The sequence below is a fragment of the Varanus komodoensis genome, unplaced genomic scaffold, assembly GCF_004798865.1.
Source record: "Varanus komodoensis strain SLA01 unplaced genomic scaffold, ASM479886v1 scaffold12, whole genome shotgun sequence".
NCBI lineage: Eukaryota > Metazoa > Chordata > Lepidosauria > Squamata > Varanidae > Varanus > Varanus komodoensis.
The window spans coordinates 15,488,179-15,632,357 of NW_025335349.1; the positions used below are offsets into that span (position 1 = coordinate 15,488,179).

The 144,179-nt window shown below is 41.0% G+C and overlaps 4 protein-coding genes across 16 annotated transcripts in view; 2 read left to right on the plus strand and 2 right to left on the minus strand.

Annotated features, from left to right (window-relative positions):
* Positions 1 to 19,550, plus strand: part of RIMS2 (regulating synaptic membrane exocytosis 2) — a 367,376-nt gene extending 347,826 nt beyond the window's left edge. For all 12 annotated transcript variants that reach the window (XM_044421755.1, XM_044421757.1, XM_044421758.1 and 9 more), the window contains 5 exons: positions 8,301 to 8,442; positions 10,773 to 10,885; positions 14,527 to 14,628; positions 15,287 to 15,426; positions 16,568 to 19,550. In XM_044421755.1, coding sequence (XP_044277690.1) covers positions 8,301 to 8,442; positions 10,773 to 10,885; positions 14,527 to 14,628; positions 15,287 to 15,426; positions 16,568 to 16,786 — 716 coding nt within the window. In that variant the 3' untranslated portion in view covers positions 16,787 to 19,550. The remainder of the gene's footprint in view (positions 1 to 8,300; positions 8,443 to 10,772; positions 10,886 to 14,526; positions 14,629 to 15,286; positions 15,427 to 16,567) is intronic.
* A 30,601-nt stretch (positions 19,551 to 50,151) lies between these two features.
* Positions 50,152 to 59,944, plus strand: LOC123019257 (dendrocyte expressed seven transmembrane protein). The gene is made up of 5 exons (XM_044422009.1): positions 50,152 to 50,186; positions 52,120 to 53,533; positions 57,232 to 57,558; positions 58,797 to 58,887; positions 59,508 to 59,944. Exons 2-4 carry the CDS (start codon positions 52,508 to 52,510, stop codon positions 58,878 to 58,880), a joined length of 1,437 nt encoding a protein of 478 aa, XP_044277944.1. The 5' UTR covers positions 50,152 to 50,186; positions 52,120 to 52,507; the 3' UTR covers positions 58,881 to 58,887; positions 59,508 to 59,944.
* A 920-nt stretch (positions 59,945 to 60,864) lies between these two features.
* On the minus strand, positions 60,865 to 113,079 carry DPYS (dihydropyrimidinase). The gene is made up of 10 exons (XM_044422008.1): positions 112,783 to 113,079; positions 99,350 to 99,508; positions 96,620 to 96,799; positions 95,983 to 96,172; positions 90,546 to 90,702; positions 87,155 to 87,296; positions 85,299 to 85,441; positions 66,414 to 66,621; positions 63,217 to 63,310; positions 60,865 to 61,385 (listed from the first exon to the last, which is right to left on the minus strand). The coding sequence occupies exons 1-9, from the start codon at positions 113,029 to 113,031 to the stop codon at positions 63,251 to 63,253; spliced, it is 1,488 nt and encodes a 495-aa protein (XP_044277943.1). The 5' UTR covers positions 113,032 to 113,079; the 3' UTR covers positions 60,865 to 61,385; positions 63,217 to 63,250.
* Positions 113,080 to 120,513: 7,434 nt separating this feature from the next.
* Positions 120,514 to 144,179, minus strand: part of LRP12 (LDL receptor related protein 12) — a 31,084-nt gene continuing 7,418 nt past the window's right edge. Inside the window, exons 2-7 of one of the 2 annotated variants that reach the window (XM_044421770.1) lie at positions 136,279 to 136,335; positions 130,662 to 130,797; positions 129,864 to 130,066; positions 126,915 to 128,013; positions 125,459 to 125,591; positions 120,514 to 123,052 (exon numbers count right to left, since the gene is read on the minus strand). In XM_044421770.1, coding sequence (XP_044277705.1) covers positions 122,198 to 123,052; positions 125,459 to 125,591; positions 126,915 to 128,013; positions 129,864 to 130,066; positions 130,662 to 130,797; positions 136,279 to 136,335 — 2,483 coding nt within the window. In that variant the 3' untranslated portion in view covers positions 120,514 to 122,197. The remainder of the gene's footprint in view (positions 123,053 to 125,458; positions 125,592 to 126,914; positions 128,014 to 129,863; positions 130,067 to 130,661; positions 130,798 to 136,278; positions 136,336 to 144,179) is intronic. The other variant, XM_044421771.1, reaches the window with a different exon arrangement.

Here is a 144,179-nt window from a genome sequence, read left to right on the forward strand (position 1 = left end):
ATTCTAGTAGGTTAAATGGCTTTAAACTCTCACCAACAACCCAGAGTTATATACAAAACAAGGCATCCCTGGGTTGTTTATTGAACTGGAAATGGACAAGCACATGGGAATCAGCACTCACTTTCACTGCATTACTAACAATGCATGGATGATTGGGAATGTGCAAGCCAGCTCATTGTTTATTCGTACCATAAGCATGCATAGTACTTTACAAAATATCAAAGCAAAACTTCTTTTCCAAGCGTCTTCATCAGAAGAAGGTGAGAGACATGGAAGCAAGAGAAAAGAGGAAAACATTTTATTTTATTTTATTTTAATATATTTTATTTATTTAAAACATTTATACCCCATCTATATCAAATGTCTCAATGTGCAATTGTTTAATTGCTTACTTAGACTTTGTTATAAGTTTAACACTGTCTTAAACAGGATCAGCACTTGCATATGCAATTACATGCACTGGTGTTAACTAGTAACTGGGAAGTCATGCTTCAGTTATGTTAGAATTTACTGCTTTGGGTTTTCTTTAATTTTGAACTTAGCAATGAACCTTTAAGCTTTGCAATGAACACATAATTGTGTCAAATATTTATAATGCAAGAATTTGGACTGAAAAATGAAAATACAAGTAGTCCTAAAGAGATAAAATTCAAATACAACTAAATCATCTTAACCTTCCTAATTTATCTTTGGAACCCAGGGAAGTTCTAAATGCATATTTTACTGTGCAAGAAGTACAAGCTAATATACAGCTCTTGAAAAATGGACAGTCACTGGGATTGGATGGATTACCAGCAGAATTTCATAAAATAGTTTCAGATATCTTAGCAGCATATTTAACAGAATTATTTAATGAATATATTAAAATAGGTATGATGTTGATATCTTGGAATGATGTTAGGATAGTGTTAGCTAGCAAAAAGTGAAGGATCCTTCCATGGTAGCATTATTATTGAATCAGAATTATGCAATTTTTTTCAATGTTGTGGTTAAACGTTTGACTCAATTTGTATTAACTGAAGCACTCCTAAGAAAGCCGAACCTGGACCCAAAGTCTTATCACCAACTATAGACCAGTGGCAAACCTACTCTTTTCAGGCAAGGTGTTAGAGCATGTGGTGGGCAAGCAACTCCAGGCCCTCCTAGAGGAAATGGATTATCTGGATTCATTTCATTTGGGTTTCAGGCATGGTTTCCAGACAGGGACAGCCTTGGTTGCCCTGTGGGATGACCTTTTTCAGGAAAGAGATGGAGGAGCATGACCCTGTTGATTCTCTTGGACCTTTCAGCAGCTTTTGACATTATCAACCATGGTGTCATTGTGGTTTGGGGCTTGGTGGCAGTGCTTTGTGGTTCTGCTTCTACCTGACTGACTGGATCCAGAAGGCGGTGCTGGGGACAGTTGCTCTGCACCATGCTCTTCAGCATGCACATGAAACTGCTGGGAGAAGTCATCCAGAGGTTTGAGCTGAGGTCTCAGCAATATGCTGATGATACCCAGCTCTACCTCTGTTTTACATCTGATCCAAGTGAGGTAGTGTCCATCCTGAACTGGTGCCTGAACTTGATGTTGGACTGAATGAGGGCTGATAAACTGAGGCTCAGTCTGTTAGAAGTAATGTTGGAAGGTGGTTGGTCAGACCAATACCCTGTCCTGGATGGGGTTGTGCTCCCGCTAAAGGACAGAATCATCACCTTGGGGATGTTCCTGGACCCAAAATTCTCACTAGAGCCCCAGGTGAATTTGGTGGCCAGGAGCACCTTCCTTCAGCTGCAGTTAGCTTATCAGCCTAGCCACAGTCATGCATGTCCTGGTAACATCCCAGTTGGATTATTCCGATGTGTTCTGCATGGAACTGCCTTTGAAGATGGCCCATACAATCCATTAGTTCAAAATAGGGCTGTCTGACTGTTAACAAGAAAATCAGTCTGCAGGCCCACATTACACCAGTTTTATACCATGTACATTAGCTACCAGTGGAAGTCTGGGCCCAGTTTAAAGTGCTTGTACTTACATACAAAGCCTAAATGGCTTGGGCTCTGGGTACCTGAAAGACTGTCTTTTCCTGTATGTTCCTACCTGTCCATTAAGATCAAGTGAGGAGGTCCTTCCTAAGGAGCCATCCCCGAGGAAGGTGAGGGGGATGGCAGCAAGAAGAAGGACCTTCTTGATTCTGGAATAGGCTCCCCAGAGGGCTGCACCTGGCACCATTGTTGTTATTTCAGCACCAGGCAAAGACATATCTCTTTTCCGGCTATCTTAAGAGTTGATTTGATCTGATTTGTTCATGGTTTATTTATTTTTCTATGTAATGGTCTTAATTTGTTGAGTTATGCTTTTGTATTATCAATGTTTTGTTAATGTTTTTAGTATTACTGATTTTAGTATGTTGTTTTAATTGTTGCAAGCCACACAGGGAGCCCAGTCATGGGCTATGTTAACAGCATATAAATTGAAATAATAACTAACAGTGTATTAATAAAAATCAAACTGTCTTTATCTCTGGTGGTTCCCCATCAGGTTACACAAGAATACTGATAGATTTGAGAAACCATGCAAAAACCTTTTAATGGATGTGGTTTGAATTGTCCAAAGACTGTTGAACAATCTTCAAGATTAAAAATATTAGCCTAGCGGTTAGATGACATGGGTGGTTTACCTGCTCACTTTTGGAGAAAGGTTGCTCTAAAATCTCTTTGTAGATTTTACCATTGGCATATCAGAGGCACTACAAGTCAATTCAGGACTTCCTTAAACCCAATTCCACTATATCAGCAGTTCTGCAAATCTGGGATGTGTTTTTTGTAACATTTCTCTGCTTCAGTCTTTTCTATATAGCACCAAATTCCAACTGGGTAATATAGCAGAATGATCTAGACATAAAATTATGCTATTGGCAGATAGCAATGTGATTAAATGTGGCAATTTAATATCCTTGTCTGAACTAGTGTGTAAAACGGGAATGAGAAGATCTTTACGATTTCAGTATGATAAATTACAGAGCTTCTTGTCCAATATATGAGAGATGGAAAAGTGGATAAAGAACTAACTATATTTGAAAAGACAATCAATCAGTAAGGGTATAAAACTAAGAAATTGTTAGTTAATATTTATCACATATTAATTGTCTCAGATGATAAATTATTTTAAGTTAAATGGGGAAAGATGTTAAAGGCAGAAATTTCTTTAGAACAGTGGAACTACATCTTCAATGGTACCAAAACCTCTCCAAATGTTAATGTAAAGGATTTTATTAGATAAAATTGCCATCATAAATTGGTGTTTGTTAGGGGTTTATAAGTCTTATTTATAATATAATATGATTTTATGTAATGTGTGGTGATGTTATGTCATACTAAATATAATAAAATATTTTTACAAGACTTTGGGCTGAAAAATGTAGCAACCTTACATATTTTGACTTCGCATTATCAAAATGTAGAATTGACAACTTGTAAAGTTTCAGGATTTATTTTTATTTATTTATTAAAACATTTTTATGCCGCCCCATTCGCCGAAGCCTCGGGGCGGTTTACAACATAGATAAAACAATAAGTTAAAATATCCATATAAAATAATCTTAATTAAAACACACATTATAAAATAAGCCGCCCTGGCCAGATAAAATTCAATTGTATTTAGCATTTAAAATGTTGCTTAAATAAAAAGGTCTTAGCCTGGATAGAGTTTGGAAAACTAATCCTTGTTGTTGTTGTTGTTAGTCATGAAGTCATGTCCAACCCATCGTGACCCCATGGACAACATTCCTCCAGGCCTTCCTGCCCTCCACCATCCCCCAGAGTCCACTTAAGCTCACACCAACTGCTTCAGTGACTCCATCTAGCCACCTCATCCTCTGCCGTCCTCTTTCTCTTTTGCCATCTATTGTTCCCAACATTAGGCTCTTCTCCAGGGAGTCCTTCCTTCTCATTAGGTGACCAAAGTATTTGAGTTTCATCTTCAGTATCTGGCCTTCTAAAGAGCAGTCAGGGTTGATCTCCTCTAGGACTGACCAGTTTGATCGCCTTGCAGTCCAATCCTTTGGCGCTCAGCCTTCCTTATGGTCCAGCTTTCACAGCCATACATTGCAACTGGGAAAAACATAGCCTTGACTATACGCACTTTTGTTGGCAGGGTGATGTCTCTGCTTTTTAGTATGCTATCTAGATTTGCCATAGGTTTCTTCCCCAGGAGCAAGCATCTTTTAATTTCTTGGCTGCAGTCCCCTTCTGCAGTGACCTGGGAGCCCAGGAAAATAAAATCTGTCACTACCTCCACTTCTTCCCCATCTATTTGCCAGGAAGTGAGAGGACTGGATGCCATGATCTTAGTTTTCTTAATGTTGAGTTTCAAGCCAATGTTTGCACTCTCCTCCTTCAACTGCATCAAGAGGCTCTTTAGTTCCTCTTTCTGCTATAAGAGTGGTATCATCTGCATATCTGAGGTTGTTGATATTTCTCCCAGCAATCTTAATTCGAACTGATGATTCATCTAGCCCCGCTTTTTTCATGATGTGCTCTGTATATAAGTTAAATAGGCAAGGTGACAGTATACAGCCTTGCTGAACTCCTTTTTCAATTTTGAACCAGTCAGTGGTTCTGTGTCCAGTTCTCACTGTTGCTTCTGGCTTGAGGTCAGTGACCACCCCATCATGGTTATGAGGGACGTTAAACACTTTCTTGTATAGTTCCTCTGTGTAATCTTGCCACCTCTTCTTAATCTTTTCTGCCTCTGTTAGGTCTCTGCCATTTTGGTCCTTTATCATGCCCATCTTTACATGAAATGTTCCCTTCATATCTTCAGTTTTCTTGAAGAGATCTCTGGTCCTCCCTGTTCTATTGTTTTCTTCTATTTCTTTGCACTGTTCATTTAAGAAAGCATTCTTATCTCTTCTAGCTATTCTCTGGAATTCTGCATGCAATTGGGTGTATCTTTCTCTTTCTCCCTTGCCTTTTGCTTCCCTTCTTTCCTCAGCTATTTGTAAAGCTTCCTCAGACAGCCATTTTGCTTTCTTGCATTTCTTTTTCTTTGGGATGGTTTTAGTTGCTACCTCTTCTACAATGTTGCGAACCTCCGTCCATAGTTCTTCAGGTACTCTGTCTATCAGATCTAATTCCTTAAATCTATTTGTCACCTCTACTGTATATTCATCAGGGATATTTTTTAGGTCATACCTGAGTGGCCTAGTGTTTTTCCCTACTTGCTACAATTTAAGCCTAAATTTTGCAATGAGAAGCTCATGATCTGAGCCACAGTCAGATCCTGGTCTAGTTTTTACTGACTGTATAGAGCTTCTCCATCTTTGGCGGCAGAACACATAGTCAATCTGATTTCTGTGTTGACCATCTGGTGATGTCCATGTGTAGAGTCGTCTCTTGGGTTGGTGGAAAAGAGTGTTTGCTATGACCATCGTATTCTCTTGACAAAATTCTACCAGCCTGTGCCCTGCATCATTTTGTATTCCAAGGTCAAACTTGCCTATTATTCCAGTTATCTTTTGGCTTCCTACTTTAGCATTCCAATTCCCCATGATGATAAGGACATCATTTTTTTGGTGTTAATTCTAGAAGGTGTTGTAGGCCTTCATAGAACTTCAGCCTCTTCAGCACCAGTGGTTGGGGCATAGACTTGGACTATTGTGATGTTGAATGGTTTTCCTTGGATTCGAATTGAGATTGTTCTGTCATTTTGGAGATTGTATCCCAGTACTGCTTTTCCTACTCTTTTATTGTCTATGAAGGCTACTCCATTTCTTCTGAGGGATTCTTGCCCGCAGTAGTATACCTGATGGTCATCTGAATTAAATTCACCCATTCCTGTCCATTTTAGTTCACTGATTCCTAAGATGTCAATGTTCAGTCTTGTCATCTCTTGTTTGACCACATCCAGCTTGCCTTGATTCATGGATCTTACATTCCAGGTTCCTATGGAGTATAGATCTTTGCAGGATCAGACTTTCCTTTCACCACCAGATACATTGGCAACTGAGTGTCCTTTTGGCTTTGACCCAGTCGCTTCGTTCTTTCTGGCGCGACTAGTACTAGCCCTCTGCTCTTCCCCAGTAGCATATTGGACACCTTCTGATCTGAGGGCTCATCTTCCGGCATCATATCTTTTTGCCTTTTGGTACTGTCCATGGGGTTTTCATGACAAAGATACTGGAATGGGTTGCCATTTCCTTCTCCAGTGGATCACGTTTTGTCAGAGCTCTCTGCTATGACCTGTCTGTCTTGGGTGGCCCTGCATGGCTTAGCTCATAGCCTCATTGAACTATGCAAGCCCCTTCGCCATGACAAGGCAGTGATCCATGAAGGAGAAACTAATCCTATAGTGTCCAAATAGCTGCTTGCACAAGGAGAAGGTATTTCCACCCACATATCTCACTTTTCTACTAATTCCTTTGTTCATTGCCCTCATGCCACATCCCATAGCTTTTCCCAACTAGCAGCAGTTTAGATACAATGAAGGACCTGAACAGTAAAGGAGGAAGTAGAAAAGCCCTGTCCTAGGTTAGGTGATCTGGTATGTTTTGAACTGTAATTCCTATCAGCCTGAGCTAGCATGGCTAATAGTCAGAAAGTGCAGCACTTTGATTGATTTCTAAGCTGCCCTACTAACCATTTGGCTCCCAGGATAGGTTAAAACCATAAGCAGTTGTGGGCCAAAATACCTGGAGGGCACCAAAATTCTACTTACGAGTCTTCTGAGCAAAACTACTGTATCTTTCAATTATTTTAGCATTTATTTTTTCTTTTGTTCCTTCTATAATTGTGATATAATTGCCAGTACTTGGTTTGAGAATATAATGTCAAACTGTTTCATAGAATATATTTAAATATATTCCCACCACTCTAAAAACTGGTACAAAATGACCCTAATAACAGAGGTTTTTTAACATTTAGAAACTGTCATGCTGATGTATATGAGGAGTGTGTGTGTGTGTGAGAGAGAGAGAGAGAGAGCGCTTGATTGATTGATTGATTGATTGAGTGGTCTTCTTTATCATCAGCAGATAATATGAAAGTATTAAAAATTGAGATCTGCACTAGGAAATATAAATTAGTATTTCCATCCTTGCAAATGTCAGTATACCTTTAATGACCATGATAAATTTCACTTTAATGTGATTGCTTCTGGCTTCAAACATTCCTTGAAATAGTAGAAATAGGCAATAAGCAATTATGCCTGAGCAAATCCACTTCAATTCCAGTTTGTAACACAATCAAAATAAGGAAAAATCAAAGGTGGATATTTCTACAAGACACTGTATGTCCTTTTTCCTGTAATTTTGAAGCTTCAAATGACTAGATAAAGAATGATTCCTTTAATTACTAAAACATATATGAAAGTAAAATCTGACCTGTCATGCCAAAAACAATTTATAACCACAAGTTAAACCATAAGATAGTAATCACACTATGTAATTAGCATAAGATAAATAAAAACCAAATATGATGGTTATGATAATATCTGCCATGATAGGTTTCAGTTTAACAATGATGTTTCTTTATATTTGCAAAGTAACTTTAATGCACACAGTATGAATATGGTTGACTGTATGAATTTAACATATTTAGACAGATCAGAGATTTAGAAATATAATGCCACAATGCTGTTTAAGAACAATCAGTTATAGAATTAGTATATTTTAAGTGCAATAAAACCCAAATAATTCTGTTTCAGTTATTGCAGTTTCACTTAATTGCGGTTGACCACAGTCCTAAAAAAATTAAACAGAAAATTCCAGAAATACAGTAAACGCTCATAATTTAAACTGTGTGTCATTTTGAGTAACATGATGAAATCTTGTGCAGACCTGCACAGGACATTAATCAGCCCTTTGTCCAGCATATCCACGCTGTACATGCCACCCAGCCATTAGTCACTCAGTAGCTGTCTCGGTTGAGGGGGAGTACAGTACAGTGAATATTTGAAGGGGGGGGGGGAGAGTACATTCACATAAAAGTGATTGGAGGGCCTAGAAAAATCCTAAATAAAATAAAATAAAATAAAATAAAATAAAATAAAATAACTTTCAGTATTAAAATTGTTCTGGTTTATTATTAGTTACTGTTGTTAATGTCTTATTGTGCCTCATTTATTAATTAAACCTTGGAACCTTACCTATGCAGATACAAGGGGTCCTATAGTATGTATGATGTACTTATTTGCACAAATGTACATCATTGGTTTTTAAAAACCAGACATGGTATAGACTGATTTGATTATATTCTTCTTTAGGTATTTCTGTTTGTTTCAGTAACTGGATGCAACTAAGCATTTTGCTATATTTCTTTAGAGGCAGGTGGCAAAAAATTAAAGAGCACAGTCCAGAGAAGCACAGAAACAGGGTTGGCAGTGGAGATGAGAAACTGGATGACGCGTCAAGCCAGCCGGGAATCCACAGATGGCAGTATGAACAGTTACAGCTCCGAGGGGAAGTAAGTCTCAGGTGTTCGTTGCAAAGTTCTGATCCTAACATTCAATAAAAAAGAAATAAAGGCTTGTTGATTACTTTTTCTTTCATCAGATATTTGTCATTCTGGAGTTTGATGTGGTGGACCTTCTGTTCCTGTAGGGAACATATATTTGCTGTAATCCCAGTTGGAAATACACAGTGAATATATATGTGTGCTGTTTATACAGAGGACAAAGGAGTTTCATAAGAAGTAACAGCTAAAGTAATTCCATGGGAGTTTCTTGTTACATAGCAAGGTTTGGGCTATATTACTTTCAAGCAGTAAGACTCTAATAATTAAAATCCAAACTATATGTTCTATAGAAATTTGCAAAGCACATTTTTTCTTAAACATTATATAACTACTCATAGAATAATAAATTGGTGGTAAATGGGTTGGTGACTTTTACAGTACAAACACCTGTGTGCTTACAAATGTGGGACCTATTCTTAGGTAGGCATGCACAGAATTACAGCCATAACCTCTTTTTGGCATCTAGACAGCTGAAGCAGGCCAAATAATTATTCAGATTCTGAGATTCCCCACAGTAACCTGCACAGAAAGAACAGTGCTAGCTGCTTCTCAGAGGTCATGCGAACAATCCTGGAGAAGGGATCAAGGGGGATTCTGGGGGTCAGGGTGGGGTGGAGACTGTGGCTGTCAGGATTCAAGGCACCCCAGTGTTCCTTCCTCTTTCTCTGAAGCACCACAGCTACATGGCCAGAACTGGCCAACTGGCTAGTGGGGGTGGGGAGTGAGGAGGGGAAGCTCCACTTGGAAAGCATGGCCACAGTCCTCTGAGTTCAGGGGCTTATCAACATTCCAGTTGTAGTGCATTGTAATAATAAGCATATTGATTTTTAAAGTAGATCTCATTGGTTTTGGTGGAGCTTATTTCCATTTGTGATTCCATAACTTTCATGAATTACAGTAGGATATGGGGTATCGGTGGTTTCTTAAAATTCTCACAAGAAATTTGCAGTGCATGCAAACACTCCTGTTATGGGCATCATACTAACCTTTCACCTCCCATAATCAAGAATTAATACAGTGGAACAGATTTCTATCAAATATTTGCTTGCTTTTCTAGGGCAGGATCCAGAGAACTCAGAAGGCAGTTCTACTTGGACAAGGTGGTGGCGGGAGTCGGTGTAAGATGTGGGATTAACTCTAAGGAACAGCTATTTGGAGATAATGGAACTGCAGAGGGAAGGAAAAGTCAGAATATCTGTGTGTGTTTCTCTGGATCCTGCCTTCAGTCTTCAGCCAAGTATTTCATAATTACCCAGAGCTTTGACATTCTTTTTCAAGAGTACATCCACAGCAAAAGGATATTGGTCTGCAAATATGTAGTTTTTCTTTATTAGAATATGTTTTTAAATGCTTTATGCTAAATCCTTTTAAGTTTGATACATTGTAATGCAGTTTGCCTAGTCAGACAATATAATGAGTATTTTAGGATGCAAAAATAAATGAGGGTATCTGCAGAGTGCTGACATTACAGTTTTTATATTAGTTCAGAATACATTGGAGAAGGAAAAGTGGTTGTTTTTTTTTTTTTTTTTTTGCAGTCTTGTGTACTTAGGCTGCCTGACCTAGTCCCCTGGAAAGATACAGATTTGTGTAAGAAAACTGAAAGGAACTTTTGGTGGTTCAAATTAAGACTGGCAGCTTTACTCAAAGTGCTACATTGTGGGAAGAAGTAACAGTTTCCAGTATTTTTGAAAAACATATAATATATAAAACAACGGCTCACAATCAAAGATTGGCAGATGATTAGCAGAATTTTGAGGAAGGAACGCACATTGTATCTTAACCAAATTCCATTTCAGATATGTAAAGTCATACAGGAAGCTGATTTGGGAAGATAACATCGTCAAAGCTTTGACCACAGCTCAAAATGCATGAGGCTTTTTTTCTAGAGAGTCCAATAAACATGCCTAGGTCCATGTCAGAACACAGTAGAAAGCCAAGAACATCTGCTGGGGTGATGGTTTTCCAGAGAAATGCATTGTGCCAGTCAATGTTGTTTGTAATGCACTAGCAATAGTTTTCTGCATAATAGTGTCATTTACATTAGCAGCAACATACCAGATGCTGCCCAGAGTCTTCTGCCTCCACACACCAACATTATTCTCTTTGAATATCTGTCAAGAAATGGCACTTGAAGGAGAGACAGAAGAATAATTTCTTTCTGCCCATATTAGATAATTATATGTTGATGAAAACAATATTGTGGCTATGTTCATAATACAGTCCATGTAGTTTTCCTTTTAAAACATGTGATTAAAGGAAAACTTGTTTTCCGCCAGTTTGATCTTTCCTGGTGTGCGGTTGGCTGCAGACAGCCAGTTCAGTGATTTTCTGGATGGACTTGGTCCTGCACAGCTTGTTGGGCGCCAAACCCTGGCTACTCCAGCAATGGGTAAGTAACTTGGCCATTTGAATTCGTAGCAGTTTTACTTTCTTCAGACTTGTTGGATTAAGCCAGGCTTAGGTAAAGTTTTAATAGAGAAATTAGGTTCTATCAGCCACAGAAAAACTCAGTACAGCCATGCCTACTGACAAGTTCTGGAAATATACCCTTGGATGGAAGATTTTGTTTTTCTGACCCTATTCTGATTTCCAGCTTTCCTCATCCTGTTTTGGTTTTCAACTTTTCATATGCCTCTATTGTGATTTATTTCAATTTAAGCATGAAAACTTTAACTTCCTTTCCTTTTCATCTTCTTATGGTTCAAAGAAGCACTTCTCTCTTGTTGTGAAAAGCACATTGTAAACTGTCTAGAGGTTTTCCATGGAAATATAGATAGTATAGAATTTTTTTACATACATACATAATAGTGACTGCTAGTATTCATAATGGATAATGAACCCACCTTATACATAACACAGGGATTGCCATTAATGTCACTGCAGGATACATTAAATTTGAAAGGCTCCGTAAAGATTTTGTGAGGTCCAGTAGCTTTAGGTATGTGACTGTTCAAGAATATTGATGTATAATTAAGTAAAAGGAAGAACAATTACGATTAGTCTGACAATTAGGTTTGACTTTATTTTATTTATTTATTTAGGATATTTGTATGCCGTCTTTTGCAAGAGCCTTACACAAATACAATACAATAAAATACACATATCTAACATAACATAAATTAACAACCCACTCTGACTGCAATTAAAATATGATGGTAAAATTCAATATTAAAACTTATTAAAATATTGATTAAATAAAAAGGTCTTAACTTGGAGCAGAAAAATATATAATGACAGCGCCAGGTGGACCTCTCTGGGGAGCGCATTCCATAGACGGGGCGCCACTGCAGAGAAAGCCCTCCTCCGGGTACTTTGCCTCCTAATACCTTTCACAGAGGGTTCCCAGGGAAGGGCTTCTGCTGTTGATCTCAGAGGGCGGGAGGGCAAATAGGGAAGAAGGCGTTCCTTTAGGTATCTTGGTCCTAATCCGTTTAGGGCTTTATAGGTAATAACCAGTACCTTGAATTGAGCCCGGACTTCGATGGGAAGTCAGTGGAGCTGATAGAGGACTGGGGTTATATGAGAATAACTCCCAGTCCCTGACAGCATCCTGGCAGCTCTGTTTTGCACCATCTGAGGTATCCAGACTGTCTTCAAGGGCAGCCCCACATAAAGCGTGTTACAGAAATCCAACCAGGAAGTAACCAATGCGTGTGTTACTGTTGCTAGGCAATCTTCCTCCAGGTAGGGACGTAGCTGATGGATTAGCCGAAGCTGAAGGAAAGCACTCCTTGCCACTGCTGTCACTTGAGCTTCCAAGGACAGATCCGGGTCGAGGAGCACTCCCAAGCTGCGGACCCTGTCCTTTAGAGGGAGTGCAGCCCCGTCCAGGGCAAGGCCCAAGTCGCCTACCCAGGAGCTCAAATCACCCACCAACAGAACCTCCGTCTTATCTGGATTGAGTTTCAGTTTATTGGCCCTCATCTAGCCCATTACCTTGGCCAGGCACTGGTTCAGTACAGCCACTGTCTCACCTGGATTAATTGAAAAAGAGAGGTAGAGCTGGGTGTCATCAGCATACTGATGACTCTGCAGCCCAAACCTCCTGATGATCTCTCCCAGCGGTTTCACATAGATACTAAATAGCAAGGGGGGCAAAATGGAACCTTGAGGTACTCCATGGCAAAGTTGCCATGGCGCAGAGCCAAAGTCTTCCAGCACCACCTTCTGGAATTGGCCGTCAAGGTAGGAGCGGAACCACTGCCAAGCAATGCCTCCTACTCCCAGTCCTGCCAGCCTATCCAGGAGGATGGTCAATGGTATCGAAAGCTGCTGAGAGGTCCAGGAGAACCAACAGGGATGCACTCCCCCTGTCTCTCTCCCTGCACAGGTCATCATACATGGCAACCAAGGCTGTTTCAGTACCGTACATGGGTCTGAAGCCGGGCTGAAATGGGTCCAGATAATCAGTTTCATCCAAGAGTGCTTGGAGTTGTCCTGCCACCACCCGTTCTAACACTGTTCTAATGGGATGTTGGCCACTGGTGTATAATTGGTGGCCATCTCTGGATCCAGAGACACCTTCTTTAGGACAGGCCTGATTACCTCCTCCTTTAAAGGAGCGGGCACCTGGCTGTTGATAACCTCCAGGATCCAGACACCAATTTGATCAGCAGCCACAAAGGGCAAGGGTCAAGTAAGCAGGTGGTAGGACGTACTTGTCCAAGCACCTTGTCCACATCATCGGGATGCAGTAACTGAAATTCATCCATTAATATCTGACCAGATGGAGTCATTGACATCTCCCCTAAAGTATCTGAATCACTTGTGGAGTCCAGCTCATGATGAGTCTGAGTAATTTTCTCCTTAAAGTGCTGGGCAAAGTCACCACAGCAGGTCATCGGTGGTACAGGATCTTTCTTAGGGCCGGGGTATATCAGCCCATGTACCACTCGAAAAAGCTCCGTTGGACGGCACTGTGAGGAGGCAATGGAAGTGGAGAAGAATTTCTTCTTCTTTGCCACCCTCACTGCCACAGCATAGGCTTGATAATGAGCACGTAGGCATGTTCGGTCAGATTCATCGTGTGATTTCCTCCACCTATGCTCTAGACATCTCCCAACCTGCTTCATCACCCATAATTCAGACGTATGCCATGGGGATTGACGGGCTCTGCTTGGCAGGAGAGGACACTTAGGGGAGATCATGTCAATTGCTCTGGCCATTTCCCCATTCCACAGTTCAACCAGAGCATCAACAGGAGCGCCAGCTTTATCAACCGGAAAATCCCCCAGAGCCTTCAGGAATCCATCCAGATCCATCCAGCTCCAAGGGCAGACCATCACAACTGGGTCCGCACCCTTACAGAGGGAAAGGCCAGCTCTGAGCTCAAACCTCATGAGGAAGTGATCTGACCATGACAAGGGAGTCAGACACACATTCCTCAACCTCAAATCACCCTCTTCCAGCCCCGTCAAGAAAACCAGGTCCAGCGTGTGACCACGTTCATGGGTTGGGCCTATGACATGTTGAGATAGCCCCATGGTCGTCATGGACTGTCAGAACAGTCTCGGCATGGAGATTGAAGTCCCCCAGGATCAACATCCTGGGGGTCTTCAACACCAGGTCCGAGACGATCTCCGTCAGCTCAGGCAGGGAGTCTGATGGGCAGAAGGGTGCATGGTACACCAGCAGAATCCCCAGTCTGTCTCGATCACCCAGCGCCTTCCTTGAGACACAGGAAGCCCCGTGAGGGAAATAGAAGCTCAGTAAATCTTTAGACAAATATATCCAATGCTATGAATTCTTTATAATATGGATTTAAAATTTGCTGGTCAGTTCCATACCTGAGGATATTGTACATGTGCTGAAGATAGAGACAAGATGAGATTCCAGGTGTATACCATACATAATTCTTTCATTAGCAAACTATATGTCTACATGAGTTTGACAGTGAGGTAAAAACTAACTCTTTAAAGTGTGTTGATGTAATATTGGGGAAAAAGAAAAAGTCATATTCTATTATAAACATTATTTTTATACAAATACTGGTATTTTTATTGCAGTAATTGCGTTTCTTTTCTTTCTCAGGTGATATTCAGGTTGGAATGATGGACAAAAAGGGACAGTTAGAGGTGGAAATAATACGAGCTCGAGGCCTTGTTGTAAAACCAGGTTCAAAGACACTGCCAGGTAAAAAGGAAACATATGTAATTGATAATACTGTGACAGAATATGAAGTGTGCCTCATTAAACCATTTTTGTTTGAGCCATAATAACCAATGGTTTGCCTTACAGGTTACATTTAGGGTTAGGGTTCTCTTTTTATGAACTCTCCTGCACAATTTTGACTGTCAAATTTTTGGATTAATTTGCCAACGTCTCCTATTGTGAGGTATATGATATTGATAAAATCACTGAAGTAGTTTAACCACATAGTTAATGCTATAAACCAACACACTTGATTGGTGGACTTAACTATGGAAGGTTTTGCCATTCTTGGGATCCAGAACCTTGCCCTGTACTGGAAATCATATCAAAATAGGATAAAATTAAGACTGAGATGTGTTCATATGTTTTACCATGAAGCAATAGTGTCAACATTTGTTGAAAACAAAATGCAATTCAGAAAGTACTTAAAGGTATTACGGGAAGGGGAAGCAAGAAAGAAAAGAGAATGTTGGCCTTCCAGAAGGCAAACATGTCTCCATTGGAATATGTGCTCATAGATGCAATGTATCAAGATATAGTTAACTAAAATGTTTATCAGCTAAATATTAAGATTTTACATGTGGTGTAGTAATGTGGAAAAGTAGCCTCTTAACCAATTTTTATGATTTCATCTTCAAAGCACCATATGTAAAGGTGTACCTATTAGAAAATGGAGTCTGCATAGCCAAAAAGAAAACAAAGGTGGCAAGAAAAACGCTGGAACCTCTTTATCAGCAGCTGTTATCATTTGAAGAGAGTCCCCAAGGAAAAGTTTTACAGGTAATTGCACTCACAGCCATGTATATCAAAAACGCTTTCCATTTAGTATCATTGCCTACAACTAACTTCCCCTTTATGCTGTTTTATGGCATGGTAGTGGCTTATCCTCTCAGTTATCCTAATTAAATGGGTGTCCAGCTGCACCCTCATAGGGCCCTCTCAAAATGATTTTAGGGTCTGGGCATGTATACGTAGAAGGAGATATTCCTTCTCTATATAACAGATGCCTCCAGTGATGAAGCTGGATCCATGGACTGCCCCAAACTGCAAAGTTGATCCTTTAGGACAGGGATGGGCAACTTGCGGCCCTCCAGATATTTTGACCTAGGTAAGGGGAAGAAGGGCAGTACCCTCACTCCCTGCATGGTAGGCAGATAATTTCTTTTTTAAATCAGAGTAGATTTTCTAAGTACTGTATGCTCCTGAACTGTTCTCTAGAAAGGGTAAAAAATGAAGACTACAAACCTGTATATGCTTATATTAAATTTCTCTTTATTATAGTCCGTCCCAAGCACACAAAAATTAAAAGAACAATAAAGCATTTTATATAGAAACAATTAGCCATCATCCTGAAACAAATCTCTTGGAAGCTGCAGCAGATAATGCAAATCCAAATCTGCAGATTAAAAGTCAGGGACAGCATAACAGAAGAAAACCCAAGGCATGCTTAGTTTAATAGGACTTACTTCCAAGTAATCATTCATATAATCAGGTTAAACATTTTAAACGTTAAAATGAAGATGTTGGATGTAATTTAAATCTCAACCTGTATGTTTGAGGTAAGATGCAAAGTAATCCATCTGAGACTTTTCCCACTACAGATTGGACTTGATTCTACAAAAGTCAATGAACTATTCAGTAGCCTCTGATCCAGTTTGGTCACATGAAACTAAGCAAGTCTCAAAATGCTCATAAAAGCAGTTCGACAAGGATGCATGTGTATGTGAGATAGTGATTTGGAACCCAACCCATAGTCCATTGGTTATGTTGAGTGAAAACTTCACTTGTCAGTTTATTTGGAGAGGATGATGCTCTGATACTGCCCTTGGTTTTAAATAATTCTGGATTATCTTGTTAATTAAGCCTGAATAACTGGCTCCATTTCTTATTCCTTAAAATCTGTTTCTTTTTAATCCAACAGATTATTGTATGGGGAGACTATGGACGCATGGATCACAAATCCTTTATGGGAGTAGCACAGATACTTTTAGATGAACTGGACCTGTCCAATATGGTGATTGGCTGGTTCAAACTTTTCCCCCCATCCTCCCTAGTAGATCCAACTTTGGCCCCCCTTACAAGAAGGGCTTCCCAGTCATCTCTTGAAAGTTCAACGGGACCTTCTTATGCTCGCTCATAGCAGCTGTGAAACTGTTGTCATGGCAACCAGCGTTACAAAAAAAAAAATTAACAGGTCGCAAACCCTGGTAACACTGCATGCTTAATGTTGTGTCTTCAGAGCCTGTTTCTAGGGCTATAAAGCGATCCTGTGTTCTCAGAGGAAGTTGCACACATTGTGCTCTAAAGGAAGTCCTCAGGTGAAGGAGTGAAGCTGGAAAGAACTGAAAGCTTTGGAGTTCAGTGACACTCGACTTTTAGTCCAATCTGAAGCCATGGATTAAACTAAAGAATCAAGCTGTCTCATGCAACAAGAGTCCCTTTCAATGGCACATCTATTTTCTTTTTCCCTTTTCTTTATCTGCCCCTTCCTGCCCGCCCCCAGCCTCCCCAAACCTGGTTATGCCACAGAAATATGGAGCTACCCAAAGAAGCCATGCCACAAGTCATCTGGGAGGAAGGAAGAAAAGAGGGTCATTAAAGGAAAGCCAACTATCACTGCACTTATTAGCAGCAGAGGAGACATGCCTAATCAGAAAGGTTGAAGACTTACAGTGTCAGGCTTCGTAACTCCAGCTACTGCTAGAGTCAAACCCATTGTGTGGACTCTGAAAAATAAAATGCTGTGGCTATACTGTACTGTATGAAATTAAAGACACTTTTTGCATGGACACAGATTATGCTGAACACTTAAAATTATTTTCTTGGGGCTGCAACTTGCAAAAAAAGAATAAATCAGCCATTTTCAACAGTTTATATTATTTTTAAAAATAAATTTCACTAGTGCATGGTTTTAAAAGGGAAAGAATGCAACAGGGTGATAAGACACACCAAGTTTATCATTCTTTAAATCAATCATGGTCTGTGTTTTTGCAGACAGAAATGAAAAAAATAATTTCTAGCAAATATTAAAATTATGTTTATGTGACAAGAAATAAATGTAATATATTAAATTTATTTAAATGTAAAAGGTACAAGCCTTGTAAAGTTCAACAATATGTGCAAATTGTACACTTCTTTTCCCTTCTTGTCTACTCCTCCCTCCTTTTGCTCTTTCATTCCCTTCCTACCTCCCAGGATGATCATTATACACAGAAATGGCTAATTTTTGAGTTAATACTCTCATGTTCCATATTTGGTTCAGAGTTGCAGATGATAACTGCATTTCTGAAAACTCTGAGGAAAAAAATATTGTTTCAGAACTTTTTTCAAGCATGTTGAAAAGAATTTTGCAACATGGCTTGGGGAGTACATTACAGTAATTCAGCATGTATTTGATAAAAGAAATCGAACTTTTTGCAGTTTATTGTACAGTGCATGGAAACTTATTTTTTCTCACCTTCAAATTAAATTCTATAGCAAAATACTGGAATCATGTGGCCATTTGTAAAATGTCTTCAATAAATTTGTTTTCAGCACCAGCACCATTCATTCAAAGATTGAGCTATCATTTCTCAATGGTCTTGAAGAAATAACAAGACAACAGTCTTACTAAATATCAGCATCTTATCATTTGCATTGAGCGAAACAAATTGCTACCCATTCAGGGTCATAATAAATAGCCATTAAGCTGTTTTGTTTGGTTTTCATGAACTATGTTTGTGATAGCAAATCAGTAAATATGAGCCTGACATTAAAAAGTCACAATTTGGGCTGCAGTCCTGCACCTATTTAATCTTTAAATTAGTGGTACTTAAATGCCCTAAGAGATGGCAGGATTGCACCTTTTGATTTTTAAACGCCTTAAATAAAGTACATGCAATTTACTAACTTTTGACACCATCACCAAGAGCCTAAATGTAATGCCACAGGTATTTGAAGAAACAACCAAACACCTGTCTCCTGTATCAGGTAGTTTAGTAACGTGGAAAAGTGAGGTATTGTAAGTCCAGATCTGATGAAAGGGAATGTAACTTGCTAATGTTCAAGTGCATCATCCTTTTTTTCCTGTGTCTTTAGATGCCTTTAACACATACCTATTGCTTAATGTGGAAGCATTGCAATAACAGTTTAATATACACCATGTTTAAAGTTAGGCCATGCACACAAATATTCTGATTTTGTGTGAAAGGTTTGCAATATTATCCCCCAATTTAAATGAATCATGGAATGGTGAAAAGAACAATAGGTATGCCTTTTGTTTGATATGGTGCAGTTAGACACCACTCAGAACTATGAGCACAGCCCATTATGTTTGCCTGTGTACCATGCATGAGTAGACCTGAAATGAATATGGATTCTGAAGCGAAATGGCCTGGTGAATTACACCCATCCAATGATCTAGAACTTCACACTCGTGGCGCTACTCCCTGTGTTGTAATAAATGGGAAGCTGCTGCTGATGGGAATTCTATTTGTGTACCAGAGCCTTTATACTAATAAGGACTTACTGAGACTGGAAGGACGGATTTTCATACAAAGTTACACATCAATTAAATAAAAGAAGACTGGTAAACTGTGTGGAATGAAATAATTTGATCCTTGTGTATGAGCAATTGATGAATATTGAAAAAATGCATTATCCCCAGGAGTAAAATAATTTCATATGATTGTTCCGGATACTGTGATGTGCAGTCAATGCATTCTGTTATGCATTCTCCTATATACGATTATTTTTAATTCAGACAAGAAGGACATGACCACATGGAAGATCTGTATATACCTGGTCATTATGCAGTATTTATTTTCAAATTTGATTGTATTTTTTTTTAATACTCACATGTCTGCGACTCTACTTATAATTTAGTCATGTAAATAACACTCTTCCAGTGACCACAGCCATCTTGTACATAGTCGGTTTTAAAAGTAAAGGAAACTGAAGTTGGGGGAGAAAAGGGCAGACTAGGCCTGTTAATGTACACCAACTAATGTAAATCAAATTCATTCTGGTGATGGTATTTAACACTTTAAATAAAACATTTTCTTTACAGAATTTCTAAGTGATTCTTCTTTTCAAAAATGCTATTGGTGGAGGAAAGGGATCTTTTCTCACTGTTAGAACACATAGTTTGCATGCAAAAGGTTCCATATTCAATTGCCAACATATCCACATAAGGCTGGAATAATTCCTGTCTGATACCCTGGAGGGCTGCTGCCAGGCAGTGTTGACAGTACTGGGCTAAAAGGACCCATGGTCTGACTCAGAATAGGGCAGCCTCCTATGGTCCTTGGGGAACAAATGAAGAGCAAAATATTTAAGGAAAATCTACCAAAAAGTCCTCTGTGCAAGACCCATTGAACTGAACAGGACATTCTCATTTCTATGGAACTTACGGGGTAGAAAATCCATGGGAATGTGTGCATTTAGATTTTTAAATTTTGCCCCAAATTATCCTGCACTCCTGCAAGAGCAGATCCAGCCTGACTGTTGTATTTGACCAGCCCAATGTAGTGCACAGTGTCACATTTTTACCCGGGGGGGGGGGGGTTCTGTCTGGATGTGCATGGGCAGTGAAGAGCCACGGCTCAGTTCAGACAATTCTCTAAACCAAAGTGTGAAGGATTAGAACCTTTGAGTAACTAGAGACCAACCAATTCATGCACTTTTAGAATATATGGCAGGTACTTCTAAAGGACTTAACTCCAAACAGCTTTCTGGTAGCTCCTGTTTCAGCCTGTAGTTCCTCAAACTTTGGAAATCTGGGAGCCAAGAAGCTTCTATGGGTGTTTACAAGAACAAACAGGGCATTGATGCTTACTCTTTTTACCCTGGGAAGGCAGAACTTTAAATCCTTCATTCCTAATCCCTGCCACTTTAAATAGGATTCATACTGATTAGGACATGTTGTTTTCTAAGGATCACCAGCCACATTTCTCAGAATGGTTGCTTTTGCAGCACCTTGAGGAAAGGACATGGGCATCATGTGAAGCCCAGTGGGAGTCACATGATGTAGGGGAGCAAGTAGAAGCATATCTGTACAAGACAGAAGATAGATCTCTTTTCCTTGGCATTTTGCAGAATTAATGGGCACAGAGTTGTGCACAGGATGGTCAGTAATGCTTATTATGGGACATAGTGTAATGATACCATAGACATGACAACAGACTCACCTACCAGCTCAGAGAGCAAGAATTAACACAGAATTTATTGCTACTCTATAAAATATTCAGAGCAAACCTAATATATTCCCGCTTCCAAATATCTTAGCAGGTAATAGTGGCCCATCTTACAGTAATAATTGCAATCTTTAAGACACAGTTCTGTGTAACAATCTAAACCTTATTTGTTTTCACTTACCCATTAATGATTAATAGAAATGATAACTCTTTTACTTAGTGTTCTGTGTTGCAGTGAGGAAGTAGAGCAAATTTGGCCAATGGGAACAAGAGGAATTGCATAATTCTGCATGTCTTCAAATTTTGCTGATTAACTTTTTGCATTCTGTTCTGGTGTAAGTAGATTTTATTGCCATTTATATAACGGTAAGCAAGCAAATGCTGCTGCTGCCACCAACAGATGAGTTACACATGAGCTAACAAACTCCCCCAGTAACAAACAGATTTTAACATAGGCTCACAAACCTTGTTCCTCCAACTTACTTGTGCTGCATCATTTGTCAATTATTATGCCCAGTTGTCACCTAGTTAAAGCTAGTAGCCTCATGCGACCTATTTTTGCAGTTATGTCACAAGGTCCTCATGAACAATTTAAAAAGGGTTGATTACATCTCTGGGATTACAATAGCATCAAATGTATATACTGCTTGGCAGCTGCAATGCTAATCCCAATCAACCTACATGCAGTAGCAAAATTACCTTGCATGGTAAAACGATGGCACAGATTGTTTGAAAAGACATATGCATGAATGAGGTCTCTATCTTTTATTAGGGAGGCTATGATCAGAGTAATCAACTGGCTTTTAAGGAACTTCTCTGTTAGGCCTACTTTTGTTCACCTAGAAGCCAATGACATAAGTGTTTGTGTATATACACATGCAGACACATAGACATATTTTAAAGGAGTGCGAATAATTTGGGTGCTCAGGCAAAGCTCAGGTTTTCAGAAGAGAGCTAATTTGCACTTCTGGGTATAACCAGAACCATATGCCTCCAATACCTTTTGTTCATCCCACTTCTCAACCAAGTCCTTAGCTATTGCAAAGTAGACGAAATGGTTGCAACTCCAACTGAATTCCAACAACTCCGTTCAAATTGCAGTGACAACTTTTGTTTACCAGCAAATTATTTATGGGCCTCATATACAGAGCTCATGACTACTAATACACAGCTTGAATCCAAGAAGAAAGAAAGCAGCTATTAAAGAAAAATATAAAGCCAGCATGTGCTCTGAAATAAAAAGGCTAAGCTGGGAATAAAAATAAATTCCTGGTTGAAGCAGCATGCAGTCAATACAGCTAAAAGGAGGCATTATCTCATTTACCTGGGAGTAAATGCATTGGGATGGAACTTCCTTTTCATTCTTCTTAGGGTCATAAAGATCCATGACCTGATCAGAAGAGCTTTATGTTATGAGCCTGTGGAAAGGACCTATCTTTCTTTTCCTGTATGTAAAGTACATTTTTTAATGTAACATATATGATTGCTAGTAATAATATTAAGAGATGTGCACATAGATGAGCAGTGGCATAACCAGTGGCATTGTAAGTCCCTACATATATTGTGTGTAAAATAAGCAATAAAATAAGGATTTTGATTGTCCTATTGTACCGTCAGCCCACTCATTCATGCTTCCATTAAACATCAGCAGGGAATGGGACAGCAGCTGGATGTTGGGTTCCCTCCCCAAAACATGTGCCTGTGGGCATTGTTTGAAGCACCTTTATCTCCAGTTATTTACTTAGAACAACCGCAAGAACAACATGGCAGACTTACTGCTACTGCTCATGCTCCTCCATTCCTATATTCAAGTTAACCAGTTCATTCCCCGTTCCCTTGGCACCACTGTCTGCTTGATTCTCTGCACTCCTTGCCACTAATAGGTCTTCCCCGCTCTGTCCCTGAGCATCACTGTGCTGACAGTGCCCACAAAGCAATGAGGTTTACTGAGATCTACATTTGGGTAGATTTTCACTCAGGGGCAACTGGAACTTATTCTGTGAAAGGACGTGCTTTAGCTAATCCTTCCTGCTTTTGGAGATAACATGTAAGACCACCCAGAAGGGACTTCATAGCTCAAGTGTGACATGCTGAAAGAGGTTCCTTCCTTAGTGCAGGAGCTGGCAGTTAGGTTGAAGGGAAGCCAGTAGCTTGCTGCTCGTATTTCCAGCCTGGAGGCAAAGCAGGGTGACAGGCAGCTACAGTGAAATGGCCACAAATGCAGGCCCAACTTTCCCATAGGATCTTATAAGCTGGAAGAGGGACACCACTCATCCTGCTCAGCTGGACTGAAATGGGCTGCACATCCAAATGTTTATCTGAAGAGTTCATAGTCATCAGATGCACATCCGCATCCACGCAGCAGTCCATCTCTGTTTCATCACTGCTAAGAGCATCAGTGAAGCAGCAAAGACAGGGGCAGGGCGGGCATCTCCTCTGCTGCAGTCTTGTACATGATTGCTGGGGGTGGGGGGCAGGGGAGAAGACGCACGTGTGCAAGAGAGAGAGAATCGGGGTGGGGAGGAGTATGTGTGTGTTTCCTGGGCCCAGGCACCACTGCTTGTATGGCCTCTGACGTGTTCCACAAGGGCCAGTGAAGATCAGATGTGCAATTCTGCAATGCTCATGGACTTTTGATCAGCTTTATGGCTAATATACCTACTGTGACCCCCATTTGGCAGAGAGACCTGCCATCTTCCATACTATGGAAAGAAAATCCCGTTTGGTTTGCTACTGTGCACTGTACCTGGTTTCGGCAGGCAAGGGGGTATTGAAAGTGATCTGTAATCTTAGGATTGCTAGACTGTGAACATAGCATGCTAGCTCATTGTCCACTGCACTAGCTTGCCGACCATTTCCAGACACAATTCACAAGGCTGGCTTTAATTTTTACAGACCTTACATAACAGAAGTCCAGACTGAAAACCCAAGAGAGCAGTGAAGCAGAACCAACAGGATGAATCTTGCATGTTGGCAACAAGGCCAAGATGTCACAGCCATCTCGAGCTTCTAAGCAAGGCTTTTTTGCTTTGTCCACAGAAGTGCTGCAGAAGCTGAAGCTGTAAAGAAGAGCTAATCAATAGTTACCTGAAAGTCAACAGGCTAAAATGCATCATATCCTAGCAGAGATGCTACTGTTGCTCCTTCCTTTTTAAGCCGATTGGTGCACACAAAGGACCAATGCCAATGGGAGCAGATATTAGCTCAGGTGCTAATTTCCTTTTACCTTTGCTTTCATTTCCTTTTACCTTTCATTTCCTTTTACCTTCAGCACCAATAATAACTTTGCATGGACACTGAAGCAATATCAGGTTGTATCTATGTATTTACTGATGCATTTATACCCTGCCTTTCTACCTACCAGCCTGGTTAGCACAATAAAACTCCATGAAATGTGCTGGCTATTATTTTTGGAATAAGAATACTCTTACTTAAGAGTAATACTTAATATTGCCACCTACTTGAAAATATGAAACTAAGCAAGGCTGCCACCTGGAGTTTGAAAGAAGGCCCACACCTGTTCAGAGACGTAAGTCAGAAAAGAAGCCCAAACTTTTTGCAGAACTACCCCTTTTAAAATGCTGTTATTACTGCATGGACATAGTGTACTCTAGTATATAGACAGTTGCATGCACTTAGCGTGCGTGTGTGTGTGCGCGAAGAGGGGATGGGAGCCACAGGCTTCCCCTAAGCATTACGCATATAAACATTTATATTCACACAGCGGGTGTGTCTGTGCGTAAATGGACTGAAGAGACCAGGTTGCGACTGAACACTCAGTCCCAGCAAAAAGATTTATGGAGCAGGAAACAATCCATCTGTCTGAAATAGCTTTTGAGGTGGGGAGAGCTTATTTTGTTAAGTCATGAATATTTTATTATTACAGGTCCTTAAAGGTTGTGTCCTTTGCACATCCGATGAAATGCCTCAGTGATGGATAAAGTGGAATTAAAGACAGAAAGCTTTCCGATCTTGGGGAACGTTTCCAGCAATCAGAGCACTGTTGAACTCATTTTGTCTCCCAGTGTTCCTCACCTTGGCAAGAAAGGGAGGGCAGGGCAGGGTGGGGAAGTCCAAATGAGAAACTGTTTAATCAGGTGAGGGAGAGAAAATGGACTTCTACACAGACTAGAATGTGGCTTTCTATGCGTCCCAAATGAAGACGGACATTAAATATATTCTAACAGCCCCGTTAACCTTATTTTGTGTCCCTATCTATGCCCTTTCAAAGGGGTCACTTAACCTTGTTAGCATGCTTCCAGGTGGAGCATGTCAGAAAGACACCAGCAAAAGCTCAGCCATAATATGGCTGCTAAAAGCCTGACACTGTACTAATAGCTTTAGACTTAAGGTGGGATCCCTGAACTGATCAGGAATCCATGTTGCAAGTCTTGTTCCTCACATACACCTTAGAGATGCTAACACTTGCCTGTCTTGGATGTTCTTCCTTTTGTTTTGCGTATCTTAATCTCATTCAACCCTATTATTTTACCCTCATGTGCCTCTAGCAAATTGCTTATGTGATTCTCCCCCTTTACTCCAAACATTGATGTAATTGATAGGTTATAAAAGGGTCTTGTACAGACTTCATCTTGGTTGTCCCTTCCAGAGCTACCTACATGCTGCAGGTATTTCCTGTATGTCTGAATAAACTGTAAATTCTATTTCGATTGTACACCCCCAGCATATCTACTGTCTCTGGTCTTTCTTGTCAAGGGCTTCTAGCACTACAAATTGGAGGGTATTGGGCAGTTCTTCCCTACTTCCTTTCTTATCAGATTTTCGGCCATAAGAAAAGAGATGACAGTAGTGGGTAAACATGGGGGGGTTGCAATTGGAAGCTGAGGGTATCCAGAGCCCTTGTAAAATTTCACGAATGAGGAAGGGTGATTGCACAATAAAAGCTTTGACTGGAAGCGCCCTTGTTCTTCATGGCCCAGCTCCTTCTTCAAAGCACATGGAATTAGCATTCTGAGCAGGCTTTGTTTGCATCTTGTCTTCAGTGCAAATGCACGTAAATGTGTGTGCATGAATACAAAGGCACCATGAAGTGCACTGCCTGCCATCTCACACACTGCAATCAGCTGGCGATGTATAATTTTCTTTTTGTTGATGAGCAAAAGTGTATGACAATTCCATTTCCCTAAGATGCATGAAAGGATCAGTCACTTTCTTGGCTTTCAGAATGGATGGATGCCAGAAAGCGACAGACTACCCATGTCATAGTTGAGGGAGTGGGGGTGGAAAGCCCCTGGACTCATTTTCCGAGGAACCCCCTTTTCCCCTGCCACACAGCGCACCCTATCCAGCCAGGGTGCTAACTTTCTGTGCACCATTTTCAAGAGGCTGGAGGGGTTGCCATGGAGTGCAAGGAGAGAGAGAAGTCATCTTCTGCCACCAGAGCTGAAGCACTGTAAATCTGAGGGGAGAACCTGCACCAGGGGGAAGCAAAGTGGTTCCCTCCACACATTTTGGACCCTCACCTCCACAAACTCCAACCAGATTAGTCAATAATCAAGGATTATACAGCAGAGAGGGTAACCTGCTGCCCTTCATCTGGACTCTAACTCCCATCAACCCCAACAAGTATGACCAGGGATCAAGTGTGATGGGATTTGTTGACCAAAAGTATCTGCAAGGCATCCGATTCCCACCTCGTCCTTTACAAAGTAGCATAAGCCAGAAGGGCAGGAATCTTTCAGCCTCAGATTGTAACCCTGCACACACTTACCTAGGAGTAAGACTCTTGCTTCTAAATAGGCATACACAGGAGTGTGCTGGATGCTTCATAGCGGGGAAAAGGGCATCACTGAGGAGTGTAGTGGAAAAAAGAAAGGGAGAAGTGGAGGCAAGGATGAAGTACCTGTGGCACAATCCTCTCCAATGGATTTTTTTGGCTCAGACGTAAGGCTCACTGCTCAATAGGACTTGCACAGGACTTGGATCTCGGTCCTCATTCACTTTGGGCTGAGGACTAAAAGATTAAAGCAAAGGTTTCATGGGAAAGGTACTGCCTTATTTTGCATACTCCTGAGAACATTTGAAAATAGCCACAGAACGGTTCGAGCGATTACCTAGCCTTTCCTAGTGTTCGGTGGGTCTCTGTGATCTGTTGCTTCCCCTGCTAGGTAATAGCTCGCTTGATTTGCCATTGCATTTTCCCCTCATTTTGTGCAGCCATGCACTTCACCGTTTTGATCTCTTCTGCAAACACCTGGAGCTGCGCTTCTGAGGAGGCTCGCCGTGCTCTGTGCCAGGAGCAGCTCTTGTGCAACAGCCAATTCCAGGCAACTGGGGAGTGAGAAGGGGGAGATCCAGTGGCAATTTCTGTGCAGCTTGTAGTACAATCAGAGTCCATTAACTAACGTGTGTAAGGGGGGTGAGGGGTCTTCTTCCTGCTAGTCACCAACCAAGGTACAGAGCATAATCCCCCTGCAATCTGATTTATGGCTTTTCCTACAAGCCTGAAGACAGAGATGGGCAAGGATCCAAACGCCTCCTACATGGCCTTTCTGCCATCAGTGTAGTGCATTAAATAGCAGGATCATTGCTGCTGCTGGAAATAATAACAGCCACCACCACAACAATAGTTCTCTCAGTGTAGTGGTTGGGGAGCTTTGCAGAAGAAAATTCTCCCATTGGTACTCCAGCCTTTTTGCCTCCCTTCCCCATCGCTAAACCAAGATGGCCCGAGACAACCTCCTTGATCCAGTATGTGATTTGAAGCCTGGCGGTGGGGGAAATACTCATACTGCCCTGTGCCATCGTGTGCATTGGATGCACTGTAAAGCCAGAGGCTCCTGTACAGGGAAGGCGCAGGACGCCGGACTGCGCTCCAGGGCTATTTAGTTCTGCAAAATGCCTGCCCCAGGGAAAACTGCGGCAATGGTTTTGTTGCTACGGAACAAACAGGGCTGCCTGAATGTTTGGTCTCCCCTTGCAGGCACTCCAAAATACCTTGTGCTCTGTACTGTACGAGCCCAAGCAAGATGACCTGCGAAGCAGACCATGCTGAATCCAGATGGCAAACCAGTGAGAAGCACAGTCAGCAAGGGAAGGGCAGGTGGACCTCACTGGGCAAAAACACAGGGGCAAATGTCCTTTTTTATCCCTTGCGTACCTTATGCAGTTTGTGGTGCCATGTAAACCATAAATGACAGCACGCTCATCAGGCAATTCTCTTAGAGAGGAATGCATGGGGCAGTGTGAGGGCAGAGGAATGTTCCTACGGAGACTCCAAGGGCGCATTTCTCTGCCCGCAGGGCTTTCTTCCCGCGATGGAGGACCCTACGGAGAACTCTGCATGGATCACACTAAATGTGCACGGTCATAGATTCAGTGTTGGGCCACACGGGCATTCAGCTGGAAGAGCGTTTACTGGGCAGGGGGCAGGTCCTCGCACCAAGCTCTCTCTCACTCCCCTTGCCTGCATTCGCAGTGGATAAACTGCCTGAAAGGGGCTTCTCACATGTCATTCTGGCAGGCCAGGCACTCCTTCTAATGTACTCAGCGGTTTAGAAGGGAGGGGGAAGCCATTAGGGAAGAGAGGAGGTATCTTGTTTGTATTGTATCTGCAGCTTTCTTGCCAATTAGCCGGGCTGTGTTCTGTCTGCAATGAAGGCGTTTCAGCTTTTCCGCTTGTCCTTGGGGAGACGAGCATTTTACACTAAGGGAGCAATTGATACTACTGCCAATGTCGGTGCACCACAAAGCAAAAACAAAACCAGCGATGCTTGATTGCCTCTAGTGTTGTTATCTAACAACAGTGTTCCCAAATCCCAGAGCCCGCTAGCCTCTTTTAGCACACCCACCCTCTGCCTGTCTCTGTGGTGCTTTGCAGCAGTCACATTTCCAGGCACATGAGTGGGAGCTGCTGCATGCGGTGGCAGAGGAGCTTCGGGGCTGCTTATTTATTTCTTCTGTTCTTTGCAAGGCGAAAGCAGCAGATGCCGTTGGAATGCTCAGCTGCACAGGCTTTGTGCGCAAAATGCAGTGGCCGTCGCCTCGGCGGCCTCTTCCAGCTGCCTTAAAAACCCTTCAGTAACCCATTTGGGCGCTCACTTAGCTCTGTGCCTCTCGTCCATGCTCCTAAGGAGCCATTTTTGCCCACAAATCTTTTTCTGCCTGACATTTCTCATGTAAGATTTATAGTCATGTTTATACTGAACCGAACACAGTTCCAACACTCTCCTGTTGGCCGACCATCCCCTCTCGCCGAACCCCCAGGGCCAAGGGATCCTCTGCGGGGCACATGCAGGTCATCCACCTGCGTCTCGGATCTAGGGCCAGGGCACACTGAACTCACATGCCCCATCTCCTTGGCCTAGCAAGACAAAGGTATGAGTGGGGATTAGAACCTGGGTCCCTCCAGGTCGCATCCAATACTCTAACCACTAGACCACACTGACTCTTAATATGTTATAGCAAGGGGTTTTTTTCCCTTGCCATATTGTTGAACAAAGTATGGAAGAGATTTCTTACTCTCAGTTTGCCCAGGCTTCTCATTACTGTGTCAGGTCTGGCAAATGTTTGTACCATGTAAAAAAAAAAACATGAAAAACTAGACAGGGGCAGATCACTGAAAATACAATCCTAGGCCTGTTAAGACAGAAAAAAAGTCCCACAGCCCTCAGTGTTCTAGGAAGTACAGGACTTTTTCTGTCTAAACATGCCCAGGATTGTGACCTTGTTTCTCTCCAGAACCACTGTTTCGGAGATCACCGTACTGATGATTTGAGTAGGACCTGTCAACTGTGTCACATGTCCCCATTTTGCCTGAAATGTAAACTAGTACAGGGCTGGTCCTGCAGGGTTATAAGCACCTGTATGCTTTGTTGCTGCAGGTATAGACAACTTCTGTAAGGTATTTGAACTTCCGTAAAGTGCCCAGAAAGCTTCGTCTGTTGAGCAGTATAGACCAGTAACAATTAACTAATTAATAATATACAGCAGGCAGGGCCCTCCGGAATATGTACATGTCCACCTCCCTAATCAAGCCCCACTAGTCACCAACTGATTATCTACTGGAAGCACTAAAGAGGGAAGACACTAAAGAGGGAAGTATCTAGGAAACTCTAAGAAACCCAGAGGCCATGTTAGGGACAGCCAGCTGGGATCAGCCCAGAATCTTTCCTTTGCAGCCTCACATCCCTGGGATGCCACCTACCCTATCAACCTGGGCACTTGTTGAAGGAAAGGTACAGTGGCCCACCTGTATTAGCTGTTCTTTTGCCCACATGGGCTTCCCTTCCTGCTGTCCCCACACTTCCTGAGATTTTATTTCTCCAAAATCAAATGCCCTCTTCCCCCCTGTGTAGTTATCTCTCTTTGCAAGCTGGAATATCCTTAGAAGACATTAAGGTGTCTTAGAAGACATTTAAGTTCACATGCATGTAAATTAGCATTTGTAAATACGTGCTTTTTTGTCTGGTGGAGGTAACTGCAGATCTTTTCCATATCTAGGACTGCTCCTGGGGGAACCCATCTTAAGAACAATACACTGAATGCATCTGCACTCATTCAAGTTGGGGACTTAAACCTCAAAAATGCACATCACTCCTTTTTCCACCCTGCTTCATTTTTGCACGCAACACTCACTGTGAAGAAAATCAAGGTGCTTTAGTGCCATCTGGACAATTTCGTCTTTCCTTAGTATGAGGGCAGCCTGTTCATAAAAGCTGAGTCTTTAAAAAGGTATTATTTTATTAAAGAGAGCACCTCTGGGGGCTTCCCCCCCCCATCAGCAAGGAAGCATTTATCCTGCCGCTGCCCTGTGCCATCTGAGATGTGACCCAGGTTTTTGCTTTGCCAGCATGTCAGGACCAGAACCTGGCTAGCCCTGCAGGTGTTTGCAGAATCAGGAACACCTTTGCAGGTGCTTGCAGGAAACAGCAGAGGCCATCATGCAGTGCAGCCGGGCCCCAGAAACCTGCATAAAAGGCCTCACAGCAGTGCTGCTCTCTGTCATGGCAACATCAGCTGACCCTGTGTCTGCCTGGGCTCTGCTGGCTGGATCACCATGCTCTGCTCTGGCCAAGTTCTGTCTTTCCCTGTGGCCTCCCTCCTCAGCATTGGCAACCTCTTTGTGGCTTTTGACCCTCAGACTGGACAGTGTTCTCTTTCTCTCATTCTCTATTGGACTGCCTGCCATCTTGTTTCTGATCTTGGACTGTTGACCAAGCTGCCAGCCTATGGACCTACAAAGCTCTGCCTTGCACCAGTGCCCTGGTCCTAGCATTCTGCCCACCCATGTCAGCTGCCCACATTCTTTCTCCATCACAATGTTTTTCCTCAACCTTTGTAGATAGCAAGCTGTGTCTACAGTTTGGGTGCTTTAGCCTACTGGAATATCTGGTAAGGAATGATGCATCTGACCCTGGTGCTCCATGCAAATCTCCTGAGAAGAATTCCCCTCTGCCCTCTTTGTCTGGGAAAAGGTAAATAACCATGCACTTCATTGCCCTTCACAATTTGTCTTCTCTGTAGTTTCTCTGCCTCTGTCTCCTCAGGCAGCCTCTCTCTCCAATCTGATTAGGCTCCTTGCATGTTTGTTTGGCCTTTCCTCTAATATGGCATCAAATTGCCCTCCTCTGCCTTCTTTTATCACTGGCACAGGGTCTGTCTGCCCATGTCTTTGCCCATTTTCTACACTCTTAATTGCCAGCTTTATCTGAATGCTGCACACATTTTATTTTAATAATAAATCATATATTTGACTCTCTCTCCTCCTTCTCCCACCTGAGTGGCTTAATTCCTGCCACAACACACAGTGACTTCTAGTTAAGGATCTTGCTCTGTGTCATCCGGGTACATGCCATTCCTGCGTAGATGAGGTCATGTGGTAACTAATTGTGCTGGAACATTTATTGCACGGACATAATGACTGCTCTGCCTGGCCTACATGCCCAGCCACCTTCTCATTTTAATTCTTTATTGGTTTTGGCTGTCTTCCATGCACCCATGGTCATGCCCTTCCAAAACTTATAAACTAGAGAATTTAACAGCCTCTTCATATTTAGCAGCAAAACAATTGTAAAACTGTTCTCATAGTATGAATCAGCATTCGGCATTGTGCAGATTGGCAAACATACAGGATTCTGCTTCCCAAGCAATAACTTGACCTTAATTAACTCTAGCATTTGCTTTGAAAACAGGCTATGGAAAACTTCACTTTGGCCCATAGAAACTCCAAGATATGGCTGCCTGAACATATTTCCTGAAAGATAAAGCTTGCCTACACAGTCAACACTTCACACTTGCAGTGTGTGTGTGTGTGTGTGTGTGTGTGTGTGTGTGCATGAAATATTTCATAATGACATTCACCTGGCTCGTTCTGCTCAGAGTCATATGCCCAGCTTGCAACTCTGAAGACTGGTTGACAGTATTAGATTCAAAGTAGACAGTATCCAATTCAATGCATCCCAGGTACTACGTCAAGGTAAATCTTCAAACACAGACTCTCATTATGACAATCCATAGAGCTGCATCTTCGAGGAAAGTCCAAAAATGTGGGGAACTGTGTGGATCTAATTCAGCAATCAGTTTCATTTCCACTGGTAGTAGGTCTTTTGTAAACCCATTTGGTTTTAATTGCCAATTCAAAATCAACCTGCCCTGAAATTCTCTGCATTACTCTGAGGAATGGACCCAGTTTGCATGATTACAGTGTGGCTTGTTAGCTCCCTTGGTCATTCTGATTGGATTCTCATAATGACTCTAATTGGCATGGGTTGCAGCACTATTCAAACCCAGTGGCATAGCTTGTTTGCGAATGCAGGTCGCAGAATTGTTGGTTCGGTTATTTTAAAAATTGTTGACACCCCCATCCCAATAAGCCATGCTGCCCAAGTTTGGACGGCACAACAAGCTGTGCCAACCAGGCGAATTAGAGAAATAGAGCCAGAATGCAGCTAGCATATGCAACCAGGAAAACCCCCCCTCTGCTTTCCTCCATGCTGCGATCATGAGGAGCACCCTGTTGTGGGAGGGAGAATATCCCCCCCCCCCCCCCCGCTAGCTACTGTGAAGAGTGCAACTACGTTCAGAGGGAGCAGAGAATATGAGCTGGGTGATGGATGATGCCAGCATCTCTGCTGACAAAAGGTGCCAGCACGGGGTCCCTGTGACTACTGGCTCCATTACACCACGGCTGAGATAAGAGAAGAGAAAAAAATTAAAAAAAAAGAAAGAAGAAGAAGTCTTGTGGGACTTAAGTCTAACCAGTTTATTTTGGCACGAGCTTTTGTGGACACTGTCCACTTCAGCAGCAGAGACACTCTAACATTTTCAGATTCTTTGTTTTTTGTTGCAAAATTGAACATGGCTTCTCCTCTGCTAATAAAAAGAGCAAGTTTTGAGCTCCAAAGCACCATTTAGCAAGACTAGGGTGCTGATGTAGGGCAGTGGCTTGTCTTTTGTTTTGTTTTTTAACAGAAGTGCTTAAGACAGGTGTGCTTTTCTCCACCGATGCATGATTTGCATATAACTGAATATCCCAAAATATTACAAGACATTCCCTGTGATGCCTCCTTCTGAAGGACACCAAATCCAAGCAATGGCTACCTCTAAAACTTCCCACTGCATGGAGAAGTCAGAAATACATGGCAAATATATTACAGACCTTTGTATAATTGGACAATTGCTATATTGTCCACACTCCTTTTGGAAGGGTAATTTATTCCAAAGAACAGCACAGTTGATGTAAAATGTAAATGCTTCTTATATTTCTTTCTTACAGGCTGGGCTTCCCTGGTCCTTCATGTCCTTTAGATGACTGGTGTGTGCAATATCGTTCCAACTTGAAGGACTTATCTGGATACCTGAGGGCTTGAGGGGATTGTACATCCCAGGGGTTTCACCAAGCATTTATTTACTTCTAGCTGTTTTGAACCTGTAATGTATTTCTGTTTTTATATATTTTATTGTATTTTATTATGTTTAATGTGAACTGCTCAGAACTTCAGCTGTGGAGCAGTATAGGAATGAAATCAGTAACAATAACTTCTAACAGTTAACACTGCACTCTGCTTTTATCACTAATCACCAGGTTTTAAATATTTTTAAAGCTTTCGTATTTTTTTGCACCAATTTGTAGATCATTACAAACACTTACTGAACAGAGGAGCAATCCCAAAATATTCTAAATAATTTCTATTTATTTTATTTAAAATATTTTGGCCTGTAATGGATAAGACCAGCAGCTGCTCCTATTAGAAGCTCGAAAAGGGCTACTAGAAATTGCTGTAGGTAACACCATCCAGTTCATACATCGTGGTTATTCATTATGGTGAGTTCGTGCCCAGGAATGGTCAAGGACAGGTGGCACATTGAGCTGAAGGTGTTAGACCTGCTCATAAGATGGTCCGGTGTCCTGTCTGTGCAGAGCAGCCAGGATCCACACCCTGTGATGCTGGTGTATCCCTAGCTGGACAATCGGTTTGGTACAGTTCAGTTGTTTGTATACAAGACATGGAATCTGTACTTCGAAAATACTGGTCTCTGCTAAAGGAAGTACTGAGAGGAAAGGATACTGGTTTTCCTTTAAAAAGAACAACCCACACAGAGGTAGTAGTGGTTACAGTAATCAACAAGCTGAGACTTACTCAAGCATCTGCTCTAGCTCATGGAACATTGGCTCCAATGTTGGCTTAAACAGGAGAGGTTTGTACTCATCAGCTAGCAGAGTTTGTGTATTCTGCTAATTGAGAGAACTCCACAGCACGCTGGAAAAGTCCTTCTAGGACTGACATTGCAGCACGACTACTGGAAAACGCAAGGTGCCCAACAACCTTGGATGTTCCAGACAGTGCTTTTCTGGAGCCAATATTTCATTAGGTGTACTAATGGCAGGTAATGGAAGGGATCTGGGTCTAAGAGGAACATTAGCCATGCATTTCATTACCAATGAACTGAAGCCTGACATTACTTTGATTTAAAAAAAGATTCAATTTCCATATGGTGTTGATTATGACTAAAGACCTTGCTTGCACATTGTCTTCCTTATTTATATTATATAAAATACGATGTCATTCATTTCTCTCTCCAGTTCTTCAAAGTTCTCAGTCCTTTCTTGAAGACCTGCCCTTAATCCCTTAGACCAGACCGAAATGGGTGGACTTCAGTCTTGCAGAATCTGGTTTTTTACTAGGGCTGAAGACGTCCATCAACCAACACCAGGAGCTGTGGGGGATATACGGAGATGAAAACTGGTGGTTCGTGGGGTGCCGTTTCCTTCTACACCCCATGAGCTGTGCACTGGCATGCCTAATATATGCTAGTGGAAATAAATCTATATTGGGAAGGGTGGGATGTGGGAAAATGGGTAAGAAATAATCCTTTGTCTGCCATTTGCAAAGTTCCATCAGTTCGATGAGCCAGAGCAGATTGTAGGTTTGCAGATATTTTGGGGCGCTCCCCCACCCCACTGAAATCAACTGGGGGGAATTAACTGCAAGCTGATAAAACTAAAGGATTTGATCTGGTGCCTCTGAGGAGAAGAGTAGGGCTTTGGATCCAATAGATCCTAAACTGCCCCTGCTCTTTAGATATTTGTGTGTATTTCATTTTAGTACATTTTCCATCAGGATCTAGCCAGCTCACACCTTATGGATTGAGCACAGACTCAGACTCAATCTATGGCTGAAGCCTGTATATCTTCAAAGATGCAATGTGGTTCACATACCAACAAAAATGCACTCAGCAGCATGCATGCATTTGAAAAATATGCATGAAAAAATATATACTTTTGAAAAATACACACAATTATGCTTTGATTGGTGTGAGGCAAATGTATGCATTTCAAAAATATGCACACCTGATGCATGCATTTTGAAAAATGTTCATGGATTTTCATGCAAAAAAGAAAGGCAAATCTCACAATCCAATACAGACTTGAGTTGGAATGAACTTTGCAGTGGAGTTCAGGCAACTTTGGTGAACCTGAATTTTGCTGATTCTCAAATACCTACTGCCATGTTTTTGTCCCTGGAATGTTTGGGCCTTATGGGCAGGAATGTCACTAGTTGTAAAGTTATGTCCATGATACTTTTTACAGACATACTAGGAGCTACCATGAGTACCTAAGTGAAAAAAGCAAGCAAAAGTATGGAATTATGTTCAGATATATAGAATCCATAGATATGGAAAATCAACCACTAATAAAGATATTAAGTAATGCTTTCAACTGAATTCAAATTGTTTATTGATAAATTAAAAACATCTGAAGAAAATGTGACCAGTGGAAGTTGAATAGAATATTAGTGAGTAATTTTAGAATGGGAACAAAAATATGAGGAATTAAGACTTTTGAGGAAGCTCTCATTTTTAAGTAGCGGCTTTTTTTAAATGAACAAGGAGCCATGCAGTAAAAGCTTTGGATAGCTGTTTCTATTTGAAAGCCTTTGTGTTAACTTGAAATCCAGGAGACAAAAATCTCCAGTACTCATGATAAAGCACCATGTTTGGAAGAGTAGATGGAAATTAGGTAAAAGAAACTGAAAATTTAATCAGAAGATTAGAGGAACTGTAGAAAAATGGTAAAGGTGACCATTTGATAGCATACTCAGAAGGTATTTTTGCTTTGTTAGTAGGAGATGGTTCATATTCTATTCATATACAGAATGCTTATCATATTAATTCAGCATATGCTAAGAGCAAAAATGTAGACAGATATGTTTTTAAAATAATATTTTGAAAGAGCTAGGGTTGAAAACTAGCCAAGAGAACCCCAAGCTTAATGCGGAGGAAATCAGGTATCATTCTTGACTGATATTTTTCTCTTTTCTGACAAGAACTGTGTTTTTTTATAGGAACGTTAAATAAAAGGAAAATGCAGAATAGCTGGTAGGACCCTTTTAAATGCATGTTTCATAGGGTTGGTCAATTACAGAGTGCGGAAAAAGAAAAAATGCATCATTTAAAAAAGACAGCAAAAGAGGCAGTGAATTGTTTAAAGTTTGCACATGCAGTTTTGTCTGTAAAGATGCAAATTTAAAAATAATTATTGTAAATTAATAGAAATAAAGTACATGTTACCATAGTTGTGAAATTCATGACTTGTGTGAAGTGCTCAGTCTGCTATCCAAGTGTTGCCTATGAGCAACTTCAAGACCCAGCACTTTTTTCAAATAGTTCCTTGTCTTTACATCAGATTTGAACAGGGCAGCTTCAGAACTTTTGTTTTGAAGGCAACTTTTCCTGGAACATTTGCAAATAGTAGACTGACACCTCTAAAAGAGGACACATAGCCTCTCTAATTACATTTACAGTAAACTTGCTCACACGAGCACTTCTGGAACGGGGCTGGAACGGGGCAAGCCAACAGAGCTTGCAAACGGGGCAGGGAAATAACTGCAGCCACATGTTTTGCTACTGCAGTGCTAGTCTGAGCTGTTGCTAATGTTGTACTACGTTTTTCCTTTTGTGCTAGTGGTCATTTGTGCTAGTGGTGTTGGTGAACGGCTGAAGTCGGATACTATCTATGTAAGATAATCAATATCAGATCTTCAAAAGTTTTATAGAAGTCAGCTGGAAAGCCATCTAAACATGGTCTTTGTTCATTTTAGGAATTCTTATAGTACCCTTCTTGCTGATGGAAGGATACCACTGGATACTGCCCAATTTTTATTTTTATTTTACTGAGCGTACACTGTCAAATGCTTTAAAGGATGCCAATGATCTTTAATATAAAGGAAGGCAAGGACCCTAAACTATCCACAGTAACAAAACATGAACTGGGGCTATTTTTTCTTTCCTATGCACATATGCAATTTATTTGAAACCTGGCCTAGAACTGAAATTTGGCCATGAAAACTTGCTAGTGTGCAGGCTTTGAAGTGTGCCAAAGCTTAATGGCTATCACAAAAGATCATCTCTCCCCTGTGAATATTAACACCACCACAATCCCTTAAAATTTGAAGCATAAATACACTCTGCTTTTATGGTACTTCCCATTGGCACGATAGTTCAAAATCATTAGTTATAATTCTTTGGAAATAGGAAGTGCCTTTAGTCTTGTGTGCTGGGCATACTCATCATGGTATTTCCAGTTACTGTCAGACAAATGCTTTATTTCCATAGTGTACAAAGACTGAAATTATTTATAGAAACAGTTTATAGCATGACAAAGAATTAGCTCAGGTGGAGAAGCAGACTTCTGGTTTTGATAGCCAGAAGTGCGGCTTCCAGATCTAGGGAGGTGTGGATATTGCTCTACACCACTCCGGTGCACCCACATCTGGAGTACTGCCTTCAGTTCTGGGCTTCACATTAGAAGAGACATAGCTAGGCTAGAACTGGTTCAGCGCAGGGTCTCAAGAATGGTAGCCAGATTGGGAGGAATGACGTATCAGGAGAGATTAAGGGAACTGCTCCAATAATAAAAGTGCAAAAGTGCACTCTTCTGACTCATTCTTTACTCCGTTGATCCCAATTGTCCCTTCCAGAAGTTTTTTGGCCCCTTCACTGTTGCTAACACTACCAGGGTCCTTTCTGGAAAAGTCTCCAATAGTAAATTCCCATGCATTCCACCATCAAGGGGAGATACGGTGTACCCAACCTTTCTTGTGCATCCTAATTTTGGTAGACCACTCTGATCGATTTCCAGGCCCTTAGAGGTACACAGGGTGCCTGGCTTTCTGAACCCAAACACAAACTCTAACCCAAACCCTAACTTGGGATTTTCCTTCAAGTTTTTTGGTGCCAATTATCTGCCTGGGGACTCAGAGAAGTTCAAAATCCCATTCCTTTGCTTCATTCTCTCATCTGCTGAGCAGAGTTGTTACCATCCCCTCCTCCTTCTTGGAAATAAACTCTTGGGTCCTTAACTTTGCCCTGCCCATTCCTGGATAAATCACAAATAGGAATTTCTGATGCATTTCATTGGCAGGGCCAGACACCGAGTTCCTTATCCTTTGACTCCTAAGCTCAGCATCCTGCTCTGATCGAGTTCCAGGACCCTGGAGGAACACAGGAAATCCCTTTTTCCAAACCCTCACCCTAATTTGGGATTTTCTCTCCATTTTTTTTTGGGGGGGGGGAGGCAGTCATCTGCCTGGAGACTCAGAGAAGCTCAAAACCCCATTCTTCTTCCTTATTCTTTCCTCTGCTAATCAGAGTTGTGGCCACTTATGAAAATTTTGGTCCTGGGAATACAGTTTTGGGGTCCCTAACCCTGATCTGCCCCTTCCTGGAAAAGTCACAAATAGGAATTTTCAGAAGTATAACTTCCAGATCATGTGAAGCAGTAGTTCCTCTATGCTCCTCACTAGTCCGACTTCATCTGGAATACTGTGTCCAGTTATGGGCACCAAGATTTAAGAAAGATGCAGGAAAATTAGAAAGGGTCCAGAGGAGGGCAACAAAAATGATCCAGGGTTTGGAAACACTGCTCTATGAGGAAAGACTGAGAGAACTGGGCATGTTCTTGAGAAGAGGAGATTGAGGGGGAACACGATATCCTTCTATAAGTACCTCAAAGGCTGTCACAAACACGAAGGTCAAGATCTCTTCTTGCTGATGCCCGAGTGTAGGATGCAGAGTAATCAAGTCAAGTTGTGACAACCCATGCTCTTTTTGTCATAGAACGCACTGGAACGAAGTTCTGGCACCTTTTTTCAATGGATTTCCCAAGTTTTAAAAGTAACTTGAAAATTTGATGTTTGGTCCACGTGGATTTGAATTGCCCTGTCAAGTGTAGCAGGTCGGCGGCAAAATCATTAAAACGGTGCATGCAGGCTGCTTGTATGTTGAGTCCGATGCATGCGTACTTCATCTGCGCTGGTTGTGATGGCGCTGCTCGGCTTGTGGTGCTGCTTGGCTTGTGATTGGTCGTGTGGTCGCGAACTGAGTGCTTACTGCGGGCAGCGACCTTTATGTTTCGTTACACAGCTGACGTTTGTGGATGTGTGTACAGTGATTGACTACATGTGAAAGGTAAATAATTTCTTTATTTAAAAAAAAAAAGTTGATGAATTGAAAATCTTTTTTTAATTTTTAGTGTAAAAGTGTTACCCCAAATTTAAAAATGAAAAAAAATTGCTAATTACTTCTCAACCACCGGTCCTGCTAATAAAAAGGCCAGAATATTAACAGACACGACGACAGAACACATAGATACTAACAGCAGGGAAAGGAGTCGAGAAGATTTGTCGGACGAGAATTGGACAAAACTTTGGAATTTACTATGAACATTTGCCTTAAATACAATAAATTAAATTTATGGTAAGAACTGAATATATGATTTTTTAAAATAAAAGATTAACACGATGTGAGTCCTGGCACCTTTTTTCTTACAAAAAAAGCACTGGCGACAACCCAGATTTGGGCTGGACATCAGGAAAAGCTTCCGCACTGTTAGAGCAATACAACAGTGGAACCCACTGTGTAGAGATGTTGTGGGTTCTCCCACACTAGAGACATTCAGGAAGAAACTGGACAGCCACCTGAGTGGGGTGGTGTAACGGGGTGTCCTGCAACAGCAACAGCCGGGGGTTGGACCCGATGGCCTTCATGGCCCTTGCAACTCTACTATTCTTTGATTAGTAGTTCTGGGCACCTCATTTCATCCGCTAAGCAGAGTTGTCTCCACCCATGAATTTTTCAGCCGCTTCTCTTCTCTGAATATACAGTGTTCAGGTCCCTAACCTTACCCTGCATGTTTCTGGAAGAGTCGCAAATAGGAATTTCCCATGCGTTCATCCAGCAAGGCCATTTACGGTGTATTCTATCTTTTCTGTGCATCCGAAGTTCAGTAGCTGCTCTGATCAATTTCCAGGACCTTGGAGCTGCACAAGGTGCCCCATTTCGTGTACCTTCTCCCTTAGCTGAGCTTTTCCCTGTAGTTTTTCCAGTCCATTCTTTTGCATGCAGACTAGAAAACATGACAGGTTGTACCACTCTGTCTTTTCCTTTGTCTGCCTGACACATTTCTTTCCATCCTTGAACTTCCTTTGCTTGCCCCAACCATCTCGCACAGTGTTGATCCTCCACTCAGAAACACACAGCCTGCCCTTCCCATTTACTTTTACCCTTCATTGCATCCTCATTGGACACATTTTGCATTGAAATTGTGATAGATTGCTCACGTTTTTTTGGTAACGGCAAGCAATGGAATATGGCCCTTGTACTTGTCATTTATGTATTTATTTGATGTATAAAACTGCATCCAGTACTCCCAAATGTGACTCTCTTGGTGATGCCTGGACTCTCTGGGCTGTAATATTTATGAAAAAGGGAGGAGATCTAAATTTAAATGAACAAGAGTCCTATAAGGCACATGGGGGGCTTACTGGGACTTGTAGAAATGTTTTCTCTTTAAACAAACATAGGTTGGTCATCTTAAAATATTTCCATTAACATAATTGCATGGGTTTTATTCCAGTGAAGTTGCTGATAGAATGACACATCTGTTTCTAAGGTAAAAGAAGAACTCTCTTCTGTGGCTTTAAATATATATTTGGGTCATATCCCAAGTTTGTTACAGTGACATTTAGTTTTGGATGTAAAAGGACACAGCTCTCTTTTGTCCATTTATGTTGACTTGCAACTTTATTGTGTTTTATTCCCAGTGATGGCTCAAGAAATGAGATACACTATCACTGTATTAGTTTAGCCAGTAGAGGCAAAGAAATAATTTGAATTAACCCAGATAATACAGCAGAACTGGCTTCTGGAGAACTGATTTCTTGGCAGCCTCCATCTGTTTCACTGATGCACTCTGGGGACTGTTGTAATTGCAAAGAAACACTTTGTCTAATGTGTCAATTTTGCGTTGTGTGCAAGCCACCAATGCAAAATGTGTACATGAATATGAGTCACTCAGCACTCCAAATTTTAATGTCTTTTACATTGATCCAACTTTCAACAGCATCAATGGGAAAGCTATTTTAAGGAACCTTGAGAACTTAATGAACTGATAAATATTGGCTCCATGTGTTAAGGCAGAGTCTTCTTTGGGCAGACTGGATGGCCCAAGGCATCTTGCCATTCCCAAGTGACTGCACCACACAGAATCCCTTGCACTGCATTCCTTGGCACCTTGGAATTCTCCTTTCTGACATCCTGGCTGTGCCAAAGTCCCTCTTCCTTCAGCCCAGGTGCAATGGAGCCCCAGCGTGTGGAAAACAACAAGAGGATGCATGGAATATACAAAGCTGCCTTGTGCCAAGTCAAGCCGTTTCTCTGTCTTCCTCGGTATTGTTGATAACCGACAGTGACTGTGCAAGGTCTCAAGTAGCAGTTTTCCCAGCCCTACCTGGAAAGTCTGGAGGTTGAACTTACAACCTCTGCTTAAATAGCAGACGCTCTGCCACTGAGCTATGGATCCATCTGCATTTATCACCCCAGAAATGCAATGCATTTCTTTCTTCTTAATAGCCCATCATAGTCTAGGCCAGAGGTCTCCATGGTGCCTGTGCACCAGTGTTACCACAGGTGTACCTTTCCATACCTGCCAGATTCCTGTTCATCCTGTTTGTAATTGCAATTCTTAAGATTTTGTGTAACAGTAATAAAAAGTATCTGGACACAAATGGCAAGCTGCAAAGCGAAGTGCTGCTCTCTTACACCATCTTAATTACGTATGTTCAAAAGAGGGGTGTTGTGTTTGTGAGTGTGCTGATGACAGTCCCACGAAATTCCACTGGACAAAAAATTGGTGTAGATTCCAGAACAAACGTGCAAAAAAAGTGTGGCTTGCAAGCCACAGGCACTGCCCAAGACCCCTGGCATGCCCAGCTGCCCGAAAAGAAGAAAGAGAGAGAGAGGAAAGAGTGAAGACCCAGTATGATGCAGTGATTTGGAGAGCAGGACTGATTAGAACTCAAGAGATCTGGGTTCTAGCCTGGCCATGAAATGCAATTAGTGACTTTGGGCCAGTCACTGACTTTCAGCCTTACCTACTGAGGATAAAATTGAGGAGAATCTTTAAGCTTTCTTGGGTTCATTGCAAGAGGAAGCAAGCAGGAAAATGTGATGTAACAAAATAATGCTCTATAGCTGCTGCCATCAAACTTCATTCCCAGAGTTCTGGAAAGTTTTTGCCTTCTTCCTAGGATGTCCCAGAGATGTTCTAGGAATGAGGCTTCCATGGCAGGAATGGGGTCCTTTTCTAGACGTTTTCCTCCCTTTTTTGGTGGCAGTGGAGAAGTGAGTAGCTGCGGGGGAGTAGGCAATACAAGAGGGAATATTAAAGAAATGAGTAGAGAAGTGTACGAAGTGTATGTGAGTTGACAGTTTCTCTGTGCAAGGGAGGCATAGAGGAATCCTAACCTGTGATGGACTAGTGCCAAGGAGTTGCAAAACCAGCTGCCTGCTGTCTTAAAGTAACACTTTTTGTATTAAAATTATTCAAAGTAAATACCGTGTGGGTAATATGTGTATGTGAGCAACTGGTATGTGCCTGGGCATGTGAAGGTGGACATGCATGTGCATATGCACTCTGCCACTTCAGCGAACATGCAATGTGGCCCTCAGGGAGAAAAATCCCCCCCCTCCAGAGGATCATGTCATCATGAATCAGGAAGCAAGATGAACAAATTAGCACTTTTTATTCCATGGTTTTTTATCTATCTGTTGTCTCTTTTATTTTGGCCATATAAATCAGTATCCACATGATCAGAGCCCATCATAAATCCAGACATCCTTTTCCTGACTGGATTCCCGTAGCCATATAATTATAGCCACATGATGCTTTCCATGGCTTTCTAAAAACAGTAGAGAGGGGGCCCTTTGGTGGGCTCTCCCAAAATGTCAGGTACAAACATCTATTATTGCAAGATGCTCTTAAATAATTTTGCTTTTTTGCAAACTCCAATATTTTCCCCAATTGTTTTAGTTTAAAAATTAAATATTAAGCAATGTTGACAGCACTATAACTAATGGGCCAGCCCTGACATTAAGTAAAATGAGTTACCTGCCTCTGGCAGCTGATTTTTGGGTGTCATGAAAGAGCTGCTAGTTTTCAGTTATTTATTATTGTTGGATTGTCACTGCTGGTGGTGGGGATGGGAAGAGGCACACTTTCCTCTCTAAGGTGCCAAAACAGCTTGGCCTGCCTTGGGTATTGTGCCCCTTGAATTGAGGAGGGGGCCCATCTGTTCCCCATCCCATGCTCCCTCTACCCTTTGCATGGCAAAAGAGAGCTTGGTCTTTCCAAACACAGAGAACAAATATTTCCAAAGCAGATCTTTTGGCTCTTTTTACTGTGTGAAGTCAGGATGTTGAAAGGAGATCGACAATGAGCTGACTTTGCTCTGGCAGGCTTATGTGGATAAGAACAATAAATATAATTGGTTTAAGTAGAATATGCTACAGTGGATTCTTTGGCGATGCTACTGCTGTTTGTTCTTGTTCTGCTGGGGGGCCAGCCAGTGATAGCCAAAATGACTTCTGGGGAAAGGAATCTCACTGCATGTTATAGCAGCAGCTAAAATACAGCCTCATGTCAATTTTACACGAATTGAAAATCTTACATAAATCAAAGCAAGACTTTTTAGAGGGCATACAACACAGCTGTGCTGTGCCTCCTGCATTAACAAAGAAATACAGGATATTCGGTTTCATTATGGAGACAAAATACAATTATGCTATGCAGAGAATTCAAAGAACTGAATGGAAAGAAAAGAGGTTAAAAATGCAGTGGGTACTGCAGGTTTTCCTTGATGTCCAACCTTTAAGGCTGTGCAAACACAACTGCACTGCACCAGCCGGCAGATGCAGAAGAGGGGAGAAATATTATTTATGGGACTAGTTAATCAAGGCAGTGAGCTGGCGGCTCCAATCACTTTGTAGTGGTCACTCCTGAACAAGTTTCATATGCCAGCTCTGCCCTCCAGTAGCCACTGAGGTTACTGTTCATAAGCTCATTATCAAGGGCTGACAAGGTCATGTATATTTTGCAAGCCCTGACAAGTATTATTAAGAAACCTTAGCGACTTCATCTGTTTGTGATTGCTGCCCTTCTACCATGGGCAAAAGAACAGCCATGGGTGACAGCTGACACAGGAGGTCGTTTTCATCCTTTCCAGATTAGTGTTCCACCATTCTTTAACATAAGTAAATTGTTATGGTAAGCAGCATTAGGCAGGCTTCTTCCCTGATATTGCTGGTTATGTAGTCTGGACTAAAAGCTTGGCTGAGAATGCCGAACATCTATTAGCATGGGAAAGTGTGTTTGGTTGCATTTGGTTGCATAATGGGAGGCACCTTGCATAGGAGGAAGGGGCCAACCATGGGCAGAATTGCTCCAAGCACAGGCGGCCCTCTGCCTGATGGTTCTCCTCCCCACACCACAGCCCACCTCATTGAGCCAATGTTCCTGATTCTCTGTGTAGCTTCTCAGGCTGCGAGACCTTCCCAATTCAACATGGTAAGGTTTGAGAGGGGTGGGGTACAGCACACCAAGAGATATAGAGGCATGCCAATGTGCACGGGCCCAGCTGCCTACACCGTTTAAGTCCTTGCGTGCCTGAGCAGGAATTACGTACACAAGACTTTCACAACCCAAAAAACAGCCAATATTTGAAGGTTTCTGGGTAGTTCACCAGCAATTCATATTCCAGCCCAACAAAGTCCAAGCTCAATAAAGAGGTACCCATACTGGTGTGAGAGGGCCCTTTACAGAGGTTCTGTGATGGGTCCTCTTTCACATTGGTGGGACCCTGAAGTGTTATCTGGTTGTCAACACTAACAGTGGTTGTCACTGGGTGACAGTCACCATTTAAATGTCCCACAATACCCCTCCTGTAGAAGACCCAAGTATCTAGTCTGGAGCCTGAGACAGATACGGACCTTGTCAGAGTGCTGAGTCCCCAAGAGCAGTCTGACCGTGCTGGCTGTTGATGATAAACCTGATCAGCACACAGACACAAACTTTCTTCCCTGCCTTCTTCCACTTCCGGAAGAACTGGTCTGCCTATCCAGACTGTAGGCAGACCAGCCCTTAAATCTGCACTTCTATGAAAAAATAACACATACTACAGTGATGTACTAATGTATGTCTGGGATGCTCTTCATGAAGCATTCAATTACACTGTTGCATTAAATGTAATTTAGAAGCTCTGATGAGCTTCACATGCTGTGCACCTTGTTTGGCAGATGCCCTTGAAGCATCCGTGACAGAGCCGCACTGCGGATGTCAGTCCGCTCCAGTGGTGCACAGCGTGGTCCGTGCTCCAGTAGAGCCAACCCCCGCTGTGAGAGCCAGCTGCCCAGCAATCTCAAACACGGCCATTGCATCCTAGTGGTTTTATTCTTTGCAAAATATACTTAATGCAACAGTGTTTGGATACCCCCAAATCTGTGTACAATCCTAAGTGCCATTTTTATTTATATATTACTTTAGTTCATCATCAGCTAAGAGGCTTTGTTTCAGGCACTTGGCCACACAGCAGCGCCATTCGAGTGTGAGCCAGATGTTGCTAACGGTGTCATCTTGATCATGCTTATCCAGGACTAAGTCCTGTTAAGCTGTATGGGCAAGTCACCACAATGGGTTGCACTAAGTGCCAAGCAACCAAGATGATGAGTGCAACAACTAAAGGGGGTTATTGTGCACGGGGTATCGTGGTTGCTTTTCTTCCTCCCCACCTCCTTCCTTCTCATTCCTCCTAGTGCTGTCCCAGGGGACACAGGGGGAGAATGGGATGGTGTAACGGGGTGTCCTGCAACAGCACGGGGTTGGCCCTGATGGACTTCTAGCCCCTTCCAACTCTACTGTCCTGTGAGTAGATTGAGGCTCCTCTCTTGAGCAACCCTGATCAAGAATGGCTTGCTGCGGCTGCCAGCCAGCCCCTCCTGTGACTGCTGAAGTGCAGCAAGGAGCATGGGGGAGCTGATCAGGCACCCGTGCCGCCTGGCCCAGAGCACTGGGAAGTGGCAATCAGATGGGTGGTGCTGCCAGCACCCCTTGGCTGATCCTCCTACCCCTGCCCGGGAGCCAAGAACTGGGGGTGAGGGGAGAAGAATCAGTCGGGTGACACTGCCAAGAGCTGGGCAGCTGACAGCTGCACTCTCTTTCTAAGTGGCTCTCCTTTCTGGGGATTTCTCTGCGGTGGGTCCTGTTGTCTGATGGCAGCACAAGCCATCATGGTAGGCAGAAACCCTTGCAGAGACTGCTGCTTCTTATCTTGGTTCTCAAGTATTATAGGTCACAAAGGAAAATCACTACAACTGGGTTTAGACAAAAGAAACAAAGAATTGTTGATATCAGTCTGGAGTTGCTTGTTATGCAGTGTGGACTCATTCAAGGAGCACATGTAGCTTTAGGCTGTAACTGTATCCACTCTTTCCTGGACTTGAGTTTCACTGAACAGAACAGAACTCACTTCCCAGTAAACAAATACCACATGTTGCTCACCCCCTATGATGATGTCCTTTTCAGGTTCATGGGGATGATGGGGGTAGCTCCCAGGTTCAGTAGCTTTGTAACAAGAATCAGACATACACTGAATAAGAACCATGAGATGGCTAAGCTAAACTGACATGTTCAGAGGCAGCGTATGTCTTGGATATCAGATGCTGAGAGCAAACAGCTGAATGTTGCCCATTTAGTACCATGCTAGAGAGTTTTCTCTTGTTCTTGCAAGTGTTGGAAGATGCATGCTCTGGATTAGAATTCCAGGAAAGAAGGTGGAATGGAGAAACTTAGCTGCACCTAAGTCATGTTGAAAATCGTTTCAGTGGGTCTTAGGTGCTAATAACTTTCCCTGCACAAGGGTTGCTCAGTTTATATTGTGAATTCACTTACATTGTCTCTAAGATTTCCTTTATTCTCCAAAGTACTGGAATTCTTTTCAATTATGGATGACATATATTTCATTTCTCTTCCCAGGTAATCAATAAAAACATGACCTACCAGACATATGACAAATGCCTTTCCATTTTTTAAAATTTGTAAGTCTTAATTATTAAGTTTTCTCTTTTAATATTGAGGCTGTAAAGATCAGATGAACACATTCACAAATCATTATCATTATCGTACAGGAATACATCATATATTGCAATGGATCACCACACAGTTTTAATAATGGGTCAGAGTGGGTTCTTCCCCAATACATGCAATTAAGTACATACAGCGGCCTGTGCCTAAAAGGGGACGCCAAGGAGGGAAGAGCGCACATCGTGGGCCATTTTCACAAGGAAGGGTGTAGGATGAGGCAGAAGTCATCCTTATAATGCTCTAGCTGCTTGATATGTGCTTATCCATGTGTACCAGTGTTACAACAATGAATGCAATAGTTCAGATATCCTGTATAAGATGCATTAAGAATTACAACTGTAAAGCACTGCAAACACTCTGGCTCATATTTCTCTACTTTATGGGACCATGACATGTGGAACCACACTCAGTCACCACAATCCATTGTGCATTTCTGTGCATTTAGGTACTATTGACACATTTGGGGCATAAGCATAACCTACTCCACGTTGGATTTGGCCATTACACATTTTAAGCACAAGTCTATGATTTTAAAAAACTGTGTTCACCTAACAATACGAACAGGACAAATATATCTTAAAAGCGTGTGGTTCATACTAGTCCACTCATCAGGCTGGGCGTTGTTTCTTTCTCTCAGTGGTCAGTCTGGTTTTGTGGGTTGACCCTCAGGTAGACTTTGCTCCTCTGTGTCTTTAGGTAATTGGTTGAACCTAAATGCATTCGTACATTCAGGCACTGCACATTCAACCTCGAACCAAGCCATTACAAACTATTACAAAACAGTTTCACTTCTCATTCCCCGCTCCCACACATGAAATGCTCCTCACATGTGACCCCTTTTCCCATAAGGCAAAACAAGATCCCTCTGCATTCTGAAGCTGAACGTTACAAACAGAGAAAGCCTACTGCTTCTCTCTTTGCTCCATTGCTTCCCCTTTCAACAAAGGTTGACTCCGCTAAGCTTAGAAATTCTTTTCCTAGTATCCCAGTATACATGACTGTTAAAAATAGTAGTCTTTAGTTCCTCTTGTACATAGCTATATATTATTAGTAGTAACCAAATAGTTTTTTTCCCTTGTTCATCAACTAACCACTTGCTGACAAATGTTTAGTTTCTGTTTCCATCAGTGGGTGCAACTGCACAGCTATTAACAGGAATTTATTAATACAACATTACTTGTTTATTTAACTAATGACTTGCTCTATAGCTTAGGCTTCCAGAATGAAACAAATAATAGGGTCAACGAAACAAAGATACAACCAGAATAAAATGTAGTGGCAAGAACACAATAAAAATCGATTCTAAACAGACAATAAAACAAGGCAAGATGAGTAAGATTTAAAATAATCACAGAGGTAAAACAGATAATAACAAAATAACAAAAAATAAATTTAGAGCCTAAGGGAATAAAATACAACTACAGCTAGGCAACAAAACATAGCATGTGCAAATGACTGAGAAAACAAAAGTGGCAAAAGATCAGCCTTGAAGTTGCCAGATGACCCTCTCTTAGGAGAACATCCAACAGTGGGAGGATGGGGGTCTGCCACTGAAAAGGCCTTCTGAGAAATAGCCGCCTGCAGAATCCTGCTATGCAGGGGCTCTTGGAGCAGCCACGTGATGATGACCTCAAGACATGGGTAGGCACACAGCAAGGTACATTAATAGGCACATTGCTGTTGTTATTAAATTTAATCACACCTCTTTTCTTCTTGCAAGGACTCTAAGGCAGCTTACAAGGGTTAGGGTTAGGGTAGGTATATTAATTGTGAGGTATATTATTGTCAGGTGTTGTTTTTTAAGGCAGTCCCATTACCTGATATGAACAGTTCTGTTCCATGTCTCCAGTGGATACTTCCATTATAATAAACCTGTAGTTTCCTAACAGATTGGCCATTTCATCCTTGGTTTTTCTTTACCAAATACCAGTTGTGAGGCAGACAATCCAGACTGAGATCGTGGCAGTCGAGATACAAATGGGTGCTTCCCACAGTTGCTGCTTGGCCTCTGGGGCTAAAAGAAGCCAGAGTAGGTCCCAGTCCAGGTTGGGATGCATGGGTGGAACATCTTCCCTTGTGATTGCTATTTCATAAAGAAAAAGAAAGCACGCAAAGGACAATTGCACAATCAATGTTACATCTAATTCAGCCTTAAGACGATGCTCAAGACACAACTGCATTTAATTTTCTTGAAAGGCTATGCATTGCTGCGTCCAGGTCAGCAGTGGTTCATCTTGCAAACACTTCCCCATTTATCATGATCATAACCAGAACTGTCTCAAGAGTGTCATTTCTCTGACTCATTAGGTGGGTGGGTTGAATGTCTAGAGTGAGTCATCAAAAGCTTTTTTGTCAGTACCAGTCCGTGTTTTTCCTCAGAGTCAAGAAGCACCATGACATGAAAAAACTTAATGCGATTTGCCTGAAAATCTGTAAGTAATCCTCAGAATGATGCTTCTAAGCACACACGATGTAGGTAATACTTTACTTGTCAAAGTCCATGTAGAAATGTGTAGGGTGTATCCATGTTTTCCTTCTTATCTGATCAGGCCATATCTGAAGTAGCATGTCTTGTGCTGGGTCCCTTGTTTTAAGAGGATCCATGAAAAATTGGAGCACATGCAGAAAAGGTTGAACAAGATGATGAACCATCTGGAAATCAAGTCCTATCAAGAATGAAAGAACTGTGTATATTTAGTTGGGAGAAAAGATGAAGGGGAGATCTTATAACTGTATTCAAGGATCTGGAGGACTGCTATATAGATTTTTTTTCTGTTTCTGCAAGGGTTAGGAATAGAACCAATGAGTGGAATCTGCAGGAAAGCAGTTTCTGGTTAATCTCTAGCGGAAACTTCCTAAATGAAATAGCTGTTTGGCAGTGGAACAGACTGCCTTGGGAGATGGTGGGCTGGAAGTATCTTGTACCTGCACTCTACCTTGTCTTGCACTGAGCAGGGGATCCAACCAGATGACAAAACCCATTCCAGCTTGATAATCCTATGCTTCTTTTCTTAGGCTCTATATTAGAGTTTTGTAATCCAATTCTGATACATAGATCTAAGTATGCATATGAATGCAGTTGCAAATAAACAGATATAATGGGACTTATTCCCTAGTAGGTGTGCTTAGGATGGCATTGCAAATCACCTGTTGCAACAATTGTTTGATGTCGTTCTACATTACCATTTTGCTGCTTGGAAAGAAGTGGAAAGACACACTGTCTTTGGATATATTCAAACTGCCACAGTATGGGAACCATTCTGAGTAAGGCAGTACACAATCAGTGTCATGGCAGGCTGGCCCTCAACACCAGGACAGGCAACTTGGAGCACTCCAGATATTTTGCTCTAAAACGCTTGTCATTCGTTACCACTTGCTTATCCTGGCTAGCACTGATGGGAATAAAGGACCAAACCTTTGGAAGGCCACAAGTTGCCCACGCTTGATGTTAACAAATACTAATCTTCATCAACACAGCTTATATTTATTATCTACTCAGTGGATGCCTGAAATCAGGTATGCATTGTAGATTGCTGTACCCAACAATCTGGTAAAGCTCTGTAACATTATGGCTATATCCACAATGCACAAATAATAATAAAGTACTAGCAACCAACATAACAATGGTAAGAGACCCTGAAAGGTATAAAGTGAACTATTCTAATGTTTCTCCCAGAATATGGATCATGTGCAAGAGAGGGACACATTGGCAGAATTTCCTTAGGATTACATTCTGCTTTAGAGATGCCAAATGTTGTCAGAGTTCATAGAGGGGAATGTATTTGATTGCAGGACATACATTTTTTGAAAATTCCTACTCTTCCTTCCTTTGCATCTGTTTTAGGGTCACAACTGAAAATATATGCACATGAATCTTTACAAAGTCTGCAAATGATAAGTATATTAATAATCTGAAGAGCTGTGTCTGTATAAACATCTACCCCACTGCCTGGTAACCTGCTGTGTGTCAGAAAAAAGCAAAGAAGAATTTTATCCTTATAAAATAGTATTTGTTAAGGCAGACACTCATTACAGAACAAAATTGGAAAAGTTTATCTTATTTAATTAGAATCTGATTGATTGTGTTGTATTAAAAGCTAATATGCATATAAATCAATGCTGCCTCTTTAGGAGAAATCTTGCTATATTGAGGAAATAGAAAGAGCAAGTAACAAGTGAAAGCAGGAGTTATGTTTGCAGGTAAAATGTCAACAGTTCTCTTTACACTTTAAAAATAAAAAAGGAGGAATGCCCCAGTGACATTTGTGGAGCATGTGTGTAAGCAACTTGACCAAAAAGGTCACTGTTAAATACATTTGTGCTGAATTATTTTTCACCCCATCCATTTCTTTTTCCACTGAACAGCAATCTGGATGAATGGCAGAGAAATCAAATTTTTACCCTGGACCCAGCTGAATTGTGCAGCCACCCTTTCCCATGTGTCAGACAGCTCCATGACAGTCCTCAAGCAGATGGATGCAGACAATCAAAGGCATCATCATGCAAAATTAAAGCATTGGCGGCATGGTGCACCTTCCTTCTGAGGCATAAGCTACCTATCACGGTCCTGCTTAGCTCAGCTTGATCATGTCTGACTCTGGATAACTAGCAGGCGAGTGAAAATTGACTTGTAAATCTTTCCGTTTTGAACAAAGCCTTAATTAAAGCAAAGGTGACCTCTCAAAGTCACATTTAATTCCTGTCTGACTGCAACTTCTGTCACCCTCGAAAGATCTCCGGACCAGTGAAGAAAATGACTTCTTTTGCTGCGTTTGTTCAACATGTGTGGAAGCTTTTTGTGGCTGAGAGGAAACCTGGTTGGAAAAATTTGTGGTCTCTGTTTGCAATCTGCAGCTCTGTTAGTTTCATTGCAAATGTGCTCCTGTTGCTAGCTGGGTATTCCTTAGTCATGGAATATCTCATGTTTTCAATAGCTATATTTGCATTTTCCTGGATTATGCTCTCCATTGGCCTGTGCTTCTTCCGGTTTCTACGCTGTTTTGCTGCCCTCTTTTTCCTTTCCTGTGGACTGCGTGAAGGAAGGAACAGCCTAATCGCTGCTGGGACTGGTGTAGTGGTAGCTGGTAACCTCCAAAATATTTTCCACAACCTCAAACAGTTGGCAGAGAGTGTGATTTGTATAATTGAGTCTCAGTGTTTCTCCTTTCTCGGACACTATATTGAAGCTATTCGGTGGATTTACCATCAGACCAAGAACCTGAGCAACCCATTTAAAGATGTGGTGTCACTGGAGAGCAAATTGAATGTGTCTTACTCAGTTTCAGATGAAGACTTGAAACTCAGGCTGAACAAGACAAAACTGTATATTGAAAATATCACCAACCAGATCTCCTCTCTACTCACCCTACAATCATATTTGGGGAAGAAAGTGCTCCCTCTACTGGGGATGGCCTTTATTCTTCTTGGGACATACCTCTTCATCCGAAAATTCCTGAGCCCACACAACCTCAAGTTTAAGAATGCTTACATTACAAATGAGTTTATTAGATATAATGAGAAGCTGAGGCAGCAACAAAAGCCCTCAGTCCTTCCCCTCAGTAAAGAAGAAAGAAAGCTGTACACAGTGGTACCGTCTTTTTGCCAAACTCGCAAAGACAGAAAACACACGGCACGCTTTTTCCTCCCAGTGCTTACTAATCTTTGTATTTGGGCTCTCTTTGCAGCAGTAGATTATTTGCTTTACTGGCTTATTTTTTCGGTGAGCAAGCATCTTCAAGATTTGCCCGAGCTTGAGGTCCATTTGAAATTGTATTACCATGTAAGTATCCTAGCTACAGTACCAGCACTTTCCCCTGACTTCTACTGCATTAGGTACAAATTTTCTGCAGCGTAAACCTATGCTAAAGCACAGTACAAAGCACAGAAAACCCTGTGCTTTAAAGGCCTATAAATACCTATAACAACCTATGCAATGGGGTTGACACATCCGTTATTTGATCAAGCTGAATGTTTGGCATGGCCAGAGGACAGAGGTGCAAAATTTGGGAGGACCCATTGTTAAGTAGTGGATCACATGTTGTAGCCTGATTTTACATGTTGGAGATCCTTGACAGATCTCTGGTATCAGGGGCAAAGAAAATCTTCTGCTCAGGATCTCAATTGACTGGTAGAAGTTGTGCCCAATCTGGCAACCTCCTGCACTGCAGTCCAGGAAGGATGGGAGTTGTAATCCAACACAATGGACAAAGCTGGAGCAGATAGTACAAGCTAGATGGACCAAGTCTGATATAGCACAGGGAAGCTTTGCAATTCCCTTTCTAATATTCAGCCCATGTGCCCAAGCATGGAGACAGTTATTGGGATACAGGACTGTGGGATGGAGAAATGGAAAGGAGGTGCCCTCTCCCCTTGGCCAAACTTTATCTGTTGCCTTTGAGAAATTGCAGTAGATTGCCATGGGTGGGACAGCAGAAGGACACCAAACAATCCTTCATCCCAAGCATCTCTTTTATCTTTGTGACTGTGAGCAAGATCTAGATCCAGTCATGGTAGAAGACAGTGTTTGGGATTAGAGATTCTAGGCAGGAGAGGGTAGTGAGCAAGATAATGTGGAGTGGGGAGGCAGATCTAACGTTATTAATCTCAGGGTACCAGGGTCAGGTAAATATGGCAGACCAGTTAAGAAACATCAGATGCTCCAAGTGTTTGGCCCTTAAGCAGGAAGATCGTGATGGTGCGGCGATCATGTGAGTTGTTCATTTCAGTTTGGAAGGGAGCAGCAGTATTTAATTTGGAATTAATTTATCGTTGTCGCTTTTCTCTAATGGCCCATATTTTAACTTTGCCAATTTCTTCAGTTATTGACTTCTGCAATATGCTTCATTTGTGTTTTAAAACCAGCCTAGTTATTCAGCATTCACATCATAAAGTCTCTTAGTTAGAAAGTCATTGTGCTGGTCTGCTTGGAAGAAACATGGAAACATAGCAAGTCAGAAGGGACCTCCTGGGCTGTCTAGTCTGACCCCTCAGTCTGCTCACATAATGTCCAACATGTGGGTGTCCAATCTTGTCCTTGAATGCCCTCACTGATGGGGCCTCCACCACCTCCTATGGAATCCCATTCCATATCCAAGAAGGGGAGAACTGCCACACAGTGAACATTGGTAGCTGCTGTTCTTCACCACGACGTAGAAGAACTTAAGATCCGAGCAAGTAGTCCAGCATTCTGCCCTGCGGAGGCAAACTAGTTGCCTGTTACCACAAACAGGGTATGAGGACAACGTCACCCTCCCACCAGCTGCTGCACCGAATTGGATACTGGCTGTGTTACTCAGTGAGACATATGCAGTCTCTCACGCGGGAGGATATACTGGGAGGTGATATCCTGGTTTTGCTATCTTTTAAACAGGTTATATGAAGATGTCATTTGAGTGTTGAAGAGATCCATTTAGGCAGCATTTTTAGATCTATTTAATTCAAATTGATGGCTGGATGTACAAAATGATCTACAGGCCTACCAATTATACTTGAAGGAGTGGATCCCGTGGACCCCCTTATACAAAGGACCCAATTCCTTAATAAACCTGAAAATGAAATGATTTCTAATAGACATCAAGATATTTGTCTGGTTTACAGGCATAGCTCAAGTTCATTCCTTTTGCATTCATTTTTTTTGCTGCTCAGCAGGAGAATTTCCCATTACTTCCTCTTAGAACTGGTTGCGCTGAGCAATCAATTTTTGCTCTTTCCCCTAAAGAAACCATTTATCCAAGAAGCAATTATAAGAAACTCAGGTGTTCCAGAGAGCAGGGCATTTGGGTTCACCAACATAACTAGTGCGTAGCTTCTAATTACAAGGAAACAGGAAGGGATTTAAGCAACACCTGCTGCTGTGTGATGGGGCAGTGGCATTTCCTTTCCCTCTTCCTGTGTGCCAGATAATTTGCTCTTCAAAGGGGAAATAAAGCAGAAACTTCTTCATACAGAAATTGCCATTTCAAATCTGTTGAAGAATGATCAGTGATATGGAAGAAATGTGGAAGATGTGCTCTCTCTTATTTAAATCAAGAATTCGCACAATCAGCTTAGCTGGCATAAGATTTAATATAAACCAAACAATTTCCTTTCCAATTCACAATTCATTTACAGAGTTCATTAAGCACCTGCAAGATTCTGTTCACCTTTTGCTACTCCATTCATATTTGCTATCCAAAACTTCATTTGTTTTAAAAGTCCTTCACTGAAACCAAATTTTATTATTTCTTGCAGTACATTGGTCTTAATTATAATTTTCTTTCTTTTGCTTTTACCTTTTTTTTTGTTTTTGCTGCCTGTGGCAACATCAGCTGTGCTATTGTTGATTGCTGCCCTAATTTATTTTTCCAGAATGCCCGACACACCACAATATTCTAGAACATTTGGAAGGCGGGATTAGAATTTCCAGGCTTTTTCCTGGGAATAAATCTGGAGCATTAAAAAAATAAAGGAAGGCTGGCTGCCTACGCATCCCTCAGCTCATGTCTGTATGCAGGGCAACCAAGTTCTAAGTGGAACAAAGAAAACACGCCCACTCATACCTGTTCAGTACATTCAATTCATATGCAATAGATTAAAGCAAAGGAAAAACTGGAGCAAGCACTCCTAGAATTTGCTGCTACAGGATTTAATTTGTGGATGGCTTTAAAATGGAGTTAGGCAAATGAATAGACCAGTCTATTAGAAGGAAACTGCAAAATTGGACCTCTGGGTTTAGGGGCAGTCTGTCAAGGAATATAACTTACTGGGCAGATATGGGGAAAGTTTAGTGTTGTACACTAGTATTTAGTGTTCTTCTGAGTGAAGAAGCCTCTAGCTGGCCTCTGCTGGAAAGCAGGTAAAACTGGAATCCACTCTAGCACAGTTCTGTTAGGTTATCTGAGAGCTTCTCTAGGTGGGGGTTTAACATACTGCTTTACTGAGGCGTCTTCTTTCATTTTTGTTGTGGGAGAAAACACATCCTTTACACAGGTTTATTTTCCTTGTGTAAATTATATCTTTATGTCTATTTATATCTTCCTGCTTTTCTATATATTATTTTAACCATCCACAGGGTGGTACTCTAGTATAGATGAGAGACAGCAGATTTATGACAACACACAAGGCTTTTGACTTTCCTTGCTTTAGTAATACCAGAAATAAGGGTGAAAAACGCAGGAGAGGGAGTGAAGAGTGATGATGTTGTGAAATGAGCCTGCAGACTTCCATGAGCACACAATGAATGCCTTGTGTAGGGAAGCCCCAAGTTCTTTCAATCTCAATGCATATGCTGCTGTTGCAAGAGACAAGGGACACTACTGGCTTAAGCAACAGCCCAAAGAACATTTGAGTTAGGAGACCATTAACATCTTGTAACAACAAAACAAATGCAGAATCCACTGTTGAATTGGAGTATTTCCACATGATTGGCTTTGAAATACTGCAATGGTGGAAGCAACACTAATTTCATTTTTATCACTTGTTCTCATTTCTCTTATACAGAAAAATGCTTATAAATTTATCTTCAATAATGGGCAGATTGCTGACAAAAAACCTTCCTTCAAGATTCCTCTCTTCAAGCAAGCCTGCATCCCCAAACCAAATTTTGCCCTCTCTGCAACATGGACGCATCTGGGAGCCATTGTCTTCTCTTTAACAGTGCTTGGGCTGTTGACTTCTACACTTACACAACTTAAAATACTGGTGATAACATCATTTTTTCCTAGCACAGGCATGAAACGGATCAAGTATCTGCACAAAAAGTTGTTAAACAGAAGATCAAAGTTCTCCGAGAGAAACATGAAAAAGAAACCACATTTGTTTGCAACGGTAAACTACAAGCAGTATGAAATGTAGTGATTTTTGAGAATCTAAAACTAGAAGCCACCAGAATGAGGCTCCATCTAATCTGACAACACAGCAGAGCTTTTACCAGACAAAAGACTCAGCCCTATCTCTAGTGATGTTATCAGTGCTGATGTTTACCCCTTTCCCCATGCATGGCACTGCAGAAAGTGAAGTGTTTGGATAAACATGGAAGCCACATCTGCATGGGCTGCTCTCCTGCTGTTCTATGCTCAGAGCCCCAGCCAAATCACTGCTGAGGTGATGCTGGTTCTGGAAGACTCAAGGGCTTAGAACCCTGGACATGCCCTGAGTGCAGCAGGCCCCAGGTTTGAATCCTGACAAAGGAATTCTGCCTGAAACCCTGGAAAACCACTCTTGTGTCAATGGGCTAGATGGACCAAAGGTCTGACTCAGTGCAAGGCAGCTTTAGGGACCAGGCACACTTCTCCCAAAATACAGCCTTCCAAGGCTGTTATCCTAGAATTGGAATCAGAACTGGAAGAGAAGGCAGGAGAAATGCCAAGGCCAGCAGGCCAAAAGTCCACTGAAACCCAGACTATGCCGGTTTCTGCGGGACACTCCATTGAACAGGCAGAGTCAGAAAGAGGCAGATGTAACATGATCAGTCACAAGGCAAAGCCATTGAGTAATGACTGGCATTCCCAGCATCTGGCCCACGAACAGGAACCAGAAGGAACCACCCTGAAGGTGTTGCTAACTCCTTTTAGTTGGGAAAGGAGGAGATGGTTTCAAGTTTGGAACCTACTTAGCTTGAAGCTGTATTTCTTTAATAGCTGACATTCTAACTTCACTGATGCCTTTTGCAATGACTTCTACAATACTATTTGTATCACAAAGTCAGTCTAGCTGGGCAGTTTTAACATAAACATAGATTGCAGTTAGAAGTCTTTTCTCCTGATCTACTTGGAAGGAAGAGTGAGGTGATAGACCTCGGACAGCAGATTCCTATGTTCTCAACTGAAACTTCCCTTTTTCCTGCAAGGAGGGTGAAAGGGAATGATTGCTTAGAATTCATTTTGCTTGACAAGGGCTGTAAGCAACTTATTATTTCTCCCTTCTTCTTCCAAGTAAAAGGAAGCAGAATAAAATCTTAGCTCCCAACCATCCTACTCTGGACAGACCAAAACCTAGGTAAGGCAGCAATAATTTCATCACAGATTTTCACACTTGTAAAAACAAACATTTCTCTTTCTTCCCAGTTACACTTCTGGTTTCCAATAGTCCAAGCAATGAGAAATGCCAGGAAGAAAGGAACAGATGTGGCAAAAGGTGACAGTTTTTAACATAAAGGTAAAAAAAATCCCATGGTTCTATGAGTGAAAACAATCTGGTGCATTTGTTTTTTCTTACATTAGTTCACTGATCTCCCCTCATCATTCAGTTTTAAAGACATCGAAATATGCAAAGTTGTTATCCCAATACCCTGTCAGAGTCATACTTCTCTGTAATTCAGATATTTCTTTCAATATTCATTCAGTCTTTCACCTTATACTTTCAGATTTTTCTCTTTCCTTTCTCCTGATTTTCCCTGATCTTTGCCACTGTTCTTTTGTGTGGGTGGGTATTTTCTTTCCCATTATATATCTATCATCACCAAAGTGTCATCAGCCCCTCCAGCCACCTTCCACTTCATGTTTTATTTTTCACAGATGAAAGAACTTTAGCTTTTGACTTAACATGAACGATGCAGATTTGAAATGAAGGGTTTTAGTGATTCAGTGCCAATTAGGGCTACTGGATTTCTTTTCTAATGTTGCTTCGGGTGGTGCTGTGGCCTCCAATTCCCCCTCTCCTCTTTTGTTCCTACACGCACCCAAGATACTGAGTCTGAAAACCTCAGCTTGCTCCTTTGACTCACCCTTCCCATCCTCCTCCTAAAATGCAGAACTCTCTCCTTTTTCTTTTTTTAGGCTATGAAAGGCTATGAAAAAGATGTCAAGTTTGCTGCAATAAAATCCCCAGATCAAATCAGCTGCAGTCTGAAAAATTAATGATGGGCTGACCCAGTTGTCTGAGGATGACAATCAAAACTGGCAGCATCCAGGCCACTGACACTCCTGAAGTACGACCCACATGTAATGCACAGAATGCTTAAGGGCCGTGTGTGTGTGTGTGTCTTCTCTTCTGCCTCTCTTTTTCGATGTAACATTTCGTCAGTGTGAATGACTCATTTCCCCAGAGAAATTACTCCACACTTGCATTTTGACATGTGTGGGGTCCTGATTCAACTTTTCATTTCTTTATTTCCATGCACTAGGACAGTGCATTTGTACCAGTGGACTTGCAGGTAAGGAGTGAGTCCACTGGGGAGGTCCAGAGAAATACGAAGATTGAGCACATTAAATGGAATGGATTATTATTATTATTATTATTATTATTATTATTATTATTATTATAACATTTCTATGCCGTCCCTTGCCGAAACCTCGGGGCAGCTTACAACACAAAGGAGTATTCCTTCCCAAATGTAGAATAGGATACATGGGGCAAAGAGTGCTCCAGCACTGACTTGTACACCATATGAATGACTTGGGTGAGGTTCTAGATTCAGTCCTAGACACCTCCAGCTACAGAATCTCATGTATTAAACCTGGGAATACTTCCACGAAGAGTAGTTTACTAAAGCCAGTGGTGGTTGGGAGGCTGCACTGAGATTTAGCTATGTATCTGGCTTCTAGTCCCCACTCAGCCATGAAACTTGCTGGGTACAGATGGGCCAGTCACTCATGCTCAGACTAGGGTTAGGGGGTTTTGTGAAGATAAAATGGTGAGAGGGAAGCTGCCTTGCATTCCTTACAAAAGGGGAAAAAAGGCAAGATGTAAATGTAATGTAATAGTTATGAAGCTGTTTCATGTCCCATCCAGACAAAGCTTAGTATGGTTAATTCTAAGTGACAATTAGGGCTTATGCAGATTTTTCACACATGAGAGATGCACTGGATGAGCTCTAGTGGTGCTGAGCCAAGGATCTGAGCTGCTATAAACCAGATGCAAAAATAAAAAAGCTCAGAGAACCATAATGCCATGGAATGGGACAGCAAAAGTAATTGACCTATAGGTCAAATTATATGGCTATCCATGTGCAATTTTCTGATAGTTTTATCCAGAGTATCCTATGATGCCCACACAAATGGAACTCCTTGTTTGCACAGTGACGTATTTGAGATTGAAAAAGGAACGAGAAATGAGTGGAAATTATTGTTTCTAGAATGGGGCAGGTCAGGAGTTCTCAGAAGGGAGTTCAACAGAGCTGTGCCCATCTGGCAATAAGTGCTTCTGCTCATTTGCAGGGGTCCCTTATGCAGAACTAACTCCCCGTAGTGGCGGGTCCTACTGATGAAACAGAATGAGCAGGACCACAGCAGCAGTATAGGATACTTCCCATACTGTCAATAGTTTCCTGAGAAGAAGCCTGTCCAATAACTCATTCCAGTTTTGACACCTTAATCCTGAGATATATCATAAAATCGAGCACAGATTTGAGTCTGGGAATGGTTAATCTTTCTGTGTTCTCACGTAAAATTTCAGTGGTCCTCACAAAATATTATCATGGGAATACAATGTCCTCAGTGAAAGAGAACATTGTTCTGAAAATGTCCAGAGGAGATAGAAGGGGTCAAAATAGCAGAGAAGAAAAGGCCATTCATGCTTTAGGATAATCAATGTGGATCTGCCAGAGTGGTAAATCATTCAGGAATCTTCAAGGTTTGAAATCAACACTGCAGGCTAATAAGCTCTAAAACAGATGGCCTGAGCAGGAAGCAGAAGAATTCTTGTCTGGATTTGACCTACAGAGACAAGAGGGAGATGACAGAATATAAACTTTCAAAAGGAAGAAGTCATCTATATAGCAATTTATCACCAAGCAAGGCAATAGCAGAATTAATGCATGAAAAGCTTGTAAGAATTATTATGCTTTTCTTCATTTTGCCTTTGGGAAAAAGGCGAGTAAGGGGAGACATGACAGAGGTGTTTAAAATTATGCATGATGTGGATGAAATAAAGAGGGAGAAAAAGAACTCTCTCTCTGATACTAGATCCAGGGGTGTGGGTCAACTCATGAAGCTAATTTGTGGGAGATTCAGGACAGATAAAAGTACTTCACACATCATGTCCTTAAACTAGGGAATACACTGTCACAGGAAGCTGTGATGGCTACCAATGTGGACAGCATTAAAAGGGGAGTGGGCAATTCATGGAGGAGAAAGCTATCAGTAGCTTGTGGACTTGATGGCACTGTAATCAGAGGTGCCATGCCCTTTGGCCGATTGTAGGGGGCTTGTACCCATCCTGCTAGAGAGATCCAGTAAGTAGCTGGTTTGCTACCGTGGGAAGAGAATGCTAGACCAATGGGGCAGTGGCCTGTTCCAGCATGACTTTTCTTAGGTTCTTAAGAAGGGAAGAATTCTGGACCATGTGTGGAGCCACAGGGATGGAGGGGGTCCCAATCTACACAAATCATCCTCGGCATGTAGAGTGTGACAAAAATGGTGATGAAGGGAGATGGGATTCCCATCTCCCCCTTAAATATTTAATCAGCATACACTGGGAATGCCTGAGAAGGTTTCAAGTGATGCTGGAGAGCCAGCGTGGCGTAGTGGTTAAGAGCATGGGACTGGGACTCAGGCAATCTGGATTCTAGTCCCCACTCAGCCATGGAGCCAGCTGGGTGACTTTGGACCAGTCACAGACTCTCAGCCCAACCTACCTCACAGGGTTGTTGTTGTGGGGATAAGATGGAGGAGCAGAATGATGTAAGCTGCCTTGAGCCCTTTGTAGGAAAAAGGCAGGATAAAAAAAAAGTGATAGCCTGGACAGTGAGTCGAGAACTCAGGCCCTTGCCAGAGGCAGCAGTAAGTATGTTTGCCTCTGTGACACCATCTCTCAGGATCTACAACTCCAAGAGTTCTTTAGCTCTTGCTGGAATTTCCTCTGCACAGGCAGCAACCGAGTCTGAGGACCACGTAATTAGGGACATGGAGGTCCCAGTAACTGAGGAAAGCAGTACTGTTGATATGAACTACAGGGCCCTCAAACATACATGAATGCATACATTAGACCTGTGGCCCCCAGAAAACAAGAAGAACTGGCAGGAGATCTCAGGGACAATGAACAATGACTAACTGCCTAATTAATATACACACATATCGTACTGCAATGTCTGGCTACATGGAAGATCAGGCAGCCAGAAATGGAAGGGATTAAACAAAGAGAACTAAAATAACCTAAAGGCCACCAATCCATCTTCCAGGGTTTCAAAACAGAGAAAGCCCTTTTGAAGGTTGGGAAGGAGCTGCATCTTATAGTGAAATTACTCTTGGACACTGCATGGGGTACATCTACAATACCAGTGGCTCCTATGTCCCCCACCTCGCACTACAACATGGGAATTGTAATTTTGTGAGGATGCCAAGTTATCCTCTCATCTCTTCTCTGAATGACAGTTCTATGGTTTCCTCAGTACAGAACCAGGAAATGGATCTAAACGGGTAATGAAAAATACAGTAAAGTGTTGCAATATGGCAGTGAGAGTATTTTGACATAGATCCTCAGCCTGGTTGTTGCATGCAAGTAGCTGAATTGGGATGGAAGCATTTACATCAGCAAAAAGAGTGTTACCTCCAGACGGCAAACTGTATTGTAGGGCTCTTGTTCATTCTGAGATAACTCTGCCCACATATGGGGCTCGCTTGACACGAACGGGCTGGCAGACCTGCAATGACACGTTTTACTTTTTACATTCATCATTCCTCTTCCTGAAAATTGCCCAAAACCAAATGGCACATTGTTGTTTCATGGCTGAAGATGCCATTCTTGATGACTTTTGGAATTTCATGAATCTGCAACAGACTTTAGGTTGGCAGCAGACTGCTATTTGTGTTCCCCAGAAGAAAGAAAAATCAGACCTTTTAATTGTCGTAGCAAATTTTGCATAAAGGGCCAGGAAGGCAACTTCTTCCTATTCCTGTTTTAGCTCCACTTTCCTTAAGTTCTCAGACTTAAGCCATCCTGAGCTCTCCACTGGAAGTTCACTTGTGCCCCTATTTCCACATGAGAACTTTAGTCAGACCATCTGAAGTAAACTACCAATGTTGCCTTTTCTACTAGATTGGAAAATATCTTTTGTTCATGTGCATATGTTAGCTTACTGAGCTATGCAAAACTTTGAAATTACTCATTCCCTAACACTGAGCTGAGTCCAAGTGGTATGTATCCTAGAGAACCTGAAGTGATAAAGGAAGAATAGTGTTGCAGAAGCATCTAACTGCAGTGAAGGTATTTTCAGAAGATATTAATTAATCAATCAGTACAGGAGGAGGCTGAACTGTTGCTCATTAATACCTTGTTCACACGCTTTTAGTTATTTCAAAGATTAATGTAATCTGTGAAGCCCATCTTCCCTTACAATACATTTCCTCTTTTATTTCTTGTCTTCCCTTTTTATACTTGAAGTAGATACACTTTCTAGAAAATATATCTGGGCATGATATTGTAGACAGATATTACATACATTTTATGGTTAGAACGCCAAGGTAATATAGGCAATTGTTATCTGAATTATACAGAATGTCCTTCCCATGGTGCAGGTAGAATCCATGGGCCTTGCAAATGAACTTCTGGCTTTTGGATGGAGAAACTTCCACTTCATTGGTAACCAACAGCCCAGTCTTCCCATGTAGGCTTACTCAGAAGTAAGAGTCTGGGGTAGGCACAGTCAAGACCAGAAGGGGGCCATACTCCACCAGGACCTCGCTCGCAAAGGCGCCCTGGGCTCGCTTTCTCACGGTGGCTTAGGCCATGCTGCTCAGAAGTAGGTGTAGCAGAAGCCAGTGCCTTCTTGATCACCGCCAAGCAAGCAAGTGGTAGCCATGATGAAAGAGACGGCAGGGAGCCACACAGCTGGTGACCGTAGCAAGTGCATTGCCCATGTGGGACAATTCATTGCCTTGCCCAAGGCCTCCAGAAACCGGGAACAGGCACTTGAAATGCTATTCTTGGCAGTGGGGGTTATATACACAGAACTGCTGACTAAGTCCAATGTGCACATATTTGAGGGTGAGTATTTAGGGGTGTTCCATTTGTACCTATTGCAAGCAAAAGTACCTATTACAACTTTGCTTCTTAGAACATGCTTTCAAGGGTCATAGAATGAGCTTCACCCTGAGGCTCACATGGTGGCAGCCTTATTATCTTTTTGGCACCAGGTTAGGAACGTCTTCTATTGCAGGACATTTAATTAGTGGGGTTTGTTAACTGCTTGCCCAAAATTTACCTTGATTTAAGTTATTGGAATTTTTATATGGGTTTTAAATTTTGCATGGCAGCCTTTTTCATGTTGCTTAATAATGTGGTGTATATTATTCTGTATTTTAATGGTTTTTTTGGCTACTGGGTGGTATGCAAGTTAAATAAATAAATAAATAAATAGCTATAACAACAAAACAACTCTTCCTTTAGAAATAGGAATGGAAAGATTTTATTAAAATCAATTATTTAAATTGAAAGCTTTTGCTTGGCAATTCCAATAAAACTTTAAATAATTGATCTACACAGTCCTAATTTATATCTACCTATCCTTGTAGGCCTATTTTATAGCAGCCCAGATTTCTGTATTTTGTTTCTAGGACAATGAACACCCAAATGTTGTCTTTAATGCTCTGAATACTGTCAGCCCTTCTTCCTAAAAAATAAGTTTCCATCCCTACATTCTGGGGCAATTTTTATAGTAAGTGATAGATGATCCCTTATGGATATTGATTCTTGCAAAAATGAGACTGGTGTATACTGTAAAAACAGCTTGAACAGATGTTCTGAAGTTTCTGAGTGCCCTTCTTCCAGAGAGTCATCAAAGCCCAGCCTGATAATGGTGTCTCAGGCTCTTAAAATGTGGCTGCTATTGAGTTGCAATGCTGTATTTCTGAATATATTTTTGTTTATTGTTTAATATATTATTTATTTAAAAACAAAATACTGACCTTGCATTATAAAATATAAATAATTACAGTGCAATGATAAGCTGCTTTCCTCAGAAACACGTTCCAGCCTATTCAGTGGAGCTTACTCCTGAGAAGGTGTACACTGGACTGCAGCTTTGAACAAGCACCTTTTCATTTAGAGCAAAGTATGAGAAGTTAGAGATAAGAAGCAGGATGGCAAGTACAGCTTTGCCTGACATTAGGCTGTTAAAACCCCACTGGCTTCAGCGAAGATTCATTTAAACAGCCAAATTGCATAGGTCTGCAGTTGGAGCCTTTGCATTAAAGACTGCCTAAGACTGCAAGTGGAACATTTACATTACAAGATGCAGCTACAGAATTTGCATTAGGAGATGCTTTCCTCAGCTGAGACACACAGCATATATATACCGTGTACCGGTATAGCCTATATCAGAAGAAAGTGAATGGTTTTAGTATTCATAGCCCTCAAGGTATGCAAAGGTTTAAAACTTAAAACTGGGCTTTAACTGTGCTACCAAATTTTACAGTATTGCTCCATCTCTCTGCCTTAGGCTTTGAGACACTGGGTTCTTCCAGGAGCGGCTTTTACTGTGAATTCATCCATACTAAGGGTCAAAACAAATGTAGTGTTAAACACAAATACATTGCACTTGTCAGTTTTTCCTTTACTCAATAGCAGTTGCAAGGGAGAGAAGGAATTGTGAGTGCGGTGTGTGAGGAGGGCTTTTTAACTTCTGAATCCATGCCCCACCCCAGCTGCTATTAGTCCTCAGCCGCGCTCTTTGAGGCCCATCAAACTGAGGAAACCGACTCATTTCTTCCCATGGCCCAGGTTTTTAAAAACATGCAGGCACATACCTGATCCCGTTGCTTGATCCGCTTGTAGACAAACTCAGGAAATGGTTCACGTGGGATATATCTTCCCTCTCCTGCTACGACATGGAAGGTTCCGCTCTGATAAACCACCTTGCCTTGGGAAATGGTGACAACTGGCACACCGTGACAGACCATTCCTTCAAATATGTTGAAGTCATTGGCCTGGTGATGTGTCTTTGCTGAGATTGTCCTGTGTTTGAAGAGAAGATCAAACTGGTATATAGTGTTACTACAGCTGGGAAATATATACGGAAGGATCTTTTGCAAGGAAATATCTAAGAAAAAAAAATAGGCTGCAAAAACATGAGAGGGCTACAACTGAATGATACTGTTGCCGGGGCCTCCTGTGAAATTCCAAGTAGGACAGGAATGCCATAAAAGCTGCTTAGAAGCACCAAACTTCTGAAATCTTCAAGTGCTGAGAAAAATTAAGAAGCATGGTAAAGGCTGCAGTTCCCAACCTGGATCACTCTTCTCTTGCCCTCACAGTCAGCATGAAGAAAAACATGACTGCAGCTGCAGGGACACAAGAGCAAGGCATTCTGGGGTGTCCCAGGGGCTGGAGAGCGGAGGAGATGAGGTCTGCCAGCATATGTGGCATCCCGAAGATGCCTCACCACCCTTTCCATGTGCTCTGAGGACAAACACGTGGCCAAGAATTTGTATGGTGGCGATCTCCTGCCATACACAGGATGCCTGTAATCTTCTGAATTTGTAGGGTTACTGGCAGCTTTGGTGCATTGCACTGTTATTTCTTTTATTACTGTTTTTATCAACTTTTATTAATGATTTTAAGCAGTCTTCAGTGCCATTTTTGGTAGAAAAGTCAAGTCAACAAAAAAACACTTCCCCAACCTGGCATAGTCTAGATGTGTTACACTGCAATTCCCATTACCTCCAGCAACTATGGTTACCATCCTGTCTAGGGATTATGGGAGTTGTACTGTAACATCTGAAGCACACTAGGGCAGGAGTGATTGTGCCACCCAGTCCTTTTGTGCAAAGCTGTGCTTTGTGTGTGCGGCGGTGGGGGGAGATTACTTTTCTTTGTCTTTTTAGTAATACCTCCATGTCCACCCTATCTGGGGGTGGCAGCCTATTTACACAGTAAGTTTTCCTTTTCAGCCTTGTCACTTGGAATGTCAATTATATTTTATACTTGGAGAGATAAAAAGGAAAAGCAAGAACACGCACAACCTTTTTTTCATGTCCATTAAATTTGTCAATAGTTTTGAGCCAGCCTGATTAAAAACAAAAACAAAAAACCCAACCCCCCCCAAAAAGCAAAGCAAGACAAACAATATTGAGCACCTATAAAAACAATTTTTGTAGTTGAAATTCATTGCTTCTCAGTGAAAACATGCCAAATTGAGATATTTTGTTTATTTGCATCATCATCATCATCATCATCATCATCATCATCATCATCATCATCAATTCTATACTGCCTAACAGCCAAAGCTTTCACACTAAATGCAGACTCCAAGCCAAGTGTGGACTTCAGACTTACAGCAATATTAACCCTGGGGGGCAGCAATATAAGATATAGGAAGTTGCATCATAGTGAGTCACTCCATGGGTCCATCTACCCCAGTGCTGTCAACACATTCTGGCAGCAGCTCTCCTGGGTTTCAGACAAGAATTTTCCCAGCCCTACCTGCAGGTGCTCGGGATTGAATCTGGGACATTCTCTAGGATCCATGTGCAAAACAGTGACTTAGCACTAGGTGAAAAATGATTGTTTAGGGATTGACGTTACCAACTGTACTCGTACTTCACACACTAGGATAGCCTGCAAGTCTATATCTGAGTTAGAGGACAGAGATTCTGACAGCTTCATTTAGAATGGGGTGGGATAACTGTTGCTGTTCTGGTTAAACAATTCAGAGCCAAAAGCCCTTACTGATCTTCTACAAATCCTCTAGAGATCTCATGTCAGATCCTGCTAGGATTGGTTCAAGGGCTCTTCTCCCTTGAGGCAGGAGAGTGCAGGGGTGATTCTGCCTTACCTCCTGCTCCCACACACCACGTCCCTCTACCTGCACATTGAGCCGTTCCCTTCCCATGCCTCCTCTGCCACGTCTCCTGTCTCACATCTTCCTCTGTTACGGCCACTGTCACTGTTCTTACTCATGCTCTCCAAAGAGCTCAACTGGCTATAAAAGCACATGGTGCAGCTCAGCAAAACTGGCCAGGTGAACACACTTAGCTCTGGGGTTGCTTCTTCAGTGCCAGGCCTTGTGGGAACCGGTGTCCCTGGAGATCACCTCTAGGCATTTGGGCCTGGCCACGTCATAAGAAGGCTGCCTCTGGATTCCCACCAAGCCCTATGGCACACCATATTTTGGGCAGTGGGCAAAATGTCCAGCCATTCTACAAACAAAGCAGGTTCCTTTTTACTGTGCTAGAACATTAGAAATGGCAGGATGTGGCTTTCCTGGATGTATCGGCACCTGCTTTCTTTTGTGATAGTGACAAGATGGTGGAATAGTTCTTTTTTAAACCCCACAGGAGTTGAACAGTTTAAGGTGTGGCAGGCCCTTCCTGCACATGTGTGGGCTGCTCCTCTGCTTTCCTGGCATGGCAGTCTCCTAAAGAAACACCATCCTTTAATCAGAAAGAAACAATGAGGGTGGGGTAGGGTGGGTGGAGGTTTATCAAAAGCCTTCTCAAAATGGCAGTGACTGGAAAACAGTGCTGTAACTATCTTGCCCTGAGATTAATTTCTATATGATGATGTCATATATGCCAACAACAAATATGCTACTTATTTGTTTGTTTATTCAGTTGTCCTATTTATATGCTGTCATATAACAAAATATTCTCAGAGCATCTTATAAATAAACTTTCTGGCCAAAGCCATTTTGGTGGGAAACTACAAGGGTTTGTTAACAGTATAGCACAAGAGCTTTATAATGCCACATCACCATTGCATTTTAAAAAATCTAGTGGGGAAAGTGTTTTAGTAATAAGTAAAAGATTATTTAAAATGGGATCACAAACTAGCACACATTGTAAAGGTTTTAATGAATGCGAACTGTGCTGTGCTGTGGAAGGGTTACTTTTCTAAAATGTCATTGCCTACATCAAAATCCCTCTCTTTAGAAGAGTAGTACGAAAACTACCTGCACCTGTACAAACTACAGCTCTCTTCAGTTTATATTAAGATACTGAATTAACTACAGCTGATGGAAGAACCACAGGGAAAGCTGGAAGAACTACCTGGAAAATACAAGGAAACAATAACTGGTGCCATGTAGATTCCCTATAAATGGTACACGAATGATCCCACACCAAACTCCCAAAGTGGAAGCCCCCCTGTTAATGTACCACTCCCAACATATTAAGCACCCATGAGTTTAACAGTTGTGTACATTTACAGAAAACGGCAATTAGAGTTCATTCATCTAGCCTGAGCATTTGGCACAACTCTTCAATAAAAGATAAGCCCTGGTATAGCAAAAAGGTTTCTTCATCATTTTGTCACCTCAGTGCTTTCTCTGTCCTTGGTTTTACTGATTCATTTTGGTGTGAGCAAGACTAACTTGATTATTGGCTTTATTATATTTACAGCTTGCTTTTCAGCCACAACTGGGTGCCTAAGAGGTTGCAATCAAAATCCACAAAAAGGTGCAATATAGCAGGGCTGTGTTAGAGATGCATAGCAATAATTCAAACTCCAGGCCTTCTCGCCTTGCAACAGGAGGCACAAGATGTTATGGGGCATGTGGGAGCTAAGTGGTTGTAAAGATGCCAGCAGACTTAAAGTTGAGGTCATTCCTTGGAATAGTGGTCTTCAGAATTTTCCTGGGTGCACATTCTTGGGCTACAGCATAATTGCCATCATACTTGTTCTGGCCCTGTGGTACTGTCACAGGAGTGAAAAATGCTAGAAGTTACAGACTAGAGTATAATTATCTCTAACCTCCTCAGGGAAGAAAGCATACAAAAGCACTGGCACATCAAATTTATAGATTCAGAAACAATACCAACTAAAGCAAGAAACAAATAACCCCACAGTGTATCATTAAAAAGTTGGGAGAGTTTAAAAACACAAAAGTATATGAACTAATTCTGAGATACAGAAGTGGGCTTTGAGATCCATTTGTGAGCTACCTGAATAAATGCATGAATGCAGCTTATACAGCCTTCCCCAACCTTGTAGTTTTCAGACATGTTTGGACGACAACATCCAGAATTCCTAGTCAATGGCCCTGCTGGATGGGAATTCTGGGAGTTGTGGTCCAAATACCTCTGAAGGCCCCCAGGTTGGGGAAGGCTGGCTCATACCAAGACAGGCCAGTGGCCCATCAGACCCAATGTTGTGCACTGTGTTCTACCTTCTCCCATGGCAGGGGTTCTAGTGTCTCATATGGTCTGAGGAAATGCCCTTCTCTGGTTTCTGTAGCTGCCATCTTTTACATGGCAGGGACTGAATCCAGGATCTTGTGCTGGCAAAGCAAGTGTTCCAACTGTAAGTCCCAGAACCAGTCCCAGAGCTAAGCTAACGTTGGGAAAGTCCAAATACATCCTCAAATAAAACAATACAATTTTTGTGACCTTTAATTTAAAATCTGGCAGCAGTGCCCTTAGTCCCATTCCCCATCTTCAGGGTTTTTCTTTCCCAGTTCCAACAAAAAGGTAAAAACAGCTCCAAGCTGTGCTAATGATCCATCTGCTTTCAGATAAGGCAAGCTCCCAGCCAAAACAATGAAACAATGTTGCCAGCTGTGCTTCCTTTGCTATTTAAAAATACCTAGCCAGCTTATGTTTTGTCTTAAAGCAGCTCATACATTGTCTTAATGAATTCTGTATCTCTGATTGCAAAAACCACATTTTAAACCTGTTAGATTTCTGAAAGTCCTGCTTGTTTTGTTATCTGTTACGCAACCCTTCTATGGGTAATTACACTTTTCCTGATACCTATAATGATTTCTCAATGCTTCTGTATTATTCCCCATTGTCCTCATCTTCTCACCCATTCAGAATCTCACAAAATCATAGAATCATAGAATAGTAGAGATGGAAGGGGCCATGAAGGCCAGCAGGTTCAATCCCTTGCTGTTGCAGGACACCAAGTCACACCATCCCACTCAGGTGGCTGTCCAGTTTCTTCCCTAGTGGGAGAACTCTCCACCTCTCCAGGCAGCTGGTTCCACTGTCATATTGCTCTGACAGTGAAGAAGCTTCTCCTGATATCCAGCATGAAACTGAGTTGTTGCAACTTGAACTGATTATTCCAAGTCCTACACTCTGGCATCAGCAAGAAGAGATCTTGACCTTCGTCTTTGTGACAGCCTTTGAAGTACTTATAGAGGGATATCATGTCCCCCCCTCAGTCTTCTCTTCTCAAGGCTGAACATGCCCAGTTCTCTCAGTCTTTCCTCATAAGGCAATGTTTCCAAACCCTGGACCATTTTTGTTGCCCTCTGCTGGACCCTTTCTAGTTTTCCTGCATCTTTCTTAAATCTTGGTGTCCAGAACTGGACACAGTATTCCGAACGAGGTCTGACTAGTGAGGAGTATAGAGGAACTACTACTTTTCATGATTTGGAAGTACTACTTCTGTTAATGCATCCCAAAATAGCATTTGCCTTTTTGGCGGCTGCATCTCATCACTGTCCTGATGTACGTGACCCACAACTCATAAAAAACTCTGTGTATGCTCTGGAAGCTCATAGGCAGTTTGGTATACGATCTACTTGTTTTTTCTCTGTCAGAGAGGGGCACCTGGGTGTTCTGCCAATAAACTGCTGAGACTGAGGATAGAGTCTTACAGTCTCCTAGTTCTGCTAACTGAGATTTCCTGACACTAACAAGTCTTTTCACACAAAAATCCACTCCTGGTTCTCTCCCAAGCATTCTTTCTCAGTAACCTAATTTAGGCAGAGAAAGTTGTTTCACTATTTTCTCTCAATAGACAACTGAGAATCAGAAAACTGCACGACCCACACAGAGATCTACCAGCAGATCAACTTCTGCCTATTCCTGTCTTACACTGTAAGATAAGACTAGCATGATACATTGGGAAGGGCTGGCATCAAAGGTAGCTATGGATACATCCAGCAGGCTGCAAACCCAGCAGAAAAGGCCCCAGGGCTTGCTTCTCATCACCATAGCAACCTGCTTGTAATGTTCTTTATTATCATCATTACATTGCATTTATACCTCACCTTTCTTTCTCTTGCAAGAAACCCAAGGAGGTTCACCTGCTCCTCCTCCTCCTCTACAATTTATTCTCACAACAACAGCCCTGCAAGGAAGGTTAAGCTGAAAGTCTATGACTGCCCCAAAGTCACCCAGTGAGCTTTATGGATGAGTGGGCACTAGAACCCTCATTTCCTGACTCCAGGCCAGCACTCCTAACCATTTCACCACACTGGCTCTTGGAGTGCCACAAATAGTTGTAAAAAATCAGATTATAAGTAATTTATCAGCTGATAAATTATTTGGTAATATTAATTAACTGGTGATACCGATCTGAAGCTGCTTTCTTGGGAGGAAAACCACTGTTTGTAATGAGATTTTAAATAAGAATTAAGTTATATTGCATATCCTTTGAAGTACATCAAACTTAGCCCAGTTTCCTGCCTTTCGCAGTTTGCGCTGGCCTTTCCAGATCCCAGGAAACAGCCACAGAAACAATAAAGAGTTCCGAGACATGCAGACAAAGCAAAAAAGAGCAGTCACTGATTAAACAGAAGCATCGAAGTTTCTGGAGGCCTCAGCTCGATACCGTTTCACATCAGACAGTTTTCTGTCATCACTGACAACTTCATTGCTGAGCAGCATTACCAGGAAGCCTCTGAAAGTTCCTGCTATTGCTTTGACTGTCTGGCTAGTATTGATTGTTCAGCTAATGGCTACAGCTTCTGAAATGCGCCTGCCAATCTATAATTTACAGATCTTCAGCACCAGTTCTGGCCATCTTTACCACTACTGCACCACAGTACAAGGGAACAAAGAATTGTAGATCCACTCCTGGGTTTACTGAAACCAATATGGGCTCTTATAATTTACTTCGTTAGAACTCAGGTTGGGCAGGGACCTCTGGAAAATGTCCCACTGGATGAGAAATTGTATGGCAGATGTGATGGTGGGTGGACCTACATGCCTGCCTGATCTCTGCTGGTCACTGTGGCCATTCAGGAAGTGCTTACCCCTACTAGGCTCCTATTGTGGTTGACAGGGAATTGTGGCCGATGGGAAGGAGTTAACTGTGCCAACTATCGGACCAATGGAGCTGCAAATGCCTTTTGGAGCAGTTGTGGATCCTTGGCTACCTCCAGTCTGGACTAGCTGGAGACATCCTTCTGTGAGATGGTGTCCTCCCTACCACCCATCCCATCATGTACAAGCTGGACTAGCACTTTCTTTTCCTTCCATAATTGTGACAGGATCGGTCTTCTGCAGCACCAAATGACAGCAGGCTAGCTTAGAGAGAATAAGACAGGCTGTGCAGCACACACAACCCTGTCCTCCGTCATATTACTGCCATTTCCCATTGTCCAGGATCTGCTTCCCAGAAAGCTGCCTTGCTCTACCTAATCAAAGGACCACCTCTGCCTCCATCACATTCTGTTTTCGCCATCAGCATGGACACAACCCCACTGGTGGCATATTGACAGCAGCAGAGCTTCCTGCAAGTGCATCAGGAGCCCTCCAGCACTGCAAGTGTTGTCTCACCAGCAGGCCTCCCTTTCTGCTGCCTCTCAAATAGTTTTTGCTGTCTCCAACAACCGGTGACCGGCTGTAGGACTACACCCTTGGCTCTCTTCTAAAAAGAAAGGGAAAACAGGTGGGAGTTGCACAGAGCTGTAACAGTGAAATGAAAAAGAGACTGTATAAAATAAAAAGCAAACTTTAATATTTTAATTAATTAAAATTTAATTTAATTAAATAATTTTAAATAAATAATTTTTAATTTAATATTTTCCTGTCCAAGCATTAGTCATAAGAAAAATAAAATAAAATAATTAAAGCGGTATGACTAACTTTTTGATTTTGCTAGCCATCCTTTGCTAGTTTATGCAACAATATAGAACAGCAATTTACTAGGAGCTAGAGTCCAACACACCCAAAAGGCCAAATGTTGGGGAAATCTGGTTTTAAACTGTGGTTAGAATGTGTGATTTATCAAGAAGTATCTTCCTCAATCCTTTATATGGTAAAGCAAATTAGCATATACTGAAAAGAAAGAAAGAAGGGGAAAACAAGATACATTTTTTGTTCTAGAGAGCAAGGACATGCTTCCTTTAAATTACTAAAACACTGCTCTCTGCAGAAAGTAGCTGACATTTGTATGATAGGAAATACAGTGTTCTCGCTAAGAATGACTTCTGTTGTTTCTTCCTTTGTTCTTCCTTTTATCTAAAATGAAAGGGCATGAAGACAAAGTATATGATCTTCCTTTGTGAACAGAAGAAAAATGACACTGAAAAATCTCCTCTATGAAATTTCTTAAATGCATAGAGAAATGTAAGAAACCAAAAACCAGGTTTTTTTTTTTCATTCTGGGCATTTAGAAATAGTAACAATTATATCTTTAGAGATATGATGGCATTACTAACATGGCAGTAATATTTACCCATAATCACTTGCATTTACTAACAGTGGACACCAACTTATTCCAGTATAAAATGATAGCCCAAGCACTTAAAATCTGAGTGTGTTATAAAAGGTTACATTACATGGCATGGCAACAATCCTATGACCTCTGGATGTCGTCTGAAGAGGGGATAGGATTCCTCGGAGCCCCAGCTCCGAGCTTGCAATCTTGGAACTGGGGCTCCCAGGGCCAAGCCACAGCCCTTCCACCCTTGTAGCCGTTGGAGAAAGAACTCCAATGGCTGCCCGGCTTAGGTCACAAATGGGCCTTGGAGTGGACAAAAAGGGACATGGCCGCGGAAGCACTGGGGGACATCGGCCTCCTTCTCTCTCCAGTGCTTAATCTAGACAGCAAAACATGACCATCTGGAGAAAATACATGGTGCAACCATGTTGCTCCATGTACTTGATGCACAGAAGCCTCTGAGCTCAGAGGTTTACATGCATCTGCCTCAGAATGGATTGGGGTGTAGCCTATGTTGACTGGAAACTAGCAAAGTCCTGTGGAGTTACACTTGGACACAATAACGTCCTTTAAGCATAGTGGTGTAATGAAAAGCAGTATAGAATGTCTACTGTTTTGTTTTGGATCTGCATAATTCCGATCTGTTGGGTGAAACTGGGGAGGAGTCCTGCTAACCCCTGTGCCTCCACCAACCGCACAGCTACACAAGGACAGAAGGTTGCACTCATTCCAGTATTTCCCTTTACCGCTGTGTTCTGGGGACCATTGCCCCCCTCACCCAACTGCTAAAACACACAGACACATTTATATCTACAGGGAAAGAGAGAAAAATAGTTTATGGGAAAATATGGCTGTGAGAAGAGGTAAGTGCAAAGCTGGTATGAATATAAGGAGATACCCACACTTGCTGCATCAGTCCATTGGTGCCTCTACATGGTGATCCATCAGTGCCCCACCTGCTGCCCCCTTTCTTGTCTTTCTGCCTCTTAGCAGTTGTTTAAACTGCTTTTTAAAAGATGTAGCATCACATTTGTTTCTATGCAGTGTGCCTTTTAAAACATAAGCAACAGTCACTGACAGGGAAACTGGGAAAACCTAACATCAAGGGCAGATATAAAAGGAAATCAAGAGAAGGACCGCTGATTAGTCTGTATCAAGGAAGTTCAGGGACTTTTTCAAGGAATTTGCCACAAAAGAAGGTAAACACTGGTGGAAGAGACAAGATTGCAGAAACTGAAGGCACATATTTTCATATATGCAAACATGGATGGTTGCTATCTTTGCAGGCTGCAATACAAAAGGAATAGCTTGCACATGTGAACTGTTCGCGGGGTTTGCATATCTCTATCTCAATGCGTATCTTATTCCTTGTTACCATAGATCAGTGGTGGTGAACCTTTGGCACGTGGGCCACAGCGGGTACGCAGAGCCCTCTCTGTCAGCACGCAAGCCAAGACGCCCCAGCATCGCCCCAGCGGCCGAGCTTCGGATAACAGCGCACAAAGGGGCCATGCGCCTGCTTGGAAAGGCGTAGTGGCGTCAGGCGATTATGTCACGAGCCGTGATTCATTAGCTGTGACTTGTCCGAGTTTTCGCATGGCTGGTCAGTGCGCTGCCAAGGATATATATGTGTGTGTGTGTGTGTGTGTGTGTGTGTGTGTGTGTGTATTTGCTTGGACTGGCTGTGAGTTGTTTTTTCTAAACTAAAACTCGGTTTTCAGATTTTCTTGCAGTGTTGGCACATTGCGATAAACAAGTGAGTTTTGGGTTGCAGTTTGGGCACTTGGTCTCTAAAAGGTTCACTGTCACTGGGTTAGGCTTAGAAAAATCAGGTGTCCCGGTATGGTTTGGATGGTTGGAATGTGTTTAGAATGGGCAGAGATGTTGAGCTGTGCAGAAAAAGCTACTCCAGGAAGCCTTTTTCAAAACCATCTTATTTTCAGTGGAACTTTATCCCTATATTAGGGTTAGGGGTGTGAACCAGGGTAGGGTTAGGGTTAGAAAAATGAGGTGTCCTGGCATGAATCTGATGGTTGGAATGTGTTTAGAATGGGCAGAACTGTTGAGCTGTGCAGAAGAAGCTACTCCAGGAAGGCATTTTCAACATCGCCCTCTTTTCAGTGGAACTTTAGCCCTATGTTAGGGTTAGGGATGTGCACCAGGTAGGATTAGGATTAGGGCAGTGGTGGTGAACCTATGGCATGCATACCACAGCAGGCACACAGAGCCCTCTCTGTCGGCATGCGAGCCAAGTCACCCCAGCATTGCCCCAGCAACCGAGCATCGGATAACAGCACACATAGGGGCCATGTGCATGCTCAGAATGGAGTAGTGGCGTCAGGCGATTATGTCACGAGCTGCGATTCATTATTTATTTATTTATTAAAACATTTTTATGTCGCCCCATTCACCGAAGCCTCGGGGCAGCTTACAACAATAAATTAAAAGTAATTATAATATAAATTACAATAAATATCAACATTAGCCGTGACTCATCTGAGCTTTTGCATGGCCTGTCAGTGTGCTGCCAAGGATACATATATATTTGCTTTGACTGGCTGTGGGTTGTTTTTTCAAAACCTGTTTTCAGGTTTTATTGCAATGTTGGCACTTTGTGATAAATAAGTTGGTTTTGGGTTGCAGTTTGGGCACTTGGTCTCTAAAAGGTTCATCATCACTGCCATAGATGCATTATTTTCCAATCAAGTCCATTCACATATTCAAGAACTGGTTATCAAGATAATTAAGTGAAGTATATATAGTATGTGTGAACAGAAAGGAAAGACTGTATTAGTGTGCAGTAGACTCAACACATTAGGAATTATAAATCTCACTCTGTTATTTCAGGGTAGCAGTTCAGTTATTTATTTATTTATTTATTTAGAATATTTATATGCTGTCCTGTCCCAAAGACCTCAGGAAGGCTTACATAAAGTTACAGTGAAGATAAATGTGACACAGGATCAGTTGTGATATTCTGCAAATCTTTAGGAGGAGCCATGAAGCAGAAGAGAGGGGGAAATATATGGCACTTGGGAAAGTCTGTGTTGACCCTTCCTCTGGACAGTTTTCCTGGTCCAATTCCATCTTCTTTCCAGATGGTATTTGCCCTTGAGGGCATCACTGATCCCAACCACAGTTCACCCAATCCATTTGTACCCTAAGATCATGATATATACCTTTATCACAATGGCCACAGCACAGCACCCATTCAAGACTTTTCCAAGGGAATTGCGATTGCAACCCCATATAGACTAGGTGATGGTATGCAGTTAAAAAAAAGATACATGTTCAAAACAGGGGGTTAAGGGACAAATAAAGAGCATCTCATCTCTACAACAACATCTTCATATTTCTGGTAATTTGTCACCCTACAGGTGATTTATTTAAGGTGCCGTATTTGTCAGTGTGTATAAAAAAGCTGTTCTGCAATTCATAAATACCACACAGTTGACGGGTCTTTTGAAGTCTAAGTGCAATTTAATGAATATTTCAGTACTGGCTTTTCCTGAATTGGCAGAAATAAAGTCAATCTTTTTCTCTCATGCATTTTAAAACTGACTTCCAGTAATCCTTCCTCAAATGAATTTTTAAAAAATCTGTCAAATTAGAATAAAATTAGTTTAAATTCAATGTTAATTATTATTTAGCTTACCCTGTATTTTGTCTCTACATTCTAAACACAAAGACATTCTGAATTAACACTGTGCACATTAAACTTTAGTTTAAAATAGTTTAAATTTAGTTTAGACCAATTTAGTTTAAAATAGCAACTCTATTTAGAGTTGCAATCCCATATACACTTATTTGAAAGTAAGCCCCACTGACTTCTACAGGTTTTCCTTCTGAATAGACATGTATAGGCTTGTATTATTAATTCCACATAAATTTTGGATAGGGGCATCAGATTATTTACGGTACAATCTCACTGCTTGCTCCACACGTAAAACCATGTAAGTTTAGAAAGCAGGATTACAGCTGCTGCACCACTTCTATGTCACAGGATATGACCCTGTGTTAGCATTACATAGATGCTATGATGTGGCAGAGGCCAGTACCTTCAACATTTCACAGATGAAAATGTTCATCTGTGTATAGCTGTGTAGGCCCTGAAGAATGGCTTACTGGATGATGCCAGGTTACATTTACCCTGAACCACCACGCAGGGCTCTGAATCAGGATGAAGAATGTGGACAGACTGAGGAGCAATTGATAGTATGGAGTATAATTATTTCAGATTAACAGAGCATATGGTGATGCGGCGATGCACACATGCTGCCTCAAGTGCTAGTTACAGGTTTTTGAGGGCCCTTGAACAAGAACAGAACTGCTCCCTCATTAAGTGTACCTTCTCACCATCAATGTCATCCCCTGCTTTTGCTCACCCTCTTCCTTCTTGTCATTGCTACCACTTGCTTGCTTTACAGGCAGAGGACCGCCGGCAACTAGGGAATGGTAGTTACTGCTCCCCTCCTCCTCACACCACCATGGTTTGAGCCAGAGTGAGGTAGGTGAATACACAGGTTGGGATGGCGAAGAGGAAAAGTAACTCCAGGGGGGTTTTGCCAGTGGGCCCATGCTGGGGCATGAGCCCTTGACAGCACTGATGATGTGCCTTCCCTGCAAAGCCACTGAATGGTGAATGTTTTCAGCAGGTGACTGAAACAGGAGTTTCAGCATTTAGGAAATCTCTAGTGAAACAAGAGTGATCTTGTCAATGGCTGTCCATAGTTTTTGCTTTGTTTTTTGCTATAGCTATACACAACCCTACATATTATTACCTGGAAGTAAGTCCTATCTGAATCAGTTATGTTTGCATCCGAGTAAACACGGTTAGCATTAGCAAGCCAAAAGCTAGCTGTTGCCCAACAACCAAGTGATAAATCACAATATTATGTTCCGCAAAAGAATCCATTGTGCCTTTCACATTTATATGCTGGTATGGCAGATCATAAAAAACCCTTTACAGCCTGATCTCAATTTGTTATTATTGTATGATAACCCTGAATGCCTAGTGCAGTTGATTGTATATAGATTTCTTTTGCTGGTCTCACAACATTCCTAGTCATTTTTCACAGAGATGTCTAAACTCTCTCCAAAGGCTTCCAAACGAAGTTTCCCAATTCTCCTCGGTCATGTATCAACATCTGCCCACTGCTTTAGGCATCTACCACATCCTACATTTTTATTCTGTAACAGCGAATCGCATCTGGCAGTGCAGAAAGGGATGCCAATCCACTGTGATGTTGAAGGGTTTTCTTTCAAATGTCTGGGAAGTAACTGCATTCCAGGGGATAGCCTAATTCTTTTCCAACATGATGCCTTTTCTCTCCCCAAAAAGCATTTAAAAAAGGATGCTAATTCCTTCCATAATATAGAACTTGGACAGTATAAATCATTTCAATATTTTGCTTGGGCCCTTTTCTCTTAGCTTCATCTCTTCATTTAACTATAGCATGCAACCTGGAAATCCATTCAGCACAGATGAGCAATAGGATGGGGTTTTAACAGCTGGTGCTCCCTGCATCCCAGACACTGCAAAGGGCAGATACAAAAATTTTACATGAAATTTTATTTATTATAAATAAATAAATAGATTAGGGGATGAAAGTCTGCAATACAAAAAGGGGCCCTATTCACTGTGGAGAAAAAGACATCATAGTTTTGGAGAGGGGGGTGGCTCTTTGTAGTCCTGCTAGACATGGCCAGTTTTTAGGAAGGAGCAAAGGGCCTCTAGTAGATCTGAAATGTCAGCAAACTCCCTCCTAAATATTTTATAATCCCCTCTTCCTTTCTCAGCCTTGCACTTATGGTATTGACTTCTAATTTCTCTGTCAGTCCTGCATCCCTTGATGCCAATCCTACTTTGTCTGCTCAGATGTCATGGTGGTGCCCTTTTTCCTACTGGAAATCAGTCCTGGATGTAGGCTTGCAAGATCCACTGGGATTTCAAAAGCTGCATCTGGCATCACTGGACACCTACCAGTGGGGATGTTGGAGAGATCGGCAGCGGATTGGTCTCTGCAGAGTAAGTGATGGTCTATAGGAAGCCTTCATACAAAGAGAGACAGACAACTCATGCTGCCTCAACAGATAAATACCAACCCTAAAAGTGATCTGAATTGCTCAAATATGGTCAATGCTCTGGTGATACCTGCTTATCATCATTGGACAGTATTTCAGGTGCTGAAGGCTGGCTGTTGTATAACTTCTAGTGCATGTGCTCCCTCTTCTGGTAAAATGTAAGCCATGCAACAAGTCAACTTTATCCTATTTTTGGCACCAGCATAAAACCATTTTTTTTTTTTTTTGCCCAGGTGTTTTAATTGGTTGATATGTTCTCTTTGTTTTTTGCAACTACTGTCCTTTTGGGTTCTTTAAAATATGTGATGTTTCTTTACTGCTTTTACTGTAGATTGTAGGATGATTTTGATTCTGCTATCCACAAGGTAAAAGTAGCTTAAAATATTTTAGTAATTAATTAATAAATAAATTACATAGTCGGAATTAAATGCTCATAAGCTACTCATCATCTCAGTCTTACTCATTATGGGCTAATGGATAGACCATAGTGGAGGTAGGATCAGGGTAGACGCCAACAGATGCATTTTCCCCTGCATAAATTATAGAGTTTATCTTGGAAAGGAAAATTAGTCTTCTTCACTGAACAGCATTCCCAGGAGGAGAAATGCATCTCTGAAATCAAAATGTAATGCAATGAAGGCCAGCCTTTTGGGAAAATGTGCCACAAGCCCAGTAAAAGGCAGCAGTATTTGGTAATGTCTCTCTATGGTGCATATTATGTACCTGTCTAGACTCCAAGATTATCATCTGGGTACCCTCACCAAGCAAAGTGAGTTGGCTGGCTACCAAGAAGTTTGCTTTTTCAGTTGAGATGCCCCCTGGTCGTAGAATGCCATACCCAAAATGTTTCTCCTGGTGCCTATGCTGTGGACTTTTTTGGTACCGGGTGAAGACCTAGGTATTCTCCCAGGAACTTCAGCCTTCCAGTACTTGAAATTCAAAAATGTGCTCTTCTGTTTTTAGATCTTTATAGTGCTGCTGGCTTCCCTTTTTAGTTTGGTTATAATTTTAAACTTGTAAATGTTTTACATTATGTTTTATTCCATTCCTAAATTTTATGGTTTTAACATTTGCAAACGGTCCAGAGAGCTTTGGCTACTTGGCAGTATAGAGATACAGTAAACAAAGAAACAAGCATAACCTAAAAGCTACTCCACCCTTCCTTAAGAGCGGTTTTACTTCCAGGTCTGTGAGCTGGGGTGCATTGGGAGAGGCAGGAGGGAGTGCAGGTGTGACTCCAGCCCACAGTAGGAGTGCCACAGAACCTGCTACCTGAGTCACTTGCACTGCCTATACCCAAGGTGGTTTTCCGGTCCTAGTACAAGGGTATAGCCAGCTTCAAGTGGCTACAAGGGCAAGGGCCTTCTTCATATATTTATTATAACCTTCTCACTTGCCTGCTGCCAAGGGGATTTAGGCTTCTGAGTACAAGAAAGAGGGCCTCTTCCATGTTGCCCTACACCTCTGGGATCAGCTTCTTCGAGGGGTGTCAGGTTGTTCAAGAAGGCTCAGAGACCTCGCTGTTTTTGCTGGCCTTCCCATAATCCGTAGGCTTAGGTCATCTGTTTTGCATCTGTGTGGTTTATCCTATTTTGTTATACACATATTTTTTGCCTAGTTGAATACTCCAATATGTTTGTATAGGTATGACCCTTAATGGCAACCTAAAATATTTTAATGCAAATGCATAATAAAATAAAATAAAATAAAATAAAAATAATCTCCTGCCCTTCCTCCAAAGAAGTCCAGGTGGTGCCTATCGCTCGTCTTTGTCTTCACAACAGCTCTGTGAGATGGACTATGCTAAAAGAGGGCAAAGCTAGTGTCCCACACACCACTGCAGGCTGTTGCCTCACTCATTGCCCTGTAAAGGGTTCTGCAAATTGGTGATTTTATAAATAATTATGCAACAACAACTCTTTCCTACGAAAGGAAATTCCCCTGATGCCAACAGGGTTTAAGGTTATACATGTAAAAGGCTACAAAGCAGCAGTCTGAGCACGCTTTCCATGGAAACCTGCCTGTCCTCAGCAACCCACCACAGGGAGGAGCCGTCTGCCTTTCCCCACCCATCGTGAACACACCAGCATTTTGGTTTGTCTGCCCTCATGGCGCATCACAGGAAACGAAAGGCTTGCAATATGGAGGCAAGTGCCGTAGGGAGAAAGTTAAAATGTCTTCATCTACAGTGCTGGTTTCTGTCTCTAGACTTCTCTGACTATGGGCTGGTCCATGTTCATTGCCTTATGCCCACAACATAATGCAAGAACTTGCTTGTGAGAATGACCTTCCTCAGAAATCTAAAATCGTAAACCAATGTTCTAATTAACCTTACATTCTCAAAACCAAGTGCCTTTCAATAGGTGCAGTGCGTATATCCAGGTATCAGTTACCTGATACACAGTAATCATTGGATGTACATGTATGGCTGAACCATGTCCAGGTATATTGACAACTGGAAGTAATCAGATGTAAGATTTGTTACTCTTGCTGTCTTCTGGTGTAAAATTCTCTCACTCTCTGCATCAATAAGATAAAGGCCTGCTTGGCTCTGAAGATCAGGTGTGTTACATACAGAAATAAAATACAGAAGAATCAGTGGAAGTATGTGAATGTGTGAACCAGTCACAAGGCTTTAGAGCCACTTGTAAGCATTAGAAAAGCCCTCTTGGATCAGATAAAAAAAACTATTAAAGCTGGCCTTCTCCAGCCTGGATTCTCCAGAGCTTTTACCACAGCTCCCAATTATCCCAGCCATAAATTGTACTTTAAAAAAATATGGAGAGAATGAGGTAGGGAAAGGCTGATTTAAGGCAATATCCTATTTCTAATAATGCCCAGCCATAAAAATTGCCTTATGCCAGAGAAAGGAAACCTCTTTCCTTTCATATGTTGTACTATGACTACCATCAGCCCTTATCTGAATGGCCAGTGGTCAGGAATTAACAACACCTAGAATCATAGCATAGAAGGGTTAGAAGAGGCCATGATGGCCATCGAGTTCAACCCACTGCTGTTGCAGGACACCACATTACACCTGGAAGACTGCAGATTCTTCTTTCCTAAATTGGAGAGACTAGGCATTGATCCCTCTTGATCAGGGATGGGAAGTGAGGGCTAGATTCCATTTTGGAGAAATTCTTTGGAGATGCATTCTAGCAGTGACTGAAGCAACAGACCAAGGTAACAGAGGCTCTAAAAACCTCAAGCACAGAAATTCCACTGGTGTGCATCTATAGTAGGAACCAGGTCTACTCAGAAGCAAGCATGAGCAGCATGCCTACTCACAAATAAGCTTCTGTACATCCAGTCAGGCATAGCAGGAAAGAATCACTCAGCATTAATTTCAAACAGCATTCTAAATAGCAAACCTATGCATGTTTTCTCAGAGGTAAGCACGAATAGCATGTGTACTCAGACGTAAGGAGGCCCACCATCTGAAGGGCAGGGCTGAGAAACACCCTGGACTCAACCTCTCAGCAGCTTCTGTCACTGTCCCCACTGCTCAGGCATATGTTCTTATTCCATTCAGAAGGTGATCAAACATAAGTGCTTCCCCCTTCTGAGCACTTGTGAAGAGAAGCTTTTTCAGTGCTGTGGGGTGGGGTGGGGTGGGGGGGCATTTATGGAAGAAGGAACAGGCCAGAGGAAGGTGCTGGGTCCCTGCAGGGCCTCAGATTCAGTCTTCCTAATCTAGATCCCTGCTGTCTGCACTGAAAGGGCAGAGGTTGTCCAGGTTTTAGACAGGAGACTCTTGCAGACCTAACTGGAGATGCCAGAGGCTGAGTCTGGACCTTTTAAATTTGGTTACAGCAAGTCTAGCTTGCCTACTGTATCTTTAGCAAAGCATGTGATAGTCCTTGGTTCATAATTTAGACATATTTAGGCACTACAATGTAGGTATAAACTAGTCCATAAATGCAATCATCTGGGGATTATTTTTAATCACTTACCATCTTCAGGAAAACAGCAATTAGTGTAAAAGCACAAGCACTGTTATTTTCCTATATGATCAGCAGTCCGGATAGATCTTTAATCGCTATGCCTAGACAAAACCCTTTGCATAGATATGCTGCAGCTAGCACCAAATATCTTGTGAATTATTCAAATGGGATGTCAGCCCATCATCAGGATTTATGACTAAAAATGCATTCCTAAGGCTTTGCCCACAGACAGGACGCACAGATTCGATGTGCTCGCTCAGCCCCTACCTTGTAGCTTTTGGGTCCCAAATGACAATGTCAGCATCAGATCCCACAGCGATCCTCCCTTTTCTTGGGTACAGGTTAAAGATTTTAGCAGCATTTGTGCTGGTAACTGCCACAAACCTGTTTTCATCCATTTTGCCGCTATGCTGTAAAACAGTATGGGAAGCCAAAAGCACATATTAATATAGAAGGATATGGGGCAAAACAAAACAAAACAAAACAAGAACCCAGAAAACTGCTGGATGGGACATTTCAACAGCAAAATATCGCCTTCCAACTATGTATTTAAGAATTCAAATAAAGCACCAAGGGGGAAGCTCTTTGCAAAATAACAATAGTCTCTAGGAACCCTCCCAGAGAGATCTCTGTCCTTTCTCCTTTAGGGATACAGTCCTATGATAGAGAAAGTCCTATAACTTCCAGAATGCCCTAGTCAGCAAAGTTTTTTCTGTCTGAACTTGTATAGGATTCTGCCTTAAAATACTAACTCTTGCGTGGAATTTGGATCATTTCGCTCAGGGGAAAGTAGCTACCACGGGCATCAACTGGATAATAAATGACATTGCTGTCTACTCAGTTATGCATGTTGCATTCAGAAAAATCACAACCCATCTTATACTATAACTATTCTGAAATGGGAGAACAAAATATACACAAACAGGCATTTAAAGACTGCTTAAGCAGGTTGACCTCCTGAAGCTTGTGGACCTCAACAGGCAATTTGTTCTCTAATTTGGGGAAAGAAAGCCTTTGCTGTGGTGTCTACCAACCTGAAAAAAGGTGGAATTAAGGGCCAAAGCATGAGCTGATGGCTTTCATGCAACTAATAATAACGTGAATGGTTTTTTGAAAGGAAATATCAGGCACAAGTATTCAATCCTGGGTCAAGGCTCTGCTGGGGGAAAGGAGCTTTAACCGGCATCTGCAACATCTGCTACTTGCATTCAGCAGGAAGCTTTCATCAGCATGACCGGCTTGCTTCCAATGCAGTTAAGAGGTGCCAAACCCCAATTCAGACTGCAGAGGGAGGAAAAGGGTTAAATCCCGCTGGATTTATGTCAGGGTCCCAATCCAGGCTGGAACCTCCATGCCTATTATCTTTTTTTTTTTTTTAACAACAACCACCACAACAAAAAGTCATACAATGCAGTCGTGTCTGGTTTATTGCTTACAGAAGATTATATGGAAGGATAGGCTCCCTTAGCTATCCTGGGCAGACTCAATAAAGGGCTTTCAAGGGAGCACAAACACCTTGGATTTGGCTCTCAAGCAAAGTGTTTAACCAGTTTGGAGTTTACATAAGTGATGTGATGCAATCCTCGTGTCACAATCCAGATGAGCAGCCACTTCCAAATGACCTTCCAGGCAGCCACATGCAGAGACATGTTGCAACAGTTAAGCCAGAAGGTCATGGGGGCTTGCACCACTGTGTCCCGCCCTTTCCTTTCCAGGAAGGGGAAAAGTTAGTCACATAACTCCACAATGCACATCTTTGGAAATATTTAGTTTAAATGCAGTAAGCTTGGGCATCCTGCCCTAGCCTGGAATCATCCCGATTACAAGTCCCATCATTCCCAGATGTAGCTATGCTGGGAATTATGGGAGTTGAACTTCCGACACATCTATGGAGCTTTGGCTATTGGTGTATACAGAAAGCAAATCAATGGAATAGATGGAACTAGGCTGGAGAAGGCTGAGCCAGGGGAAATGAAAGGGTCAGTTCAGAATTTAGGATATTCTGGCCATCTCAGACAATTCTGGTAATTTAGGGAATTTAGGACAACTTAGGCATATATCTGAACTGTTACTGTTACTATTGTACTCTGGCTGTATATAAGAGTGAAAGAAGTGCCACTTACCACCCCTTTTTCCCATATAACTGACATCCTGTCTTCTACACCGTTCACCCCATTTGGGATCTTTGTGAAATCATCTTTCCCCAGAGCCTTCTGGCAGATATCAAAGGTGCAGTTGTCCGTCCCTGTTACAGTCAAGTCACCACTGAAAAAGAGAATTGGCCAGGCATTTGTTCATCTGTTTATTCTGATCCTACGCAGGATAAGCCAATCCACTTACTATTAACTTACTAGTACTATTTTGCTTAAATTATTATTACAAGGAGAAAGCTGAAAGACCTAACATACAGCTCTGATATTAGCAAGCAGAGAAAGCATGCATGGCACCACGGAACAATTAAATGCTTTTTCAGTAAGTACTGATGTTCTTTTATGGTAACCCTCAATGCACTGAGAGCTGTTCTTCACCACCAAAATCATGACATCAATATCAAATTACATATAAATGATACATCATTTATTTACTTTTTAATTTACCCAATAGTTTAATACTTCAAACGTTTTACTATTTTTATATTGTATCTTACATTTTTTATATTTTACTGCTGCTATGCCTTTGGAATGATTTGGTGGCAGTTGCTGGGGTTGGTCGGGATTGCTGTGGGTTAATTGGGTGTGTTCGGTTTGGGGTTAGAAGGCACCTTCTTTTACTTAGGAAAATGCAGTATGCATTTCCCATTTTTGCACAGCCTAATTTGTTACTGAACTGTTCAATATAATAATAATAAAAAGATGTAAAATATAATCATTATAAAATAATAACTATCACCATCATCATCATCATCCACCAGTTTTGGATTACTGCAGCCAGATAGCAGCTGGGTGGTCAATTGCTGGCAAACCTTGTCCCACACTGTAGAGTTGTAGGCTATATACAGACAATGGGTTAAAGCCAGAAATAAAGGCTTTGTTAGGTCTTATTGCCCAGGGAGCAGCAGACTAAGGCTGTTGACCATTTGGGGAGCAGCAGGGGACAGCCTGGAGGCATTGGTATTTTGGGAGGTGTAGCTTTGGTGCCAAGAAGATAATGCTGTCATTTTTCTTTAACATGTTATAAAATGCCAGAGGACAGGGATGGAGGCAGAGTCAGGTTTTTATGCTGTACTAGCTTCTGGACTTCACATAACTTTGGAGCAGCTTTTGCCTGTTTAAGAATTTTCTGTTTTTGTTTTAGGCCATTGTGGTTTATAATATCATTTTGTAGTTGGTTGGTTCTGCTTGTCTGCACTTCTTAGAAGTGGTTAATTAAAGTAATGGAATTCACAGTTTATGGTTGTCATGCAGAGAACATGACACAAACAAGACCTCGACACAAACTCACCAGGAGTTTAAAGGAAACCACTTCTTTATCACTGTCTTTGACTCAATCTACAAGATGGGAGAAAACAGTCTTTATGGACAATGCAAACAATAGTAACCATTATTTGGATTTCCCCCCTGGCAATTACATTAAGGAATAATTATTTGGTAAATTTTGAGATAACTTTGTAGCCTGGAAATTGAGATATTTGCCTAATCCAAGCTAACGATTTCTGAAAACAGTCAGTGTATGTAGTATGGTCATTTAGAAAAAAAAGTGTCTGAAGATAATAGTTTAGTTCTTTCACCTTTAAATATTTGCATGTATACACCAGAGGTTTAGGGTGGTAGTTTTTAAGTACATATGTGGGCTTGGATCCAGTATGGCATAGGTGGACTTCAGTATGTGCAATGAGATTTCTGCCCACAATCTGCTGGAGAAGTTCAAGGAGGAATACTCTTGGAGGGGCTGAAGGGAGAGAAGAAAACTGCTCTGACAGAATATGGCCAGCACTGGATCTAACCCCTTGGTTTTTATTTTAGGAGTGCTAACTTCAAATGGTTGCTTTTCACAGATTTGGTCTTACGTAATTAGTCCACTGATGAAGCGCTTCATGCCAAATCACATTGGATTTATTTTGTTGCAGATTTTCCCAGAACTAGGCCTATGTGGGGGAGCTATTATTTCTGTGTTATATCACTGTAAAACTTGTAATTAAAGTTCCTATGCAATTGTCATTCTCTTCAGTTTAGGTTTTGAATGCATCATTTTTGTTAAGGCATGTTCATTACTTCTGGTTGCTTTACAGCACTGTCCAAAGCATGTTGCTATTATTACATAGCATTTCTACCACAGTTTTCTTCCTCTTAAAGGTACCCAAGGTGGCTTACAAGGGTCTCCTTCTTTCCTTTTTATCCTCACAACAATAACCCTGTGAGGTAGGTTAGGCTAGGAGTCTGTGACTGGCTCAGAGTCCCCAGTGAGATCCATGGTTGAGAGGGAACTAGAACCCAGCTCCTGAGTCCCAGACCAGTGCTCTAAATACCACACCATATTGGCTCTCATATTGGCCAACACACCAGGTAACAACTGGGTTTAACTTGCCATTTTTATTTATTTAATTTTTTGTAAGACATCCAGTTACTTTTTTGTAAGCTGCCCAGAGACTCTAGTATTGTATGGCATATAAAAACTTTAAATAAATAAATAAAAATAAAATAAAATAAATTATTTTTTTATAAATAAAATAATTTTTTATAAATTAAATAAAAGATAAAATTTTAAAAATCCAGAAAAAAATCAAGTAGCTGTAGCACACTAGGAAATGTAGGCCTTTTTAAATGTCTAACTTGCACAGGACTGCACCTTAAGTTTGGGTCCAAACCAATGCAAAGTTAGTTGTACCCATGATGAGGCTTAGTATGAGGCAGGTTCTTATGGAACTGAGAAGGAAGAGGAAAGGAAGAAGAGTTTAAAATAGCATTTTAAAACACTGTAAATTGGTTTGGAGTTTTGATGTGCAAAAAGGGGATAAACATCTTAAGAAACAAACCAGCCTTTTAACACACAGTTATCACTTTCAAATGCACTTTGGGATACATATAGGCAAACAGGAATCTGGCTGTGTATCATGTCCAACCAGAGGGTGCGCTGAGCTTTACCAGGTTTCCGTATCAGAGTGGAAATGTGGCAGGCAAAGATCTCTTGGTGTGGCTCTCTCTAGAAATGTCTGGCTCCTCCTGTTCTTGGCTATAACCCATGGGAAAGAGCATATAAGCAGCCCAACACATAGTAAGCATTATGTTCTCTGTATGTCTATACTGCAGACGTCACCAGCAGACTTTCATGTAGCTGCTATCTTTATCTAATGTATTAAGTTACATATACCTTGCTTGTCCAATGAATTTCTCAAAGCAGCTTACTTCAAAGAATACTGTATCTCAACAATAATTTACGAGACTAAAAATCAAGTATAGCATTAAAATACACAGCAGCATTAGCAACAAAAACAACAACAAAAAACACCCCAAGAGAACACAATTTAAAAACCCTAGCTAGAAATGAAAGCTGTGCATGGATTCTGAGCATGCTTACTTTGCTAGAAGGCTCATGAGGTAGTCTGGAGTGGCAGGATCTGGCCTCAGCGGAGGGCCCATGATGTGTGCGGCCGCATGGGACCATTCCTTATGCCAGTAGTGTGTTCCATCTGTGCCCAGACCAGCAGCTATAGGCTCCCCATACACAACTTTCCCTAAGGAAAAAAGTGTGTGTGACCATACAGTGGGCTGCATCCAGACTTAATAACAGGTAGAAATGAATGGAAGCAAGTTAGTCCTGAGTAACTTAAATGGTCATGGAGTCCAACAGTATCACCTTTGGGCATGGCCTGACAAAAAGAACTAGAGCCACTGCAAAACAGCTCCCAGCCCAAGCCTGCCAGACAGTCCAGAAAGACAGCAGCTTATAGTATGGAAAGCTGCCTAGAGGTCCAAGAAATTAATAGGGTCTATGCTCCCCACATCCACTTTCCTGTACAGGTCTTTTTCCTTGGCAAGCAAAGCAATCTCAATCCCGTATCCTGGCTGAAAGGAATGGTTGAAATGGGTCCAGGTAAGAAGTTTAATTCAGATGCATCTGGAGCCAAGCAAGATACATTTGAGACTGGCCTACAATTAGAGAGATCTATTAGGCCAAGGGGAGATTTCTTTCATAAAGGTCTTTTTGCTGGCTCTTTTAAACAAGAAGGAAGACTTTCCTCTCACAAAGAGGCATTACTAATATCTTTTCCCACTGTACCTGCCAAGAAAGACAAGCATTGAGTACGCAGGTGGAGGCCTTCATCAATTCATATACTCTATCGAGATCTGCAAGCTGAAAACTATTCAACATAGCTGGACGAGTGGTTGCTGAGGTTACATCATTCAAACTCCCTTATAATAGAGTCCAAGTCAAGGAAAATTTGAGGGACTTAATTTACAAACAAAAAGCAAATGAGGCACTATTTTCTGTTGAGAAATCAAATAATATATGGGCGTGTGTGACCCAGTCCATATAGATACAGCAAACCAGAAACAAGGAGCTTATGATGAACAGAGAACATGGAGCTACATTGCCATTTTCATCTCATTCTGACATCTGTGCATTCCAAGAGCTGTTCAATGTCCTCTTAAATTTAATAATGAGGAAAGGATATGCACAAAATCGAGGGACCCTTTACAACAACAGGGACAACAGCAAAACCTGCAGAAACGGAAAGTCACCCTGAACAACACTAAGGATAACTCTTGCAATTGAAATTGATCAGAACTCACAGATGTTTTTGCATGTGTATTAGGAGGCAATTTAATACAAAGGTGAAATAAGTTTTACCTATTAATCCCCTCCAGTGTTATGTGTTTCAATACAGCAGTAGCACTCTGGACTCCATCTAGCACTGTGTGAGCTGACTTTTGCTCATGCAACAGGACCTCCACTTCCTCTGTGTTCCAGAAATGTGCTCCACAGGACTCCCCAGCCCTCCAGAGAAAATGTTGTATGTGGAAAGGACTGAGAAGGGAGAAGTAATCCATCCCGCCCGCAGTATCTGTACTGCTGCTGAATGGACCCCAACACACTGTGACAGCAGTAGCAGATGTTTTTAGAGGGAACTGAAGGGGGCATGTGATAGGGCAACCTGGTCATGGTGCCTTGTCCCAAGTTCAGTCTGGGACAAGAGGCGCAGGTGCACTGCTGATGGGGCACTCATTTTATGCTGAAAGAAAGGAGGTATATAAACACAGTCAAACACAGTCAAAGAGGAATATAAACACAGTTAAAGTAAGCATTGGCTACGGATGGTATAGAAGTAGAATAAGCATTGGCTATGGATGGTATAGAAGTAAAATAAATAAATAAAGCACATTTCTTTTGCACTACTCCATCATCTTTGGTCAAAGAGAATTGGCAGGTTATTGAAACACTATCAATAACCCTGCAATGCCTATGAACAGTGATTAAAGTAGGATGAGGATGTTCACCACAGGTTTTTACTGTTCGACCTTCCATGTTCTTAAAAGTAGATGCTTATGAGTGAAAAGCAGAAAATATTCCCCAATTCATTTCACTCCAAATTAATTTGAAGAAACTGTATCTAAAGGGACAACACTTTTAATCAGGAATCCTCAACGCAGGTATTAGTCCACATCAACTCAACAGAGTTGCTTTTAAGCACACATGTTTAGACTGCACTGTAAATATATAAAAGCAATTCCATTCTAGCATAATCTGAAATTTTTTGAGGTTAGGCTTTCAACAAAAGCTGCATTTGCCTAATTCATCTGTGAAGAGCAGAGATGCATCAAGATGCTTGGGATTTCTCAGGAAAAAAGGCACAGAAGTTTCTATGTCACTATTAATTTAAAGATCACCCCTGAGACAAGAAAAAAAGATAGCAATGTTAATGCTTAATCACTGGTACATCTAGCATTATGGGTCTTGCTTATCTGTAATTAACAGCCTGTTCTGCAACCCAGTTAAACACAAGTAGTCTGGTTTTAAGACAGCAAATACAATGTAGGTTTCGAATGCAATGACTTCTCAGCTCTGCCTGAAAAAAACAAACCAAGAGAGGAGCCCTAGTTTGATGGATGTGGAAACCATGATCCCTGACTTAGTTATATGGCATGGTAAACAAACAACTGCTTGCTCAGCCTATGAGACCAGGTGGTAAATTGAGAGAATAAGGCACAGGCATAGAACTGAATTAGAAATGCCATTGTTTTTCCTTTTGGCATTTACAGCCTAACTTCTTTGTACAGTGAGTGGTCTACTCACTATTCAAGCAAGATTTCTTTGGTTCCAGCCCCAGGTATGCTTTTTATACCTCCATCCTTCTTAAACAGATGCGACAACAGTCTGGAGAGAGATGGCATCTCTCTCCATCTTCTGCCTATCTGTCTTGGAAAAGAAGGGGTAGAATGATTGCTTGCTTTTTCATCATCCAGGCATCCTCCCAAACCTGCTGGACTTTGGATGTGTTGACTACAATTCCCATACTCTTTAGCTGGCCAACTATCAAGCTGCCATGGAACAATGGGACTTGTAGTCCAACATATCAGGAGGGCATTGGGCTGAGGAAGGATGGTAATGTATGTAGTTTAAGATGTGTAAGTAATGCCAAAAAGGATGCATAAGGATACAGTAGAACATATCACTGCAAAATAGAGACTGGTACTGCATGATGCAGTGTAAACATCCTACTTCTTCCTATTCTGAAACTTTTAGACTGCCTTGAGATAAATTTATTTTGCTCTGACCTACATATTTTGGCTGATTTCGCAGTTTCTTAAATTTAATTTTGATGCCACTTGATTTAATAATTTTTCAAAGGCAAATCAGTAAAGTGGAATTCACAATATTGTCAACAGTGACATCTTGTGTGCAAAACCAGTGTAACATGGTATATAAGTGGGAAGTTTCTTTTTACTTTCAGTTTGTATGAGGAGTCTCATATTTGTACAGATACTCATCCGTTGGAGGACTGGGAGTGGTTGCTTTACCTCAGCTTCTCATGTACTGACTCAATGCTGCTGTAGATGGGAGAAATCTTTGGGTGTTTCCATACTAAGGAAGCGCTAGTGCTACCAGTCAGGAGCCAGTATGCAGGCATTCCATCCTTTGCTCCTTGACAGATCTTCCATGGTAAGAAAAAAAACTAGAGGAAGGAAAACTCAAGAGGAATACAAGCAGCAGATGTTGCTGTCTGGACCCCTGTAAAACTCCATGAATAAGGCAGTGATGGTGCAATAAAGCCTCACCTGAAAGCATCTTAGGGCACTTAAATTAGGTTGAAAAAGAGATACCAAGTAAACAAGCTTGGAGGCAGTGCTTGCCCACAGAGGTCTGCCTGGCGCCATCATTATTTGTTTTTCGGCGCCAGGTTAAGACCTTTTTATTTCAGCAATATTTTAATAAGGTTTAATATTGTCTCCTATATGTTTTTAACTGCAGCCAGTGTGGGTAGGTAATTTATTCATGCTACATTTTATGTTATTTCATTTATGTAAGCCGTCCTGAGGCTTTTGCGACAGGACGGCATATAAATATTTTAAATAAATGGATGAATAAATAAATAAAAATATTTTGGTAGTGTTTTCTTTGTGGCTAAAAGGGGAAATGCCATTCACTTTAAGTATATGGAGACAGGCTGAAGTTGCCGGTGATATTCATGGTTGGCAATATTCTTAATCATTTCTCCACAGGGTGCATATTTTCACATGTGCAACATGTTACCACCTATGTCGACATATTGCTGCTTCGTTTTGCAGGTTACTTCAGCATAAATATCTGAAGATTTTTTTCATCAGAGCTATATGAAAAGCTGACTAGTGACATCATAATTCTGCCAGCTAATAGGGATGCTGTCAGTCCCTGGGATTGTGGTTTTCAGAACACCATGAGCCATTTTTAAATAAAAGCTAAATAAAGGCTGGTTTTCTATGGCTATTGACTGAGTAACTGTTGACTACACACTGAATTCTGAAATTTGAGGAGAAATATTCATTAGGCCAAGAATAAAAGTGCAATGAAATTTTAACATTATATAAATGCTATTAACTCCCATCTCCCAGGCAGCGGAGAGGTTCCAATCCCTGTGGCAGATTCCTGAAACCACAGATAGTAGCAAACACTATATACTGTACATGCCGTACAAACCCATGATAAAGTTTAATTTATAAATTAAGTAAGACATTATTTAATGTCAATTTGAATAAGTTAAACAAGACATTGAGAACAATAATAACAACTTCTCTTTGACACATCTGAACCTCCAGTGTCATGTCTCTTGTACTTCGGGACCAGTATTAAGCAAAATAAGGGTTACTTGAACACAAGCACTGCAATGCTATCAGTTGATCTGATAACTAAGACAGCTACTGAGTGACTAACGGCTGTGTATGGATACGCTGGACAAAGGGATGCTTAACATCCTGTGATTTCATCATGTTACTCAGAACGGCACACAGGTTAAATTATGAATGTTTATTGTATTTCTGAAATTTTCTATTTAATTTCTTTGGACTGTAGTCAGCTATGGTGCAGTGAAACCATAACAACTGAAACAGTGGATGTGGGGTTTTTACTGCAGATAGCAATATGCTAGACAGCCAAATGATCTTATATAAGGTATAACGAAACTTCCTAGTTCTTATGAAAAACAAGAGATGAATTTTGCTGCAGTGTCTCTCCTGTTTCTTTAAAGGTACTTCTCCCATTTCCCCTTGCTGGTGCTCCCCAGATGTGGAACGGCTACCCTACTATATCATGAGATGCCTGCATACCAAGTAAGCCCAGGCGTTCTTGCACCCAGACAGGAAATGGTTCAACTCTAGGTTCTTCCTATCATTCTTAAAGTGAAAGACAACTTGGGCAGGCCAACCACCTACCTTTTCCTTTCCTATCAGGGTTTAGCTGCTTCCTCTTGACACCAGGGAAGAAGGGTCAGACTCTAAGACCTCATCAGCACCTTCAGACACGTCCAGCCGTAACATACCTTGCCTTCGTGCATCCGCTATCACCTTGGCTGCAGACTTGCTCATCACATGAACTACATAAAGAGGGCAGTTCACTGAGTTTGCTATGGTGATTGCTCTCAGCGTAGCTTCAGCTTCTACTTCTTCCGGGCGACATAGTTCATGTCCCTCTGGACCAGTGATTCCCAGGGCTAATATCTTCTTTGCCCCCTGCAGGCCAGCCAGAGCAAGATACATGCAGTGTTACCAAGGTCAGCAACTGCAGACCAGCTAGCAAACTAAATAGAAATTATAAGCATGTCGGAAGAGCCATGCTGTCTACAAATGGCAAGTGCTGGTGGCCCAATCTGGACTGGGGATACGACTGAGAGTGAAGGGCTGAAAGCCCCTCTACTCTCTGTTCTTTTCCTGAAAAACCATTCTGCACTTGGGAGCAAGCCATGTGTAGTCTGGCTAGGAGGGCAGTGGTCTTGCAGGTGGGCCCAAATTGCCCAGTCTCCACCTCCGTCTCTCCTCTGCATATCCTCTCTAAATGCGGGGGGGGGGGGGATTAATTCCTGAGCAGTGTTTTATTTTCTATTTTAAAAAACAACATAGTGTTGCAATCTATTTGGGGTGCACTGAAGTTCACACGTAATCATGAAATCAGGAAATTACCTCTGCAATCAAATCTCCATTCTCCGCATGGACTTGAGCAATTGCACCAAGGTGCTTGCACTGAGAGAAAGCAGAGTACAATTCTTCATCTCTGACCATATAGAGATCTTTATATGCCATGAACATCTTAAAGGAAATGACCCCTTTTTCCTGGACAAGAATTTTCATTTCTTCTTTGACCTAAAAACAACAAAGAATATTCAGTGTTTACAGTGCAATCTATTTATTTAGGACATTTCTACGCCGCCCCATTCGCAAAAAGCCTCGGGGCGGCTTACAAAACAAATAATAAACAATCATACAAATAACCTAAAAATCCGGAGACATCTTGGCATAAATATAAAAACCAATAAATACAATTTAGATGGGGTGCCACTGCAGAGAAGGTCCTCCTCCGGGTACTCACCCTCCTAATATCTTTCATGGAGGGTTCCCGGAGAAGGGTCTCTGCCGCCAATCTCAAGGGGCGGGAGGGCATATATGGACGCAAGCGCTCCTTTAGATAACCAGGACCCAAGCCACTGAGGGCTTTATAGGTGATAACCAACACCTTGAATTGGGCCCGGACTTCAATGGGAAGCCAGTGAAGCTGACGGAGGACTGGGGTTATATGAGAACAACGCCCAGTCCCCGTCAGCAATCTGGCAGCTCTGTTTTGCACCAATTGAATCTAGACACCCAGAACCTTCTGAACTTGGAGGATTATGAGCATTTCACTCTATGAAGAATGAAAAAAAAAGTGTAAACACAAAGGTTGCCGCCATGCTTCTCCTAACCTGCAAAACAATTACATGGCTGATGGGTCTCCAAAAAATCCTATGGCTATCTAGACTCTGACTAGAGGTCATATGGTTGCATTATTGATTAGATATATCTTGATATAAGAAATTTTAATGTCTGTAATGCTGTTTGAGGAATAAAGACCTGCAAGAGAGATTCCAAGGTAATTATTAAGCATTTGCATATAATGATAAGCTAATTATTTGCCAAGTGTGTTCCAGAAATCTCTGAAAATTTATGAGAAGTTTCCCACTGTGAAGACTATTACAGACAAGAAAGTTTCAATGAAAAAGAGATTTCCATTCACTGCTAGTCTTAGTCTGCAATTGGCATCTATAGGATGGAAACAGGTTTATTCTAGGCTACACTCTCAGCCAAAACTATAATTAAGGATTCCCAAGGATTTCATTTGGTCTGCATTTTTAAGCAAACTGACTTAATTTCCATTTCCTTCACGAATGCACAGATCAGAGAGCAGTTATCCTTCCATTTTTGCACTTCTCCACATTTTGCAACACATCCCAAAAATGCACCAAATGTACACAAAAAAGAATATTTTCTGTTTAGGTGATCATAAAATGCAGGCTTGAGTATAAAATGCATTCAATAATAGAATTATATGATAAAATTCATACAAAGTTCTGCACATGGTGAAAAGTACATTAAAATAACGCACTTTTGCGCTCTTTTAAAATCACAGATTGGTACAGAAAAGGTACAGAATGGACTTATGAATGAACACCTGAAAAAGTGGTACAAACAGGAAACAGAAGTACCTATGCATGGCTATACTGAAGCCCAATTAGCTTGCTAAGAATGCCCCCAGCCCACAACCAGATCTGAGAGGAGGCCTTAGTACATATCCCAGAATCCACTGCAATAAGCTGGGGTTTCTCAGCAGACAATCTGATACAGAAAAGCTTAGCCAAAAGCATCAAGTCTGAAAGCCATAGTTAGCTTATTTCATATATATTTTAATGAAAATATCATACTTTTATGTAGGCAAAAATTAAATTATTATGCCTTTTTTCTTAAAGTCTGCTGTAAATGTTTATATCCAACCTAAATGGTCTGATTACTTTTGCATGGAAATCTGCCTGATTTGTTGAATTACTGTATGTTATTCTTTGGGTGTATTATTCAGGAATTTTAGTGATCTGTAGGCTAGCAGAACTTCCCAAGACAACCCCAGTGGTGTAGTGATAAATTCTGCAGTACAGGCACTCATCATGACAGTTGGAGTGTATAAGAAGACCCAAATTGCAGGCAGCTGCTTTGTTCAATATCAACACACCAGTTCTAGCAGTTTTCATTTCTACTAGGAGCAGGTGTTTTGTAAAACTAATCAGTCTTAACTGCACATTCAAGATCAAGCCACCCCCCAAAATACTATGTATTACATCATAACAATCTACTGTTGTTGGGAAAATACATTTGCCTCATGCTGCTACTGCAAGGCTTCAGCTAAGCTCGAAGGGAACGTGCAAATCCAAGTGGAATGGGCAGAAAACAAAAATGACTTCTTGCATAACATTGCAGGCACCCTGCTTTCACTACTCCAGTGGATGTTCTTCAAGAGAGAAGTTCATGAAACGCTGTAATGAAGAATTACACAATATTCTAGTATGAAATAATTATGGTAGAATATGATTGGATTTTCAGGGGGAGGGTTGGGGGGAGGGGGATTGTGTATGTTTTTTGCATAAAGAAAATTAGGAACTGTTGCAGTGTAAAAATGCATCTCACTCCCTGGTCACTTTAGTGCGTCCTATAGATCAACCTCCCCTCCCCATGCCTTGCAGGGCTTCACTTCTACGCTGCAGGGTCTGATACGCCACTGCTAGACCTGTAGTTCCCACTACACCTGTCCAGAAACTCTGCACTTCTGGAGTTCAGCATGCGGAACACTCCTGAAGGACCAATATGCCAGCGGGATTCAGTTTACATTACCTTGTCACTCCACCATGTGACACCCACATGCAAGGCATAATCACAGCAGACTTTGGGATCTGCCCAGCTTCTCCATTTTTCATAGGCTTCAACAAGGGAGCATCCTTTCAGAGGTATTGCAAAGTCAATGATCATGGTAGTGCCTCCTGCTAAGGCAGCCTAAAAGAAAAAGAAAAAAGGCATCATTTGGCCACTATTCTGAGGGTCCCCTATCTACCTCTCAGGCTCTTCTTAAGCATCAAAAAATAAACAAAAAAAAAATTTTTTTTTTCTCATTTCTGAGTCTTCCTCACAGGATCTTCTTCCCAAAAGAAAATATCTAAAATCCTCATCAGACTAGTGACTTTGAGAGCAATTCAAAGTTACTCGTACGAAATATTATGTAAGCTTTCAAGTTCTCCAGAGTGCTTCATCAGCTGAGACAGTGAAGCAAAACAAATAAGATACCCAAATGTTCTGTGGCTTAAGCATCAGATGCTTTTTATTCCTCCTGCTCCCCCCATTTTTTATTTTTATTTTGCTTTGCTCACCATCTTCCCTGATGAAGCATTCTGGAGAATCTGAAAGCTTGTGCAGTAGTTTGTGATCTCTGAGTTGGCTAAATAAAGGCAACAGGGTGATACAGATTTTGGACATTTTCTTCTGATTTGCTGTTTTGGCCAACACAGCTACCTTCATTTTCCTGGACTGTATATCAGGCAACAGCTGCAACTGGATCCATTCTGAGAAATAAGATGGCATCAACCGTATCTCAAATACTGCAAGGGGTGGGAAAGCATCATTTTCTCATTTGAGCTGCAGCTTTCAAACTGGGAGTCACTGATTTTTGACAAGAAAATTGCAAGACTTTTTATGTCTAAACATGCATAGTATTGGACTGTAAGTGTCCCTTTTCAGGGAGGCATGGAATAGTTTCAAAACTGCTGAGTTGTCCAGTTGTCCAGGCATATTACATACAAGGGACCTCTTGGGGAAGACACATGCTGGAGATAATTATATGTGCCTAGGGGAAGACACAGATTTTGCAGCAACTACAGTAACCACTGGACAAAAGAAAACTAATCTCTACTTGGCACTCTGCAGATTCTGGAGTCTTCATTGTTCCTGCTGCGCAGCTCAGCACCATCTGTAGTTTTCATGCTGTCGCTTGAAAACGTACATGCAAACAAATTGATTTTATAGTGCAGACATGGCCTTAGTGGCAGCACACACTAATAGTAAGTACCTGCCCAGCTGAAGTACAGTTAAGAACATTAGAACCGCCATGCTGGATCAGACCTATGGTCCATCTGGTCCAGCACGCCATTCATATAGTGGCAAACAGCTGCCCACAGGATCCCTTAAGTGGGATATGTACACGACTTTCATCTGCCCAAGCGCCTCAGCAAACTGGTATATGCAGCCATGCAGCTCTGGGAAAAGAGGTATCTCATAGCCAGCAAAGCTAGTGGCCACTGATAGCTTCCCACATTATGAATCTGTCCAATCCCCTTTTAAAGCATTGATTTCCATTGCTTATTTAGATGTTGTGTGATGACCTATTGCCTTTCACAGGTCCTGAACATCCCACCAATCAGCCCCATGGGATGACCCTGGGTTTGAGTGTTAGGGCAGAGGGAGCAAAATTCTCCCCTTCCAGTTTCTCCACACTAAGCATTATTTTAACAACTCTGTTGTGTCTTCCCTTGTCTTTTTCTAAGCTAAACAATCCCAATTGTTGTAGCTGCTCTTTGCAGGGGAGTTGCTCCAGTCCCCTGATCATTTTACTTGCTCTTCTATGCACTTTTTCCAACTCAGCAATGCCCTTTTTCAGGTAAGGCAACTAGAACTGAACACAAGTGTGTTTGCATCAAAGATTTGTATATAGGAAGCAGTTCTGTTTTTTCATGCTGTTCCCCATCATGCCTAGTATGGAGTTTGCCTTTTTTTCACAGCAGCTGTGCAATGAGTGGACATTTTCATCAAGTTGTCCACCACCACTCCAAGATCCCTTTTTGCATGCAAGCACGCATTACTTTCCACTTGCTTACACTGATCTGCATTTGCCCTTTTGTTGCCTGTTCTCCTCCACCATGGAGCTCCTCACACTCCCATTTGGTTTTAACCACCCTAAATAGTTTGGTGTCATCAGCAAACCTGGCTACTTCGCTGCTCTTTACCAATTCCAGATCATTTATAAATAGGCTGAAAAGCATTTGTCTTCATACAAAAGCCTGCATTGGGAGAAATTGCCATTTATTCACACTCTCTCCTTTCTGTTCTTTAACCAGCTATTGATCCATAAGTGGAGTTCCTCTTTCCATAACTGCTAAGCCTGGTCAGGAGACTTTGGTGAAGGACTTTTGTGAAGGTCAGAAGCTTTTTGGAAGAGTAAGTAAACAATGTCAACCTGATTGCACCCGTCCACATGCTTACTGGCACTCCCAAAAACTCTAAGAGATTAGTGAGACAGGATGAAACCTTGCAGAAGCCATGCTGATTCTGTTTCAGCAGGACTTGTTCCTCTGTGGGCTTACTGATTCTATCTTTAATAATGCTTTCAAGCAATTTACCCGCAACAGATCTTAAGCTGACTGGACTGTAATTCCCTGGATCACATTTTAAAAATTGGTGTTATGTTGGCCATTCTCCAATCCTCTGGTGCAAAGACTAGTTTCATGAACATGTTAACTATTTTGGTAAGAAGACCATTAATTTCCTGTTAGAATTCTTTAAGAACTGTAGGATGGATACTATATGGGCTTGGTGATTTACCAACTTTTTGTCAGTAAGGTTGAAAATTTTGTCTTTTTCATGGTATCTGGCATATTTCCTTAGATTCCCTTCCTGAATACATGAGTTCAGGAACAGGTGTTTGTTCTGTATTATCGCCTGTGAAGGCAGATGAAGTCATTCAGTTTCTTTGCAATCTCCTTTTTCAGCTCTTCTTTAATTTCATTATCATCCAATGGCCCAACTACCTCTCTAGGTGGTATCTTTCTGCTGATTTATTTAAAGCATTCTGTATTGTTAGCCTTGATGTTTTTAGCAATATGCTCCTCAAAATGTATCTTTGCTTCATTTATGTATTTATGTATTTATTACATTTTTATACTTCCCAATAGCTGCTTTCTGCCTGTATCTCCCTTGTGCAGGCTTGTGCTCCCTGCTGTTTTCCTCATTTGGTCTATTTCCTGAAGGAAGCCTGCTTTGATCTAACAGCTTCCTTGACTCTATTTGCTAACTGTGCTGTTGACCGCATGGACTTGTTGCTACCTTCCCTAACTTGTAGTATACATACCATCTGAGTTTCCGTTACTGTGGTTTTGAACATTCTCCAAGCAGTTTGAAGGGATTTAACCCTCCTGACACCCCTTTTCAATATATATATATTTTAACCAGTTCCCTCATTTTAGAGAAGTTTCCTCTTTTGAAGGCATGAGTGTGTTGGACTCCTTTAGCACTCTTCCCCCTAAATATATTAAATCTGATAACACTGTGCCCACTGTTTCCAATTGGATGAGCAACATTTACATCCTGTAGTATACGTACTGGGCAATCCCAGGTAGCGGGATCAGTTTGATGACAAGCTGTTCTAAGGCACACTCATTTAGGACATTGAGAAATTTAACCCTTTTATCAGAGCTGGAGCATACGTTTATCCAATCAGAGTGTGAGTCTGGGGGATGATTGTATATCCCTATGACTAAATTGGTTTTGGACAAAGGTGTTGTCACCCACAATGACTCTGTGGAAGAGTCTGCACAATTTACTGCCTTAATTCTTTTGATTCCTTTTGAGAAGTTCAGGAGTAGATATCTCTTCTGCATCCTCTGCTGCAAGGCTGATGAAAAGAATTGACTTAAAAAATTGAAAACATCCTGTACATCAAACAATAAAACACAGAAGTTGCCATATACCAAATGAGATCATCAACCCATTTTTTAAAAGTATTTGTATCCCGTCCTTCCGCATAAGCACTCAGGATGGCTTACATAGTATAAAATTAAAATAATACAATAATAATAACTTAGCCCAGTATTGGCTACTCTGACCAGCAGTGGCTCTCCAGAGGTTTGAGGTGGATTTTCCTTCCCTACCAGAGACATTCTGCATGGTAATCACATGCTTTACTACCAAGCTACAGCTTTCTTTGTACTGAGATCTGGAAAATTTGGGGGTGTGCATGTGTGTTGCACCAAATATTTGGACTGGAAAAGTCCACAGCATTTCTGGATTGCTGAACCTCACCAACCAGATGGTCTTGCTGAATGGAAAGAAAGGAGCCAGAAGCACCTTAGGCACACAATTAAAGCTGGAACAGTTTCCCCAGTGCCTGCTGAGCTGGAAAAAATAAATCTGTATATCAGCAGAACAATAACGGAGGTGGAAGTGATGACTTTGAGAAATGGCACCTGCAATACAGAAGAGCTTTGCAATAGAAACCAAAGCCCTGTGGGATGCTGAGGAATCCATTTGAAACTACTTGGAATATATTTTTCTTTAGGCATCACTGTAAACTAGAGTGGTGCCAGTGTAACCTGCAGATGACCTGAAAATTACTGAGGGCAGAGAAGGCTAGATAGCATAACAAGAAGGACTGCACTCCTGTTAAGGGATAGAGAAAAGACAGAAGCAAAATGAATAAGATGCAATGGCAGATGATGCCCAGGGTTAATGAACGCAACAGATGCAGAGTAATGTACACTAATGAAATGGTCTGCTGGTTTCTTAATGACCTGTATCCCTTGGGGAAAAGCCACTGTGTTGATACTCAGCAGTTATTGAATTCATCTGATAAAGCAGGATAATATCATAGAAGGAAAAAGGTGGGAATGAAGAAAATTGAAAAATGAAAACACTGATACTCTGATAAATTGAAAGTCACTGACAAGACACACACTTAAAACTGTATTTTTTAGCATACCAACTGCTGCCTTGAGCAGTTTTGAACTATGGTTTTTTTTTTCAGAGTTTAAATCAATGTGCTTCTCTATGGTTAACCAGCTTATAATGTGCTTCTCTATGGTTAACCAGCTTTAGAACACATGATTTCTAAAAAGGATGCAATAAGATTTTTATAGAGAATATTATTTTATATAAAATACAGATATCATATAAAAATGTCTGGGAATAATGAAGCCATGCAGGAAAATGTTCTTAAAATTGTCTCTGTGAGATTACCAGCATAGTTATTTCTTTCATTTTCTGAAAATTATCAAATTATCTTTTATTCTGATAAATTCTGCTCTAAAACCCGGGAGGTGGGGCACTGTAGTTTATTCCATCACTGTCATCAGATGCAGTGGAAAAGCAAATGAGTAATCCCATCTGTGTTTTGTTTTGTGAAAATACCTTTGAGGCTTGTGTCTACAGAACTCTCAGTCTCTGTTTTTAATAAAATTCTCAATTAGACCTCACCACTAGGAAATGCTGCCTCAATTATTAAATCCTTTAATTACTGCTACTAGAATAACCCCTGTCTACTTAAAAGAAATTTAGATACCAGGTCCTGTGGTGTAGGCATGGGATAGACAATTGTACTACAGACAACCTTTCCAAACAAATAAAAAATGAGGGTTCATAAATTGAAACAAAATTATTAAATGCCATTTTTGAGTATAAGGATGAGATTGCTTAATGGTTCTTCAATAGATATGATACTGTTTCTATCCTAAATCTTTCCCACCTGAATAAAAACTTCATGTATTTTCCCCTCAGGTCAGAATCTCCATGTGTTTTCCCTCAAATCAGATTTCTCTAAGTTTCCCTCTACAGACAGAAATAGATGCATGTTACAGGTTAAGGTTCCTCTAGGTTAAAGTCCCACTGCTTTCAGTTCTTTTTGCTTGTTCCAGTATCTAGAAAGATTCAGGTATTTCGGGGACTACTTGATGAAGCGCCCTTTAGTTAGATATAACTAAAGAGCCTAAAACATGTTATGTTTAACTTGGCTTACCCAAACACTTATCATACATGGTTGTTGTTGTTGTTAGTCGCGAAGTTGTGTCTGACCCATCCCAACCCCATGGACAACATTCCTCCAGGCCTTCCTGTCCTCCACCATCCCCCGGAGTCCACTTAAGCTCACGCCGACTGCTTCAGTGACTCCATCTAGCCACCTCATCCTCCGCCGTCCCCTTCTTCTTTTGCCATCTATTGTTTGCAGCATTAGGCTCTTCTCCAGGGAGTCCTTCCTTCTCATTAGGTGGCCAAAGTATTTGAGTTTCATCTTCACTATCTGGCCTTCTAAAGAGCAGTCAGTGTTGATCTCTAGGACTGACCGGTTTGATCGCCTTGCAGTCCAAGGGACTTGCAGGAGTCTCAGCCAGCACCACAATTCAAAGGCCTCAATCCTTTGGCGCTCAGCCTTCCTTATGGTCCAGCTTTCACAGCCATACAATGCAACTGGGAAAACCATAGCCTTGACTATACGCACTTTTGTTGGCAGGGTGATGTCTCTGCTTTTTAGTATGCTGTCTAGATTTGCCATAGCTTTCCTCCCCAGGAGCAAGCATCTTTTAATTTCTTGGCTGCAGTCCCCATCTGTGGTGATCTTGGAGCCCAGGAAAATAAAATCTGTCACTACCTCCATTTCTTCCCCATCCATTTGCCAGGAAGTGAGAGGACCAGATGCCATTTTCTTAATGTTGAGTTTCATGCCAACTTTTGCACTCTCCTCCTTCACCCGCATCAAGAGGCTCTTTAGTTCCTCTTCACTTCATGCCATTAGAGTGGTATCATCTGCATATCTGAGGTTGTTGATATTTCTCCCAGCAATCTCAATTCCAACTGGTGATTCATCTAGGCCCGCCTTTCTCATGATGTGCTCTGCATATAAGTTAAATAGGCAGGGCGACAGTATACAGCCTTGTCGAACTCCTTTCTCAATTTTGAACCAATCACTGGTTCCGTGTCCAGTTCTCACTGTTGCTTCTTGACCCGCATATAGGTTTCTCAAGAGACAAATAAGATGGTCTGGTACTCCCATCTCTTTAAGAACTTGCCACAATTCATTGTGATCCACACAATCAAAGGCTTTAGCATAGTCAATGAAGCAGAAGTAGACGTTTTTCTGGAACTCCCTAGCTTTCTCCATGATCCAGCGTATGTTGGCAATTTGATCTCTAGTTCCTCTTCCTCTTCGAAATCCTGCCTGTACTTCTGGTAGCTCTCGGTCCACATACTACTGGAGCCTAGCTTGTAGGATTTTGAGCATAACTTTGCTAGCATGTGAAATGAGTGCAATGGTGCAGTAGTTTGAACATTCTTTGCCTTTGTCCTTCTTTGGGATGGGAATGTAAACTGACCTTTTCCAATCCTGTGGCCACTGTTGAGTTTTCCAAATTTGCTGGCATATTGAGTGAAGCACTTTCACTGCATCATCTTTTAAGATTTTCAATAGCACAGCTGGAATACTGTCACCTCCGCTAGCTTTGTTGTTGCTCAGACTTCCTAAGGCCCATTTGACTTCACATTCCAGGATGTCTGGCTCGAAGTCCGTGACCACACCATTGTGGTTATCGGACGTTAAGCTCTTTCTTGTATAGTTCCTCTGTGTAAACTTGCCACCTTTTCTTAATCTCTTTTGCCTCTGTTAGGTCCCTGCCAATTTGGTCCTTTATCATGCCCATCTTTGCATGGAACATTCCCTTAATCTCTCCAATTTTCTTGATGATATCTCTGGTCCTCCCTATTCTATTGTTTTCTTCTATTTCTTTGCACTGTTCATTTAAGAAAGCATTCTTATCTCTTCTAGCTATTCTCTGGAATTCTGCATTCAGTTGGGTGTATCTTTCCTTTTCTCCCTTGCCTTTCGCTTCCCTTCTTTCCTCAGCTATGTGTAAAGCTTCCTCAGACAGCCATTTTGCTTTCTTGCATTTCTTTTTCTTTGGGATGGTTTTAGTTGCTACCTCTTCTACAATGTTGCGAACCTCCATCCATAGTTCTTCAGGTACTCTGTCTATCAGATCTAATTCCTTAAATCTATTTGTCACCTCTACTGTATATTCATCAGGGATATGATTTAGATCATACCTGAGTGGCCTAGTGCTTTTCCCTGCTTTCTTCAATTTAAGCCTAAATTTGCAATGAGAAGCTCATGATCTGAGCCTCAGTCAGCTCCTGGTCTAGTTTTTACTGACTGTATAGAGCTTCTCCATCTTTGGCTGCAGAGCACATAGTCAGTCTGATTTCTGTGTTGACCATCTGGTGATGTCCATGTGTAGTGTCTTCTCTTGGGTTGTTGGAAAAGAGTGTTTGCTATGACCATCGTATTCTCTTGACAAATTTATACCAGCCTGTGCCCTGTTTCCCTTTGTACTCCAAGGCCAAACTTGCCTGTTATTCTGGTTATCTTTTGGCTTCCTACTTTAGCATTCCAATCCCCCATGATGATAGGGACATCATTTTTGGGTGTTAATTCTAGAAGGTGTTGTAGGCCTTCATAGAGCCGGTCAACTTCAGCCTCTTCAGCACCAGTGGTTGGGGCATAGACTTGGACTATTGTGATGTTGAATGCTTTGCCTTGGATTGGAACTGAGATCATTCTGTCATTTTGGAGATTGTATCCCAGTACTGCTTTTCCTACTTTTTTATTGACTATGAAGGCTACTTCATTTCTTCTGAGGGATTCTTGCCCGCAGTAGTATACCTGATGGTCATCTGAATTAAATTCACCCATTCCTGTCCATTTTAGTTCACTGATTCCTAAGATGTCGATGTTCAGTCTTGTCATCTCTTGTTTGACCACATCCAGCTTGCCTTGATTGATCTTACATCCCAGGTTCCTATGGAGTACAGATCTTTGCAGCATCGGACTCTCCTTTCACCACCAGATACATCTGCAACTGAGTGTCCTTTCGGCTTTGACCCAGTTGCTTCATTCTTTCTGGCGCGACTAGTACTAGCCCTCTGCTCTTCCCCAGTAGCATACTGGACACCTTCTGACCTGAAGGGCTCATCTTCCGGGGTCATATCTTTTTGCCTTTTGGTACTGTCCGTGGGGTTTTCATGGCAAAGATACTGGAGTGGGTTGCCATTTCCTTCTCCAGTGGATCATGTTTTGTCAGAGCTCTCTGCTATGACCTGCCCGTCTTGGGTGGCTCTGCACAGCATAGCTCATAGCTTCACTGAGCTATGCAAGCCCTTCACCACGACAAGGCAGTGATCCATGAAGGAGATCATACATGGTACAATCAATTTAAAATTATAGTTTAGCCACACAATATTTACAATAATTATGAATTTACTAACATTCATTTCTGGAAGGGGGAAAGTTTGGCGGAGCTCTCTTACAAGTATACTGGACTGTCACCTTTTTTGGACTGGAACATCCAGTATGCCTGACCATTGAACATGAGATGCTGAATGGAATTGAAGTTCAAGGTATCTAGTGGATACCGGTTTCTGGAACGCTGTCTTAGAACAACAGTGAGGCTTTGGATTTGTAAAGAGTGCTAAACATATTGCTTGTGCTTCATCCCCCCTTCAATAAAAATCTGTTTCCATCCCAGGAAAAATGATTTCAAAATTTCCTCAAATGTTACATCTCTGCTCTGATGAAGGCTTGCGCTGAACAGCTTCAGTGATTGCCAGTAGGAAGGAAAAGGAGGTAGTGCTGGACACTCTTAGGAAGTGATGCTCCATAGGACATGTTCCCTGCACAGCCTTTCAGATGGGAATGGGGATAAGAGGGTGTCTTGATAAGTGAGGGCAACCAAAATGTGTTTCTTGCTTTTGCATATCTTTGTTCCCAGTTTAGGGTAGGAATGTAGCAGTGCCTTAGAAAGAAGGTTGCTCTTTTCTACTGTTTTTCCTGCTAGTCCTGGAAAATCCAATTTATTTATTTATTTATTTATTGCAGTTGCCACTTTTCTGCACTGCTTTGTAGATTTCAAATAATATTCTTAAATGAGTGTATTCCAAGGACTCCTGGATGTTTAGTCAGCATTCCTTTTTTGGACCATGTTTATCACTCCTGATGCACCTTTCCAAACTGATTTGCTTTTACACGAAGATTTTCTTACTAAAATCCCATCCTTTGATGACATAAAAATGCAAAAATAGTCTGTAAGCATTTTAAAGGAAACATGAAAGGGATATCTATCCTTTTTCTGTCCGTAGACTCCATCACATATAATCTTTTAAAATATTTGTGAACAGAGATGCGCCACACTTTTAATTATTAGACTAAAGGCAAATATTGCATTCATTTCTGCAATAGGAAGGATATGACATTGACCCTTCTGATCTCCATGGTGATCTACTTTGTACCTTTTTAATGATTGCCTAGGGCTACACACTAATGGAGAACAGGTAATAGTGAATAACAGTCCACTACTCAGAGTAGTAAACCAGATACTTTAAAGTGTCCTAAACTGATTTACCAGTTTCATAGATTTTATATCTTCTTTGAAATGTTGTAAATAATATTTTTGAGTCTTCATTTTCATGAACTGAAATTATAATTGGGATGCTAGACCTTGGCTACTCTGTAAACTGGTAAAGTTAAGTCTTGCAAAACCTCAGGGCTAGAAGAAAGCAAACATGTTTGCAAGCTTATTACAACAATCTCTTTCCAAATGCAAACTGATAGCTGCAAAGCAGAACAAAGCAATAGCTTTGATATTTGACCAACAAACAGGTAATAGCGTGATTCTTTAGAGGCGTCTGTTTAGAGACCTGATTCAAGAACGGTGAGCTTGGGCTATATTTGGAGGGCATAAGCTGCAACTCTGCCTATGTTCAATCTATTTGTAGACAAATACAAATTTTACAGAAACTTCTCATATAAGCCTCAGATGAATCCCTTCCAAAGTCCAATCTCGATTAAATGTTGTGTCCTGTTACAGAAAACACACTTGCATGGCTGTTTTTTCTGTCTCCGTATGGCTGGGCACCCGCCAAGGGCCCACATCCAAGGGGGCCCCATTGATAAGATCTGCTTCTTTTCTTCATCACTGTGACCTGCTTATTTTACTTCTTACTCTGGTCCAGACAACAGTGCTGGTGAGGAGGATGAGCACCGTGGCTCACGTGCTCATTAGCTCTCTGCCTACCAAGCGGAGGGTAGCAAACTCATTAGCGTTTAAGTAATATTCTACAATGTACTTTATTAAGTGAATCCCTTCTGTAACAATATACAGTAGACTCTTGACTATCTGGCTCGTGACTATCCGGCCTCCGTACTATCCGGCCTAGTTAAAAAATAACTATCAATGAACAGTAAAATAAGTTTAAATAATTTTTGTAAGAATTAAGCCTATGTTTTACATTGTTTTGTTTATTTTACAAGTGTATGTATTCATACTGTACAGTGTACATGATTTGATGTTTCCTGCAATTAAGTTAGACATTATAAAATTTATCTTAAAATGTATACAATATTTTTATCCTTGGACTTCCTTTTTCTGTAATAAATTTTTAAAACGTACAGTACAGTACATAACAAACATTTATAAAGTACTGGCCTGTACTAAGAGGTCAGAAAATATGAATAAGAGCGGGTTTTCGTATAAAAAGAGTGTTTTTAATGGTACGGGTGGGGAAGGAAGTGAGCATTTATAGAACTCCGGCCTATCCAGTCTTCCCTTCCGCCACATTAGGCCAGATAGTTGGGAGTCTACTGTAGTTCATTGTGTGATTTAAGGGATTAAAGCTGCAAAACAGTAGAGTGTTACATAGTTGCAGAGTGCATAAAGTTTCAGCTGTTGGGTGGTAAAGGAATTAATTAAAATATAATCACAAATCAGTGGATAGTGGGGCCTGATTACTTTTATAACTTTTTTTAACAACTGGTTGCCATGGAATACTTTTGCCATCCAGCTAACCTTTCGTTGTCTTTGCTAATTATTTAAATAATGTCAAATCTTATTTAGTTCCAAATGGAGCGTCCTGGATTTTTTTCATATTACAAAGCCAGCCTAGACTTTAGAAGCTGTTTGTCCTGACATGCTTGGAAGGAGAGGGGAAAAGACCTGCACATGACAGTTTCAGTGAACATCACCTTGGGATGCACATCTAAGGTTATGTGTTGCTTTCTTCACACTAATAGAAGATATTCCTGCCCCAAGTAACAGCTTCTACTACTCAGTCAATTGTGCCAACTACTGCCAGATGATGTACTGACAGTTACAAGTTTTCACAGTTTTAAAAGGGATTAGACAAAATCCCATGGTCTGTAAGAATCTGGTACCATGGTCAGAAGCAGTATACCTCTGAATACCAGTTGCTGGGGAGAATCAGTGGAAGAGCTCAAATAGTCTCTTCACAACACTCGCTTGATCTTTAGGAGGGGACCTGATGTGTCCCAAAAGCTCCCTGCATTTCTTTTTGGAAGTAAAGTACATGGACTTATCTTTATACTTTCCTGCTATAGAGAATGTTTTAACCCCTTTGTAACCACTTTACAAACAGAGCTCTGACTTTGGCACTTGCAAAAGTACCTACTCACATTTATTGGAATCCCAGCAAAGTTTCCATATCCCTGAGATGCTAGTATCTCAGAAAGACTTACAGAATTCATGGAACCCTTGGGACACCTGAGCTCCTCCCCACCCAAGGATCTTGCTGCAAAAGGGTATTTCAGTGTCCACTTTTATAAACAAGGACCACCCTTGGCTTCAGAAACCTTTGATAGCTCTTATATTGGCTGCTGACAATGATACCAAAGCAGCAATTACCTTACTTCCAGGTGTGGGTGGGCTCCACATGGTGGGAGCACCTGCTGGACCTGGTCAGCACTGCCCTAAACAGCACCTGGTCCTGTCTGCTGTGGCGCACATTATGGGGGTCAGAGATGAAAAGAAATGTGAGCACCTGTGGCAGTCCTTTCATAGGACTCCTTGGAGAGACTGTAGCTGGCAAAACTGGGAATTACAAAGGGCATTTTCATAGTGGCCTTTTGCAATCTCCGAACAAGAAAGACTAAAACGGGGAAAGCCACCGTACACAGAACATGGCAGACGCTCATGGCGGATCAAGTGGGCAGAGGCAGGCACCACCACTGTTTTTTCTTCCCCACTTGTCCTTCTCTGTGGTCAGCACTGCAGGGCTAGCCCTTGCTGCTGCACCCACCAGAAAGGTCCAGTGAAGCAACCAAGTGTGTGCGTGCGCGTTGTGTGTTACTTTTCAGCAAGAAAGAGCATTGATCACGTTCTAGCTCAGGAACCATCTCGAAAGGTTTTTTTTTTACGCCCCTTTGTGTGCCTGGTGCGTCCTGGAACGAACAGAGAACACCTGGGAACCCCCAGTTTGGAAACAAGCAGGAGCAGCCCCGCGTCTGGGTGGGATGGAGAAGGGCCGTCATGGCTCTTGCAGGACACAAGCAGGGAGGTCCAAGCCACCCGAGGGGGCCACTCTCCACAGCAGTGGCCGCCCCCCAGCTGTATGCGCCCGCAGGCCCTCCTAAGCTGCCGCGGAGGGGACCAGCCTCAAAAAGCGCGCTGAGTTACCTTCGTGCCCTGATAGAAGTCGTCTTTGGACTGCGTGCCCATGAAGGGGAACTGCATGTGCGTGTGCGTGTCAATTCCTCCGGGCAGCAGCAGCATGTTGGAGGCGTCTATCACCCGGACCCCAGCGAGGGTTGGAGGCTGGAAGAGCGGCTCCACCGCCCGCACGACCCCGTTCTCCACGTACACATCAGCCGCCTGCGAGAGGTCATCGTTCACGACTCGCCCGCCTCTGATCAGGAGTTTCTGCATGCTGGCTTCTCTCTTCCCCTCCTCGGCTTAGGAAGTTCCCCGCGGAAGGGCGTCCGGAGCTTTCAGCGAGGCGCTGGGGACGCTTTTAAGACTCCCTCCTGCAGCCTCTGGGCTTGCCCTGCCATCACTTGCAACATAGCAGCATGGAAGGGGCGAGTTCAAGCGATTAACTCTTTCCCACCCCAGGGCTTTTAGCGACGGTATACAGTGGGACTGCTTTCCTGAAACATGCTGTTTTTCCACGCTGGTAGTAGCTTTCCCACAACAAAAGTGCCTGGGCATGTTAGGCAGGGTGGGGTATTTCTACTCCTACAAGAACCAGAGTTTCAGAAAGAGGACAGTGCTTGGGATGTGAATTTCCCTTTCAACACTCCAGCTTGTTTCCTATTTTCCTTCTGAATGGCTTTCTCTTAGCTCCCAAAACATATGTTTATGTTTAGAAAATCCGTGGCTTCTTTTGTTATGGAATCTCACTTTCCTAGTAGCGTCTTCCTTGCCCGCACCCGCGCCACCCAAGAACTGTTGTGTGCAGGATTGGTCGATCATTGTAAAAATAACAATAGTTTAACTAATCGCAAGCTGGTGCATTCCCCAAGCAGCCTCAATTTCTTTTTCCTCCGTGTTCAAAAGGTTCGGGCCTGGAGAGGGAGGCAATTACATTCAGTAGAAGAGTTATAGCCTAGAAAACATTCTGACCAGCCCTCGCAGCTTCTTAGGGCAACAGGTAGATACAATTAATAATAGATACAGATTATAAGTATAAATGTATACTAGGTACAAAAACTTAAGTGTAGTTACTGGGAGATCACATGCTTTATAATACTCTGACAGTGTCTACAAGATTTCTTTTAGGTAGAGATTTGTTTTCACAAATAATGATCTTATTTTCTACTCTATTAGATTATTCATGCTTGTAAAATTTTTCTCTCTTAGACTAAGCTACATAACAGTTAAGGGCTCATTGCAGCAGGAATCTGTGTATAATAAATACACAGTGGACTTAATGAGCAGTAATTGCAGCCTTAAAGAAGCAATCCTGAGTGTGTTGGGATGGGAAAAAAGTCCTAAAAAACCCAGCATGGTCCAGCTAGCCCCACTAGACCTTTTCGATCTATTTACATGGGATTGCTACCTTAGTTGAATTCCCATGTATATTTTACTGGGAAGTGAGTCCACTGAACTCAGTTGTTTACTTTTGATAAACGGGTATAGAATTACAGTTCATGTGTCTCTCTAAAATGAATGTTTAGCCCATCCAATGTTTTAATTTGCACAACTCCCAAAGAACTTTGGTTATTTGGTGATTTGAAATTGTAATAAATAACAAAATGCCTTTGTAAAACTATTTACTTTCCTTTTCCTCCAAGTGCCTTCAGAGAGAAATGACATAAGGGCTGTTGTGCTTTTTTTAAAAGAATAAATTTAAAAAAGAAGTAAAAAAATACCTTACTCTAAATAAATCTCAGTGGAATAATGAGGATAGAATTTACAATACAGTCAAAGTAATGAAATTATGTGTTGCCTGTCACTTAAATAAAAAGGTCTTTACCTGGCACCCAACCTATGGAATTCACTCCCCAGAGAGGTCCGCCTGGCACCGTTGTTACTGGTTTTTCGGCGCCAGGTAAAGACCTTTTTATTTAAACATCATTTTAATTGTTAAAATATATGATCTGGCCAGGGCAACTTCTTCTTCCCTTTTCTCCTCCTATATTCTTTATTTACTTATTTTATACTGTTAATTTTAATTTTATATTATTGTATCTCAGTGTATTTTTTGTATTTAGTGGTAATTTATTATGTTCTATTGTATTTCAATGTATCTTATTGTGTTGTAAGCCGCCCCGAGGCTTCGGCAAGGGGTGGCATAGAAATGTAATAATAATAATAATAATAATAATAATAATAATAATAATAATATGTTGAGCTGGTAAGCAGCCCAAGTATGTTATATTTTATGTGAAGCATTTATCTGGACCTGTTGAGCAATCACCTTCTCCTGGTGAAAATTACTGGGTTAACAGCAATACTTATTTACTGAATGCTGGCAGACCCTTTAAAACTGTACTTAATAAAAACTACTTTTATTGATAATAGTTTATATTTAACACATTTTTAATATGCTGATATTGTTTTTACTTATTAGCCACCCTGAGAAAATTATGGCCTTTACTTGTGGCTGAGAAATGGTTTGATTAATCCATACATTTCTTTCAGTTAAGGTTTACCATCAGATTTAGCAATAACATTTTACCCAATTCTATTACTCATTTTGTTTCTTACAGCCTTCCTAGTTGCAAACTTACCTATTGTCACATCCCTTTCCCTGACCTGTAAAAAGCAGCAAGTCAGTGAAATAATGAACCATGTGCTGGGAAAGCCCAGATACAAATCTTAGTACTTAACCACCAAGTCCCACAGTGACCTTGACCCATCCTACAGATACTGGAAGGGATGATTTACCAATCTGCCTTTCAGTGATCAATCTGCCATATATCAGTAACAATTACTGATACAATTTATACTAAGTACTAAACACATCAAATTTGCTTCATTAGTTGTATAATTAGACACATTTTGCAGTCTAAACCTTGCCCTTGTTATCTCATGCAGAAGAATTTTAAGCAATGGGATGAGTTTGCATCATAGCAATAATGCTGAATATGAACTGCACAACTGTTGGGGGGTTTCATCACGATTCCCCCTTCCTCTGCTGCCTTAAGGGGTGGCAAGAATCAGGCAAACTCACTTCAAAATAACTAGGTATTGACATAGACCACACTTCCATGTTAAACATTATTCGTATAGAAAAGAGTAGGAGAGCTTGCTACTCAGTCATGACACCATAACCTATGAAATAGGACAGAGACAACATGTACTGTCACTTAAGCTATCCGTACTGTTTTTGATTGAGGTTCTGACTTTAACAGCTGGACAGTTAGTTCCTCTAACTCTATGACAGAGAAGAATGTGCATTACGTTTTCCAGAAGGGAAAAGCTTTACCTATTGAATTTCTACCTGTCATGGAGCAAGACTTCTGCTACAAACAGTTTTGCCATACTGGCTAGCTTTGCTATAATCCACTGAAAAAGAGAACAGATAGTGTATCTCATGCATGACATATTCTGGAATTATCTGTCTCTCCCCCCCTCCCCCATTCTTTTAAACTTAATTCCCCACCACCACCCACCCACCTACCCACCCACACACAAGTAGTTTCCTCTCTGGCTAACGATCTCTTCTAAAGCCAAAGGCCTTTAAAAATATTAACTTCCTTCCCAAATTCTCAGAGAATAATTATGTTGCTCATGTTTTCCTCCCACTTTTAGTAATCCTGTGAATGAATGCCCTCCAAAATGTCCAATACAACAGTGTGGATGACCTTGGCCCTGGTCTCCAGTGAAACATCCTTTAACTTGATGAACTGTTCTAGTTACTTCATTGCTGCCCTTCCAAGTCTGTCTTCTAACTCCTTGGCTATAACCTCTATTTGAAGTGAGGTATATGGTATCTCGAACAATTTCAATCTCTTCACTCTTGATCTTAAAGTTTTGTAATTCTTATGCTATCCTCACAATAACCCTGTAATGTACCGTGGGCAGTGAGACTTAACTTCTAACAATCTCACTGCAATGGGTAGAGGGGGGCAGACCTGGTACATGGATTAGCTGAAGAAAAACCTTCTTGCCTTCCTCTATACAAGGTACCAGAACTGCTTTTTTTTACAGTCACTCTGTTAAAGAATAGCCTAAACCTGTATTTCCCCAAACATAAGGTTTCTCACTATTTATATTGTAGAGCCATTTTAAACTTTCATTTCTATAATAGCTCAATAACTTATTGAGATTCATCAACACTGTAATCTCCCTCCCATGGACAGTAACTTCTAGTAAGGAGTGAGGTTATAATTCATGTGCAATGGTTAAAGAAGGTTAATTTAATTTATTTCATAGTCAGTTCTTTTGAAGAGATAAATAAACTCTGTTGAGGCTGAAACAGAGGAGGTAAGTGGTCCCTTCTCTTGAGATTTATGGAGCTCATGAAATTTGAGAATTCTTCAAAATAGCAAACTTAAAATATTTAAAATTCAATGAACAAGTACAGTTAAACTGAGCTTTTTACTAATAGCCTTGAACTCCTCAAACTGAAAAGTTAATTATTATGTAACAAGTCAACTGTTGAACCATATTTCAAAAACTTAGTGCTTATGCTACATTTTCCCCTTATATCATAGGGGACTCTTTATGTATTGTATTTCTATTCTGCCTTTTCACTGAGACTTATTTCCAACAAAAATAGCATACAATGAAGCAACATAGGAGAGGCACGATAACTTAGAATCATTTTGTTCCTAGGTGGAAATGCTGCATATGTGGGAAAGTGCCTGCATTTAAAGTATTTCCAAGGAGCTGTCCTCAGGTGAACAATTAGACTATAGTTAGTAGAAGTGATGACAGCTCCTATAGTAAAGAGTGGGCCTGTTATTGCACTAGAACTGTCTGAGGATTCTCTGAGCTAGTAGTCCTCTTATTTATCTATTTACAAATAGGACAGTGGGTTTGTAGCCAAAGGACCTGCTTGCCTATTTTTTTCCTGCCCAAATAATATATTAATAAATGAATAACTAAGTTTATTATGGAATTTTTTAAAAAACAACAGGAAAGCCTTTGTTTTTCTTATACGCACAGAGGCTATTACTTCAGGATGTTGCTGTAGTGGAATCTTCCCAAAGACATACACATGAGGACTGACATGAAAGAATGTTGTGTGGTGTGAAGATTTTTTTTTTTTAAGGGATGTTTGCTGAGATTGATAAAGACAGTTCTTTAAAACACTTCTTGTTTCAACAATGGACTGGGCATATGTATTGAGATTCAGATGAAGAACTCATTCTTCCACAAAGTAATCAATTTATTGTGAAAAATATTGTCACCCAAGCACTGAAGCTACTGGATTGCTCAAACAGAAGAGTATTCTTTTCCTTTCTTACTGAAATTATGCTAAAATACTAGGATAGCTCAAACCTATAACCAGAAGACTGCTTCAATGAAGCAGCATTCAAACTTCTTGACTGTGTTGGGGTACACACTTATTTTATTTATTTATTTTTCGATTCATATCCTGCCTTTTTCCTACAAAGGGCTCAAGGCAGCTTACATCATTCTCCTCCTCCATCTTATCCCCACAACAACACCCCTGTGAGGTAGGCTGGGCTGAGTCTGTGACTGGCCCAAAGTCACCTAGTTGGCTCCATGGCCGAGCAGGGACTCAAACCCGGATCGCCTGAGTCCCAGTCCCATGCTCTTAACCACTACGCCACACTTGTGAGAGCCAATGTGCATGGTGGATAGTATGCTGTATTGGGACTTGTCCCTGTTCAGCCACAAAACTCACTGGGTGACTTTACGTCAGTCACTGACTCTCAATGTAACCTACCTTAAAGGGTTGTTGCTGCAAGGGTAAATGGAGAAGAGGATTATGGAAGTTGCCTATGGTTCTCTGCAAATGAAGAAAAGACAGGATCTAAGCGTGACTGACAATGATGACAGAGATACTTGGCTTGGCAATAATACGTGTAAGATTATTTAATGTATTTTTTGTATTAGAAGCACAAAGACAAGAAAAATTAAGGTAGGCAAAAGAAAGTTGGTGAGCAATGCTTGCAGAGATTCCCAATCTAGGTGATAAAGTGAGTGGTTGGAAAGGAAATGAGGAACTAAGCGGGAGGCTCACCCTTCTTATCCAGGGACCCAGAAGTGGTGGTGAGGTAGGGGGCTGCCCACTCAGTGATGTTGAGCTATAGCAATTCTTTCCAATCTAGGTCTTGCACTCTGCAGCAAAGCCCACATATGTGATGCACAGAGACCATGACGAAAAACTTGGGAATGGTAGCTGAGTATGAATTGGCAAGTGTAACATGGCTGGGAAAAAGGCAAATGCAAGATTAGGCTGCATTGGCTGAAGTTCAGTTTCAAAATCACAGGAAGTAATAGTTCAAGTCTGCTCTGAACTGGTCAGTTCTCACCTTGAATACCATGTCCAGTTCGAAACACCGTATTTAAGAATGGTTCAGATAAATTGGACCACATTCAGGAGAGGACAACAAAGTCCTAAGGACTGAAGAAACTGGGCAGATTTAGCTTTGAAAAGAGAACTGAGGGATGCTATAATAGCACTTTTCAATACCTAAAGAGTTGTTACACAGAAGAGAACCATGAGTTGTTCTCTGTTGTCTTGTACTATATGATACAAAACAATAGGCTTAAGACAGATTTCTGCTGAACATCAGAAAAACTTCCTCAGTGTCAGAGCAGTCAGGGAATGGAACCAACTGCCTAGGTTGGTGGTGGCCTCTTTGACACTGGGGACACTCAAGAATTAAGAATGGCAGGATTGAAGAAAAACAGTTTTAAAACAGTTTAGAACTTAGTCTTTAAACAGCCTGCCTCCCCATTTTTGCTGCTTCCCCTGACCTTTTAGATTTGCTCTTAGTCCATCTGGCACACGAGTAAAGTATGCTGTCCTGAGGCTGCTGCAAAGGACGGCATATAAATGTTTTAATTAAAATTAAATTAAGGGGAGCAACTAATATGGCAGTATCCATCGGGTATGAGCTGGGACTCCATCTTTGAGGGCTCCCTTCTCCATCCTTGCAATCACTGCAGTTCTTCCTGCACCACCTGGGCTCCAAAGGTGAAATATATTATATGGGGAGTGAAAAAGGGAGGCATCTCCAGCCTCCAAGGGATCCTGGTGGTGCTTCAGTCTCTTGCAAGGAAGAGAACAATATCGAGGTGGCAGAAATTGGGCATCTAAATATTTTAGAATGTGGGAGGAGTGCAAAAGAAATCCTAGCCCCCATACTCCTCCCACTGGATGACTGTAATCCTGAGTTCAGAAGGTGATGGTCAGTCACAATTAATGGTGACTGCCACAAAATCAATCCTTTAATCATAGATTAATGATGGTCATTTCACATCAATGGCAATAAAATGCTTTGAACTGGGACAATCCTCATAGTGATGATGTTTGAATATTTTTGAAGTGGCATTAACTCTGGGTCAGTTCATGTAATTAACTGACCATTAAATTCTAGACTAGAAAAAAGGCTAGCCCAACTATCAAGAACTTAACAAATAAGGGTGCAAAATTTGAAAAATTTGGGTTCTTTATATAGAGTTTATATTTAGATGCTAGGTATTGGCTATGATCAACTATTTTAGATTACTAGGCTATACTCACTGTTTCAAATACCTCCAAATGTTTCAAAATAACTCATTATCTTGCTGCCTAGGCCATATTCCCATTTTTTGGTGGGGGAAGAGCAAGTTATGTTATACGAAGTCTTAAGAGAATACTGCTTCAGTAGCAAAGCAGCCCAATTTTCTGGAGGTACAAGAAAAGTTTGATTTTCTATCATGTTTTCTACTTGCGTTTTTCTAACAAGAAAAAACAAAAATAGAAAACAAATAAAATGTTACTTTTATCTTTAAAAAGTATCTCAGTACATTTTTTTAATTTCATACATCTTGAAACATTTGTCAGTTTTTCTGACAGCATAACACAACAAGAAATTCACAAGACTTTAAACATGCTTTAAAATGACATTCAGCAATGTATATAAAATTTAATAAATAGCATACAACTCACACACAAATACATTTTTCATACTAAATCATTAAACCTACTTAGACGGGCAAAGAATAAATATAACAGCAATTGACAATCTTTACCTTCCTGAAAGATGGATTTCTTGATATCATCTAGTAGTAACAACACTGCTAAACTGGAAACCATGTTTTTCTCCTGCTGGTGTGTTTTACACCAGCATGATGTAACAAAAATAAAACCTTAAAATATACTGATCTTTTTAAAAGCACAAACTGATGCCAAGTAAACCAACTTTTAAATACAATGAATAAATAGGAAATTAGTAAAGCAAATCCAATTGCAGCAACAAACAACAGAAGAAAGCAAGAACCCCAGAACAGAGCCATGAGACTAGTATTTAAAGTGATAGTGCCTGTGCACTAAGCTCTTTAGAGACCTTGATACAGTTTTAGTGCAAATCCCTTTAGACCAAACAAATTTAAACCCTAGTAGGGAGAAGATCCATTAGCAGTTGGAACATATTTTATAGAGTAATACGTACCTAGTTCAGCTTTTAAAAAAGACACATTATATACAAGAATCAAATGCATATTTTAACTGCTTCAGATATCTATCTTTAAAGACAGATGAAAAATTACTTTGAATTTTTACACCTTATTTGGTTGTACCATACCGACCAACTTATTAAAGTCAATGTTACAAAAGCTACAAAAGATTTTTTTTTTGCCATCCGTTTATCTAAGTTAACTGCTGTTTGAACTTCTAAAAGAAAAAAAAAAATAGTGTATTGGAGAAACCCTCTCCTTGCTCTGAAAAAGTTCACCATGACATTCAGTAATTAGACCAAAAATATTATAAACCGCAGGAAAAAAGAATACTTTCAGCAATAATTAGCATTTAGTATATTCAGTTAAAATTATATTGGCAATAGTACATTGGATTTGTTTTCAAAAAGGAATAAATATTCTGTACAAAGTAGCCTGACAATCTGAACTGGCAGACAGCCAAAAGTGGTTGAGAAGCCATGTTTCTGTTGTGAATTACAATGTCATGTTAACTATTTGAAACTGAAGTACAGTTCCCAGGTTACCTTACCTTTCTTTAATCCTTAAAGTGTGAGTAGGAACTGGCTAGAGAGACAGGCCTCTGCAATGCTTAAAATGCACAAGTTTAGACAAGCCTGAAGCACACAGTTCACCTGTAGTTCACGTGTTTTTACAAATGTCAAAGACACCCTATCTACAGCCACTTCCTTTCACAAGCTTTAAGAATACTAGTAGAAAAAGTAGTTGTGGGAAAAGTGCTCAGAAAACGACTGTTGAAGAATAACCAACTAGCAACAGAAGTACATTACATATGCAGACTTGGAAAAACATTTGTTTTGGTTTTCCCATGATAAAGATCTATTCAGTCATGCACAATAAAAATGTTAAGTGACATGATTTGCCCTGGATTCTTTTTAACACAAAAACTATTTTTTCCTTAATTATGAAGTACAAAACAATCACCAATATTGCTCCAACTTGCATACATCTCTACCCATTCAATCAATACTTAACAAAGTAGCAAAGCCTCATCATCACTAATTTCGTTTTTCAGTGCTGCTATTAAGCAAGTGTCAGGTATCTGCGCAGTATGTACTATCCCACAGCGCTCACAGGGGCCATCTCGATTACAGGACCGTATTCCGTTTTGTGTTCCGTTGTAAGGCTGCCTAAGCCCTTGTTCTGAGGTGAGATCAAGCAGTGGTCTTGAACAGTCATTCACATCAAAGTCTGATGCAACATCAGAAACTGGAATTAACATTTCAACATCATCATCTTCATCTCTTCCTCCACCTACCGTATTATCAAGCTGTCTCAAAGGACTTTGGTTCTGATTAACTGGACTAGATCTCCCTAAAGTGAAGCGTACCCAACGTAACCCTTGAGTCATACGACTTAGTGCACTGGAGAACTGATGGCGTCCTGGACTAGAACTTGGGGGTTCCACACTAGTTGCTTCTCTTCCACTGTCTGTAGTACCACTGGTATTCTGAACTGAGGAAGTTCCACAGAGTACAGCTGCTTCCACTGCTGTTGCAGGAGGGACCTTTTGAGGCAAGGTAGCAGCAACACCACCAACAGCACCTGCTGTATCTCTTCGTTCAGTTTCTGTGTCTGTATCATCAGACTCCACTGAAAAGAGGCTTCGGTGAGAGCCATTTCTTTCAGCTTCCCTGCTAGCATTCTGGCTAGCAATATCATCTCCATCAGCTGTAACCAGTGCCAGGGATCCTGAATGACGAGATCTTGCAAAATTAAAGATTCGGTTCCAAATATTACTTGACCGGCCGGCAATCGGAAGCCTAATCGAAGTAAATCCAAGCTGAGATCGAACTGCTAGCCTCAAATTTTCTAAAACAGATGCCTGCAAAACCCAAAAAGCACAGTCAAGTCAAATGGAGAAGAAACAAAACATTAAAAATTAGGATCACTTCTATTCACCAGGATGCATGTCTCATGCTATTTGCTTATGTGCAATGCTTCCCTTCATTCTGGAAAGAGGTCAGTGTACAAATTAACTTAGTTCTGTCTTTGCAATTAACATTTTTAGAAGAACATCTAATTCTGAATTACATTTTGTCACAAAAGATACCTGCCCTAAAGCCCAAAAGATATAAATTTCTAGGGAAGGGCATTTCAAAGGATTGTGATATTGTACTAGAAATCTACTTACTCCCCTTTTAACAACTATAGGACAAATATAGTTGACAACTATATGACCTGGTCAGTAAAGGGGGAAAAGGCAGGGCAAAATTCCTTAATGTGGAATTTTGATGACATGCATATTTTGTTAAAAGAACTTGGTTTTCCAAATCTTATTAATATATTTTTATAATAGAAACACTTTGTATGGGAAAAAACAATGATTACATAATCACAAATAAGGAAAAAACCACTTTGCTTGCTTTTTTAGAGGAGTCTGTAGATATCATGGAATTCGGGTGGTAAGAGTTGTACTCAGTAAGTTGGTTAAGCGCCACCATGTGGTGTTAGATATAAAAGTGATATGTAATAGATTGAAAAAAGTTACTCTGAGTGGCAATCAAAGACATCACAGCACTTATATTGAACTGAGGATCAAAGAACTGCAAAACTAGTTCTTCATGCTTGTGGGGAGCAGGCAGAAGAGAGGATCGCCTTGTTTTTCTCAAACTAGCAAGTCTTCATGACAAGTGTGAAGATAGACAATTCTTTAAATGTAAACTAAGGTATGTATGTAGGAGTTCTGCTGTTAAAGACAAAAGGGAAATCTGGTGATGCTCGAGTGGCTCTTGGAATCTGAGCCTTTTTATTTTATAATCTGCATCACAACAGCCCTACAATTTGCCATTTGTGGGTTATCATGTGTTATCTGGTGACTTGTAAACTGTAATGCAAATTTCTCAACCACTGATTTGAAGTGTCACTGTCAGTAAATAGTAACAAGTTGGTCATGGTTTTGTACACTGTCATATATTTTTATATATTACAATTTATAAAAACAATTAATTGAAAACTACAATCAACAATTTAAAAACAAGGTAAACAGCAGGTAACACAATGGTACAGAATAAAAGCTCCAAAATTTTCAAGTAACATCAAACAGAAAAGTCATAATGAAATGGTTTCATTGTATGCCAACGTGCCTACAACAGAGAACAAAAGTCTAAGCTGAGGTGCCATTCCCCTGAATGATACTGGGAATGAGGGTGCCAATCGTTCTTAGTGCATACTCCTGGTTACCGCTGAACTCTGAGTCAGAGGAAGAAGTGGAAGAGGCCAGACTCTGAGATGGGAGAAACAGAGGAGCTTATATAGGCCACTTGCCAAGGCAAGCTCTGGGAATAACCAAGATATACAGCTGTAGGGTACAGGCATGGGAGAGGAGCTCGCAGAGAGAGACAAGACTGCCACAACTCTTGACCTCAGGATGTGGGAGAAGAGATCTAGCCAACTTGAAGGTCGGCATACAGAGAAAAGAAATGCTCACTTCCAAACGGCCCCTCTTGAAAGGACTGTGGCCCAAACTTACTCAAAAGGAAGGTTTCTGGAACTGGTTTAGATTGGGTTAAACAAACTGCTCTGTGCTCAGAGATACAATCTGTGGTGACTGAGTTTACTGGGCACACTTTGGTGAATAAAGAGCTTTTAGCAAAAGAATGGTCTGTTGCCTTGAATGTGCAAAGAGAGGAAAACCCCAGCTCATGACAAATAAAAATTGAAATACTGTACATTAGGGAAAGTAATGTAGCAGATCTTAAAGAGCTTTATATGGAAGGAGGTGCTCTTCAAGATCCTTCAGACCAAATTAATTTGGGGCTTTAGACTGCAACCCACAGTAGCACATGGACATTTTGGCAGGGTGTGTGTGTTAAAAATAGATAAGAATAGGTAGTCAATAAAACAAAATGCCTTCTACAACCTTTGAGTCCAGAAGTGTAGCCATATGTTACTCTGGAACTGTTTCGACGTCAAGGATGGAAAGCCTTTTCTATGCTGTGTGCCTGGGAGTAATTCTTCAGGGTGGACAGGGCTAAAGATGGAGATAGTGGAGGGCAAAACAAACCCAGCATATTTTTTGCTCTGTTTTACCCTGCAGAAGCAGAAGTGGCCATGGACTGAAACCAAAAGTACCACAAACTGGTGGTTATCTGTTTTTGGTTTAGAGGTACCTGATGTGCCTGTCAGATAAACTCTAGATAATCTTTCTGTGGTTATAGGTTGAACTCACTTACCTTCTGACCCCTTAATTTTCAGAACAATGTAATCAGAGTTAAATTAGAGCTTTTACCTGATTTGGTGAACAAACAGGAAAATCTTCAACTGGTGGAATTAAGCCCTGAGCGATCAACTGTCCGTAAGAAGGAGGTGCTTCTCTTCTTAACAATTCAGCCTCGACCCTTGACAACTGTGTCTCAAATGATCTATTTAAAAATCCAAATAAATAATATGTACTCCAAATAATTATATATTCTTCAAATGCATTTCTCATATGTGATACCATACCATTATATATGCCTGCTGATTTCTGTTTTAAGGCAGGGATTTTTGATCTGAAGTGTGATGTACACTGTCATAGTATTATCATCAGTAGATTTAACAGGATGAGCAGAATTTACACAGTCTTGTTGCACACATAGAATCATAGAATAGTAGAGTTGGAAGGGGCCATGAAGGCCATTGGGTCCAACTCCCTGCTGTTGCAGGACACCACATTACACCGTTCCACTCAGATGGCTGTCCAGTTTCTTTCGAAAAGTCTCTAGTGTGGGACAGCCCATCACCTCTCTAGGCAGCTGCTTCCACTGTTGTATTGCTCTGACATGAGGAAGCTTTTCCTGATTTCCAGTATCAATCTGGGTTGTCACCACTTGAATTATTCCATGTCCTACACTCTGGCATCAGCAAGAAGAGATCTTGACCTTCCTCTCTGTGGCAGCCTTTGAAGTACTTATAGAGGGATATCATGTCCCCCCTCAGTCTTCTCTTCTCAAGGCTATCATGCCCAGCTCGCTCAGTCACTCCTCACAGGGGAATGTTTCCAAACCCTAGATCATTTTTGTTGTCCTCTGCTGGGCCCTTTCTAATCTACTTGCATCTTTCTTAAAGCATTCATGTATACACACGTCAAGCAAATTTAAATTCCTAGCTTCAAAGTAGTGAATGTACAAGACTAATCAACACTATCTTCTTTTTCGTTAAGTAACTGAACATAATTTTCTAATTAAAAGCTCAAAGAACAAGGCTATAAATGCTGCTGGATTGCACAATACATTTAAGAGTAAGGCTGTAGTCCATTTCTATTAAGAGAAAAGGGCAAATCTTGGGACAGACCCTCCATAATCCATAACAGACTGTGGCACATCTCTCCAGTATGCTGGGCTCTTGGAGTTGGCTCTAGTCCATGAGGTCATTGGCTGCTAAAGCCACACACACTGATGTGCATGTACTTGCCACATGCTAGGTTCTCTCCACAATCCCTCTACAGCCGAGAAGCTGGTGGGAAGGCCCAAGCCATTCCTTTGCTGTGGCCGACTATATGGAGACACTGGAAACTCCCATGAGAGAATGGGACATTCCAAGTCATGCTGCTTAATGGGAACTACACTGACAAAACATTGTGTATTTTAATAGGGGAAATTTGTAGAATTCATCAGTAATGATAACCAATTGTTGTCATCTCTTTTGCTAGTAGCATTTCCAGGCAAATCAGAAATACACAGGTTAGATTTTAACAGGATACTTACCTTCGTTCAAACATTCTTAATGAATACAGCTTGCAAGTGCATCCCAGTGCAATGACAAGGAGCAGCCCACAAATAAGGCTCCCGATAACCGCAGCAGTTATCACTCTGGTGGGCACAATAACAGGACAATTCTCTTCATCACTTCCATCACCACAATCATCTTGAGAATCACAAACCCAGCTTTCAAATACACATCGATTATTTTTGCAATGGAAGTTTCCGGGCTGACAAAAGAAGCAATTCTTTTCATCTGAACCATTGGGGCAATGATTTTGGTAGTTGCACCTGTCAGAACGTGGGTAGCAGGCACCATTCCGAGAACAAGGAAATTCTTCTTTCTGGCACATGGTACAGTTGGTTTCATCCCTTCCATTTGGACAATGCCAGTATCCATCACAGCGCTGCTGCTCTGTGTAACAACCCCAGTTTCCACCACATGGAATTTCCCATGGCAGGCAGAAGCCATCCACTTGATATGTAGCATTAAATCCTCTTGCAGCATTCACCTTGTCAGCACAAAAATGCACTCTGATTTGACCAGAAGAAGAAACTACTGTAAGAGGGGCATGAGAATCAAAAGCCGTTAAAACACGTAACAGTTTGTGTGGATTCTCCTCTAATCCATCATATATTTTGACATAGTCCCCATAACCAGTACCATCAAGTTTAAAGTCAGTGAAACGCAAAATAACTTTGCGGTGATCTCCTGTGTCTATTAGCCAAGTGCAGTTGCTCCCTGGAGGATAAAAGTCTGGATAATTCGGAGAATTGAAAGTACCATAAAAATATTTTAGTAACTGCCCACAGGTTGGCACACCACAGTCTATTTCATCTCCCAAGTCAAGACAGTCAAGGTTTCCATCACACTTTGAAGATTCTGGAATGCAAGTGTAGACATTGAAACGAGACAAACATTGGAACTGGTTATATGCACATGGCTGAAAGGAAGCAGCAGTTGGAGGACTAGCTTTGGCACAGATTTCTTCATCAGAATTGTCTCCACATTCATCCATGTCATTACATTTCCAAGATTCTGGAATACATTTCCCATTAGCACAATGGAACTGGTTACAGTCGCAGCTTGGTTCACTGGATTTCCCTAGAAATCACACATTTAAGGAATTAATTTTCCCATTTTTATTTTATTTTAATAACAATACAAATTGAAAAGAGAGAAAAAAGAAAGAAAATGAAAAAATAATAAAATTTACAAATCCCCCACCAAAGTTTCTTGAACAAATATTATCTAAAATATCAAAATTAATTTTTATTTATTTATTTATTTATTTATTTAGAAAATTTCTATGCTGTCCCATTTGCCGAAGCCTTGGGGCGGCTCACAAATATATCAATTAAAATATTATACAATAAAAATATAAAACAAGTTAACAATATAAAATAAGTTGCCCTGGCCGAAGAATAACATAAATAAATACTATTAACAGTTAAAACGACATTTGAATAAAAAGGTCTTCACCTGGCGCTGAAAAACAAATAACGACGGTGCCAGGCGGACCTCTCTGGGGTGCGCATTCCATAGATTGGGCGCCACTGCAAAGAAAGCCCTCCTCCGAGTACCTACCCTCCTAATTTCCTTCACGGAGGGTTCCCAGAGAAGGGCCTCTCCCGCAGATCTCAGGGGGTGGGCAGGCATATATGGACGTTATTATGGTTATTTATTAACTAAGACGGGCAAGGGTCCAATAGGCAAGTGGTGGGACGTACTCGTCCAAGCACCTTGTCCACATCATCAGGCCGCAATAACTGAAATTCATCCATTAATTTTGGACCAGACGGTGGCATTGGTATCTCCCCAGAAACCTCTGAGTCACTAGCAGAGTCTAACTCGTGACGAATCTGAGCAATTTTCTCCCTGAAATGTTTGGCAAAGTCGTCACAGCGGGCCTTCGAGGGTGGAACCAGATCTTTCTTAGGACCTGGACGAACCAGGCCTTGCACCACTTGAAAAAGCTCCACCGGACGGTATTTTGAGGAGGCAATGGAAACGGAAAAGAATTTCTTTTTCGCCGCCCTCACCGCCACAGCATAGGCCCGATAATGGGCTCTCAAGTGTGTTCGAGCATATTTTTTTTTAAGCATATCACTTTCTGATTTTACACACAACCCACTTTACATATTACTCATATAGAAAGGCACTACAGTGCCTTACCTATAGTCCCTATCCCTGAAAAATTCAACTCTTCCATGCATTTGTGCAGATGTCTGAGGGAGGAAACCCTTCCCACCTGACCCTTATTTGGGAAATCTCCCCCAGACCCTGTGTAATTACCAGACCAGAATCTAGGAAAGGTCTGTTTCCCTGACTGTGGACATTCCTGCAAATGCTTGGATGGCAAGGCTGGAAGCTGTATGTTATCAGAGGCAAGACTACAGCAGCAGCCCCTTGTTAATTTGCCTTTTCAAATGAGTAACCTATGAAGGGGGTTGGTGTGTCATGGTTAAGGACAGCTGTGAGAATTTGCATTAATTAATGTTACAAGAATCAACTGGCAGGAAAAAGTTAGTAACTTAACAGTATGATAAATCAATTGGGCTCAGATAGTTTTAAAAACTAACAGTTTCAATGGTATATGAAGATCTGAACATGCCATATACAAACACAAAATGTGTGTACATCTGATCAGGGATGAATGGCACAGTGTGTAAATGTTGATCTTTCACTCTCTAGAATTCTTGTGGAACTGAACTCCTTCCTTGAACTTTGGTATCAATATTTTGCATATAAGTACAACAAATGTCTAACCCAATGCTTCAAAAGTGTCCAAACCTGACATCCAAAGTGATAATTATGTCCCTTGGCAAAGTAGTTTTCACTGGAAATTTTGTCTTCATTAAGTGATTGCTGCAAACAAGGCTGCAAAGATTGTCACTAAAATCTAAACAAAATAGAAAATCTTTTATTGTAACATTTCTGTGTTTGAAGCTTACCTGCAAAATAAGTCAGTCTGAAGCCTTTCCGTGAGATACTATCATCAGAATGAAATCTGATCCAAACATGGTCCTGCGAAGAGATATATGGAGATGGAATAGAAGACCCACATACTCTGTAATTTTCCATGTTTCTGTAAGTCCCTATTGTCAGGGAATCTGAAGTGCATCGTCGTGATCCTTGAACATCAAAATCCTGAAAGCTAGAAAAGGCAAATAATGACAGATTATTTTTGTATAAAACAACAATTTGTACATTACAGCTAATTGTAGAAACAACACAACTTAAAACTTGTACAAAATGTTCTAGTGAGATATTTGAAACAAAATTTCTTTAAGCGGATGTTTCCTTCTATCATATCAGATCCAAGGACTTTAACATTGTTATTTTCAAAATTATTTTAACTCTGTTATTTTCATGCCACAAGCAAGCATTTAAAGTGGTGTAGTTTAAAAAGTGATTTTAATGTTGTACGAGGACTAGATGTTTAATGAATAATAGGGTTGCAGGTTCACTGAGTTATTGAAAGTCGTTGCATAAGCTTACAGGACCCTTGGAGTCTGTCTTAAGTAACTACTTCTTGAACTTGACATAATCTATACACTCCAGTTTATCTGACTCTTCAATCAAGGAATATTTGTTTAAAAGCTGAGCAGAACAGAAGAAAGCAAAGACCAATCAATCAAAATATTTGCAAGAACTATTTTTTCCAATAGAGAAACACACACAGCAAACAATTTTATATTATTTTTTCACATTTTCCACAATATTTTTATAAAGTACAATAACCACATTACCTTATTGTAATAATTTCCCCTGGGTTTGCCCGGATATACCAGCTACAGTTCAGTCTAGCAGGATATTCAAGAGGCCAGCCTGGGCTAGTGATTATCCCACTTGGGCTTCTAATTTGTTCTGGAATTTCTCCACAAGCTGAAAAATTATATAAGTTGATGTTATTAGATAGAAGGTATTTCAAAGGTCTGTTTCTAAGGTTCAGTGAAAGAACATGTAAATGGTTGTGACTACTCATAGATGTTCACTAGCATAGAAGATGTTTCTTCTCTCCCTGCATTTCTTCTCCGAAGGGCTGGGGAAATCTACTGGATACAGTGTTTATTTTATTCTACACACAATTAGAACACAGGCAGTACACTGTTAGCTTCATTGGGAAGAACAGAAACCACTAAGTTTAGTCTGAATAAGTAACAAAATGAACACACTAGCATTATCCAAACACATGTAAACAATGGGAAAATATACATGTCACATCAGGAATAACAACCTATTTAAAGGGAACAACAACAAGAACAAGATATCTGTAATTTTTGTTATGCGGCTGAAATTGTTTACTAGAAATAAAACTAAAATGTGATTTATACTCCTGAACACACCAAAATTACAGAAAATAGAAAAATGTAGCCTCTGAATTTTTGAAGTCAGATTTTTTTCTGTCACTCCTACACTGGAGATTTGGTTTACAGAAGATTTATTGTTTTCATTTAACCACCCATTAGGTGGTGCTCTTATTCTATTACTCATTGGAATTCTATATTTGTTTCAATGAACGTGCTCAAACAATTTCTTACCTAGGATTCATGTTATGGGCTAAGGATATATAGAAGCTCCATGAACAAAAAGAAAAAATATATTCATGTATACTTATAAATGTCAACAAACTATACATGATATCCAAATATCTCTTTACAAACTGTGTGAAATTGAATTTTTACAAATAAAGAAAAAGTGTATTTTGAAAGCCATTATTTGCCTCAAGCACAGAATAGTGTAATTGGTCATTTATGACAGAGAGAGAGAGAGAGAGAGAGAGAGAGAGAGAGAGAGAGAGAGAGAGAGAGAGAGAGAGATACAAACCACAAGCAAAACCAGAAACACCATGAAATCCTAACCTTTACAAACCTCTGTTCCAAATCTATACAAAGGCAACTCACAGGGAAACAAATTGCTAAAGAAACAAAACATGCTTCTTTATTATAAACTATTTATAACTATTTATAAACATTTGTAAACGCAGCCTTTAATATTTACTGTTATAACTAAATTTTGGTAAATTGTAAATTTATTTATTTAAAAACCCCAATGTCCAATCCAAAGGTGCTGGATACTAGATCAGAGGCAAACCTCCCTCTGCACAGGTTCTGCTGCCTGCTGGCAAAATCCTGCTAGGCCATACATTTATATATGGGATGAGCCTAATGGAATAATGAGTAAAGCTTATCATTGTTCTAATAAAACTAAAATTAAAAGGAAAACTAAGTAGTATTTTGCTTCCTACTGTACAAAGCACTTTGCATACATTATTTCAGTAATTCTTATAGCAACCTTGTAAAAAGTAATGGAAGCAGCTTCAGCAGGGCTACATGTGGGATAGAAAGGGTAAAATACCTCAGCCAGCCCAACTGGCAGAACAAGAAACTCCACATAAGAAAGAGTGCCTCTGGCCTGGGATTTACTGGCTGAAACTTGGACCCAATTTTACAGTTATATTCTTGGCCCCAAGTAAGAAATGAAATACAATCTCCTTGATGGGGGATCTTATTAAGATAGGTATGGAAACTTGCAGTCAGAAATTCTGCTCAAGACCTCCCATGATCTCTAACCATTGGCTATTTGAGCTAAGGCTAATAGGAGCTGTAGGCAAAAACAAGTTGCTTGCCTTTTCTTATAAAAAGAAGAAAAAATACCTTTACAAAAGCATAAATGAATCACTGCACTGAGGCCTGCTGGCCTATATTTATCTTTTATTGCAGGTAGTTTTAAACTACAGTGATGGATGGTTTAGTTTATCTTGTAACAGTGGGGAGAGGGAAGTGAGGAGAGAAAACTGTCAGTTACGCCACTATGGGAGTAGGTCTATGGCCTGTGATTTACTGACAGAGACTTGTCCCTGATACTACAGAGTACAGGCCAACCCTGTAGTCCCAGCAAGAAGAGCCTTTTTTCAGGCTGTGCTAAGGACTTTTACTGTATTTTTATTATTGTCCCTCTTCTAGGTTTTTTTTCCCATCCCCGTGCGCATGTGCGTGTGCAGTGTATCATTCTGAAGATTTACTGAAGAATTTGGAAATTTACCGTTGAGCAATACTTGTTGCAAGTTATTTATTTCCACAGCTTGTGCTAAGACACTCTGTACTTGCATATTTGGTCTGTCTGGGAGGAAAGAGAACAGGGTGTGTGGGTTGACTATCACCCAACCCCCTGCAGTGTAGGCAGCAGGCAAACAAATTATGCAGGAGACTGCCAACACCTCTCTACATACACATCAGATGTATCCAGGGGATCTTCATATCTTTCAGGACATACTTGCAACATACAAATGAGGTTCCAAGTTAACACTGTCTCTTTCAAGCCCCAAGCCTACCTCTAAACAGTAGCAAGTCAAACGGAGAACTTTCAGTTTAGTACCAAGGCTCAAGTGGAATAAAGGACAAATAAACTCTGAAATAAATCTGAAGTTTATTTACAGTAGTAAAGGGGGGGGGGGGAAAGTAAATATCAGAGAAAGAAAGAAAGAAACCAGATAAACTCTTTGGGACAATGCTGCAGACAAAAATAACAAATCAGTACCTAAGCCTATGCTATCGTTTACTTAAGTAAGAGCCTTCCAATAGGGCAGGGCACAATTCAGGATGCAGAAGCTGAAGACCTGAAGCCAGTTATAGTGAGCAGGCAAGGGCTTAAGACCAGATTGAAAGCAAAACAATGAAAACCAAAATGAAGAGCAAAGGACAACAGTGGCTCCACTGGGCTTTTTATCTACCCACCCCTACCTTTGCTAACGATGAGGTGAGACTCCTTAGCTATTCATTGGCGGGCTGGCAGCTTCCTAAACTTCAAGGGGAGAATCAGGGAGCAAGGGGAATTGAAAAACTCTTACTACAACCCAACTGAAATAAATCAGTCTAAATTGGAAGTTTGATTCTGGCCTTGATGAGGCTAAAGATTATATATATGCTAACACACACGGGTAGAATTAGCATGTAAAAGCAGACCCTTCTACATACAATGGAGCTTGTTTCATGCAGCTAAATTTTAACAAGAAAATAAATTTCTTGAAACTTAAAAAACAACTTTATGATTTTGGGGCCAGAAAGGGTAAGGATTTTGAATGATGTAATTTGTGGCTTGTGTAAGCCAGTTTTGGCAGGCTGCATTTAAAAAATTTAGACAGACCAAATAGTCAAACACAGAGTAACCAACACTGAGTAATTTTAAATTAGCATATTGTATAATTTTAAAAATTCTATTATATAGTATAAAATTAGGGTAGGATGGAAAGCACACTTCATCTTGTGCTAACTATTATACATGCTAATGAACATGGGTATGGTCTTCCCTCACATAGCTAGAGGGATGAGGTAATAAGAGAGCCTATTTCTCTTCTCATTAGGGCAGTAAAGGGAACATGAGGTTTTGGTTTTCACATTCCTTGACAGAACAATGGGAAGGGGGGATGCTGGAAGTGCAGGGAGACATCCCAGGTCCAGTAATGGCATTTTAAGTGACCACATATTCACTCTGTGTAAAGAGGACTCATACATTTTCCCAGTGTAATGTCAGAAACAACTCAGAACTTTTTCAGAGTTATTCCAATATTAGGATAAAAAGGTTCCTCAGTGTTGACTAAAGAAAGAATGACTTCTTTTCAGTTCCAAGTACCTTAGTATAAGTAAACCAAGTAAGTGCAGACGAACTCTAAATCACCAAAATATTTTTTGCTCCAAAGAAGGAATACAAAGCCTCACTATTGAACTTTCAGTATGGGTGTCAGTACAAAATAACTAGAGACAGTTGGCCAAAGCACAGCTTTTTTAAATACTGGAAATAAAACACCAAGAATTGGTTATAATAACTTCAATGGTGGAATTAAAGAGAGCTAGTGGGATGCGGTGGTGGACTGGGGACCTGGGAGATCCCTGTTCTAGTCCCTATTTGGCCATGAAGCTCACTTGGTGACTTTGGCCAGTTATAGACCTTCATCCCAACCTCACCTCAAAATAGAGCTATGTAAGCTGCCTTGGGTTCATCACAAGAGGAAAAAAGGTAGGATATAAATGTAGCAGCAGTGGCAGCAATGGCTTGCAACCATTTCTCACCCATCCCTGAACTTGTTTTTTTTTTTTTCCATATACTAATGATGTATAGTCTGGCCTACTGTAATTGCTCTGCGCAGCCACCTTTAAAGGTGGTTTGGAAATTTCAGCTGGAAGTGAATCAGACAGATCATGTGGCAAGTATACTACACCAACTGCACAAGGTGTGTTTCTGAGTCTCATCTGAAGTGCTTATTTTAAGCTGGTGGTCCAGATGTCATTGGGATGCAATTCCCACTGCCTGTACTGAATAGGACTGATGGAAGTTGTAGCCTAATATTTTCTGGCAGGCCGAATGTCTGCCAAACTTTAAATGGTTTGGGATCAAATTACTTGGTGAACCACCTTCACATTGATGCCTGCCTGCATTTTAAGATCAGCGATGGAGACCCTTCTCACCTACCCACCTTTAAGGCAGTTAGGCTGACAGATGCAAGAGAAGAGGCCTTTCCCACAGGGTATCTAACCTCTGGAACTGGTTGCCATCTGTGTTCTGCCAGGCTCCATCATCATATGCTCTAAGGAAAGCTCTGAAAACCCATTTGTTTCTTTGGCATTTTCTTGACTGTGTTTTACTGGCATGTTCTTGGGATTTAGCTGTAATTACATGTTAGATTTTAGTACTGTATGGGTTTAATGTTTGATGTTATTGGTAGACTTTATGGATTATATTTTGCTTTTTATTGTTGCATGGGATTTTATTATATAAGCCATGATAAGAGGAATTTTGATGGCCATGAAATAATTTAAATAAATGAGATAAAGTAAGTTATTTCCCACAAATAAGGGTTTTGAGCTTAAGCAATCTGTTTAGTTTTTCTTGTGTGGCAAATGGAGAAATAAAGTTTAAGGAAGCTGTCAGTACACCATTAATGCTGCATTAAATTACTCCTTGTATTAGAAGAATTGTGCAATCAGGTGAACAGTAGATGGTACTTCAAGCCTTATCTCAAGGAAAGTATGTAATATAACTGTTGGTGTTGGTGATGGTTATACTGCTTTAAAAAGGATATTTAAATAAATTTCATTTTACAAAACTTTGGCCAACTTCTTTCCTTAATGTTTGTAGGGAAAAATAATTAAACATTTAGAAAGGAATAATCTGTTCACAAGCATGGAGGTATCAAATTTATCTTATGAAAATGTTTCCATGTTCCAGTTGCTTCATTCCTTATTACATGCTGCAAAAGGCAGTAATAATTTTTATAGCCAAATATCTCTTCATAAGATACCAGGTGGCTTTCAATATTTACTATTTAAGTCATGCATGAAATTTAAACATTACCAAAAAATGACTTACCAGTTGAGACTCCTGAAATATGCACATTTTCAGAACGTTCTGCAAGAGCACTGTTTCCTAAAATTAAACATAATGAATAAACTAATTTCCAAGATAAAATTTGTAAAAATTCTTCAGATATAGTACTACAGAAAAGAAAAAGAACAAAAACTAAGCTACTGTAATATTCAAATGCTTCAGATCCAAGGCTGCTTCTATGGCATTTTTAAAGGAAGACTATATGGGTGAAATATAGTGACATACAATCAAGACACAAAAAGGGTCTGTATCACACTATGAACAAGTTAAACAGAGGCATCAGAACCTCTTTGCCCCCTAATAGACTATACAGGATTTCAAATGATTCAATCAAGTTTAAATTTTCTCTTTCCCATATTCTTTCATACTTTCTATAAACCTTTTCTGACCATCCTGCCCTCTCAAATAATAATGAAGAATGATAGTGAGATAAGGAGAGAACAATAAAGCAAAAAATTATTGACCTGAAGAATCCACTCGACAAACTCTTTCTATATTACCTAGATTTTTTACAGTGAACAATCATCAGAGTTCTAACCAACCAGAGTTTGGGTGCTCTTCAGCAGGTAAACCCAGTTCTTAGTGAAACTCTCTATCTTGCTATTGCTGTTATCACTGAAAGATTACTAATGTTTGTCGGGCTGCCTTTGAAAATGGTTCAGACACTCCAAATAATGCCGGTCCTTCATCAGATGCAGTGGTTGCCTGTTGCAGTCTGGGCCCAAGTCATAGTGCTGACATTGTCACACAAAATCCTAACCTGAAGCCAGGATATTTGAGGGAACATCTATCTCCATATATCCCTACCAGACCGCTAAGATCATCAATGGAGATCCTCAACCGAGAGCCATCCCCTAATGAAGTGAAGGGGGGAAACGGCTAGAAAGGCCTTCCCTGTGAATGCACCACACTTATGAAATGCCCTCGCCAAGGAAATGTCCCTGGCACAATCACTGCTCATCTTTTGGTGCCAGGTAAAGCCTTCTTTTATTTAACAATTGATGTTTTTAGTAGCCAATCTGGTTTTTAACATTATTTAATTTACTGCTGCGTGCTTGCAGTGACCTTTGCCTGAATATCAGATTTTATTTTTTAATTGGACTATATTTTGTACTGTTGGTTCTATTGTTTTTTATTGTGATGCCCGGTGTTCCACCAAATTGTTCTCTGATGGATTATCAGGCACACAATTATTATGCTTGGAAGCATGGCAGATGGTTCCTGCATGCCCTGTTTCCATGTATAATCTCTGTTTCGACAGAACAACTGTGTACAGGAATGTCAGCAATTCTGGATAAGACCAATGGCCCACCTAGGCCATTATTGTTCACACAATGGCCAAAAGGGTAGGTGAGGTATGCATCCCCAAGATCCAAGAAGCTTCTTTTGTAGAAAACCAAACTAGTTTGAATTCAGAGTATAAGATACACTAAAATCTAGCTCATATTGTACCATGTCAACTCCTAGGTGGAAGTATTTATTTATGCACTGCCTTTTTCCTTTTCAAACGAAATTAAGGTGGCTTACATGTTCTCCTCCTCCTCCAATTTATTCTATGAGATTCATTATGCTGAGAACCAGTGACTGACTGGAAGTCACCTAGAGAGGTTCATGGCTGAGCAAGGACTAGACCCTGGATCTCCTGAATCCCAATTTAACACTCTAGTTACCATGCCACACTGGTTCTCAGAAATGTACAGTTTCTAGAAACTTTAAAGCCATGAGAAAAATGTACTCCCTCACTACTTTCCTCTGAGAAAAAAACAGATTTGGGGGAAAACTAGTAACAATAGCAATAACAGTAAGTTTTGTTTCATTTCATTTTGTGTAAAAGCACTCTTCATAGATCTAAAGTTGTTTTAGCATAGTCTTCCCCAACCTGGCACCTTCAGGGTAGTTTGGACTTCAGTTCCCATCAGACTCACTGAGCATGGCCAATGGGCAGCAAACCGTCTTTATGTTTCTAAAGTTTTTTATTCATTTGTTTAGTGATATTTATATACCACTAAATATAATCAAATCCTAAGCAAGTAATTTGGTATGCTCATAAAATTGTCATTATACTTTAAAATGTTCTAAAGTAAACTCAGATCATTACATTTCTGATTGTATGAATAAAGTATATCTTTAAATGTAATATATCAACATAATTATTTTTGAACAAACCAAGACTTACATAACATATCCTATATTATATCTGACCAAAGAAAACTTCATCACATAGTTCAGAAACATCTGAATCAATTCTAGAAGCCAGAAGCAGCAGAAAGAACTGGGGGCAGAGGAAAACTAGTATACAACAGCTGTTCCTGTTTTTAAGGAAGTTTAAGGAAATTCCTAAGCCTCTTCTGTTTGTGGGGTGGAGATTAGGGAAATCTGATCCGAATGAAAAGTTACTGAAATTTTATTCAGCTGGGAAGGACCATTTATTCAGCTGAAGAACCATTAGGAATGGTTATCACTATAGCAATTAATTACTGAGTTTCCTATATGTCTAGACGGCTTATCTAGCAGGAGCAATTAAAAGGTTTCAGAGCTGAGGCAGCATTACCTAGCAGTGAGGTCTGAGAACATTATTAGAAACAGAGAGTGCGAGTTCTGTGGACACAAGCCTCAAAAGTATTATCAAAAAAGGAAAGATAGGAGGGATAACCCATATGTTGTATGCAGCCCCGAGGCTTCGCGAATGGGGCGGCATAAAAATGTTTTAATAAATAAATAAATAAATAAATATGCTGTTCCATTGCATATGTTACAGTGAAAGGATACACTATAGTTTTTTCCCCCATGTGGGTTTTAGAGCAGAACTATATTTATTGACTGCTACAGAATCTAACTAGAGCAAGCTAAGAAATACAGGATCCTGTAGATCAAAGCTGGAGCTGTTCAGAATTCACATTTTCTTTCATGTTATGATATGGTAATTCTACTCACACGCTGGGAAAAGTGGGCATGACTTGGAACATCCCTAAATGTCTATCCATAAAATACATACTGGATCGATAATTTTAAGGAAGGATTCCAAGAAGGTGGCTTAATATATATAAAGTGGAAGACAGTTTCACAGAAAAAGAACTGAGTAAAGGGGATTGGGTTATATAAAATTAACCTGCACAAAGTAAAGAAGGTGACACGCAGAAAGTATGATAATATGGAACAAATTCCATACATTAGGCTCTTAAAGGGCAACAGTAATGCCAGTGTCAGTACCTAATTCAGACACAAAGAAGCTTCTGTATATGTGATGACTTTTGCCCTATACTTCTATTTATCTTGCTTCGCCTGCTTCTGTTTCTATGGCCTTCTAGTCTACCATCACTTCAAGCTATTGTCACCCACTCAGGTTTGAAAAAAAATCCCAGCTTTTCCTTGGTAAAGAGAACAAGTTGTGATTAATGTCAAAGAAGGAGAAAAAATAGATATAAACTAAAAGCAGAAGAACACTTTCCATTTTTGTGTGGTTAAAATTAATTGAACATATTTTTAACACATGCACCTACAAAGCAGTTTTGACAACCTGAAAGCAAATTCTGTAGGGACAATCTGGTTTGACTGTCCAAGCTGGAGAATATATTTCTAAGCAAAGATGTTTAATTAGTAATATCCCTAAGCACAATGAGCTAGCTACATTTATATTCCAAACCAGGTAAATATGAACTATATCATCATTAATTTTTATTTTTCTCTAGACAGCAGCTAATTTACCTAGGGACTCTTCCCTCCTCCCACCTTCAGGCAAAAGCAGTTGCTGTAGTAAGAAAAAAAGGAAGGGCAGCCTATATTGTGATTTTATTATTTCCCTGGTGAGGGAAAGTTGTGTCTTCTTTGAGGATAAACGAAAAGCAAGTGCTTCCAGACTGGTAAGACTGTGGGGCAAGATGCAAGCTGGCAGAGGTCTTTTCAGTAACAGGAATCACTGTCCTAGTTGTCATACCTGGATGCCAGAATAGACACACTGAGGTTTCTGTACAAGCAGTGTCTCATTAAAAGTCTAATGTGCAACCTGGCTAAAAGAGATGTGACAGGAAAGGTTAAAAGCCCCAGACATAAGACCTAGAACTTAAATTCTGCCTGGAAAGCAGAAAGCTTAGTTCAAAGACTTGGTTAAGGGGCTATGAGTGCAGCAATGGAAAGAACAGTTGTTAGAAGCATTCTATTCTGAGCTGAATGAATTGAGGCAAGAGTAGAAATTCACTACATTTTTAGAGAATGACATAAGGATGCACGACAATTAACTGCCAAAACGTAAAGGCTGTCTGCCTCAGAGGTGCCTTGCTAGGACATTGCCTGCTTTGAGCTTCTCAAAGAAGGAGCAGAATAGAAACTGAGGGGGTCTGTATTTCTTCTAGAATATGCCCCCCACCCCCAGTTAATTTAACACGCATCAGTCCACTTTCTGCTGTCTGACACCTGGACATGCAGATTATCCAGAAGGAACAGTGAGGAACTTGTTTTAAATTGTACATGCCCAATGCATACAATGTCTGTGTTATACAATATGTTGGAAGTAGCAGGTGCATTTTAAGTGATTATAGCTATGTATTGTGAGTTTAGCACTTGTAGATGTTTTCGATACTTCAGCTGATAGCTGTACTATTTTAGTTGTTTTGAAAATCATAACCTTAAAAATGAATAACAAAAATTAGGCTTGAGATAATGCTGCGGATCTTCATGATGCAATCATGAAGGAGGTATAGGATTGGAGGTATAGGATTGACGCCTAATATACATTTTTATAACTAGTTAAAGTTTGTTTAGTAACTTGTAGACCAATATACTATTTAAAAATATCTAAATAACTGCACATTGATTTGGTATTAACAAAACAAACAAGTTTCTTTTGGCATGGTCTTGTCCCTCACGCTATTCAACATCTACACAACACTTTGAAATGTGTTGTCATCAGTATGCTGACAACACACAGCTCTGTTTCTCCTTTGTATCTATAGCAGGTGAGGCTGTGGATGTGCTAAACAGGTGCCTGGCTACGACAATGGGCTGGGTGAGGGCTAGCAAACTGAAGCTTAATTCAGACAAGAGTGAGATGCTTTTAGTGGATGGTTCTGACTGGATCGAGGGAATTCAACCTGTTCTAGATGTGGTTACATTCCCCTTGAAAGGAACAGGTTTGTAGTGTGGGAATGCTCCTTGATCCATCTTTGTCAGTTGAAGCCTAAGTAGCTTCAGTGGCTTGGAGTTCCTTCTGCCAGCTTCAGCTGTTGGATCAGCTATGCCCCTATCTGGACAGAGATAGACAGTTATCAGTGATCTATGCTCTAGTAATCTCTAAACTAGATGATTACAATGCAGTCCACATGGGGCTGCCCTTAAAGGCTGTTTGGAAGCTGCAGCTTGTAGAAAAAGTGGCAGTCAGACTAATAACAAGGACCAGATGGTCAGATCATATAACTCCAATTCTGGCCTGCTTGCACTGGCTGCCAATATGCTTCTGAGCATAATTTGAGGTGTCGGTTTTAACCTATAATGCCCCACATGGCCTGGGACCACAATACCTGACAGAATGCCTCTCCCAACCACCACCTACCTAGACATGATGTTCAGCCTCTGGGGCCTGCTGCTGAAGAAGGTTTGGTTGGTGGCAACAAGGAGGGCCTTTTCAGTAATGGCCCTCAAGCTGTGGAATGAGCTCCTTACTAAGGCCAGCCTGGTACCAACCTTGCTATCTATTTGGTTCCAGGTCAAGACTGTCCTCTACTGCAGCGTATTTAACTAGTTGGGGATTTGTTAGTTTTTAATCCAGGTTCAACCAAGTTTTATCTTGCTTATCAGAATTTTATATTTAAGCATGGTTTTAAATGTGGTACTTTAAATGTAGCTTTAAATTGTTTGTATGGTATTTTTTCCTTAAAGTTTTTATATTGTGGTGCATTTTAGACTGTTTTAATGGATTGTTGTATCCTGCCCGAAAAGCTTCAACTACTGGGTAGTACAGAAAGTAAATAAATGCTTCTTGTTTAACTTACAGAGTGATCTTCTAGCCACTAGACAATGTCTAAATGGACACGGGGTTGTTTGGATTTCCATATCCAATCTACCTCACAGGGTTGTTGTGGGGATAAGACTGAGCAAGAGTAGAATGATGTAAAGCACTTCAAGTTCTTTAAAAATGGGGAAAGGTGGGATATACATGTAGTAAATAAAACAAATATTAAAACAGCTCTAACCTCTACCTGGGAATCTGCATCCAGCTCTTCCCTGCTACCTCCACAGTTGGCAGGAAAAGAATAATTCTGGCTGCCTTTCTAAGGTCGCAAGGGCACTCTCAGGCTAGAGTTAGGTGGTGGGTGAGGAAGACACCAGCACCATTGAGATATGATGTATCCTGGTTTCAGCCACCCCCACTCCTTATGCTTTGCACAGTGAAAGGACCACAGAGGCAAGCCTCCTCCTACTCTGCACAGGATACCCACAATCCTCTGAGTTCAGAGGATTACAGGTAGTTCCATTGGATTCTAACCCTAAGAAATCTGATTTTCCATTCTCAGCTAGTTCTGAGGGGTCTTGTAGGAACTTACTTACAGTTTAACTTACACTGGAAACATTTTAAGTAAAACTGTGCTTTTGCTAATCATTCCTACTTTTAGCACTCTCTGCACTTAAATACTAATCTTGTGTCTCACTTAAATCTGTGTTCCTGTCTGGTTGTTGTTCTGCTGCAAGCAGAACAGGACAAAGCCTTGCTAATGAAAAGCCTTTATTACGTTAAATATGACCAGCTAAACTGGCTTTTAGAAGGATTGAAAATGTTAATAATAAAAGAAACAGGCAATGTTAGAATACTGACCATTAGGGAAATGTGTCTTAATTAAAACAAATTGATTCCAAACTGAATACCTCTCCTTTCTTTCCAACTGAAAAGCATAAATCACACATTTCAAGGCGGATCCTCTTGCTTAAGGTTTCATCATTTGGAGCATCAAGTTTTAGTCTGACACCTTATCTTAAGAATAATTATGTTAGGTATTCCCCACCACCACCCACATTAGCCGCTGACTAAACTTTCTCACAAATTTTGAAACTTATTCTTGGCAACTGCCTGGTTTATCTTTGAGTCTATAATGGCCTTGGTAATCCAGCTGTGGATTCTGGCCCCTCCCCTTCATCTGACTCAGAATCTGATTTTACAACCTTTGAAGAGGATGGTGTCCAATCCCCACAGTGTCTACTTGTCATGTAGATTAAATCAAACAATTGATTCTTGTTAAGCCAAGATATGCACAAAGCTTTCATTTGTGCATGGTTCCCTTTTGCAGGAGCAATGTAATGTCTCAGTCCGCAGGCTATGATTACACCAGGAAGTCTCAAATTATAATTTTCACCCAAACTAATACATTCTGATTACCATCTTTGGAAAAGCCAAGATATACTAATATCTCAGGTTGCTCCAGAGCTTGGACTGAATGGGAAAAATGGTTAATAAGCTGAAATATGATGGGCCAAATGCAGGCAGTTAATAGCACACATATATTTAGTTGTTAGCAGACCTTATTTCTGCCTTCTGCTTAGATATGTGAAGACCTAGGAAAACAAAAAATAATTGAAGGTTTTTCTGATTACAGTTTTTGTTTTTTTCTGAAAAACTGAATAACTCTGGATTACAAACTTTCTTTTTTCATAAATTAAGACAATATGTTTATATATTGTTACTCAGGCTCTACTACCCACAATTGATTTCTAAAAAACTAAAGATGTAAAATGGCTAGAAATTTATTTATTATACTTATATCTCATCCTTTTTCTTTCAAGCAACTCAAGATGGTTGACATAATTCTCCTCCTCCTCTTAATCTTATCCTTACAACAAGAAGAACTCTATGAGGTAGTTTGGGCTGAGAGTTTCTGACTGGCCCAAAGTCATCCAGT

Coding starts and splice junctions, on each gene's coding strand:
- LOC123019257 (XM_044422009.1), top strand. CDS start 52,508: ATGACTTCTTTTGCTGCGTTTGTTCAACATGTGTGGAAGCTTTTTGTG. Junction 53,534..57,231: donor ATTTGAAATTGTATTACCAT/GTAAGTATCCTA, acceptor TCTCTTATACAG/AAAAATGCTTATAAATTTAT. Junction 57,559..58,796: donor AACCACATTTGTTTGCAACG/GTAAACTACAAG, acceptor CTTTCTTCCCAG/TTACACTTCTGGTTTCCAAT.
- DPYS (XM_044422008.1), bottom strand. CDS start 113,031: ATGCAGAAACTCCTGATCAGAGGCGGGCGAGTCGTGAACGATGACCTC. Junction 99,509..112,782: donor ACTTCTATCAGGGCACGAAG/GTAACTCAGCGC, acceptor TTTTTCTTTTAG/GCTGCCTTAGCAGGAGGCAC. Junction 96,800..99,349: donor TCACATGGTGGAGTGACAAG/GTAATGTAAACT, acceptor TGTTGTTTTTAG/GTCAAAGAAGAAATGAAAAT.